The sequence below is a fragment of the Anser anser genome (genome assembly GCF_964211835.1).
Source record: "Anser anser genome assembly, chromosome: 12".
NCBI lineage: Eukaryota > Metazoa > Chordata > Aves > Anseriformes > Anatidae > Anser > Anser anser.
In genome coordinates, this window is record NC_139733.1 from 9,327,606 (window position 1) to 9,449,501 (window position 121,896).

Here is a 121,896-nt window from a genome sequence, read left to right on the forward strand (position 1 = left end):
AGTGGTTAATTCTGTGACACTTGCACTAACCTTGTCCATAACATTTGTAAACAAAACACATTATAAACACATTTATAAAATGCGTGTTTCTTAAAGCAGCAACAGCATCTTTATTTTTCTTAAGGAAACCATCAATTAAAACCAAAGGATTTGCTATTGAGTGACAAGTGTCCCATGCCACAGCCTCTCCACGAGTTCTGTGGGCATCAGCACATTTTATCCATTGTTTGTGACACAAAAAAGCAAAGATAATTTTCTTCACAGTGCTCACCCACACAGAGACCTTGAACACCACTTTCACTTCTTAAATGGCCTGCACAAAATTTAAACTGTTGTTAAATAAAGGTGGGACTTACCTCCCTGACCACCCTCAGACGAGCTGCCAGAGAATAGGCACCACCAAAAGAGGTGATTATCCATGTTTTAGACCACAGGTCCAAAATACTCCAATTTAAAACCTCAGGGAAAAAAAAATGCCTTGACGTTTAATGCCATAAATCAAGATGTAAACAAATAATAGAGTTGAAAACACACTTTGACTCAGAGAGGAGCTGTTATAAAAAAGGAGACATTGAGTGGATCACTTGACTTTTCAGTCAGGTGGGACATGATGTATCTGTGGCCCAACTTTTGTCTCGATCTGACAAGACCCTGAGGATGTGAGAAAAAAATACGTCAGGGAATGGGCAGAAAGTCATCACTCCACACTGAAGCAGACCAACAGCCTGCCATTTGCTCTCCTGGCAGAGCTGTGTGTGAGGAAGCAGTTGTGGTGCTGCCCGCCATCTTCTCTCACCATGAGGGAATGATTGAGGCGCTGCCCGCCATCTTCTCTCACCATGAAGGAATGATTGAGGCGCTGCCTGCCATCTTCTCTCACCATGAAGGAATGATTGAGGCGCTGCCCGCCATCTTCTCTGACCATGAGGGAATGATTGAGGTGCTGCCCGCCATCTTCTCTGACCATGAGGGAATGATTGAGGTGCTGCCCGCCATCTTCTCTCACCATGAGGGAATGATTGAGGCGCTGCCCGCCATCTTCTCTCACCATGAGGGAATGATTGAGGCGCTGCCCGCCATCTTCTCTCACCATGAAGGAATGATTGAGGCGCTGCCTGCCATCTTCTCTCACCATGAAGGAATGATTGAGGCGCTGCCCGCCATCTTCTCTGACCATGAGGGAATGATTGAGGTGCTGCCCGCCATCTTCTCTGACCATGAGGGAATGATTGAGGTGCTGCCCGCCATCTTCTCTCACCATGAGGGAATGATTGAGGCGCTGCCCGCCATCTTCTCTGACCATGAGGGAATGATTGAGGTGCTGCCCACCATCTTCTCTCACCATGAGGGAATGATTGAGGCGCTGCCCGCCATCTTCTCTGACCATGAGGGAATGATTGAGGTGCTGCCCGCCATCTTCTCTGACCATGAGGGAATGATTGAGGTGCTGCCCGCCATCTTCTCTCACCATGAGGGAATGATTGAGGTGCTGCCCGCCATCTTCTCTGACCATGAGGGAATGATTGAGGTGCTGCCTGCCATCTTCTCTCACCATGAGGGAATGATTGAGGTGCTGCCCTGAGGAGGCCATGAGGGAGCTGCCACCTCTCCCAGCACCAGGAGGCCTCCCTGGGGTGCTGCCGTGGCCAGAACAGATTTCAATGATTCTGCAATGCCCGTTCAGCCAGCTTCTTACTTCCCTCTCTGTGAAAGCAGTGTGAAGAAACTGCACAGACACTAAAATGGTGTCATCTGAATATTTATTCTTTGCTTTTGACATTTAGATCATAGCTAGTGATGGCAAAAAGCCCACAGAATTAATCTGAGTTAAAATTGGTCACTACAGTATGTCAAGCAGTGTCCAACAACCATTTTTTCAATTAAACCATTATAGCAAACACCATTCAACACAAAGAATGCACTTATTAAAAAACAAAATGGAAGTTATACCCTTTGACGTGAGTCCATTCACTTTTTAATGACTTAAGGTAGAAATCAGCTATTTAGGTCTACAGTGAGGTTAGCGTAAGCAGTAGAAAATTGGGAAAATGTTACAACAATCATCTCAACAATCACTTTCAGCTCAGCTGTCAACCGAAGACACTTTTGGCTGGTTCATCTTTAGGTTTCTCGAAGACTGTTTCACCTCCAGTCCGATCTCGGCTGAATATGGAAGGTGCTGCAGAGCCCATTTGTTCTTGGAAAAGAAAACCGGGAGAGGAGGCAATCAGTGAATCAGTTAGCATTGGTGTTACTGCAGCTAAAACATATAAACATTTGATAATTATTTCATCAGTCCATCAACTTCCCAAACAGTAAAACACAGCACTCTCTTTCCAAGCACAGGGCAGCTTCCAGCATCTGTAGGTGGTCATCAAGATTGACCACCCCAAGTCCCTGCAGGTGCTTAAAAAGCTGAGGTTCAGGATATCACCCTGAAAAGGAGTTGAAATTCATAATTTTTCCTTGTACCCTCCCACTATTAATGGAAAAGCCAAAAAAACCCAGAGCACCAGGAGCATTCAGTGCGAGCACCCACTCTCTTCTCTCTCACCTTCTGTCCTTTATTCCCCCCAGCACGTGTTTCATCTCAAACACATAAATTTGTACACCTGAGAGGCCCTAGTCGATGACCAAACATCCAGGTCTTCAACTTTGGCAACCGCTCTGACTGTGGGACCAGGATTTGTCTTGAACTCTGGCTCAGAAGGCAAAGTCAGAGCTCTCCCTCCCACTTTGTCCAGACAGGGAGAAAAAATCACTTGAAGCAGAGCCCTGTTGGCACCTATGGATGCCAACAAGATGATGGATTCAAGGATTCTGTGCAGCCAGGCCAGGGGATGTGAGAGCATTGCCTGCTGCTGTTTCTGGGGTGCACTCTTTCACTGAAGATAACAATTAAGTCCATGCTTTACTTTGTAAGGTTTCTTGTTATTTCCATCAAGGAGAAGAGACTTACCACACTGCTTCATGACTTGGTAGGTTTTAGATTTAATTTCCTGGTTTTTGGAAAGATTTCCTCTAGCTCCTTTGAGATCTTCTTCCTTCACTGGAGGACGCTTCTTTTTCACAGGGGCTGGCTACGAAACAAAAGTATTGCCACTCATCAGTATTTCATGTTTAGAAACATAGGGAACAAAGAGGTCTGAACCTAACGGCTACAACATACAGAGTTGCTAATTCTGTATTCCACCTATTGCAACTCTGAGAATAAACACTCGGCTACTCCAGATCTCTACACAACCACAACTCCACATCAGGGCAGGATTTCATTACCTTTCCCAAAATCTGTTGCCACCATTCCGGTTCTAAATATGTCTTCTGATTGCCCAGCCTTTGAAAGAGACAGAGCAGATGCCTGCCTGGTCCTTTTGCAAATAAAGACCAAGATAGATTGGTAATTAAAGAATTTGTCCAATGTTCAGGGAAAACAAACAAGCAAACAAAAAAAAAAAAAACATAAAAAAAAACCCCACACCTAAACCAAACCTACTTCATTGCTAAATTATGCTCAGCCACTGTCTACCACTACATCAGAATCTCTCTGACTGATTTCCTAAAGAAGTCCAGTTTGATCTAGTTGGAATAAACTTAAGACTTGGCCCATAGTTATTGATTTAAATTTAGGGAACAAAAGTATCTCAGCACTCAAAGGGGTTTTTGACAAGCACCTACTGAACACATTCTGGACTCAGAATCTGGAGAAGGAACAGGAAACCCAATACAGAAATAGAGGCATCATCAGGTGGTACACCAGAATGTCCAAGTATTATCCCGTTTACAGTTTGCTAGAAGAAAATCAGAAAAAGATGGAAGAACATCCCTACCTTTAAATCAGCACTTCAAAGTTGAACACTACATCAATCAGCACTATTAACATTCCCCTCTTCATTTTACTATTTTCAAGGACTGGGTGCCAAGGTCCCACCAGGAAGACCTCACGGTGGGGTGCAGGGGGATCGGACTCACCACCCTCAACAGGAGATGGGATTATAAAGAAGATGTTATGTGGGCATTCCAACGTTAATGTATTTATTTATCAGTGAGAAACTTCTCTGCCCATCGCTACATATGCTGGGCTCCTGATTTGGGTTTTGGCAGCGGTGGAGCCCGGTTGTACATTCCTGGGCTGCTGCCTGTAAAGCTAAAAATGGTTGTGGAGGGGAACAAATCCCCAAGGCCTGCAAAGGGCTTGATCAGTGAGTCCCAGGGGGTTTGCAGAGACGGCACATGCATGCCAGGCTGCATTGGAGACTTCGGCATAGTTCCGTCTGGCTATAAACTCCCAGGAACGCTCGGAATAGCTCGCTGTCAATCCCATCTACATGTGTTGTGGGAAACAAAACACTCATGAGATCTCTGGGAAAAACACTATACGAGTATCCAAAGAAAGCAAGAGCTGAGAGCAAACTCTCCAAAATTCACAGCAACTTTTGATGGGTTAGCTGGTGAACCAAATAGCTCCATAGCCAGCATTTCATTTGTCCATCTGTAACAAGAACTGGCTGGTGATGGGTCTTTGGCATAGTCCACAGGAAACAAATGTGTTGGTTCCAATGCAGAAAAGGGAAAAAATACCTCATTTTGTTAGCAGGAATATGAAATCTGCTGACGTCCTTCGCCTGTTGTTGGCAAGAGACAGTAACTGTGAGGCTTCTTTCCATCAGGACAAGGGAATTCTTGGGGACAGACGGTAGGAAAAGGAGGCACTCGATATGCACTGAGACACAGGCAGGCTGAGCAGAGCTGTTGAATTCCACTCAGCTTTAAAGTAAAACCTCTTATGCTTTGATTACAGCTGGATTTTCCAACAGGATTGTCTGTGGATTAGCTGTCTCCCAGCTAAAAAGCAACAGTGCCACACAGAAAGGTGACCACGAGCCACAGAGGCAAGTGCCAGTCTTGCCAGCAGCACCAGTAGCTGCTGGTGTTGGAGCCACACGACTGTTAATTACTACCGACACAAGCACATTTGTAAGCAGGGTTTGCCAGCAGCCATCCCCAGCCAGCACAGCGGTCCTGCCTGGCCTTTATCTCCTCCTGTCCCAACTCAGTGCTGGTTTATGAGACATGCAATGTTGTTTTTAAGTCTCTTTTTCTTTGGAGTAAAGAAAATAAGCAGAACCATGCTACTCTGTGTGGCTGAAGGATTATGCTCCACTGCCCATCCCACGTTCTCTATCTCACCCACCACACAAAACCCTTGCTATGGGGGGAACCCTGACAAGTACATGTAGCTTGGACTGAAAACATAGCACTTATGTGAAAAACTCAACATTTCTGAGCTAGTTTTAAGATCGCTTTGAAACATGGAATATTGGGGAACACAGTAAAGAAAAACTACTGATTGCACTACAAGATGAACACAAAAATGTGTAGTGCAAAATTTCCATCTCAAGTGGTGTATAACAGCTACAGTTTTCAGTCACACTTTCTTTTCTTGCATGTTAATAAATTAAGCTTTCCTTTACATAGCAGCACATTCAGTCTAGACACATCTTTTCAAACTACTGTCAAAATTTCAAATAATTGGCTGAGACAGTGTGTTGGAAAAGCAGAAAATCTTCAGTAAAACAGCCCAAAATGGAGCAGTGGAAATGCTTTTTTCCTTCCTACAGAAACAAAGTACTTAAGGTTAAAAAAAAAAAAAAAAAGAATATTTAAAAACTCAGTTAACCATGTAGAGAGCAGCTGCTTTCCTTCTCCATATAATAATTGCTCTTAAAACCTTATTTGTTAAACTATATAAATAAAGTGGTTTAAAATATTTCAATGTAATCAAACAATCCAAGTAGATGAGACAATTCACTGCTTAACAAGAATAACTTGCTAATAAGATATTTCGAGCAAATCATCTAAAACAAGTACAGATTTGTCAGGTAACCTGCTCGAACGAGAGCCAGCCCAGCACAATGCCCCCATACCTGTGACATAACTGCAGCGCTCACTCGCCTGAAAGCCTTTCCAAGGTAGTTTCCCGGCTTTGATTAAATCCAGCCTGTGCACTGTGTGTGTGCTTGTTTTTTTCCTCTCAGCTTATATAGAGCATTAACGTGAAGTCATTAGCTGGGTCACTTTCCCAAACCAGATCCCAGGATGATTCAGGTTGACACAGGCTGTTGTTGAAAGGTTTATTCTTAGCTATGACTAGGGCTGGCAGGATTTGCCGCGCTGTGTGCCTGGGGACAGATGAAGTTCAGGAGTGACGAGAGCAGACAGCTGTGGCAGTGAGACCGCGGGGAAGCCCAATCCACAGCAAAAACAACTTCCAGGGGAGTCCACTGGGGCTCTACTTATAACTTTAAAAGGCGAAAGTTTGCTACAGACACAAAATTGACTCTGAATTCTCTTGATAGGAAAAAAAAAAAAAAGTCTTGTTTGTTCATTCCCAGCATAAGAAAATACGCTTTCCGCAAAGTTTATATAAACCTAACATCAAAAGCATTACACTGCGCCTTAATTCTCTTTTGCACAGGAACCAGTGTTTTGGAGTTAATGAGATAGGTTATAGTTTTACCCTTACAATCTTATTCCTGAGCTCACTCCGATGCCAGCTGGCTCTTACACACTTCAGAGAGTAAAATCACTTTCTGTTTACAGCAGGATTAGTAAGTTTAACCAGTTCATCTGTCGTACATATAGGAGTGGATTATTCACACATGAATAAATTCAGTTTTCCCTACTGTATGTGCTGGCAATAGTAAAACCTTCTCCAAAACTTTTAAGATTTGTTCCCAAGCTAATTTTTAATTAAATAGAAAAAAGAAAGTCTTACGCATGAGTTGTAATTTTTATTACCAGGAGAGGGTTGGGTGGGGAGCTGTTTCCCCCCTTATACATATATATATATATAACATTAATTCTTTGCATCATGCATACTACTACTACTATTACTACTACTACGCTTCTGTGACTATGCTTGACACTTAGAAAGCACCAAGACCCCAGCCAGGTACTTCAGCATGGGAAAGGTGGACTTGGCATAACTCCTGACATCTTTTATCAGGAATAGTGACTGCTGTAGTGACAGAAATCTTCCCCAGCCTTTTCTCAGGCTCTGCCTGTGATTTGTTTAGGCTACAGAGAGACACAGGAAGTAAAATAAAATTGGCATTTTTTTCATTATGAAAACATTGCATCAGTGCCACAGCATAGGCAAACTGCAATCAAGACCGGGATTTGTCAGTTGTGAACTATCCCCCATATCTGTGGGTCCATTTTACCTGTAAATGAACTCTCTCCAGGCCCGAGATGATGCCTTCTTTTATGTGTCTGTGGAGCAATCATTTGTAAGTTAAGCAGCATTTTGGATGCTATGTACTTAACCATTCCTAATGTTAAATTTCTATTTCAAATCCACAGTTTAGTAAAATGGAGGAAAAGTTTCCGTGAAATGACAGTACCTTTTGTAAGACTACCAGAGTGGAAAGAAAAACCATCAGGTTTGCTGAAAACATTTCTTCCATGGGGATTGGTGCTGAGGCATCCGGAGAGGGAGGCAGCACATCCTGAATTTTTGCTAAGGTGTTTAGCACAGCTTGGGCAAATCCTTTTTCTTTGCTTTAATTGTACATTTCTTAAACCAAAGATGAGGAACAATCATGATTGTTTCTTCTTATGAAGCATGGGCTAATTTTTCTTAACAAGAAAACCCAACCTAAATCTCCCATTACTACCTTTTCTAAGTAGGAATCCTGCTCACCTGGCTGAAGCCCTGTGATCTTTTGAGTAGGACAAGAGTGACAAAAAAGAGCTCATCCATTTCATGGTGGCTATTAAGCTAACTCTCTTTCATTTTCCTCTGCAGTTTGAGGTGTGTAAAACTCCTTTGGTGAAGAATGGTTAGGATGAAAATTTGGTGATGACCATGGGGAATTTAGTAAATGTACACATCTGACCACTGCAATTTCCACAAGACAGGAGGGATCTTACAGCAGATGTGACTTCTCCAGGAACCTGCTTACTCAGTGGACTGCCAAGCTCAATAGGGTGAAGATTATTCTTTGACTTCCCTTTAAGGAGGTGGTGGGTATGGGGATAGCGCTGCCTGTGTGTAGTAAGTGATAAGTAATGAAAGTAACGCACAAACAGAAGAGAGGAATAACTGAGGTAGTTGTGAATTGATACTGTGCAGGCCCAGCCCAGCCGACAAACCAATCTGCTTCTGCCCAGATAGAAGTGGTGAAACCAGCAGAAGCCCACTGATAACAGGATTTCTGCTCTATTTTGGCATGAAGGTGTGACCTACCTTTATGGTTCAGGTTACAGCTTCACGGCAAGGCAGTTCTCCTTCTTGATAGCCCTCCTAATTCCTTCAGCACTTTGGGAAATAGATGCTAGACACTTCAGCTAGGGAACAAGACACCTGAAGAGTAAGACAGCATCTTTATAGCCTCCAAAACCAGGCAGGATGGGAAGCAAGCTTGGGCTATGCTCATTTTGTTGGATATAACCAGAGAAGTGCAAGTGTTTGCTGCAGCACCCTTTGGTAAGCAGAGACAACTCTGCACTACACAGCGTGTAGGAGTGATGTCTTCTTCAGACAGCACTACTTCTCCTCTTCTCATTTTGCTTTGTGAAGTAGTGGTGATGGAAGTCAGCAGGGCGACGTTGCCCATCTCCAGCATGTTGCCCTCTGGAGATGGGGTACAGAGAGGCTACTTGGTCCTACAACCAGACAGTCCCACACAGCCCGTCTGTCTCACAAGGAGAGACTATGTGAGTTTTGTGATACACGGCACTTCACCAGCTTCTCAACAGGACCCTCAGATACCTTCCTTCATTTCTACTACCTGCTGCAAACACAACAGAAGGGGGAGAGATGATAAGATAGGGTAACAAGTTATTGCATTAGGCTAAGACCCTGCCAAGGGGCAGGATACTGGAGGTAAATTCAGACATTTTCAAGTTCACACATTTTTGTGGCCAATGACCAAAAGGTCTGGCTTTGCTTCAAAAGCAGAAAGCAGGCTGTGATTATCAGCTGTATGGTACAGCACCTTAACAAAGTCCTACATTCCAGAGGGCTTCGGGTCTATGTTCTGCAACTTCAGCAGTTCTCAGGGTGCACATCCAGGGTTTTCTATTGCAAATACAGATGGTTATTCTCCATGTGTGCACACACTGAGGGCAAAAACTCTCCTCAGGGCACAGATTTGAACTTGCAATGGCTCTTATAGTTGTAAAAAATATTTGCTTTCTAAGAATAACAGTCCTTCCTAAGAAATGAGACTTAACTACTAAAGGACAAGAATATACGGAAATTAATACTGACATGGGAGTGCAAAAAATTGAATCCGCAGTTCCAAGGTTAAACTCCGCTAGCAAAACCAGATGCCTGCAACAGCATATTATAAACACTCAAACATGCTCACTTTTAAACAGAAGGAGCATAAAACAAGTGTACAAATCTGTAATAAGTCAAACTTTATTGTAAACCATTATACAATGTAATTACATCAGATACCCTTAGAAGTTTACGGTAACACTACTGATTAAACAATATGGTCCAAACGGAGGGCAGAAGAATACAGCTTGTTGGTTTTGCTCACACAGGCTCTACTCTGAATTTACTTACAAACCAACCCAACATTCAGTTTGAGACAGATACCCACGCAAAGACAGAAACACCTACAAAAGAGTCCCTTTTTTAAAGATACTGCAGTTTTACTTTGTAAAACCATAGTAGTCATTTTCAGTAATTGAACTGGAAACTTTAAATACATAAAAAAAGTTTGCACGCCTATGCTGTAGATCTACTCTGACTTGATGTGGCTCTTTCATTACTGGTTTCTCCTGCAAAAAGCACAGCAAAGTTGCAAACATGGGTTAGTCAAGCACAGTGGCAGAAATTCCTTGTGATGCTCAGCTCTCAGCAGAGCTGCGAGCCCGCTCCTCCCTCCCCAGGCGCAGCTGGAATCTGTTGGAGGGGATCACTTTGCATTGCTCTAATTTGCAACTCAATTTCTGAGTTTTCCCTGAAGAAAAGCTATTGTACATTTTAGTTAGCAACATTAATATACAGCATTTACCTACTTAAAGTAAGACAAGGGGACCTGAACATATCAAAGCCAGAACTTGGAAACCACGTATTAGACGACACCAGTGTTTTAAATTTATGCAAATGTGTCACAGGTCAGATAATAGACACAGTTAATACATTTAGGTTGACCATTCGTGGTAATCTCCGTTTGCACCAATGCTTCTGCATTTCTTCGGTAAGTTACAATCCCTTTCTCTTACTTTGGCATATACTACATAGCTTATTTTCATTAAACAATCACATTTTTTAAGCACAGCCTGAAGTAAACCTTTGCTATGAGTTGTCCTGAAGTCCCTTTACCAGGCATTAACTCAGAGCACCAATCTGAGCATAAATGCAAATGTTGTTGTGCCGCAATATTATTATTACTGGATCAACTCTTGATGAAAAATTTATTTCAGCCTGCAGTGCCACTACATTTCATTGAGCAGTAAGACATAGTGAAGCACTAGGCACATACTTCCTTCTCACACACACACAAGCTCTTCTGACTAGAGCATGTAATCTTGTACCTACTGCGAGAATTCCAATTCTTACCTTACAAAAAGGGAAATTGCCAATTTTACATTTTCCATTTCTCTTCCATATGATAACAGAAAATGAAAAAAACCAGTTTTGTTATTTGACTAAGGTTGGGAATAAATTTTGTATACTTTAGTAGAGAAAGTTAGAATTGTTTTTTCCCTCTGAAAATATACTCCTCCTTTTACTACTGTGGTATTTAAAATATTTGACTTCTGTCTCTTTGGCTCATAGTGCTTTACTATGTCATCTTGCTAGGCATACCAAAATCTCGAACCAAGTGACATTTAAGCACTTAAGACAGAAAAAAAATAGGTATTTGTATACCTTTGCTATAACCACCTTCAAGAAACTGCTCCATAGTGCTTTATACTGTTTTGTACTTGGTCAGTAAGTTTGAGGTCTGCTCAAAACAAATATTTTACATGATTAAGGCCATAATTTTATACTGACATTTCACAGACTAAACATGAGACTAGAAATAGAAATCATTTCAATAATTTAAGTAATTATAGAAGAGGAGGGAAAAGGAAGATAAAATGAAAGCTTGTACAGTTAAATTTGTGTGCGCTGCTCAGTTGACGAGGATAGCAATGACTGTGCAGTGGTATGTAGCACATGTTAAATACTTTTATTTCACTATCTGAAATAGAACAAATCCTATGCTAAAAAATAAACACTGACATTTGCAACAAGAGCCAGCTCTAGCTCTTAAATCCCTTTGGAACAGTGAGCTGTATGAGAATGAATTCCTTTAAATGAAAATGAATTCCTTTAAATACTGTGCTTTTGGAGATATGAGCCTGCCCAACAGTCAACAATCAAGAGAAGATGCTAGTCACACAATCAATGAAAAAAAAAACAAAGAAAACTAAAACAGAGGCAACACCGATTAGAGACATTTTCCCCAGCCCCCTACCCCCACTTCAGAATAACTCAATTAAGCTTCCATTGTCATTAGTTTCTAGATTTAGTCTAAAAGAAACACTAGTATTTAAACTTATTGCAGTTATTACATTTCAGTGCACAGTAACAGAGGTCAGTGGCTCAACTAAACTTGCAAACGTTAGGTTTGGTAAAATGTCCCTTTTAGTCAGCCGGATCCGCCGAGGTGTACCTGAAGTCTCAGAACATTGTGTTCACCTCAGCAGCCAAGCGGTGAAAAGGAATGCTGGAATAGTGAAAAGAAGTAAGGGAGCGCACAGTTCAGTATTTACTAAGGCCCAAGAACCCCATTTAAGTGGCCTGGATAATAAATCACATTAAGACCTAGTAAATCTATAAAAATGTAAAAAATCTTAAAAAGTTCTGAGCAGTTTTCTGATGAAACTGTTTGGTTTAAGGCTTGGAACATTTCTGATGTCTAGATTGTAAAACAGATCTGCAATTTATTTCTGTTGTCACCTCTTCGACACACCGCCTTGTCCTGCACAAGGTTTAGCTACGTAAGGAAAGCTGTCAGAAACAATCATTTAGAAAATTTGCAAAGCAAAAGGATGTAACTGAAAACATATCTGCAGGGTTTTAAAGCAGCACATGTTGACAATTATTAGAAGACAGACACTGAAAACTGCAGAAATTCTGTAGTGACTGTATTATACCTCTCTTTTTTAAAAATACTAAAGAATAATCAGACTTAAAGGAAATTAAACAGAAGAAACCCATTTTTAAGCACATTAAACAGAAGATTGCTTTTTCAACAAAATCAAGTATGGGACAGAATTATTCACAATACTGTAGCACAGCTCCTCCAATCAGATCAAGGTCCTGGATGGCAGGCCCTATACAAGGAAAAGTGAAAGAAACGTTCCATCTCTCTTGCATTATACGAGAGGTACACATAACAGACTTAGAGAAACAAAAATAATTACAGTCATCCATAGATATATTCATTTCACAAATAAGTAACCTATCACAACAGATTTTCATTATACACTAAAGTGCACATTTGTCAAATATGCAAACAACACCTCCTATTAAAAAAAGGTACTTTCAAATTATGTGGTCAAAAGCACACTTAGGACTGCATTTTTAGTGATATTTGGTGACTTCAGCAGTGACAGAGAGCCTTTCCCTTTGCAACCTCTTTGTCTTAAACCAGGACACAAGGATAAAATGATTTTCACTACAAATCTTATGACCTTTTCTGCACAAAAAAGGGAACTGCACCCTTTTCTCTGACAAAGAGAATCTTTAAATACAACTGTATGAAAATATAACTTAAATATAAAATAGTCAAATAGATTTGAGGAGACTTGGAAAAAATCTTTGTTCCACCTATTAGTTCCATAGGTACCTGGTAGCAAGTAAACATTTGTACTTAAAAAAATAACATTAAGTTACAGCTTGTAACCATAAACTATTCTGCTCTAGGAATTATGCTGCAAAAGCCAGTTTTAGTAATAAAACACACTAACTTAGTTGATTCAGATGCCTTTTTGAGAACATCTCACAATGTATCATTCACTAACCATAAATGAAAGATCGCTGTATCTGTTTTCTATGATCTTCTCTGAAATGTCAGATACAAATCACCTCAGTGACTAGTCCTTAACAACGCTGTTTTCACATATGATGAAAAGACATTCTTGCATAATTGGTCAGTGTGTCTGTAGTGCAACTGAACTGCAAGTCTTCCAAATGCTTGCATTATGTTGGTAGACCTTGCTTTTAAGTCAGTTTGTATGAAAAGGGAGATGCAATTGCAACATTAAAACCCACTGACTGAGGAGTTTTTGCCATGAAACCTGCAAATACACAGGTCAGGGAATGTGTCATACAGGCAGACCGAAACGATGCTTCTTTTTCTTAATGGACTTTAAGTTGGTCAGTCTACGCAGGTCCTCTTCAGCATCTGATTCCTCCATCTCATCGTCTGCTGAAATGAGGATCTAAAAACAAATTACAGATTCTGAGTAACATGGATCAAAGTCACAGTCTTCCCTCATTCTACTTTTAACTTACTATTTTTTATCCTTGCAAAGGACCTTAGTATTTGCTCTAGAAAGAGCTTACAGAACATAATTTGGATTTACTGCCAGTTCTATCGAAGAACTGCATTCTGTCATGCACCCTACTGGAACCTCAAGTAAGCAAGCACCTCAAAGAAGGATGCATGCAAATTAATCTCTACTACAATCACAGACTCTTAACCTAAAGATTTGATTCCAGCACCTCCAGAACAGTGGGGGCAGCTTGCTGTTAAAGTGGAAGGGAATACATAAGCTCCCCACCAACATTTGCAATATGATAGTCATTTTATTAAAAAACAAAACATACAGGCAGCACTGCCTGGAATGCAGAAAATTGACTAAACGCATCAACTGACTAAAGCAAAAAACTTACCTTCAGAGATACTGCCCATCCTCCAGGCAAGCTATACTAAATAATATTAAGTGGGCACTTTCAAAAAGTTATTTGCAAGAGCAAAGACAAGTACTTCTACAAAAATCAGGCCAATTGCCTCCTCCAACTTCCTCTCACTTTAAGCCATTAACCTGTCTTCAAATTAGAATGGTCTGTTAGCTTCGTACTCTATGTGGGATCTGTAGAAGTATTTGTAACACAGTTCGTCTGTGACATTTACATATATTATGTCTTCCCGCTCATTTGAAAGGAAAATAACTAACCGGTGAGTGGTGCAACAATAACTTTTCTTAACTGGTTTTCAATTGCAAACACTAGGAACCGCTGTTAAGAGGTACATGCAAAGAATATCAAAACCGAGTTGAAAATGTTACAGTCAAATCAATAGCATGAACTAGTATGAACTGGATTGACATTGCATTAATTGCAGTAATGAACTCTACATACTTCTGACTCTGACTCTTCATGTGATGCTGCTCTCCTATATCGGACTTTACTTCCATTTCTTGAATCTTGTCCTGCTTCCTTTTCTTCAAGTTTAGCTTTTGTCTTCCCTTTCTTCATAAGAAAATTATCTACTACCCAGAACATTAATGCCTGGTAAAGAGAAAGAGAAAGGTGACAGTTCAGTTTTCCTCAGATTAGCATATGTTTGTTCGGTCAGCATTTGGACAGAGTTAGGAAAGCTTAAAAATAATTCTGAATTGGCCAAAAAGGTAAAGTTTTGTACAGGCATATACTCCCACGGCTTATTATACACTGCATAAATGCTCTAGAACACATCCACTTTATTCCTTTGCAGAAGAGGAGAGAATAAGGAAAACAGCTGCTGTTCAGAGTGATCATACATTAACTCTTTGTATTGAAACGTGAATGGCTTAAACAGGCATCTTATTGCAACAAACTTTCAGTTTGCAATGATAAAATCCATGCTTGAACAAATTAATGAAACCAAAAGCTGCCAGCAGGTATTACATGCGAAGATACCATCTCTGACTCTTGTTCCTAAATCTCAGATTGCTGGAAGGGTATTCTTTGGGAAGGCTGATTACACGCTTCCCTTTCCTTTCACTCCTGCATAGGCCAGCCACTATCAGCTGTCATCAGACACAGGATACTTCACAGTACAGCCATCCTTAGCCCAACTCCTTCCCAAAGCAAATTTCATTGTCATTTCATAATCTCTATGTCACTATTTCAGTATTACATTCAATCTACCGAAGTCATCAGCCCAAAAGGGTCAATGAAGCATTTCTACACCTCTTCTCAGCCTGGTTACTTAGCTCAGTACAGGTTTCAGCTAAGAATAATCTACATATCCAGGCATTTTCTCCATTCTTTAACACCCTTCCTTTTAAAAAATTAAAATAACTTAAACATCGAGGTATGTTGTGCTATATGTTTAAGGATTAACATTTAAGTATTAATGTTATTTAACTATCATATGGGAGAAAAATACAAGTAAACGTCTCACAGAAGCATGCAAGTTGTACTAACATTAACAAAGAAGGGAACTATCAACATGACGATAGCCAACTCCAACTGGGGGTTCTCTATAGGATTCAATAAAGCTACCTGTGAAAAGAAAAGGATTAAATTCAGATCATGGCAGCACGTGCTCACAACTGGATTAGTAAGTGCAATTATTTTTGTACTAGCTAACACTATAGAAATAATTCATGTGAACCAAACAAGGACAGCTTTGTATAAAAAGGAAAATATTTAGGACAGCTTATAAATCACCACAGATAAGTAAGCGGGGGTGGCAAGAAACTTATCTCTGTCGTTTTTGTTTATAGAAGTCTGAAGAGATGCATTCAAACCATCTTGGCCATTTTAGAGCTGTATGCTCTCAAGGAACATGTTTTTAAGTTTTATCTTAAGAAAATTCAAAAAGACCAGAGCTTTACAAAATACACAGTAAGGAAAAGATTCAGAGTTCCCAAATTAGTCCAGACCGTATAATAGGAACTAACTGGTTTTAATGCGCTATAGTACTGCACCCCATCACTTTTGAGGATTAAGTTACACATATGCTAAAATAAATATTTATCCAGTCATTAGCAATTGGCTTCACTAATCCACTGCAACTTACTAAAAGCCTACTATTTAGGTTTATCAACAAAACCGCGCAAAGGAAATTTAAAATACTACAGAAAGCAAAACAAAATAGCTTTGAATAAGGGTTAAGAAAATGAGAAAAGGAGAAAACACTAGCTTCAAGAGCACTCAGACAAGTAGATAGAATAAAATTTTATTTGTTCTAATTTATATATATATATATATATATTCCTGGCAATGAATGACAGAAAGCCTATTTAACAGTAGACTAATTAAGGTACAGGAACATACTGCTCCCAGAATTAAATGGCATTGACTGTAGTCTGTTATGATGGACAAGTTAACCAAATAAACACTGGAACATTAGAAATCTATGCTTTACGGCTTCCACCTGAAATTCATTTGTAAGATGCTGTAAAAAACACAAACCTCCTTCCATTGAGGTATCAGAAGCACTATAATGATGATGGTTTTCTCAAACGTCATAATCATGATGTACAGAGCACACTGCCCCACCCAGGCACTGCACTGCAGTGGGTCACCTGCAAAAAGGAAGAAAGGTTCAGGAGATGCGTATGCTTCATTTTACTTCACAGCAAACATTTCAGAAACGCAGTATTTGAGGAAGGGCAACTATATCCCCTCACAGTGCCTTCCACTATTTCCTTAGTGCTGTTCCTTCCCCTCCCTCAGCCTCACCCCAAATTTCAAAAAGTATCAGTTAGAAACTGAAAATACCCGGACTTTGTCCAATTCAGTGGTGCCTGCTTATGTGCTGTTTTACCTAATCTGATGACGAGTTAGATATAGTTGCGTTACCTTTATTTCTCACAAAACTGTTCTTTTTTCTCCTCTATTACAAAACATTGAATTTCCTAGAAGGGAAAAACTTAAAACAAGCGTGGCTGAGGAGAAGCATCTTTCCCTTCACTACTACTTTAAATAGAAACACGAGGATTTCTGCCATTCTCCCTAGGCTACCTTAAACATATCTTTTGTCTCTACAAATTTGGCTGCTGTAACTAACCAATCTTAACTGCGGCAACAGGTGCAAGCACCGATATGAAAAAATTAATTGAATAAGAAGTTAATTAAGATCACATTTTCATTTCAGTCTTGAAAGGGTTTGAAACTCTGCTGCACCCCATTAGAACGTGGCAGAGTGAAAACCTGAGTGCGCTGTTATCTGCCAACAGAACGAAGACCATCTTAGACAAATATTTGAACAGGAAAACTCTGTAAACTATTAGATTCCATGAAAGCAAGGAGAGAGAAAAAAAAAAAAAGGAAAAGAGAGGAACGGTATGCCTAGCAGCTCTGCAGGGGAGCTTAGAGCAGCACTTCGCTGGAAACGAAAAGGAAGCTTTGGCAGGGGCTGTTAGCTCTTTAGACTTCCCAGCAGCCTTCTGCATCATCTTCAAACGCAGCTTAGAACTCTTCAGCCTGGGGATGAACAATGTGCAATGGAAATTCAGATGCCTTTATGTATTTGTAATGCATAATGGATAGTTGCTACTTCCTTTTCTGGAAGATTTCTGAAAGGCTTTCAGTACTAATACTTGGTAATAGTCTTGAGACTTACTGTTTGCTGCTTAAATGCTACAAAGAAAAACTGATAAATCAGATCGGAGTCCAAGACAAAGGACATTTTCCAAATAAGTTTTACAGTAAGAGCTACTGGATCGACACTCAGTAGTCCAAAAGAAAAACAGTTAAATACTCAAGTTTTATAGTTATGCACTGCAATTTAAGGCTTCTTTTGTGAAAAAAAAATATATATAAGATTTGAAGGCAGAAACATCAGTAATTCATAAGTAAGCAACTGTGATTCTTCTGGGGATGCAAGGCCTGAGTTAAATTTGATAATGAAATTGTATACTCCACATTTTTATTTGCATTCTCTAGTTTTCTTCAGTAAGTAGCAAATATGGAAAATATGAGATCTCTGGAGACGCTTTCAAACCAAGTTTTTTAAACAATTTTATAAATTATGCAATTGGAGTGAAAAATGTTAATAGCACTGTCACATCCAGGCTGTGTTCCCAAGAATATCTGGGACATTCATACAATCAAAGATTCAGTGCATAAACTCAAATCAGAACTTTAAAGCTAATGTTGAAGCCATTAAGCCCTAATTTCATTTCCAAAGTTTGGGACAGTCTTTTGAATTCTGATTTTATACCTTCCTTGTATAATCTGTGCACTTAGAACATCCTTGCAAATCAAAAGAAAATTTGTTACTGAAAAAAAAAACAACACAAAAACAACCCACATTAAGACTGAAACTGAAAAATTTTGAAGCCTCAGCAGTGACAACTGTAGCAACATTTATTTTTTTAAATGTTGGGCAATGGTAACTAGTCTTATATGAAGGCATCCTAGTTCACATCAGCTACTTCACAGAATCGTGGTTATAGACAGCACTTAAACAAAATATCTGTGATTCCTCTATCCTGTAGCTTGTTTCTGTTCAAATCCCGAGGAACTTTCTTACAAAAATGTCAACTCACAGAACTTCTCCAAGACCAATTTTCAAAGCTTTTATAGCAAGTGCCTATCTACCCTACAGGTAGGCTATAGGTAAATGAGTAAGTTGTTCTGCAAATCATAAGCAAAGAGCTAAAGGGAAAAGATTCATCAAATGCAACTCCTAAGCTTTGCCATCTGAAAAGCACAGCCCAATTTACCTGTCAATACAGTTCATTGTCAGCCAGCAGGGTTTAGTCACCTGTTTTCTTCTCACAGTAGCTAAAGCAGCTACCACACGAAGGGAAGAGGAATGCAGGGAACATTCTTTTTGGTACAGATCACAACTGCTTTTCTCCTATTTACATACTCTACTATATAAACTGATTCTGCACTTCCAGCTGCTGACATAATCAATCTGATAATACAAAACTGGAAATGTGAAGACAAATCTAGGAAGTTTAAAAATTCTGACACACGAATGCCCTCAAGGGAGCATCTTGCTAGTTGGTTTGTAAATCAGCATGCAGTGCTGTTTTGCTGTACTAGCAGCGCCTATGTTGATATTTTGGTATCCTTTCTTTCGTTGAGGCATTTACACTTAAAAACTATCCTCCATATAAAGAGAGGCTTTTAAAACCAGCAGGACAACTGCTATTTTTATGACAGCTTCTCAAGTAATGAATCACCAGGGATCAAGTAATAGAGCTAAGACGGGAAATGAGCTCACAGTGAGAATTAACTTGAGACAAATGATTATTTAGGCTCTAGAAACACAAACATCACTCAATCAAAAGAAGAGACTTGCTGTTTTGTGGGCTTTGTTTTTCCACGCTTGCAAACAAACAAAAAACATACTGATCTGCAAGCAAAGGCCTTCCTTTATTACTTCAGATAAAATGGCACAGGTCTCCAAGACATTTCAGTGAGCAGCCACCTCGCCACTCATGTATGCTATACATCCATGTTTACCTCCAAATACGAATCTAAATGCCCTTGAGACCCCACAGAACTGCAGTTTAGTCCTCTCCTTTTACCCCACTTCATTTATTTATTTTTAAGGATCTTACAAAATATAAGATGAGCTTTCTTGTAGCCAAGGTGAAAAGTTTCAGATAAAATGGTAGTAAGTGGGCTTTCATTTCAGAAACAACAGTGGTGCTTAACGGAAGAGGGCAGCAAACAACCCAGTGTGACTTGCCCTTTTTAGACAGTTCCCGATTTCTTGCATGGGATCTAACCTTACTGCACAGCCGTCAGCAATAACTGTCCATCTGGTACCTAGTTCTCTTCATGCTAGAAGCTTTTCCCACATAACTAATGAAAACAGATTTACAATACACTTTTTATTAGTCCTTTTGATAGTTTGTTTAAAAAAACCAACACACTAAGGTCAGAGGCAGCGCATTAATGAAGATACAAAGAAAGTCACTAACAGAATGATCTGATATTGGAAAGAACAACTAATTAAAGAGGAGTTAGAGAATTTTATACACGACTTTTACACATTTTGGATCTCCTAACTCAAAATGAAAGTGAAGGATCAGTCCCAGTCCACCTCAACACAAGGAACAAATTCAGCTGTGGATCTTAAAAGCTTAGCTAATGCAGTAACAAATGCCTAACTAAAATAAAAATGGGCTCATTTAGAAGTCAGTAAGAGATGGAAACAATTGCAGGAGAGTCCCCACATCCTCCCATCCACTGAGACTACTTATTTGTGAAAGGAAATTAAAATGGGACAAGAGAGATCTCACAAGAAAAAACAATGCTACGAGAGGAAAAAAAACCTCTAATATTTAACATGATTACGACTACCTACCTATAATGGTAATAGATTAGATATAGAATAAATTTTGCTCTGAGTAGAAAGCCAATTTTACATGGGATAAAAGCTATTAAAACATTTCAAATAGTTTCAAGCCAAGTCAAAAATCATAAAAGGGGATTTTGAGCAGCAGGTCTCAAAGCTAAGTCAGAAGGTAAGTTCAGCAATGTCTCGGCCCTTTAACCTTCCCTGAGCATTGGTGCTTACCTAACCCCTTAGAAACCCAAGTCTGGGGACTGATCCGGAGAAACTATTTACTTTTCTACATATGGCAAATTTTCTGACAGTTTAGCTCTCTGCATCAGTTGAAGAGTGAGATGAGCACCAGTCCAAGGAAAAGAGTGAAAGCATTTGGACAGTGGTACGTGGGAAAAAAGAATATAAACAGTGTTGTGGCAGCATTGATTTAAACAGCTTTAATGGTCATAAACCGTAGCCTAAGACATACATTCATTCAACATTAATTTAACATTAAAAAATGCACTAATGGTAGAGGAAGCTATTTCTCCCAATACATATGCCAGGCATTTATCTATTTTAAATCTGTGACATTAAAAACAAACAGCAATTAACACTATTTGATTTAATTGCAAAATTCCCAACCATTTAAAGTACTTGAATTTAACAAAGCCTTTATTAATTTTTAATTCTGTTAGCCACTTAGGTGTTTTGTTTGGTTGGCTGTTTTTTTTTTTTTTTGTCTTTCTTGTACAAAACCAAACAATGGTAATTATGAAACTGCTACAAAAGCTTTTACTTTGTTAGGCAAACATTACTGTTATTATTTTTAAACTACAGTGTGTTTTTTTCTCTGGTAAAGAGCCATAGCTCTCTTGTAAGACAACCCCTCCCCGCATTCTTATTTCAAGGAGCTTCAAGTGCAATTTTTAGTATTTATACAGAACTTCGATTCCCAGCCCGCCAGACTAAATGATCTGAAAATATCAGGTTGAACAGAATTGAACGCTGTGTACATAATACATCAAGTTTTTTTGCATCTGCAAATCCACAGTTTCTGCAGGTCAGCAGACTGCAGTGGCTAACAGAAGACAAAACCCACAACTTCACATGAAAGTAATTTCACATCTGTATTTCTTAGCCTGTAAGAAAGACTTGTGCATTTTTCATCAGATACAAGCCCTGTGTGCAGGAGTTCAAGTGATCCCTACTTGAGGACAAGCACATTCTCTTTGCAAAGATATGTGCTTGTTTACTTTAAAGAGGGCTGGCAGAATGCTCAACCCGTATCTTCAGACAACGGCATGTGGTGCAGTAAAAGCTTTAATAGGAAATGATGTTCCAGCTACCATTTATTTAAAGTGTTTCAGAGTACAGTTATCCTGTTGTTTTTTAACCCCAGATTAGCCAGTACCATAATTTGTTCAATCACTCCTAACAACAAAATCAAGCAGTTGTTCCAAACCTCACTAAACGCTTAAAGACTTGTTAAACTTTGCAACACAGAATTTGCATGCCAAGATTCAGAGTGCTACTGACGAGTTGAATTCTACAATAGCCATTATAACAACTGTGTAATGACTTAAAGGTCAGTGAACTGTTAGCTGAAATATTCCAAAATTCTGTCTTGGAAAGTATTTTAGTGCAACAATAGAAACATTTACCATATTCACCAAAGCGAAGGGACTCCCACTGCTGCCATTCCACAATGCTGCTGACTGCACGTATACCAATGTAGATTAACAGCATCCCTAATGTGGCATCTAACAAGAAGTTGATAAGGTACCTGAAAGGAAAATTGTAAAGAAAACAAGGAGCAAGGGTCCAATTTCCAGAAGTTCCATGTATTTTTACACCACAATTGATAGATCTTCATATGTGTTGAAAAGCGACAACATTGAGATTAATCATTTACCCACTTCTGTACCTACATAGTGTAAAATTTAAATAGTTTTGAGAGTCTTAACATTCTGTTTCTACCCTTAAACTTAACCTTCAACTTATACTTCCATGAACCGTGTGTGTGCATCCTCTGTAAAACTCCAATATTCATTTTATGTCTTTAAATTAAAAACAGATTTCCTTTTTCCCATCGTTCAGTTCATTCTGCATAGAAACACTCTATTTGAATAAAACCAGGGGAATAAAAGGAATAAGAACAAAAAAATAAGTTATCTTAACACCTCACAGAATTTGAAGGAAAAAAAAACCACAAAACACAATAACAACCTAACAACCCAAAACACTTTCATTCTAATGGGGAAGGCCCCACAAGCACTTTTCTCTTGCTTGAAGGAGCACTCTACTAGAGCTGACAAGGAACAACAGTCACTATCAAAGCCACTATCAAAAACACATTTCAAATTACTTAAGAGTTTAGCAGAAAGTGATTTGCTTTAGCACTTCGTATCATATCTAATAAACATCTGAAACTGAATCTAGCATAAGCCTTCCAAAGAAAAAAATAAAGTGTAATGGACACACAACTGCTGCACTATTAATTGTTTCAGAAGGAACTTCTGGGATCTCACCTATACCTCAAGAAACCAGAGATCACCATGGGTTTCAAATTAATTCTTAGGTCCCTTAAATGGTGCAGCTGAACTTCAAAGCATCTTGCAAGTCAGTTTGATTTGTTTACTACTGCTCCATTTCGGCTGAACAAAACAGCAGCTGAGAAAGAGCCAGCGATGGTTATCCCAGCTGCACGCCACACTGTAAATCCCTGTGACTGAGTCTTATTTGGCAATTCCAAATACTTACGGTAAACTCTAGAGTCCATAGGATCTAGAATCCTATTTTTAGAATCTGTTAAAATAACAAATCAGAGAGCTGGGGGCTCCTGCTAGCTGCAGAGGCAACTCCACGTGGACAAAATAACATCAGAAAGTGGAAAGTAAATACACAGTATGTGCAATCAAAGCAGTAAAGGAGGAGCTGCTTTGATCCTCAAAATCTCGTTTTGCAGCAGCCCAAGAATAAAAATGAATTGAACGTAACTCGCTTCAGCAAAGACGTATCCACAAACTTTCTAAAAATAGTTATTTTCTAACAGTTGTGTCAAATCATAGTTTTAATGAACCTTCAATTTGAGGAACACAGAAATGAAGGTTTAGCGCTCGGCAGAGGAAGCCCAGCACTCAGCAGCCTACAGGAGCCGCTTGAGGCCACCAGGGGCTGCTCTAGGCCCGCGGCAGGAAGGCTTCCAGCCGGCCCGGCAGAAGGGCTGTGCCCACACCCGGGCACCCGGCGCTGTGCCCGGCAGCGCTGCTGGCAGCAGGCGGCGCCGTCGGTGGCTGAGAGCTCCTGGAGAAAGGCAGGCCCGAGCCAACACTCCCGGTGTGCGGCACGCAGCCACCTGGCACCCCGCACCACCAAACCCCGCTGGCTGCTCTGGCTATTACAAAGTCCTCAACACCAGCCCAGTCTGAGGTGTTTTAACAGACGCTTTATCAGCTTTCACCTTATCCCGTACCTGCCTGACGCAGGGCATTGCATTTCCAAAGTAACGAACGGCAACTTCCAGTCGTGGTTCTTTCCAACCACAATGTTCTCTAAAACTACATTTTCTGGCTTTGTTCTGAAAATAACCCCCACGCTACAAAACAGGAAAGCACAGAAAGCTATCCGTGTTTGGGTTTGCTGACTAAATACTATTATTTAAAGTCACATACAGAAACACTACTTTTACTCAGTAATTTTGACCCACTTGTAACTTTAAGATATACTTTTTCCCCAAGAAAGGACAAGTGGGTTTGGTTGATATAGCATGCTATTTTTTTCTGCCAACAAGGAGGACCTGCAACCTTATCTGAGAAACTGCCCAACTCCAGTTATCCTAAGAACAGCAAATGACAGTCGTGCCTTTGTTATGTGTCACATTACATTTGTGTTAAAAGGGGTATATAGAAAAAAAAAGTTATGTAGACTACATGGAAACATGTAGAAGAGAACACGTTAGCAAACCTTTTATTTTAAAAACTCAGACAATATAAAAAGTTATTTTTAAAATATTTTAATGAAGCATTAAGCTTTGACTTTGAATGCTAACAATACTAAACATGCTTTGGTTAGCTTGCTTAAATATAAATACGAAAATGAAATAAAAGCAATTTACACCTGTCAGTTTTTGTAAATTGTCAGGAAATTCTTAAAAGAGTAACCAAAAAGATCTTACAATGATACCTGGTATTACTGAAACTCTCATATTTATATCTTAACTTCTACAGCTAGTGTGTTAAAATAAATGCATTTTCCCTACCAAAATGCTTTGTGGTGGGAGGAGAAAGTGTTTTTACTAGCACATTTATAGCATGTGGGAACACAAAGGAAACTAAAGAGAAATAAGGCAAATAAAAGATTTAGTCTGATGAAGCAACAAACATTCCTTGAGCTATTTAACTCCTTTGTTCACCAAAGGACATCTGTGAGCAGCTGCCATGGAAGGAATTGCATTTGGTTTTCAGGGGCAAATTACTAGACTTTTAAAAGTAACTTCACAGTTTCTATTACAAGAAATGCATAGGTTTCTTTGAGCACGAGCCCCATCAATAAGAAACCCAAACAACTGTCATTTGCTTCAGCAGCTCCTCTAAAAAGCCTGACAGGGTCTTAGTCACAGATTCTTCAGGTTTAATACACTACAGTGAAATGCTTACCTACTTAGTCACACTGCTCCAACTGTGAGATCGCAAAATTAATTTTTGCACTAACTGCCTCGATACCAGGCAAGATTTCCTGCTTTTAACAGAGTGAAAATGATACTGCAGTAGCTGATGCAGTTTTCTGAAGAAAATACAAGCAGGGACAATTTTTGCTTAATATCCCTGAAAGCAACCTGACTTTATATTAAAGCCTTGCTGCAGTGAACAGTGAAGCTGGAGGTCAGCGTACACAACTTTACATTCACTTCCACTGGTTCCTAGTATCTCTTACCTCCTTCAGTAAACAGCCTCATATTACAATGTGCATCCTAAATCCTCATTCAGTAACTGGAGAGGGAGAAGCAACAGTTTACTCTCAGTCTAAAACACCCATACACAGATCAGAAAAAAAACCACAAACAGAACACAACTTTCCTCGGTCCTACCAGACATAAACTAAAAGAGCAGATTTCTGATCCTTGATTAACTAAGCTTAAAACATAGTATTTTGAAAGTGACTGACTTTTTGCAGGGCAAATTTGTTTCTCTGATATATCTTGCATTAGTGTCCAAGTACAGCAAACTCAACAGAAGAACGTCCATAAAGACCAACTATTCAAAAATTAAACACTCACAGTGAACAAGGGTCTTCTTCTGTAAGGTCTGATAAATAGACATTTGCAAAGTGGATGAACAACATCCCTATGGCTTGCTTGGAAGTATCTAAAAACCTGTAGAGAGTAAAAAACAGCTTTTATGACGCTCAAAACTGTTCACAACACAGTAGGAACACTGCGAATTTATATTAAAATTCATCCCAATTATTCATTTTTCTTCAAATGAGAACACCAGAAGGATAACATGCCATGGTATTTAACTTACTTAACCATGTTCCACTTTAAATTCAACCCTTTGCTATTTTTTTTTCTGGAATCATGCTAACAATAAATCAAATCATACCAACTCGAGGCCTTGGCACTGAAAATTTAGAGACGAGAGAGATCCTCCTGGTATCATATGCATTATCCATGAGCTAATCTTCACTAAACCTATCTAAGTCTTTAATAACCTTCTGTAAGCAATGACTATCTCAGACTCACAAGATATTTCAGTCCTTTTATGTTTATGTATTTTTAGTAAGTTTATGGCAGGGACGGAGGTAAAATTGTCATCACATGCTTGTTGATGAAGCATTTAATAGCTGGTTAATGTTTCCTTTATCTATAGCATTTTGCTAAAACTCCATCATTGGTATTTTTCACCTAACAGCATGAAGTAGCCTCCCTGAATTTTAGATAAAGCATAACAGCTTCAAGACCTCACTGCAAAGGAGTTATCACCCTGAAACCACCATCTCCAAAGCAAAAAACAGATGGGAAGAAAACAGTTTCCTACTTTCTGTGAAAATATTTAAAAAAATACCACTTAGGTACAGATTCAACATTGATTCCAGCCCCTTCCAACTCTTTTATTATTATATACTTATTAACTTCCCATGATGCCTTATTAAATATGTTAAATATAGGAATTGTGTCAAAAGTATTATGTAGGCAAGAGTGTGTTCTTTATACAGACCGGCACTCATTTTGCCTGTTGTTTCCATGTCTAAAAAAAGCACCAAAATAGATCCAAACAATATTATATGCACAAATTCATCTGCGCTCCCTGACAATTTGGTATTAAACTTTATTCTCTCTCATTCATTGCCCAACACTGAGAGCACAATGTTGGAGATGAGGCAGGAAGCCAGAACGTTACTTATCTAATCACTACAACACACTATAAATAACAATACTCAAATCTCAGAACTAGATTCTTGGCTTAAAAATTAAAAGCTACTGCAGCGCTAGCCAGAATTTCAGGCTGAGGTAGACTGTAGTACACAAAGATTTTGTATTTATTTTTCCCCATAAAATAAAGGTCAAGATTAACTATGAAAAGCAGCACTGTATGATGAATTTAATCATCATGAATCAAAGATGAATATAAGCCACTGAAGAAAAAACAAAGCAGTACAGTCTACAACACCTGGAACAAACAACAGCTTAAATTTTACACCAGTCTCTACTTAAACCTAAGACAGGTTATGTTGGCATCACTACAATACAACAACATTTAAAAGATAATAAAAACAAATATACTTTTTATACCACATATTCTTTAATGGCTTATGAAATTATATCTTTTACCGTACCATTTTCTCTATTACAAAAAATAGGAGAGCTACAGAACAAGAACATCTGTTTAAGCTTAGCATCTTGGGGCAGTTTTAGTTTCCGTCCTCAGGAAGAAGTGCAACTTTAAGCTTTACGTCTAAACGCACATCTTCATGAAGGCTCCCGGCAATGTCTAGTAGGAATGAACTAGCGGGGAAATATTCGTAAGAACACAACATTTTGTTAAATCATGTATTTTTGTAACTGTTTTGTTCATCATTTATTCATCACTTTCTTGTCATCGATTTTTTTAAATCATCATCATCACATGCAGACAATCATTCTATCAGCTTCTAAAACACGCAAGAAGCTAAAATGAAGGAGTGAACCATGCAGAAACATACCATATTCTCCAAGGACGTCTTTCATGCTTTGGTTCTCTGAAGCGTTTTACTACAAAAGAAAGAAACAATTGGAGATGATCAGCAACTCGCACAGCAACAGAAATATAGAGAAATAAAAGCAAATCCTCTTGCAGAAGTGTTACTCCTCAATAAATTAGGCCTTATACACCTGTATTTCACTTTATGAAGCTCTAAAGATAGATTTTAAAAGCAACTGTCTCCCTTCTATTACCTACAAATAGTATGTTACCTGACCACCATTTCAATGGCCTTGGCTTTTATGATCACCCAACCAGAAAATTTAATTTCCGATAGTAAAGCAGGTTCAGGGTATTATTAGAAAAAGCAGTTTCTTTCACTTACTGGAGATCAACAGTCAAATAGGAAAGTATTACTTGCCATGTAGGGGCAATCTATAATATCAGAAATAAATCAAAAGAATTGGTAACAGGACAAACATTCTCTGACAAAGTCTATTTATTTTATGGATGACAAATTGGGCTTTTGTGTGCAAACTGAATTCCAAAAGGGAAATTGGACAGATTACTTAATCAGATACTCCCTTCACAGGAAGGTTGATAGTTGTTAGCCTACAAAAAAGACAACCTCAAGGAAAAAGCAGTATTAAAATAGAAGCCAACTACACACAAGGAGAACCCAACCCACATGGATACATTTGACCATCTCCATCTTCTTACCACTGACAACATGAGCGGTTACGTGCCAGGAAGCTCTCTGTGCCCCCACAAAGGAGCAGAAGTCTGGGGGGCTTGGAGGGACCGGGGGCACCACTGGAACAGGGCATCGCAGGACGCCTTATGGGATGTGGGGAAGAGCCCTGGGCCATTTACGGGACTTATTAAGGGTTCTTTAGGGGAGGAGCCAAAGGTGGGGAAAGGGAGTGGTCAAGGTGATTTGTAGAGGAAAAATAGAGGGGTAAGGGATAAAAGCAACCAGCCATACATACAGGGTGGCTGGTCCGTAGCGTTGTACCACCTCATCTACACAGCTTGTCCCGTCTTCAGACACTGGCAGACCAACAGTAACGGGGTAATGGAAAACCCTTCCAGGAAGGATGGCTTTTACTGCCCAGAGTCTTTCCATACCACCTCAAGTTCAATGTCACCGATCAGCGCCTTTAACACCAATCTTGAACAATAACCATTTATGCTATTATTTTAGAAGCCGTCTCTTAAAAAAAAAAAAAAAAATTTAAGCCTTGGTTCCCCTCCTCCCCTTCAACTTGCAGAGATTCTGCCTTGAAGGCACAAACCACAGCAGGTCAGGCAAAATATCAGTAGGTTTTTTAACAGGTTTCTCCAGGTGTTAGAGATGCATATAAGTTTCAAATAGGATGCTGTATATATTCTAGTTTCTGCACTGTTACTGCCTCTGACAGCAGAGATAAACTGTGTTTTACCCCCATATAATACGTCCATCAGAAATTAAAAGTGACAAGAGGAAAAGACTGCACGCTACCCCAACAATAAAGTTGTAACAGCAATGTTCGCCAGCAGTTTTCCCTGTGAACAGCATGCCATAAATATAAAACCTCCGTTAAGAAACGAGCACTGCCCAGCTGAGTTCACCAGTGTACTGTTTATGACAAAACCTCCTGGGCCACAACATGGATTATTTTAATTAGTGTCACTTTTGCAAGTGACAAAGAAGCTCCAAAGCAAGACCAAATAAATGGAAGAACTACAAGTTGCAACTTACTGCAGGTTTTGTGCAAGGCACTTTCCTGCAGTCACAGTAGGAATTAAACCGATGAGATGTACAAACTTCGGGGGAAGAACTCCAAGTTCAGGTTTTTGTCTATTAGCACTATGAAGAAGTTGTATGAGCTCATGAATTCCTTTCTTTAGATATATATTCACAAAAAGAGATTACTTAAAACCAATTCCACCAACACCTTTCCCTCAGTATTGATAAAATACGAAATGACTTTGGAACCTCTGGATTTCTCCGTCCAATTCTGAAAATATTTCATTTGAGTTAATACTGAACAGGAGAGTTAACTCTGAAAGGCTCCACCGACAACTTCAGGGATGCTTTATACAGCTGATCATACCACAAACTTCCACCCCACTCCATTACAAAAATTAAATGAGACGCTGTGTTTAAGTGCTTTACAAGCTGCTACCTGATGAACGTGGGCCTATATATTTGCAAGCCCAGCCGATCTACACAAAACACGCTGTGTTCTCAGCGTGGTTTCTCGCAGCTCCATGCCAGCAAACATCCGGCACCTGGGACATACGAGGGCCCTGGAGGTATTTTTGCACGGCTGGGGGTTCGCTGCCACCCAGAGCACGCTATCGCTCCGGAGAGGCTCAAGGCTCAGGGGAGAGCAACCCGCCTTCCCTGCAGCGAGAGGCATGGCACGTCTTCTGCAGGGAGCTGGGAAAGCAGCTCTTGCCCACCCCGAACCTGTGGCTGCGGCACAGGATATATGCTTCAGTTTGCAGCGTGAGGCTCACGCTACCAAGAATTCACTGTATTTAACATCAATTACCTAATAATGTTCACAACGCCATGCTGAATTATGAAGGAAGAGAGAAGTGCTGCTAACTTATACTTTCAATGCCATAATTTTTCAGGGAAGGCAACAAAAGCACTTCTGCCAACAAGCACGGGGGCAGCCAGATAGGCAACCGACAACGGAGGCACACAAGGCAGAGCACGAGCTGTGCGAAATTCAAGTTCAGTGAATTGTCTTCATGTTTTATGAAGTTTCTAGGGATAACGGAAGGGTTTCTAACAGTTATTTCAACACAGTACATTTTACATTTAGTATTCCAGAAATCCGGAGACGCACAGGGAAGAGTAAAGGCCACATGTATGAACACAGACCAGAGGTGAAGTAAACCTCTCCGTGCTGTCCACAGGGAAAGCAACACTTAGGCCTGCACGTGGAAGTCAGCCTTCCCTTCTCTCCCTTCTTCACCCTAAAAAAAGAAAATCCCCCAAGAAAGACCTTCCTGATGCAAAACAACATCACTATGGAGGTAAGCACTCCAAGTTTCCAGATGGTTTTTCTCATATCAGCACCAAAACCGACCCGACTCAAGTGTTCAAAACGGGCCTTCATACCGCGTTTTACTGAATTTCTTAGACACGCATTCTGGCAGCTCACAATAAGACTCTTTCTGATCCAAATAAAGATCTAAGAAGATTTCTGTAGCTCACCAATTTAAAATTCAAATGAATGAAAGCAAGCTAAAGAATATTTGATGTGTTTGACGTTCTCTGAAGCTGCACTGCGATAACCCTGCTCCTCCCACGACAGAGCTGGGAATTCCACCTGTATTCGAGTGCTTCTCAAAACTTCTTCGAGACGAGGTCAAAACCAAAGCACATCACAAAACGTTTCATAAACCTCCTCCTCGTCACTGTCACCAGACCTCAGCAAAACAACAGCTGAGCCACCCAAAGGGAAGAAAATGGAAAGGGGGAAATTTAGCGAGGATAAGATCACATTTGCACGTCACACATGCAAATCTGCTAGTACGTGTGGGCAGCTACAGCACAGACAGAACGAGCCCTTATGACAGATGCAGCAGGACACCGACACGAGCTGCGACCAGGGAAATTCCAACACAACAGAAGTAGAAAATTTCCATCGAGAACAACTGAACTCTGCAACAAGGTGCCCAGAGGGGTGAAACCCAGGGTTCCCTTCCAGCAGAAGTCAGCCTGGAGGGGGTCTAAAAATCACCGTCCTGTGATATGATGCTTAAGAGCTCCAGGATCTGAGCCACGTACCCAAGGACCAAAGTTCAGCAAGCTAAAAGCCATACACACACGTTTACTGGAATGCACAGAACGTATGAATGAGGAACCTGCTGCAGCTGGATCATGTAAGAAGTCAACCACATATGCAGGCCAGATTTCAATGATTTCAAATTCTGTTTAGGAAGGCTGTCAGAAACCCTGTCCCACTTGTTACCATCAACACTTTGCCAAAGCAGTGGAAACCACGTCTGTTACAAACAAGAAGATGCACACTAATAATTCCTGAAAATCCTGTAAGGATAAATGATTTGCACCATCATGGAATGACAACTATTGCTGAATTTTACATTGCCTGTGCTCTTTATCATATGTTTGAACTTACCTCCCTTTCACACAGCTTTTAAGAGGCTTGTAGTTGGAGTTTCACCTGATCATTATTTCTTTGGTAGCAGCAAAGAAGGAATAAGAAATTACAGATTTTGCCAGACTAATTTTTTTTAAACTAACCTTGCAAGAAACTACATGTCTAACAAGAATAAGCTAAGCATGCCTTACAAAAGGATAATGAGTCTGTAAGCCACAAACCAGCTTTTGCAACGCTTTTGAGCTCAGCATCTCCCTCCATTCAGTTTAGAAAAAGGAACACAGGTATTTACTTACTTGTTTTAAACAGACGTAATAAATGTGTGACTTTGTTAACACAAAAGACTGAAAGAACAAGTGCTTTTGTCACGCTGCTGAACATTTTTCTGGACAAAAAAGAAACGGCTCCATGTGCTTGGTAATTCACTCTTTGCCCCACTGTAATTCTTCCTTTTCTCCCTGTGCCTCGTTAGCTACAGGTCTGGTGTTCAAACACTGGCCACCCTGCAAGCCTGCTGCTCATGTTTTTGCTCTTTGCCTGGAGCAGTCACTCCTGGACACAGCAGCACCAGCTGCAGCAACTGATTCGGAACCACATCCAGCACTACAGCTGCATCAGAGAAAGACACCAGGAGCTGCTGTTCAATTTCGCCCATGTTAAGGGCTCACATACCATGAAATACATGAGCTCACCTGCTAAAAGGACTTCTCAGACGTCTGGAAGGCAGAAAGCAGTGTTAGCCACGCCAGCACCCACACCCCTTTTCTGAATTGCACCGAGTCCTTGGCCTCGGTGGCTCTGTAGAGATCCGTGGGCAATTAACACTTGTCTGTTAAAGATGGTGACCCAGGGAAAAATGTTACAGAGGACACAGTAAAGTTTAGCGCCCCAGACAGTCACTGGGGGGCATCGGGGGACTAAAGACTCAGTGTCCAGGCAGGTGCCCGCACACCTTCTCCCAGTCCAATGGCAGCAGTTAGAGCAAGGTTGTGGCTACAGCTTTTAGGCAGCAAAGACTTTGCCCCGGATAAATGGGTCTGACTGTTAGAGCAGAGAACAAGGGACTTCATTTTATGGCGGAGTTACATGCGCTAGAGCTGAGCATCAGCCAAGCCCAGCTATCTCATGACCAGGGCTCTTTGTCTTGTCATGGATGAAAGAAGAAGAAGGAAAATGATTTGTCAACACTGGGCTTCACGTAACGTACCAAGCAGGCAGCAGTGCTTCCTGGACAAACACAGGAGAACCAGAGCTACTGTCTGTTACAGGTACAGTGCTGTCCTTTGATCCCTGCAAAAATGTTTACTTCCCACCTGCTTCCGCACCCAGCGAGCAGCGTCTCTGCGAGTCTTGTCCCTGCATGGGCTTTGTGCCAGCACGACGCGAAGCTGCTCTTCGCAATGGAGTGGAAAAGGAAAGGACAAACCACTATCAGGAAAATAAATAGTACACAAATAAATAAGTGCCAACGGTGCAGCAGCACTAAACATTAAGTCTTGCAAGCTTTAAGAACGCTGAGGTAAGCAGCACCAATGGCTTGGGCAATATTTACCCAAACGTTAAATTGTGAGCCAGTGTTTGGTCTTAGAAAATCGGCAGTCGTTATCTCTGTGTGTAACACACGACTTCGGTCCAGGTGTCCCTGTCTGAAAGGCTCCTGTAAATCAGCTCCCCAGCACTTCCACACAGAGACACATGCTGTTCTGCTTCCTCAGCAGATAGGAGATAGCTGAAGGGAAGCTAATCTAAGCCTCTGGCACTTGGAGTGGCTGTAAGATTGCCTTCAGAAGTTTAATTTTCATACACAGCTCTCTTGAAAACACTTCTGTGCTCTGCACGAGGTGCTAGGAAAACACTACAAGGAACAAGGGGTAGGGTGCTACAGAAAGCCCTGTCCCACCGTGCGATACGCACACCTCAGGAGAACTGAAAAGTACAGTCTGCCATCGCCAAGGGGACATTTTCCCCCATTACAAATAAGAACCATTTGGGAAACATGAATTATTTAATGCAAAACAAATAGAACCAATCCATATTAATGTGCACTAAGCAGCGATTTACGATTCACGGCACCATTTTCACCTACAACACTCACGGATCACTCAGTAATAGATGAAGCTTTCCCGACATTATTCGTATGACAACAGATATCAATGAACTTTCAGTTATTCACAGCACTTATTTTAAATCAGCTCCTGGGAACCGACAGAGCCGCCAAAGCACAGCAACAAACTCACCCCATCATTCATTAAAATATTAAGCTCTTATGCCAGCAGCTGGAACAGTCTTAAAAGTAGAAACCAAGCCCAAAACATAAATTCAGACATTTCCAAAAAGCACGTAGAACGGTTTCTCTTTGTAGAAAACGAAAAACACTGCAAAAATACTTAATCAAGGAGGCCAAAGGTGGATTTATACTTTATATTTAAAGTCCATTTAAATTCTAAGCAGCTTTGCTAACCAAATTTATTCTACTAGGCTGATGAAATAATCGAAGCATTGAATTGCAAAAGCAAGGCGCATTTCATATAGCACCAACCACTTAAAAATAATAATAAAAAACTCCAAAAAGATACACAGCCCACTTTCACGTGTTCTTTTCACGCAAACAAGTATCATGAAGGGAGCGTCAGTGGCCAATCATGTAGATTCCTTTGATATAATGTATCTACCAATTAGGTCTTTATTGAATCAAGATGAAAACATGCAATAGTTTCCACTTGCATGAGCATTATTCTTAATGACACAGCTTCATACCTCTTAACATTTGTGCAAATTTAATAAAAGCTTCACAGCACTAAAAGCTAATGCCAGCACTATGAAACCTATTGCTATAAGAAAACTCAAGTTTTTAACATCAAATTGAGGTTTCGTTTGTTTTCTTATTTGAAGGCTCTCTAGACTATTTCATCTTCTAGCATTACAATCACCTTCCAAAGAGAGCACTTAAATTCCATGCACATAAACTAAAATATGCTGGTAGTCTCACCGTCAGCCTCAAGATAAGAAACATTTCCTGAAATGATAATTTATGACAGTTGATAGCTGGTATTTTCCAGTATGAATAACTAAGGGTGATTACTCTAAAACAAATTAAAATTTCAGAGCACACCGTCTTCAAAAATGATTAGAGACAGAAGACACGTGTTGTAAACTGTGAATAGTTGTTTGTAATTTTAGAGTCGTTTTTGTTCCATGGAAAAATATCTATTTCTGACAAAGGGAGAAAACAACCAGACTAGAACAACAAAAAGCGAGCAAAGGCTGTTTCTGCACAGATGCAAGGTGAGTCGCTGGCCCGTCTGCCTTGTGTCTGCCAAAGGTTGATGGAATCAACCCTACAGAACAGCTTTTGGTCACATTTTGAGCATTCGAGCCCAGGACAGCAGTTTCTTAAGTTTTACCAGGAACCAGAGGACAGTTGGTTCTACAGAACCCACCGCTGCCTTTGAAACCCTTCACAACTCAGGAACTCCTCTCCGACGTTCACCTCTCTTTAGAGATCTGTTTAGCGCATCGCCATCCTCAACGTTCATCACGTATGGCAAAACAAGAACAGAAACACAAAGCACGAGGCTGTGTAATGTGTAACTCGGGACTGGTGGTGGAAGAACAGGCCATGGGTATCCTGAGCAACTTGAATTATTCCCGTTCAAAGCCTAATGCATCAGCCCCCTACCACCTGCAGAGCAGCCTCACGCAAGCTGCTGGCTGCAGGTAAGCACTGACACGCTGAGGTCTGCGGGGTACACGGCGTGCTGGGGTCAAGAAGTCTTGGAGTGGTAACAAGCTACATGTGGTGCCGTGAGAAAGCAGACTTGGTTTTTCATTTCATCAGCACCACCCACAAGATAAGTGTTAGATACCTGTTATGTCTGCAAACCTCATTAACCATGAAATTAACATCACAGCAGAGTGCAGAAATGCACACTGTATTTGTGCAAATCAGCTCCTTACAAATTCAATTATAAAACATTAGTCAAGAACAAAAATTCATTAGGCAGTTTACAGTTAAACAACAGGCTAGCTAAGTTCAGAAGTTACTTCTGATTAAACACAGCTTCTCAGTTTCTGGATAATTTATCATTTTAATAATTTCCAAATGTCAACATAATGTACCCTTTTTTCTAAACATTTCATGATGTGAATGACATGCATAATTATACTTAGAACAATCTTATTATCTGGAGTATAATTATATCCAGCAATCAGCTGAGTAATAAGAACAGCGTAATACATTCTGAGCCCACAAGATAAACGGGCAGCAGACAACTCTTAATGAAAAGTACAACTTACTTCACCATTACAGATTATTTGTTGACAAAAATAATTGTCCTTTTTCTTTACATATACATATATATATATATTGACATGGCATTTCCAGAAGACTCGCTGCATTTAGTGACACTAAATATTTATGACCTGACACTATCACACTACCAGGACATTAAGCCACCCAATAAATTGCTCTTATAATCTATACCCCGCAAAGAATGAGACGTCCCGCAAAAAAAATAAGTAAAACTCAAGGTAATGTGGTTTAAGCAGAACTAAACATTATGAAAAGGTTTCTGCTATGGTCAGTAAATGCAGAGATGCATACCTAACTATGCTACAAAGCAAGATTGGTGGTCTTCAGTTTCCAAAAATCAGAAACAATCCCAAAAGTGTTACTCCCAGATTCATTTCAGTGTTGTTTTTTTTTTTTGCTTCCCTAAAAAAGGATCAACTGAACAGCTCCCAACCGTATTATTACTTGCTTTTGTACAATATGATGCTTCTCAGCAAGATTTTTTTTTCCTGCAGAGCTTGCAGTGGTCAGAACTACATCTTTTGTATGCTAAATACTACAATATTAGCACAGTAAAAAAAAGCAATTCACTTAACTAATTTTTACCTATGTGGCTGCCTTTTTTTTTCCTGTTTTGGATCCTAATGCACCCCCCATTTTTGTCTCAGACGTGGATGAGGATGCCCCAGAAAGGACTGGTGCTTTATTTAAAGCAAACAACCAAGCACCTAACACAGCAGAACCTTCGATCAGTTTAGGGAACCCCATACTTCACAGGACGTACAGGAGCAGCAGGACCTCACGGGGCTCTCCTGGGTCCTGCAGCCACAAGCAGCCAGCGCCCTGGGGGAGCTGCAGGGCTGCCCTGGTTCCACCCCGGGTCCTGCCCGCGGCTTTCCAGGCAAGAGCACCGCTCTGGCTCGCCAGGCTCTGCCTCCTTACCTGCCAAACCAGTCCACAATAACCAAATTGCTTTCCTTCGCTGCTGGGTGCCCAGCACAACTCTCATCTCTAAGTCACTTTTGCATCTCCTTTGCCGATAATATAACAGCGCCGAGGTGCTGCTCCGAGGCGTTCTTCCCTCCGCCACGGTCCTTCACACCCCTTTTGGGCCCCAACGCAGGCGATCCCCGAGCCCACGACCTGCATGCGTCTGGCGACTCGCCCAGCACCTGCACCGGTGCAGAGCTGTGTGGACGGGGACGATGTGCGTCCTGCAAAGCACGATCCAGCACGGCTCGTGCAACGCTGCTCACGTCTTCATACAGATGAGGTGTGCTGTTTGTGATTTGAAACTCGTGTGTGGGATGAGTTCTACAACCAGTCGTGCCAGGAGCGTTTGCCCTGAAAATGATATGCTTTAGTTATTTCATAATTAATAGTTTTCTTCAGGCCAAATTTTTTTTTGAAAGGTCACTGGAGCTACTTTGTCGTCCTTCTCAAGTCCCTGCTCCCTGGAACATTTACACCTGTAATAATACTCCCTTACCCTGATGAAAATATGAAATAATTCCTTTGAAAATTTTATTTTTGCTAGACCATTTCAAATTCTACCATACTATCTAACAATGTAGCTTACAATATGAAGCAGCAGTCATTCTCCTGGCAGGCTTATCAGGTGGGAAAACCTTGCTGTAAAGTAAACGGACATAAGGATGCAGCTTTTAAAGGTGTTTCCTTTAGGGCACTGTAAACAAAGAGGGCAAGGAACAAAGTAGAGAAAGATCTTTATAGAAGATACCGTATGTAAGCCGTGGCCCTCAACAGCAAACCCAACCTCTCGCTTATTCCCAGCACCTATACTCAAGCACTTCACTTTGGAAGTGCTTTCAGCAGCTTTTACCTTCTCGGTGTGGGTACAGACACAAACTGTAAGAAAGCCATAAAAGATTAATAGCCCCACACGCTTTGGTCTCCTTCTCAGCATATTAATGCTTTCCTACAGGCAGACACAAACCTTTTACCTGCAGAGCACCACAGGTCTCCTCTATTTCAGTAATTTGTCAATACAACTTATATCTAATTTCTCAGCCATTCCTACACAGCCCGACACAAACTCATCCACGCTCCGGCACGGTAAAGGTCTGCTGATAAACGCACACATTCAGGACGAAATACTAGACAAAGCTTGTGACAGACGGGATAAAGGGATTGGCAACACGTTTTTCCCCACATCTTTTTGCAGCTTTGGCTAATAGTAACTGTATTCTTTACAATTATGTCACCGATGTGTGGGATGTGTGCTCCCACCACGTTCATCACTAAAAGCTTGACCAGAGAATGCTCAGAAGGTACTTGGGATTACTGACAGAATACCCTGTGGTATAAAAAAGTACTTAAAACTAGCTTTGTGCCATCAGTAATAAAAACCATAACTATAGCACCAAAAAAATAAAAGCTAAGAAGCAAACGTGACATTTTAAATCAATATCCCCATGAAATAAGAGATGAGCACTGTAATGGCAAACTTCGAAAAATGTCTCATCTTTGGCTGGCTGACGTGCAGCACAAACATCCATCTCCTACGGCAGCGGAAACCCATTACGACTTCCTGCTACCAAGTGGCTTGGCTTAAACAAACCAGGCTGGAAAATCAATGCATACTTAGGCATGAGAGCAAAAATTAAGAAACAGGCTTCAAAAACCAGGCTAACAGACGTGAGAATTAGCAGACAGAATCCAAAAGGGCTACCATTCCAAGCAGATTTGTAGAAGAAAAAAAAAAAGTTTTTAAATCAGCGTGTTCCCTTTTTTAGCAAGTTAGAGCCTGCAGCTAGGAGAGAAGCCGCAGAAGTCACCTAACCTGACTTCAGTGCGACTTTGGGCGAACCACAACATCTGCAGCGCCTGGGTGAAATCGTCCCAGGGTGCCTCCAGCTTCCCAGCAGAGAGCTGAACCCAGAGCAGGTAAAATTAACCCACACACCGGCGGGCTCTGACAGCACCAGGTATATCCCCTCATGACTTGGACATCAGAGGAGAAGCTTACTCCTCTGGTTTATGGATGATGAGAAAGGAAGGAAGGGAAGGAGAGGGGATGGAGAGGTGTGAAATTAGCGCGATTTTGATTAAGTTGTGTATTTCTTAGGCCTCAAACAACTTAATGTGGTAAGAACAAATGCAAGTTATTCTTAGGCTGAAGGAGTTAGGGAATAAGCCCAGGACAGCTGATAACTAGCCAAATTGTTTACTACAAGGCAAAACTCTGGGGATTACAAGTTGTATATCTGAACGTGGAGGAAATGAAGTAACAGCTCTCAAGTACTTAAGAGGCTACTGCAAAGTAAAAAGGTAAACTGTTTTTCACGCCCTGTGCGACAGAACAAGGAGGTGTGAGCTACAAAGGAAAGAAAACCTCGGATTTAGTTTCAAACGCTCGTTTCACCAGCTCAAAGCACCAGATTCTCTGTCCCTGCCACAACTTTCCTGCCTGTGCCCCTCCAGCAGTGAAGGGATGCACTGGGGAGGCTGCTGATGGGACTGCACGCCCCAGCTGTCAGAGGCACTGCATCTCCAGCACGCTGAACAACTTGACACAGAACGAACAGCGCGCTCAGCCCTTGGAAGACAAAGTTCAACTGATGCCACTGGAGGGGGAGGTGACTGCGTAACTTCATGGCAACCGGACAGGCAGACACACGGGAAGGTACCAAGCTGGAGCATCAGATCTTAAACAGCTTTGCTTTAAGGATAGTTCTTCACTTATTCGTAGACGAACACCTAGTAATGAGGCACAAAAAGGCCCTCCTCTTGCAGTTAGTTACTATGACCAGAAAAAACAATAATTCCTTATTCAACTGAATGCAAGCACAGTAGGAGCCATCAAGAAAAGGACAAGCCTGGGTCACCCTCTGATTTACCCACTTAAGAAAAATTCTTACTGTTTACATGTCAAATCAAATATTTTTCAAAGGAAAACAGCCAGTGTGCATAAAGAACAGTTTTACAATACACCTGTGTTGATGTTACTCTCATTGCTTTCCCCAGCAGAGGATTCTGCACTAGTAATGGCATCCAAAGCATCAGAACAGCTCCTTCTGATGCTTCCTTTCAAAATAAATAAATAAAGTGACTTCCAGTTAAATTTAAGTACCAGGCAGTCCCATGTCTTCAGTTCCCTGGCGTTTTACAGAGGGAAGCTCCATACAGAGGCTTAACACTGAATGGGAGCTGATCTCCAACCTGACAGCTGTGCCGCGTCTCAGGCAGCCCCTGCCAACAGCCGCTCGCTTCTTCCTCAGTGCCCTTCACTCTGTTGTACCGAACAGCCAGAGGAAATACTTGAGCCTAAGAACAACCGCATCGCTCTGTTTGTTTTCCTCACTGTACCGGTTGCGTGATCCAGCTCCAGGGGCTGTGTCATCCCTTCTGCCACACCAGCCTGGGAGAGGAACAGCTACGGAGGTGCCGAGGTGACCGCAGAGGAGACGTCGCGGTCTCCCGCTCCTTCTCAGCCGTGAGTTCCTGCTTCTCTCTCACATGAGATCTAACATGTGGAGCACAAAGAAGCCCTACTGGGTTTGCTGAGGCAACTTTGAAAGATTTTGGAAGAGCATGCCAGATGCTGCTTGGAGTATGACAAAAAGGATGGAAACAGTAAGGCAAAACTAGAAGACTGAGCAGAACCAGCCCTTCCAGCGCAACACAGCACCTAACTGGGAGACCACTGCTCTCTTACCAGTGCAGCTGGTCTGCGTGGCAGGGTCAACTTCTCCTTCTGCTACAGCACAGGCCCAATGTCAAGTGGAAAACAATGTGGCTGTCAACACTGGGACAAACAAACCTCTCCTTCTGCTTTCGTGTAAGCAGAACAATTTGCTACTTTTTTGCTGTAATCTCCTTCGGAAACAGATCACTTTTCTTACCAGTACCGGGTTGGGGACTGGCTACCTTCCTTCCACTCCCCTCTCCCACAATTACAAGCACTTCACTGATGATCTCCTTCTAATAGCTCATGGTTCAAAAATATTTAAGCAGAATGAAGTTAGGAAGTGCTGCTGACAACTAGGCTTTTATACTCCCTGCCTGTAGTGTGTATTCGCTTTTCCTTATATTCAGAGTCCGCAGGCATACTAGAAACGTATAAAGATTTAAGTGGAAACATCTCCAGAAAAAAAAAATAGTCTTGATGCAGAGCATCAGTAGCGCATCACCTTTTGATACAAACAGCCACTTCTCACGGATTCACATCCTCCTAACTCTAACACCAACAGCACATGCACGTGTTGAATGTGTCATCTTCCTAAGGTGCCTTTTTGGTGGGAAGCCGCTCGGACTCCCCGGTATGAGGACGCCCCGGCTGACCGAATGCTTTACCGGTGACTACGCTGCCGCTCAGCGCCGTGACGATGCCTGCTGTGTGCACAGCTCTTCAGGCGCAACGTGATCGTTACCCGTCAACGAAACGCGAAGCGCGCCGCAAACTTCTGACTTAACCCCCAGAGCACGATGGCACGATGGTGGAAGGCAGCGGCACAACCCCAACGCAAACAGCACCCCGGCCTTTCCGCCGAGCTGCCGAACGCTCGCACCCGCCGTTCCCCTTCGCCTCCCGGTTCTGTCAGCAGCGTGGCGGCGGCCGTGCAGCGGCACCGGCCTTGTCCCCCCGCCCCGGGCTGACAGGAGGCCGGGCACGGCCCCCCGGGCCTCTCCCCGCCGCTCCCCCTGTGAAGGCCCGGCCGGGGCCCCGCGGCCCGTCCCGCCCTGCCCCGTCCCGGCCCGTCCCGGCCGCCACTCACGCATGAGGGTGCTGAAGGCCACGACGCCCAGGAGCCCCTGCAGGAAGATGCCGAAGCTGTCCATGAGGGCCCCGTTCTCGCAGCCGCGCTCGCCCGACCCCGCCGCTGCCCCGCCGCCGGGCCGCGGGGGGCTCTCGGTGGGGCCGAGGCTGCCGTTGGGCGGCGGCGCCCCCATGGCGAGGCCCGGCCAGCGCCCGCCTCAGCGGCGCATGGCGGCGGCGGCAGTGTCGGTGTCGCGCCCGGCGACCGAGGCCGGGCCCCCGCCCCGCTTCCTGCGGCCCGCGGCCCGCCCCGGCGCGTCAGCGGCAGGCGGGGCCCGGCCGCCCGGGGGAGCGGAGGGACGCGAGAGCGGGGGGCCCTGCCCCTGGGCCGCGCTGCGGGGCCGGGCGCTCCCCGGGCCCCGCCGGCAGGCCCCGCAAGCCCCGCCGAAGGCCGCGGGGCTGCCGGGAGGCGGCCTCCTGCCGCCAGCTTCCTCACAGCGGACGGAGGGACGGTTACCTGGCACCGCGCGTATTTACACGCCGAAAGACAGCACTGAGCACATCAGCCTGAGCCCGTTCCTGCGCGTTGTTCTGAGCCCAGCACAAAAGCAGTTCCAGACGAGCCAGGTGTAGCCAAGAAAGCGGCGCCGAGGAGCAGGGTGCAGGCTGCGGGCAGGGTAGGGGCTGAACGAGGTGGGCTCTCAGGTCCCTTCCAACCCAAGCCCCTCGCTGGTTCTGTGAAGGCCCAGGGACACTGCTGCACGGCTGACCTGCTTCCGAATCCCCGGGGGAACTTTGTGTTATTCATGGAAAACAAAACCAGCTTATTTTAAAATTCTGACTTGACTGGATAGCGTATACCTTCAGAGAACCCTGCAGAAGGAGCAGCAGCGCCTGCAAGGTTTGGCTACATAGGTTTAAAGGCAACAATTAATGGAAACTTGTTTGTAGGCTCTGTCCTCAGCTCCTCTGTAGGACCTTCAGCATCCTGTGAAACAAAATCTGGTACCTTAGAAGGCTTAGAGCAATAACGTACCTGCGTTTGAGGGAACCATGTGTACCACCCAAACGAGCTGTTAACAAGGATGCTGGGCAAGTGGTATTTACGTAGTCAGCATTTCCTTTTAGACATAAAATGGAACACACGATCTGGTGTTCCCCATGCTTTTGTAAGATGGAAAACCACCCACAGGTAAGCAGCAGCATTCATCATTATATTAACAACCAAAACCATCAGGAACAGTTTAAGTATCTTTTTTAATTTTCTTACAACCACTTAAAACTGTCATATACCACAAACTTATGTACACTATTTACAGACAAAACAAGCAAAATATCCATCCAAAATATTTTTTAAAAAATCCTCTGATTAAATTGTTACACCTGCTCAAACAATGGTGGGACTTAATAGGCATATTTTCTTGTGCATGTTTCTCTTCCATTTAGTACTTCAGTCTCACTGCATATATATATATATATATTTAAAAGTTAAAGAAAGATAAAACAACAAGCAGAAGGGACGCAACACAATATGCATTTAAATCTTTGTTTAAGAACAAGCAGCTAATTAAAAAAGGCAAAATACAGGAAAAGTGCATCAGTTCCAATGAGTTAGTATAAGAAAGAGGCCCACGTGTGGAGAGCAGGTACCCCCTTAGGGCAGAGCCTCCTAGAAGGCCTCTGATTGTCTACAAAGATTATTTTTTAATTTATTTTAAACAAAAAATAACAACAATAAAAAATTAAAAAATAAAAAAAAAAAGAAGAGGAGAGGAGAAACATGACACCTCCAGAAAAAAATATTTTTTTTCTATGAGGTTTCGTGGAAACTGGTGCTCAACAACTTCTGGGGCGGGCAAGAACTCATTTTTGCCCGGACTTCATTGTTCATTGACTTGAGTGAGCCATGCCTGTGACTCGAGCAGAAGGCCTGTTCCTCTTGAATGGCACAACGCTGGAGGACTTCCACAGGCTCCATGCCCATGGTTGTGCTGAGTCAGCCAGACCTACCACCTCTGAATTTTGTCAGCGCAAGACCTGCTCGCTTCCATGGTTTAAAGCTGAGCCAACCATTGCTGGCTTTGCACTTAACACAGGAACTTTGTCTTCTCATCAAAACGTCCATCCTTATTGCCTGGTGCACTTCAGGACAACAGATGCAACTATGAGAAAGCTAGAAATGACCAGACCATGGAGACAAAGTGGCACCAGCCATAAATTGTTTTTGCTAGATTTCATACAGATTATTATTATCATTTTAGAATAACATGTAACAATAGGCTTGCTGTACCTGCTGTTCCCAAGTCCCCTTCTAATCCTTCACCCATAAGGCTGCCTTTGAAAACAAGGCTACGTGCACATTTGGGGAAGTTTGGCAGCACTCTAAAATTTGGATTCAGCACACAATCCCTTTAAAATGGAGCCTTCAGCCAACACCTGAAGTCTCCTGACAGAGCCTATGTCTTTGTGCTTAGTTGTAGCAATTTGAGCTCACAGTAGGCAGTAACCAGTCTGCCACTTTGCAACAGGACCAGTTAAGGAGTAGCTTACTATCCATCATATTTTTGGCTTTCGGGTAGGGCTACTTCAATCAAAGAGCTTCTCCCCCAGCAATAGATTTGGTCCAAAGGTATCCAGTCTCCAATTTGAGTTTGACAGTTATGAAGCCTATTCAAGTACATTCAAAAATCTCTTTTCCTTTTGCCATGTCTTTGTACTTTATGCAGAAGATTGGAGTGCTCGGTCCAATCAGCTGTAAATACATTTACACTTCTGTGGACCTAGCAGCTAAATACTTCTTTCCTCACTTAAAGCATCACTGGAATCAAGAATAAACCCTAGCAAAGTCTAAAGCGACAACGAAATAGTGCTAAAAGTTGTGACAAGGGAAAATAATCCTAACCACCACTGCAAACTCTGTACTGTTTCCCTCAATCCCAGGAGAGACTGCAAACACCCCTGGTGTTCTACACAACATGTAAACGAATTTGCCTTTTCTTTCTTTCCTCAAAGAGCAACCTTCACAAGGGTTTAGCATTAGAAAAAAAGTAGTCTTCATTCACCAAGATCAGTGCTGTACCTCTCCTCTCCTGGAAAGGTCACTTTCAGTTGCTGCTCATGCCTTGGGGGATCAATTTACCACATTACCCTTCAGCAACATTTTTGTCAAATACTTCTCTACTATGGGCTCCTTGTGTTGATGCAGAGAGCAAACTGTAGTAACTCAACAATCTTTCTGCCCAGCAAGGCTAAGCTTTGCACAGTACAAGCGCCATGTGGAGGCACCACCAGGTTTCTAAAGCTATGATGTGCAAACCAAGACTACACAATGCATATAAAAATAAGACAAGAATATAAGCTCTCAAGAATATAAACTAAGCAGTATCTCCTTTTATCACCCACATAAACAGTACATGACGCCCAAAGGAGAGCTCATTTTCTTGTAATGAAAACATTTTCAAGTCCAGGAGGCTGGACTTCAGCTTTGTCATGTCTTAGGATGAATGGAAATGGTAGAGGACAGCACAACCCCCTGAAGCCTAAGTTCATTACAAAAGTCCCAGCAACTCCTGCTGGGGAAACACAGGTATCATCTAAAGCCAAGATTCAGGCATTGAGCTACCAAAAATCCAGTTCTGAAGAAAGAGAGCAACTAAAGCAGCATGTGAGCTGATTTCAAGTTATGTTGGTGTAAGATGAACAAAGTTAAGTGCAGTTGTCATCTGCCACACACAGAAGAAGAGGAACTTGAAACAGCCAAGTAGAAACATCATCCATCAAGATAAAGCCCCAATTATCCCTTTTAAAATCCAGCAATGAGTGCTTCCCCCCACCCCCCCCCCCCACCCCCAGGAAACAGAGTGTACAGTACCCATGTGCAGCATAAAAACATTTCACAAATAATGAAAACATCCCTTTTGAAAATCTCAACAAAAACGGATCCCATTGGGACCAGACTGTCAGTGCCTCCCAAAACAAGGCAGAAATATCTAGCCTATAAAACATGCCAAAGGTGACCAGTAAGTATCCCACTAACCTCTGAAACTGCTCACTGCTTTGTTTGCTGAGAAAAAGAAGTATGACTTTTGTATTTAAATCTTAGGCGCCATGTTAACAGGTTCACTACGTTACCCTTTAAGGTCTATTCTCTCCTAACAGCTACTCAGGAAGACACCAATCTGTCCGTCGGGAAAAGTGGAATTAACATCTCTTGGTTATGCAGATCAATTCTGCTGGGCATCAGCTTCTGTAACAGTGCAAAAGAATTCTGGAATCCCTGAAGAATGACAAATGTGATCCAAAAGCATCTTCCAGCCCAGAAGTTCTCTGCAGGTCAAATTTCTCAAGACTAGACGCTGACAACAAAGCAGCAATGTTTCTTTCAAAAAAAAATTTCAGGCCTAATGGATTACCACTGAGGTTGTAACTAAAGGAATGGAGTTCAGAAGGATGACCTTGGCATAACACAAAGAGACAAAACATCCATTTATTGGCCACATATATGGGGTGGGGAAGAAAAAGGGGCACTCTGATTTCAATTTAACTATGTTTTCAGACTCTTTTATAATCTGGGAAGAAAAACTGTTCTAGTCACACACTGCCTGCCCTCCCTCAATCAAAACTACTGAGCTAGTAAGCTGTCATATTAGACAACTGACTAGACAACTGACGTATTAGACATAAACTGTCATATTAGACATATGACAATTGTCCTATTAGAATCAATATTGACATTTTGATTCTAAAAAAAAAACCAAACCAACTTTTAATTTAGGACTTCCTTAAATAGTTCTGTCTCTACAAGGCAGTTATTCTAAGGGGATAATAGCAAAAAATCAACACCAACTATTTCGCTTTGCTTACTCTATAAACAGTTTCTATTGGAGGTAGCTCCTCTGAACACCCATGTGCTGGATACAGACACAGACTGTGCAAGCTCAGCTCTTGCTCTACACATGACCTCCTCACTGAATCCTACAGCACACAGCATCAAAATATCCTATCATTTTAGGGTGAAGAGAAGCTTGGATCACTCCATGTGACCAAGTACCCACTGCTGATCAGAAATCAGCGCTTGTGTCCTTCCTAAAACAAATTCATGTAGCGAGCACCTTCCTACCTCAGATACCAAGTTTGCCAGGGGCTTTCTGTAAAAATGCAATTGAATAGGGGAAAGGAGAAGGGCTGCACATTTGCTTTATAAAGCTCCAGCCCATGCTCCTCCAAATACTCATGAGAACAGGCAAAAGCAAATGAATGCAAACCACCTGAAACCTAATGCATATTTGAAGCAGATCTCAAGCCTGATACAAATTTCCCACATCTTTAATGGGAAGTAAGGTAAGGCCTGTTACTTAAAGTGTGACACACAAGTCCATGGCAAGTGGCTGAATGGGTTTAATTACCCTGAAAAATTAAAATCAGCAGTTCATCGTACAGTTGGTCTACTGATGGAACTAGATGTCATTATGCTCCTTTTCCCCAGAAAAAGCACAAAAAAACCTCTTCCCCCCCCACCGTTTTCATCAAGTCTGATCCTGAGCAGCTGTAAGTAGTTAAAAATACAAAGTCATACTTGTAAGATAATTTTCAGTAAGCAAACCCTAGTAGAGCAGTCCTCCATTGATTGCAGCTTTCTTAGTGTATTCTACGAAAAGATGTACAGGTAGCAAAGCGAAAAGCTGCTACAGGCTCTGTGTACGTGGCCCGATTGTTTGGTATAAGAAAAAGGAATCAACTTCACAGAATTCTAAAGGGGGAAAAAAGTAAAAGAAATGTTATCTGAAAACCAAAATATAGGAAATGCACAGGCACTTTCTCTTTCTTTCTTTTTTTCCTACAGCCCGTCTGTAAGAGAAGTGCAAAGTAATTAAGTTTTCTGACATCTGAGAAATAGGTAACACCCAAGCTAAGCCTCCAGAAGCTTCAGCTAAAGCTTGGGAACAGAAGCTCTGTATGCTGATATGGGTTTGTACTTATGACATGCCTACAGAAGAGAGACTGCTGTGCAGCGACCTACGATTTGTCCAGAAGAAATAGTTCCCTCCCTTTTAAATTCATCACTTCTATTGTTCAGGCTACAGAGGTAGTAAAAACAAAACAAAACAAAAACCCAACAATAATGAAACAACAAAACAAAACAAAAAAGAACCACACTCTTGCTATACTGTACATTCAGAACCCTGTGGCCACGTTGTTGTCCTAACAATGAACAAATTCATTAAAAAACTCAACATTAACACACGAATGTGCAAACAGCACATTCCAAAGCCAGTGCTGTGGTAAAGTAAATGTTCGTCCACAGGAGGGGATGGGGATTCTGTGAATCACCAGGAACAGAGAAAGTTATTTCTGGCAGCCTGCATGCGAACGTAAACAGGATTCGTTTCTCCTTTTAAAGTTCTGTGCCACCAGAACTATTGAAATGTCACTTCCCACCAGAGGAGACTTTTCTGTAATCATTAAAAAATACATTAAAAAAAGGGAACCATAGAGCAAGAGACTATCGTGTTCCCAAGCTGGCAGCTGGCAGAGTAGCCCAAGTTTGCATTGGCATTTTGCTCCAGATGTTGTCTTCTTTTTCTCAAAGTGAAAAACTGAGGCTGACAGATTCTCTTAGGTTGCCAGAGCCCCAGTTCAGCTTCATTTGGCTTTCCTCGCTGGAGGGAAAGGAGCATAGAGTTGTGGTTGTGCTTCAAAGGTCCACTTCATCTTGGCAGCTCCTTAGTTAGCAAACTGCTGGTAAAAAGCAAGTTTGACCCTCTCAATGTGATGGCAAAGTTTAATAGCTGGCCCAAGTTTCAAGTCCATGCACTCCTGAACGGTGGGCAGGGTCAGCAGCAGCAGTGCCTGGCCGTCAATTTCCTGTCAGAAGACAAAATCTCCATAGTGACTTTGCATTTTTGTTCTCCATCCCCATGCAGCTTTGATTTGCTGTAATTTCAGATTCATGGGCATTTGTGAATTAGTAGTTTCTTCCATGCTACTCCAGGTAACTTAAGAACCTTTCTTTGTCACTAACAAATTAATTCCTTTCTTAAAATGCTAGCTCAAGTTCACTGCTTAAGGGACAGAACCTAACGAGAGGCTATTTTTAAATCAACCTAACAATAGAAACAAAGGAAATTTCACGCATAAAGTCATTTTACGTAACTTCTAATCATTCTATAGAAACAGATGTTCTACAAGGTAAAGTATATCTTCTGTAACATCTATCATAAACCATATTCAGCACCAGTTCCAGTACTAGTCTTGATAGATGATTATTTTTTTTTTGTGACAAACTTTAAGATGCATCATTTGACTTATATTTTTACTTTAGTCATCATACTTTAACACAAAATTGTTCACTTGTTGCATACAACATTATGACACCTGCAGTTAGTCTGCAGAATGGAAAACATTTATCATTTGGAGTCCTCAAGTCAAGTTGCAAAACAGTATCACCTAAAAAATCAGCTGCTGCTTTTGTGGTGCTTAACTGTGGGCATTCTCTGTGGCTTTGGAATTCTGATGCCTCACAGACTAAAACCTCCTCCACTGAGTACTAAGAAACCCAAACACAATTGTGTCCATTCACTTAACTCTCCTCTCCCAAACTACAGCAAGTTGTGCATGTGTTTTTTTTTTCTCAGAACCCTACTATACAATTTAAACTAGCTTCTTTTTGTGATTCAGTAGAGGCTGAGAAGCAAAGTGACAGAGCTTCAACACTTTAACAGAAAATCATACCTGGTCGAGGAATATTCTTGCCAGCGGTGCACAGTCGGTGGATTTGAGGAATCGCACGACGTCAGCCACGCTCCATTCCAGAGGGTTACTGTCCAGCTGCAGCTTTTCAGCAACTTCAATCTTTATGTCCTAGACAAGCCACCCAGCACAAAAAGAACTCCTAAAATATTACAGAAGGCATGGACCAACAGTCCCCTCTGCTGCCCCACACTCCCAATGTTCAGCTGCCAAATAAAGCTGTAATGAGAGCTCCAAACTGTACTTGCTCTGTGGTTAAGAGATGTGCAGACCAGCACTATGCTGCAGGTGGAGGTCACATCCTCATAGCCAGTAAGCAGTGATCTAAAACCAGGATTTGGCACTGCTGAAGTTGAACAAAGGATGGTTAACAGCTGGGAAGTGGAAAGCTCCCCATTTTGCCTACAGCTTTCTGTTTAGTCTTTATTACAGTCTTGTAACATGACTGTAATAGCAATTATGATTTTTAATTATTCTGCAGTGTCTTCACAATGCCCTTATGGGATAATGGAGTATTTTATAAAAATACACATGTGATGGTTAATAGTCCCAAGATATTTGTGCTTACCCAACACTCAGAAAGGGCACTAATGTATTTTCAGAATTACCTTCGGTGAAGGAGGCTTATTTTCGTCATCAGAAAAAGAAAAGGTCCTAAGCTTCCTCTTCCGCTTGTCTCGGTCCTGAGCCAGAGAATGAGACAGCTCACTCTGTGTAGGAGAGGATGACAGTGATTTCTTCTCTGATACCTCTGATTCCTCAAGTAATTCGTCTTGCTGCTCTGAGGTGCTATCCTCAGTCAAAGATTCTTCATCTACCTCATCCTGGTCATCTTCCTCTTCTCCCCCGCTGCCCTGGAAGGTAGGGAAAAAAATAAAATAAAAAAGGAACAAAATCAGAAATAGGAAGTTTAGGACAAAAACTACAATTGCCATCCATGTATCTGCAGTAACCTGAGGTTACAAGGAACTAAGTTTGTTGTTTCAAATGAAGCTGGTCCATGATCACATACCGTTATCTGTTAAAGTTGGTGTCAGTCTCATACCTGGGGAGATCCAGCTGGAGTGTTATCCACTGAAGTAGAAGAACGTTTTTTCTTATGAACAAAAAAATGTTTTCGTCTCTTCCTTCTTTTATTTGGTTTCTTCATGGCTACTTCCAGGTTACTGTGGCCACCCGGAGGCCTACCTATCCGCTTGTTTTTCCGCTTTCCATAATAGTGTGCTACCAGGACAGAAGAAAGGAGCATCATGTTGAAATGCACCTTCAATGCCACTAGTTATGTTTGTCCATCATCAGGACTGGAAAACCAGTAGCAGGACATTTCCCAGTAGAAATCCCAATTCTGCAAAACTTCAGAATGAGTATGTCTATGTTTTCCTCTTCAATTTGGTTTAAGGAAGAAGAGTTACTAATAAATTTTATTTTCCCTGTAACAGGAGATTTACTTATCTTTGAGAAGCCCCATATGATCAGATTTTATATAAAAATCATCAACTACAGACTTCGTCCAATTTAATGGTGTCTTTTGTGATGTCCTGCAGCTTTTAAACATGGCCTCCATGCACTGTTTGTTCTCAGTGTCAAATGGTTAAGATAGTTTCAAAAAGCTAAAAGCCTATAAAGCCTAAAAGCTAAGAGAAGAGCTTTAAAGTATTTTATTTTGTTCCACAACAAAATGATAAAAGCAATTACAATGTCACTTAAATTACAGTATTAGTCAATTCTTGTCCCAAAATGTGTCTTACAGAGATAAATACAACAAAATCTATGGTTTTACCATTTAATTAGAAACTATTTTAGTCTGCCCTACACATTGGTACACAGATATTTTGTAGGCCAGCGCACGTAGTGTTTGAGCTTCTCCTTCTGTAAGCAAACCAATGTACTTTGGATTGCTTCTGGAGCAAAAGCAAAATACAACACTCCCAAGTCCCACCTCAGTTTGACAGCCACTGCCTACTCACTGTATTTAGTCTTCGTCAGGACGGAGCAGTTCTCTGAACACTTGTCCAGCACCATCTGAGGGCCGAAGAGGTTTGGACAACACTCCAGCTTGATGCATGTTTTTCTGCAGAAGTCCGCCACCCGATCTGCTGTCCGTACCACTTCCACAGTTGCACGGTAGCTCTTCCCTTTGTACCTGCAATTGAAAATGTGGTCATAATTCGGGAATCCTCTAATAAAGGACAGAAGTACTTAATTAAAAATGTATAAGGATACTGCTTTAAGAACAGACTCAGAGAGAGTCCAGGAAACAGGTAGTCCTGGCTCTTATGACAGATTCTCGAGCAAAGTAAAAAAGCTGACAGTACCAAACATAACAAACACTGCCCTGCCAGTAACTATAAAATACCCTCTGAGAGGACTACCCTGGTGTTTAGATGGCATGATTTCTTTGTTCACAGGGTTCTTTTCAAGGGACTGCAGAAGTGTCCACTGTGATGCAGACAGCTGGTCCCTAAATCTCGAGACTGAGTGCACCAATTCACACTAGAGGCCAAACAACTACTAATAAAAGATAGCATCAAACAGCTTCTCGTGAGCCATTGTATGCACATGTGATGGCGAACAAATGATCTACTGTTGCATTTCCATTCAGTTTTCATCTAATTGCTGAACAATTTGTCAGGACAGTCGTTTGTCATGACTCCACATACTGCTCTTATTTGACTCAAAGTAAGAAATAGCCATTTCTTTTTGTTCATCAGCCTTGTGATGGCATGGACAGAGTAGCATGGTGAAATACCCGCCCATCTCGTGCCTCATTTCTGCTTTGTTCTCCCAGCACAGCTACTGACGTGCTGATATCTATTAGGGATGTCTCAAGCCCACAAATATCTAATTAATGCACTGAAAAGCAACAACAACAACAAAAAAAAAAACCACGAAAAAAAGGAAATATCCTCATACTGAAGACATCCCTGTTCTCACTGCTGTGACAAAAGCAAGCAACTTCCGTGAAACGGATCAAAAGATTTTTTTCTATTTCAACCACATCTTTTATTTGCATTAACTTTTCTTATGATCTTCCTGTTGTCCAAATCCAAATACAGAACAATCCTTCAATACGTGGAAAAGTGTTCTTTTACACACAAAACTGATCCAACAGAAGAATTACTGACATATTCAAAACCAGGTAGTAAAGTCTGTGCTATGGCACACTGGGAAAATCTAATCTCTAGTACGCAAAACATGGTGACCTAATTACAAGGCCATCATTAGACTATAAGGTAATATCTGGATTTATCAAATATATGCAAATATGATCATGTTTTTTCTTCCTAGCCACAGAATAATCTTGCAAAGAAGCTCCAACCCAAAAGGCTCAGCAGGAAAACTAGGGAGCACTTTAGGGTAGGTTGCTGTAGAAAGACTTCCATGCCAGTCCATTTCAGAGCACTGCTACAACTGAATTTCAGAGGAATCTTCTTCCCCTGAGAAACTGGCATGGAAATGCCATAGAAGCCTGAGAAGTTTCCTAAGCAGTATGTGCTTCTGCTTTCAAATACTGACAATTATTTTCAGGCAAATTAAATATCTTAAGCCTCATGTGCTGGTCTGCCCATGGATACACTGTCGTACCGGTACCACACCACTGGTACTTCACCAATAGCTGCTAACGAGCCAGCAGCAGAGCGCACGTGGCATATTAAGGAACATTAAATTCAGATGCACTTCACCAGACATTCAGAAAATACTTTATATAAAGATTTGGAAATTTAGTCAGTCAGCATCTTTACATGCTATAAGCAATTTTTCCATCTCTGAAATGTGAGAAGTTAAAGCCCAGACCCCAGAGAACACTGTCACTGGGATCAGCTGAGTGGGGAACAGGACGAGAATTTACTTGGCTTTTAGGATCTCTCCATGCCCATGCCATGCAGCCTCTTCATCCAACTGCAGCTCTCGCAGGACACGGCTGGGTTTGTAAGCTGCATTGATCAATAAAGTGAGAACCTATCGTTGGGTGAAGAGGAGAAAATGTTTAGGTTATTTGTACAATGAATCTTTTTTTAAAGTGCTAGGTTAGAATAGGAAATTAATTCTATTCATCTGAATTATCCAGCATCAAAGCACTCATTCACAGCACGATTACAGATACTGCCAAAATGAAAACAGAGAGCAGTCAACACTTTGGGCCATGCCAAACCTTCAAAATTTGTCTGCAGAGTCACAAGTGTATCACAAGTGTATCAAGCAATTTCCCAGTCACTGCCTTCGAATTACATGTCACTAAATTGAGGCGCTGAAGCACGGGGCTGGATACCACATTTGCATAACCTTGGGTAAATCTGAGTTATCACCTTAGAGCCTGTTTGACGCATGAAGATATGCCTACAAATGCTGCAGGGTTTTACTGCCTGCCAACCCACTGCTTGCTACAAAATCACACTCCAGAATCTTAAGCTCCTTTTTGCTTTTGTGAACCACAATAAGGCCTGTACTGTAACAAAATGAGAATTTCTCTGGTGCTGTGCAGCAAGTAACTCGAAGTTGTGAACAGCTTCAAATTAGTGTGGGATAGTACACAATTTACATTCAAATCGTATTTCTTATTTTCAGCATTTGCTTATCCCAAATTGGTTGCACCAATGTATCAAGGTTGCAGCTTCAGTCCTACTACCACAGCAATCCAGAGGTCTACAGCTCCAGTGAACGGTATTCAATTATCACACTATGCAAGTACTGAACTCACTTCAGGATTTATACAAAGAGTCAGAATCATAATTAAAATGCATATAACTAAGCAGATTGGTTGAACTTTTAGCAACACTCAGCATCTGTACATTAGCAGGATTTGTGCATATTTCATGCTTTCAGGTGGTGAAGAAGGTTAAACCTTCTTCAAGGTGAAATGAAGATGCCACAGAATTTCACACTTGCTCTTCTGGAGTGCTGAAGAATTTACATCAGAGAACTGAAACTTGCAGAAAGGATGGGGAGAAATACAGTGTGGTGTTCACTCAGTTTGACAAGGTGCAGCAGCCTGCATGGGAAGGGACATTCAGCCTTTGCAAATGAACATGCCGTAGGACCAAAGAAGAGCAGCCACTCCAATGAGAGACTGCAAGGGCATCTTCTGATGCCAGATCACATCTAAAGACTGAAGATGCTTTTTTGCTAAAGAATCTGTTTTAGTTTTGTCAAGAAGTGCAAAAACTGCTGCTTTAAAAATAATAAGTGACATTTAAGCTGTCATTTGGGGGCTGGACCCGATGATCTCTTGAGGTCCCTTCCAACCCCTACAATTCTGTGAATCCTGTGATAAGGGTTCTCAGAGAGAGCTTCTGTGAGCTGCAGTTTCCTCCCATAATATAGATTCACCATGGTAGATCAAGCCTGTGTTTCATGAAATCCAGGTCTTTATCTGAGCAGCCACTAGGGCCATTCACTTCTGAAAAAGGTAGGTAACTCCTCCATCTTCCATGCCATCTGGCCATTTCTATAGCAGTAATTGCTTTTGTACCCTAATGCCATCAGTCTCAAATACACAATCTTCATCCCATATAGCTGCGAGTTTCAGACTAGTCTTAATCTACCTATCTGAAATCCCAGTTAAGTTATTTAACAAGAAAATGCTCTTTCCATTAAGCAAGGTAAATTAGCAGATTTGCTCAAATACAGGCTACGTCTTAAAACCAGATTTCCCCCCACAACCTGGGGACACAACACCATTTTTTTCCACAGTTCTGGGACCCCATCTGCCCACTATCTATTTTACTAGGTATGAGTAAGCTTTATCCAGTGATAAAGTACTTGAACTTGATTAATAAGTTGAGATGAGGGTATAGGTCTGCTTAAAAATTCACAACTACATTCCCCCATCTCCAAATGCTGAAGGATCAGATATATGTTTTTGAGCAGAGGTGTAGATAAATGATTTAAACAATTTTATGGGCATGCCAAAACACAAGTTTTAATTTTTAAGTCAAATATTTGAGATCAAAACAAGAGTATGCATCTCACTCAAATGTCCACCATGTTGTGTACTGGTATGATGCACACATACCCTTTTATACCCTTTTATATATTTATGTCTGAAGACCAAAAAAATTAATATGCACCCCCACTGCTGTTAAAACATTATGACTAAGGTCTTTTTACTGTTTCATTCCCCCTGACGTTTGCTGGGGACAGCTACACGTATGCATGCAGAAATAGAACTTCTTCAATAATGAGCTTATCCATTATTTCATCAGATCATTGCAAATTATATCAAACTTAAATATTAAGAATTCTTTTCATTTCCCAATTACTGAAAACAGTTTTCCATTTCTGCTAAGAAAATCTGTATTTCCTCTGTTCATCAATGGTGCAAACTGTGAAGGAAAGCTTTTGGGATTATCTGAAACTAAATTCTGTTAATTAAAATTGAAGCATTTATTACAGCTATAAAAAGATACTAACTCCTTTGGTCATGGCAATTACAGGTTACTCTGTTTTAACCTAAAAAAAAAAGTTAGCAGTTGAAGGTTGACTTAACTCCGATAAATGGGACGCTTTTACTCTTTCCAGCTATTCATAAAACAGTCCATGATTTATCCTTCATTTTATACAAAAAACCTGTTCGCTCATCATCAGTTTATGAATGCCTTAAAAGTATTAATTACCCATCTATAATTAGAGAGGCACTCTAGAGTTTACGATGCACTGCTAATAGAGGTCCACTGAGTAGAACCACCTCACCTCTTTCAGAACAAGAACACAGTTCCCAGGTCCCACAGACTGAGGAAGCTCAGCAATCCTGCCTTTGTTAAGGTAAGGCCCTGAGAAGCACCGGTGGTTGAAGTAGATCTTTGGGCAGCAGTACTTTCCATTAATTATCACTGAGAAATAAGAAAACAAATATTTAAATCACATGGTACAACTTCCCCAGCAATTACTTCTTGCAATGATTAATATTTTGCCTGCTGTAAAAAAGGAAGGAAAAGAACACCTGAATGAGTTTAGTTTGGGTGAGTACAGGTGTCAAATTTGCCATCTCAGGACTGGTTACAGATGTTGCTAAAAATATTTCCCATACTTAATAAGCATGCTTGCAAATTGACAAACTATAGAAAATAAAGCCAGTTATATATCAGAAAAGAAGCATTTCTTCTGGCTAGTCTGATGTTTTATGGTACCTCAGTGAGAACAGGCAAGATGATGACAATCCCAACTATTTGGTAGCAGAGCACATTCTAACACAGTAATTACAGACAAATTTTCCAGTCGAATAACTCTCTCTCACCTAAACTTTTGCCACCAGAGAAGCTGGCAAAGTTCTTCTCCAGTATTCATCCTAAACTGCAATATTGGTTGCTTTGCATTTTCACTCTTTTCAGTCAATCAGAAGATACAACTGATGAAGTGACCTTTGATGAAATCACATCAAGTTTGTTAAGCCTTCAAAGTGGTCCAACGCTGCTCAAAATTAAAGTTCTGTATAATATGTATTGTAAGATGTATTTTATTATGTATTAAAAAAAGAAGTTTAACCCTAACAGTGTTGCAGTATTTTTGATTGAGCAACACTATCACTTAAGATCTTAAATTCAGTAGGTGATAACTGCTAAATAAATGAAGTAAAAATTACATTATGACTCTATTAAAAAACAATTAAAATGCTAAGCAAGCACAAATCGTTTTTATAAAGCTTGCATTTGGTGCAGCTTCAGATACGCATTTCACTATACAGTAAACAGCAGAAGAGGCATTTTGTTGCCAAACAGACAGATCTGTATGACTCTTTAACCAGCAGATGTACTTATTCATCATATTCATTCTTGCAACAGTTTAGAAAATTATTAGATTTCACCATCTGGCACACAATACAGCTTACTGTTTGAAATGCCTTTGTTTATCATGATTACAAAGTTATAAAAAGCAGATAACCTGCTTCTCAAAGCTAGAATCTAACAACTCAAGAGTACAGATGCAGCGTGCTTGTTATGATGCTTCTCCCAATGTTATTAAACACAGCAGGTGACATTAACAAATCATCTGCATGGGTCACAGCATACATTTGGCTCCACATATTCTCTGTAGGTGGAAGAAAGTTTGGTGTAAAAATTTACTTTCCAGGTTTAATGCACATTTCAATTACAGGACACAAAAGTAATTAATTGTATGGTTTTGTTCATTTCATTTTCTGATGTTCAGATCAATCAAGGATGAAAATCTTCAAGCTCTTTCCTCATCTTCTTTCCTGTATCCTGACAGAAGACTATTGAGCAGCACAATGAGATGGGACTGTTGAAGGATTTTGGTTTTGTTCCCCTGCCCCTCCTGATCAATACCTGAGTCAGAAGAGTTTAGTTCCTGGTTCTTTAGTCCATCATGAACTGTCCTTGAAGACAAAACTCTGAAAGGCAAAGAAGGAGGTTGGGGAAAGGGACAGATGGTAAGGACAGCCACCCCTCAGCTGCTAAAACCCAATTATTAAAAGCCAAAACCGTTCTTGCTCCAGCTTTATTAATTTGCTTTTTATACATTCTGTATTTCATAACATTGCTCACATCAACTTTTTTTTCTTAAATATACAAAGACTATTGATTTCAATTTGGAAAGAACTACTGTACTGCTAACAGCTAGCAGCGATCATACTTTGCTTGAAGCATATGGGCTGGCATGCCGATCATAGAATCATAGTTACAATAACATATAATCTGATAATCACTTTACACAAAGCAACTGAAAATAGTTTACTTTTTCTACCTCCTTTATCTTCATTTCACAGTACAAGGCAATGTACCGTCTTACCTTATGCACTTTGAAAAAGATGGATTTTAAACAGAACTCAATCAAAATGAATCAAGCACTCTGGTAAGAATCCCAATTACAAAAACATGGAAGAACAGTCTGCTCGTTATTTTAAGAACAATGAAAACATTGGCAGAACTACCAACAGATCTGGTGTTTGTAAAGCTATAAGTCAATAAAACCAACTGTTAGGCATTCTACTGAGCATTTTTGAGCAGGCTCAAATGAAGGAGTTTCATATGCATGACAGTTTGTAGATGAACTGTAGATATTAGTAGGACTTGTCTTTCATTTGTGGCTAGTTTGGCCTTGTAATTAATTAAATTCAGGAAAGAAGTATTAGATGTACATCTACTGAGTAACAGTATTCACGCTAGAAATGAACTTTCTAATCAACTGTGCAAAATCACAGCTACGTGTTAAAGCAGACACATTTTCTAAGCATGTTTACCTTACAGCAATTGTATTATTTCAAAAGGGAATACAACAAAAGGGGAATTGAAAAGAATTTTTGTAATCTTCCCTATTAATCACCATTAAAAAGGCTACAGCACATGTGATTATAAATTCACATTCTTAAGATCAGGCTAGTTCTTCTTAAATGTATCTCAATACTCACAGATAATGCAATCTTAGAAATGACAGATTAAAAATTTCAAGTCTAGACCTTCAATGACTTGACCTATTCAACAGGTCAACTCAGTTGAGCCACACTAGCATTGCTAAAAACAAATTTCAAGCTTTCTATATCACTATCTACCACAAGCTTTCTATACCACAGTGGCGCAAGAGGTCTTTTTCAATATCAACAGGAACTATCAACATTACAGTAAACAGACTAAGGAATCTCTCAACCCTCAGTAGAGGGCTTCTCTAAAGTTGTGTCCCCTAAGACAACAGATTTACCAATTAGGGAAACAAACAAACAAACACACACAAAAAAAAGACCCAGCAAAACACTGTTACTTACTGTTTCTCGGGTTGAACTACTGCAATCTTTTTCTGCTTGTTTACTGAAAGGAAGGAGAAGAAAATAAAAACCACAAAGTACAGGAAGCAAGCAAATGAAGCTTCTACTACTGTATTTACTAGACAACTTTCCTTTAAGTTATATGCCAAAGAGAATCTATACTCAAAGTCACTGTAACTGTTAAATAGCTGACCCACTAGAGTCAATTCTTACCTTACAATCAGATATTAATATTATAATAATGGTAGTAAATAAAAAGATAAGGCAACATGTGCCTCCACAGCAATTTCAGGCTTTGCCCTCATCAAACATCTGGCTTTTTTTTAAGCTTCTTTTTTCTGATTAGGCTCCTCCTTCCTCCTCTGCTCTTGGCATTGCAGACATTTCCCAGACGAGTTTCTCTTGCTTTGACTTGCAGTAAATGACAGCTCATTCCAATCTTACCATTTTACTATCTTACCTAATAGACATTCTTCAGTTTTTCCATCTCCCATTAAGCTTTAATAAACAGAGCTCACTAACCAGTTGGGAGAAGGCACTCTCTTACGTTACTTACAGTGTAATTAGAACAGATAGGATTTACTTTTCAACATTTTGCCATTGAGGGATCATGACAACCTGGCACATTTACAAAGCCATTTCTCCTCACTTTAACTCCCAAATGCATACATACTCAACAGTGTTTTACTAAGGCATTAATTTTGCTTGCACAACCCAAGTATAAAATCAATCAGTCAGACACATTGCAAGAACAGCTCAGACAAAAGTATATGCACAGCACGCACGTGTGTGCATGCATGCATACATATCATTTCTTTACTGTGGCTAATGCATTGTTTCCACGCTCTCTTACAGGCTGTGAGGGTCTCAAACCAACAGTGCCTGTTTTGGAGTTGTTGTATGGATTCCAACTCCACTGAAGTATTTCTCACAGCTGGACCAAGAAGGCAAGGAAACAGTTGCCAAAGGGATAGACTGTCCATACACAGTGGAAATTTCCACATTCAGTGATGCCGGAACTAACTGTGCAGTAACCTACTCTCAGAGGTCTCACCATCTCTATCAAACCAGCTAACCACTGCAAACAAAACACAACTGATACCTATTGCTTTGCGAGGAGGTCTGAGCTGATATCCATTCGTCTCACACCAACCCACTGGAAATATATCCATTGATTCCACACTCACTATACAGTCAGGGGTGGGCTTCTTGGAACCTGTTCAGTTAAAAGAAGTAAAAATTGAAACAACTCATAACAATCGAAAAAACTCATTTGGTTAATGCTTGCTATATGTTGCCAGAGAAGCTCCCTTTTTTTATTTACCGTTGTATATGGTACACAATATCAATTGTATATTCATCCTCCTTTATTACCCAGATTCCTTCCTGACCTCATTTCTTTCCTCCTAAAGCTGGAGATGGGAATTTCCATCCACAGGTTAGCAGAGACGCACAGTGCAGAGTAAATGCATGCTGATGTACTTTCAATGAAGAAGTAGGATTAATATGGAGGGTGTCTCATATAGCCTATTCAGTCCTAATGAAGAACCTCTCCAAAAGTTTTCTTCCTGTGTCTGGTCAAAGCTTGGCTCAGGATGGAAGTCACTCATTTATTAAAAAAAATGTTACAAGGCCCTTGCTTTCTAAAAGATACTGATCAGCCTTTCACACAGTACACTAACCTTGCACCGACACACTGCAGTGCACAAATGCAATTCTTGCCTGGCTTAAATAAACACTGCCATACAAAGCTAGCTGGGAAACAGGCAATGCAAATGGTTTGCTGTGTTTTTATTGATGAAACAGTGATTTGCTGCCACTATTCAGCAGGCAGTGAGCTTGTTCCAGATACTTTTCAGGTTAGATGATGGTACCACAGAATAATCAGTGTAACTGCTACACTTCTCTTCCTGGTTAGGCTTACCCTCCAGCTGAAGCCAGAGGTAAGAATCTTTCAGCTTGGTGACTGTAGCAATGCAAACTTCTTCAGGATCAACAGGGTTCACAGCCTCAAGTTTCATATTCTCTTTAAATCCGTGGTCAGAAGTTAACTAGGAAAAAGACAGAATACTTCAATAGAATACCATTTGTATATCCAATGTATGATATGAAAAGCCATGAACAGGAATAACACACAAAAACCGCAATGTCTGAGAATCACAGAAGGACACTCACAAATAGAAGACTTCAGATAATTAGCATGTTAAACACAAATAATATATATTACAAACTATAAAGAGTTTAAGTTAGGAAAAAAAAAAAGATTCTATAGACAGACCTAGAAGAGAACATATTTGTACTCAAAAATAAGGAGGCTGAGACTCTCTGAAAGGATTCACTCCACTCCATGCAATCAGGGATTCTCTGCTGCCTGCTACAGAAGTGATGAGTCCAACATATAGTCTGACAACGCTTTCTATTCTATTACGTTAGCTTGGAAATTTATTTCAGGTATGCAAATAATATTTGCATCTGCCTCATCCAAATGAGTCCTGGCAGACAGCAATGGAAGCTTTCTTTCTGTTTTATATTTTTGGATAAGTAGGTTTTTGGATTTATTCAAAAATTCCTAAAAAGTAAGAATGTGTATTTATCTAGATCCGAAGCACCTGAATTAAAAATAACAAGTAGCAGCCAGACGGAGGGCTCTTCCTCCAAGAGCTACTCTGCAACATAATTACAGGATCAATATATTACAAATTCTGAAACTAGCCCACAGCAATCAACTCTTCTCAGAAAAGGGATAATAAATTCAATGACCTGTTCTGAAATGCCACAGCTTACAAGACAGAACAAGGGCAACAAAAATTCATAGATAGCAACACCCTATTCAAAAAATGGTAATTATTCATTTTAATTTCTTTCCTTAAGCATTGCAATAGCCCGAGTATTGTAAATGGAATTGGAAGGTAGGTGTTAATGGCACCCTTTTCTGCTTGACAAGGTATTCTGCTCTGGGAGACAGCAATTCTGCTCTGGGAGACAGCAATACTATCATTATACCAACAAAAGCCCAAAATCTAGCAAGTACTTCAGGCATTGATTAATGTAAAATGATTACTTGGTACTAATTTAAGATGGCTGGTTATTGATTAACACAATGGGATGAATTTTTCATGCTGAAAGGAAGGAAGACTGAAATAATGTACTAAGTAAATGAAAACAAGGTCTATTAAAAGGCCCTGTTTCCACAACCACAGGAGTGCCTAAGATTGATGTTATTCTATGGCAATTCTGTGGACTCTTACACACTTCCATTTCACAAAACAGTCATTTCTTTTGATCTGCTTTATCACTGAACTTGTCTGCTTTATAACTGAAGCGTTTGGTCCAATACTTACTTAGATAAGAAGTTCATATGCACCTACTTCATTCTACCCTCATTTGCACTCTCTTAACTCTTCCATTTCAACAGTTATCACAGGCAATTTAAGTCAAGTCCATGGAAAATGTTTCTTGCTGGAATCAAGTGTATCATTCACATAACAGAAGAAACATTTTTCTGCAAGAGAACCTTACCAAAGGGAAGCAGCTCTGGGGAGCTGCCTCAGCACCGCATTGTTTGAGGTAGTCTGCCCAATCGAAGTCCTGCCCTGGATAACCTAGGCAAAGAACAAGCACAGGGGTCAGTTTAACAGCGTGAGAACAAAGGACTCATTTCAAGCTGACATGACATTCGTTTGGACCACTTCAGTTTGTCAGCTGACTATGGCTTCACTGAGCCCATAGCACGGTTCTCATATATTTGAGATACTCTCTTTATTACCAGTGTAGATGAGCTTTGGGCACTGCCTCACTTTAATTCCTGTTTTGGCTTGAAATGGCATCAAACTGAAAGCAACTTCACAGAGAGCATGTTGAGGTTTGAACAGAATATATCTAGCAGACAAGGGAAGTTGTTTTTGTTTTTGTTTTTTGTTAAATAGAGCATCTAAAAGCTGCTCAATAGCAACATATTACTCTCTTCAACACTTATTAAATATCAAGCCTTTAAAGAGAGCAGTTAGTCTTTCCTAAAAGTGTCAAGTTTGCTAATAGCTGTAAATCTGCGTATGCTTGAAGGGAAGAGTCTTAACATGGAGTCCTTCAGGGACAGAGCAACTCTCGAAAAAAAGGACAAATTAAATTTTTCTTGGAGGAAATACTTTGCTTCCCCATGATCTCATAATCAACAAGTAACTGAAGGGAACTGGGTGCAAAATAAATGTGCTGCCATAACAGTTTGAGACTGGCAGTATAATAGCAAGTGGACAACAGCAGCAGTTGATTCCAGAAGTGTCTTTGAAGTGCACCACTCCAAGGGACATCTGTGACAGGGTTTAAGAAATCAAACAAAATTTTAAAACTAGTCTGAGAATATAGCATTACCATAACTATCTACAAACATCAAGTGAGGGCCTAGCCACAGACAGACCTATTTATTTTTCTCAGTTTTATCAGTGCCAGTGGGACTTGAGACCCAACGTTAATTTAGAATGCCCACCATTTCCTGCAGGGTTAAAAGAAGAGAAGCTTAAAATCTCCATCATCTCCAGACACATGCCTATAAAGCAAGGTGTCTTCTTTTACATGCAAAATTCTAGGTAATGCTGGGTGGTCAAGCAAAGCCACTTTTTGTACCTTACCCAAGGAAAGGCAAGAGACAAACATCCTACACTCTTTGCTCCTCTGATGTCAAGACCAGATAAACCAAAACATTCCCACTTCCGTGGTGGTGAATAAGGGTACCAAGTCCCTAGTTTTACAATACCATTGTCACTTCCCTTTTGCAAAAAGGTCTTAATAATTCAGTAGCTGAGGATCACTCCTCAGTTCTGTTCTATCTTGAAGGAACATTTTAGTAATCCGCTACCTTGCCTGATAGGTCCTTGGAAAAAATACTTCATTAACATTTAAAGTGATAAGACGCTCTGAAAATATTTTAAGACTTTGAATAACAATGTTCTGATCTGACCAGAAGCAAAAATCCAATGCGTGGACCACAGACTTCTGATATTATGTTAATTAACGCTGAAATCAGCATCGCCTTTAGCCCTGAAACACGTCCTCCAAGCTTTCAGGTTTTTATGCAAGGCCAGTCCCCCTAGCCACTGCTACCTTCTCCAATCCAAGCACATACACAAGAAACCTCAGACTCACTAACTCAAAACTCCTATTTCTCAGAATCTTTCATTTTCTTCACTTTTCCTACTACCAGTAATTCTTTTGCAAAAGTGTTGTCCTAAACATAGCACTCTGGGGACTGGCAATCTACTTCAAAGAGGAGGGAGCATGACAAACCTACACAAACGTACCTGGTGGAGGACTAAGATGCAAGCCATTCTTCAGACTCCATTGCACAGGGAAAATTCCAGCACTGTTGACATGGCAAATATAAGACTGGCTGGTTGTACGCTCTGGTCTCAAGTCATCAATTTCTATCATGAAATATTTTTCATTGTATACCTGTAGTTAGCCAAAAGAATACCATGTGGTCTTGTAAATAGCAGATAATGATCTACTTCTCCTTCATTTTGATAACTTTATAAAACAGCGTAAAAATAGAAACATTTAAAAAAGAATCTGTGGGAATCGTAAGCAAGTAGACTCCTCTATATTATCTGGAAACTTAAGAAAAATAAATCATAATATAAGGCAATGTATAAGCCCTTAAAAAGTAAGGTGATCAAGTGCTATATGACATTCTCTTACAAAACAAACAAACAAAAAACCACCAGAGAAAATGGAACTTGCAGTCTTATATTATTTCACCAAAATTGAACTGTGTCATAGAATGGACTGTCAAAAGTAGAACACAAAGCTCCTGAACTGAGGAACTTAACTTCATCAGCATCACATAAAGCAAATGATTTTGCTTCACTTGGAACATGTTGCACCTTTTTAGTAATAAAGTGAGTGTCTTATTAGAAGAAACTGCATGTTAAAGAGAGCTATCACCGAAACATAAGCTATCTTACTGAGAGAGTATCTGTCCTAAAGAAAAAGCTGTAGTTCTTTATTTTCGCACCAAAAACATTTTAAAATATGCTCTTGTTTTACATTGTACAGGAACATTTTGTTTACTACATGAAAACAAGTCTCTTCCAGAACCTTTCACCTGTTTATCAACACAGGAAGATAGAAGCTGCTCACAATCTGAGTATGCTGGGGAGTTTCCATTTCAACTTCTAAATCTACGTGTGGGCCCTTTTTTGAAAGTTCATAGCTTGTACATAAAAATGATATTAACTTTTGCAAATCCAAAAACCAAACATCTATCTTCAGCTGGATACTCAGATCATGAAGGATTGTATCTCATCTTAAAAACCCAGGTTTGACAGCTTCAGCCATTTGATCTTTTGATGTTCTATCCTTATGGAACTTTTCTTCTACTTTCAAATCCAGTGTTTTCACCATCAGCAGTTAGGATTGTTCCCCCCCCCGCCCCTTCTTTCTTTTTTCTCCTTCCCCCACAGTAACCTGTTCCTGAAGGGAGACATACAAAATACCTGATTTGAAAACTAGTACAATATTTTAAGATAATTGGTTAACGAGATTTTCCTGAGCATTTGAACACAAAAGTAGCAATTTAATTGAATCTTAGCAAGACACGTTAAAGAATCCCAGTACCTTGAGAACCGTAGCAGGAGATATCACAAAAGGAGCCATCGGGTCCACAGCTTCTAACTTCATGCCTTCAGAGAACGAATGTACTCCAATCACAGGTTTATCCTGAAAAATCAAGTATCAGTGATCACCTGCCTGTCTCCATCAGAAAAGACCAACCTTACGTAGGTTCAACTGGAGAGGATAACTTGAGTTTTAGTAGTTCATTCTAAGAAAATAACATGTTCGAGTACTAGCAACCTCGCTATCATAGAGTCTCAGCCCTCTAAGACTGCTGTTTCTATGAGTTTTTAATAAGACTGAGTCCCAAAGATATACTTCTCTGACATTCTCCACACAGAAGCAAGATTTCACAGTGCAGAGTGGTCTGCTAAGTCAATAGAAAAGTTCTTTTTTCCCCTAACATTTAGGGCTCATCATGATCTAACCTAAAAGAGGACATTAAATGTCTTCAGTTTCAGCTTACCAAAACCCTACAAAACAGTGTTCCTGCTCCAGACTTAGGTATATGATATTGGTTAAGATCCAAATGATTCAAGAGCAACACCACTTCCTCTTCTCTTCTGTTTATGGGCCCAAATGTAGCTGAGAAAACTGAACTAAGAACTTAAAGGACTAAATTTACATTTCTACTTCTCAAAACGTGATTGCTTTTCAAAAGATTCAAAAGATTTCTTTTTTTTTTTTTCAATTCATAAAAATTTAAATTCAGACTCATTAGCAATATTTGTTAACACTCGGGATCTAACAGGGCCCATTAAATAACATATGTAACTATATCAGGTTACATATTAGATGTTACATATTAAACTTTTCAATATGCTCAAAAAATTAGGAGTGCAGTTAATACCTCACTCCTCTAGAAGGACAGTAATCAGCAAGGCCAGCTGGTAAACAACTAGAGATGCCATTACAGAGATCAGAATCAGGGCTTTTTCCCAGCACGACAAGTAATGGCTCACATAGTTGTGATAGGTATTTTGTCTAATTTCACAAGAACTGTATTGTAATATGATCTTTAATTATTTTTTTTTAACTAGAATGAGCAGCAAAAAAGAAGTTAAAAAACAAAACAAAAAAACAGAAAAACAAAACAAAACATGGAAAGAAGTTTGAGCAATAATGTTTGACTTCCCTGAATAATTTCTTATAAATGCAGCATTTTTCTGGTATCACACACAGCATTAAAATACACAAATTCTGTCTTTACCTTAAAAAGATCTGTAGGAACTGATGACTCCTCTTCCTCCTCCTTCGCTTTCTTCAAGATTTCTTGCCAATCTGCTTCACTTTTCAAGGACCTAATGGCTTGAGCAAACAGAACAGGAAATAGTGAATGAAGTCATCTTTCTTCTTTTCCCTCATAAAACATATGCAAGTTTGATTTGTGCTCCTGTAAGTGCTACATTCACATCTGTTCAGAATCTGTGCAGGTATCTTCAATCTTAAAAACTTACTTCTTGTTAAGATTTTGCATGTTACAAAATGGGACTGAAGTCAAGCACTATTTTATCACCTATGTACTGTCCAGTCCAGTCTTTCTGAGAAAATGGCGGTCACATCAACCCTGAGGAAAATGTTTGGAGGAATGTATGACCACAAAACAGTCCTAGCTGGACAACGTTAGTTTGTTTTAGGCTTAAGCAAGCAGAAGGCTGAAGAAATGTTCCACATGTCTGTCTCAGTTGTATACGTTACTCTTTCAGTATCTGCAATTGCAGATCACACACCTCTCTGATAGCAGGGGAATTACTTTTACTAGGACCATGCACAAAGGATGTCAAGTTTGTGAATATATCAAATGCTCTTACATAAGACATAAAAAGTAAACAAGTCTAATAATTAAAGTCAGAGCCTAATATTTTTAATAGACATTATTCACTCAAATGGTGCTGTGGAATCCACTCATCTGGTTTCTGCCAGTGACTTGGTGTGTACCTGCTCGCTGTCCTAATTTCAGCAGAGGCTGGTCAAGCACGAGCAAAGGCACCGTGCTCAGTCATTTCAATGGAAATAGTTCGGGTTTCCTCAGCATGATTTCTTCTTATCAGTAAAGGGAAAACCACACAAAAAATACAACAAAAACAATCGTTCTCAAAGACCTGGACTTCCACAACTAACGGCGCAGATCATACCAGCACCTTGCATGTAAGTCTGCCTTTACAGAAAGGCTTTAGGGTAAGCACTCACCATTTCCCAGTTTTATCCCAAGGTTTCATCTCATCAGGAAACATTACATCACTGCTCAGCTTATCAGCAATCCATTTGTGTTTCAGCCATTTTAGGCCCCACTTCTCTGATGACCAAGAAAAGCTGCCACCCACCCTGACATGCACATGCCTGGGAAACACGGAAATCTGTCCTGCTCTCTGCCCCCTCTTCCGTGAACTCATTCTCTGGGAACCTGTTTACAAGAACATTTCCATATCCACTTAACACCTCTTTAGATAGAGCCTTAAGGAGCCTACTGGATTTCGAGTCTCAACAGCAAAAGCTGCCATTGAGCAGTACCTCTCCACATACAGGAACACAAACCTACCAAAAATAATTGTAAAGGCCCCTTCCTCAGCTCCCCCCCTTCCACAAATAGGTGGAACGTTCTGACAGGCAAAACCATTTAGCAACATTTGCATGAGTGGGTGAAAAGTCTTGTAGGACTATTTACTGGTGTTTTCACTTACATTTCACTAGATACAACGGCAGATCACTGATTATGTGACCATGTATACATCCAGAATGCAGATTCAGAGCACCAAAGTAGCAGGAGTATTCTCAAGCATTGCTCATCGTATAAAAGATATAAGTTTTGAAGTACCTAAAGGTGGTTGCAGGTTATATCCATTCTGAGTTGCCCACCCTACTTGATGAAGGAAAGGGTCCAAGTAGAATATCCACCGGTCAAATTTGTCAGAATCCTCCAGCCCCTCATATCGCAATTTAAGTCTCCCACCAACATTTTCTACCACATTGACAATCCAGGCTTCCAGGGAATCCCGGAAGTTTTGCAGTTCTAGTCGGGAGCCTGGTGCAATTAGATCCAATGGATTTTTCCCTCTGTGAAGCTGCAGAAAGGGAACAACAAGAACATGAAAGAAATTATTCTGTACAACAACAACAACCCCCAAATCCTGTACTTCCACTTTTGTTTTGTCCTTTATACACATTTATTTTGAATAAATCAAAGTATCAACACAAAATAAAGAAAAACATGTCCCTTACTAACACAGGACAACAGAAACCAGCATTTAGAATCACCAGTGCTTCTATCAGAACTTCTGTACTGCCTGTAGATACAGTCACACATTTCACTTAAATGCTGTTTATCGCTTTCAGAAGTATTATTCCTTATATAGCAAACATGAGCAAACATGAATAATTCCTTTTAAAAACTGACTCATCTAGCAAACAAAGATAGAAATTTTAGTTGTGAGGATGATGTCAACGGTATTCTACAAAAAAAAATTATGTTCTGCACTTTACAACCAGACATTGGTAATTAAGTGATCAAGTATCGTTCTAATTGCAGAGAACGATTTAACTAGCAATGTTACAAGATTAAGTGAAACTATAATCTGCCCACTAGTAAAAATAAAAAATTAGTGAAAGGAGTCAGCTCAGAAATGGAACAACCCAAATGCCAGATAAATAAAGGATGATTTCCCTAGAGCTGTATGAAGGAGAACCAGAATAGGAGGAAGACTGAAACCTAAGGAAATTTGAGAAAGGTCTTTCTTCTGATAGAATTAATAAATAGCACAGACAGTCTAAGCCTGCAGTGAAAGATATGTTTAAACACAACACTATCAAAATAAAATACTGTAAACGGGAAATACTAAGGAGTCGAATTCTAAGTTCAGCAGCATACTACAATGCCTCCTAAATTAAAAAAAAAAAAAAAAAAAAGAGGCATTGAACTGACAATCTTAATAGGAGTTCCTTTAATAACAAAAGGGAAAAGCAAGACAAAAACCAAGATGCAGCACATTCAAACACTTACCCCCTCCAGCAGATTAGCAGGAGCACTGCAGGCTCCTTTCAGCACTCGCTGAAGGAATTCCTCCTGGTCAGGTATCTTGTCCTTGATACCTAGTGAAAAATGAGGAAGAAAAACTGTGATACTTCCTGCCAGTTAAATATCATTCAGGCAACAAGACATTACCACACTACTGTGCTGTGTAAGCTGCCACATGCTCATCAGTAACACCTCAAAAGAAGAAATAAAACAAAAAACCTTCTCTAAAGGAAATGACAAAGCAGTAGGATTTGGAGGGTGATGATTAAGATAACCACAAGTCTCTGTGTAAATTTAAGTCCAATTCTGAAATTAAGCTAACAACTCTCTCTGGTGAATGAGCAAAATCCAGAGAGAGTAAGCCACGGGATTTCAGGAAAAAACAGCAGATAACCCCACCTTGTCACACTCCCCTCTTCTGCACCTGGGGGCATTACCTTCAGGCACTTTGAGAATCTTCTTGTTTTGCTCACACCAGCCGATGGGGTGTAAATCAGCTGTCATGATATCGCACCAGAAGTCAGCCTTGCGATCTTCTCCGTAACCATCGTAGCGCAACAGGAGCAGCTGCCCACAGGTAGTAATGATGGTGGCTACCCAGTAGGTATTCTGGTCAGACTTGACAGCTACTTCTAGCTTCATACCAGGGGCAAAACCATTCTGCAAACTTGTATCCACCTGAAGAGAAAGATCATCACATCTGAGCACCTCCAAGAAAACTTCATGGAACAACACGGGGAACAATTTAGACATAATCGTTAGCAAAAACCCTCAAGCCAAATGCCATCCAGCCTCTTCAGATAAACAACTTCATCATGTTATGGGACCCAAATTAGACTGCACATTGAATCAGAATTAATGAAATCTCCTCCACACTTCAGGGTACTTTTCAACCTTCAATTAATACCTTGCAATGCATCTTCCTGTTCCAGACAATACCTCCCCCATCACAGAAAGGCTTTCCAACTCACAGCTGGGCTGTCCAGCTAGACAGAGCTAAAAGTCAAACTCAGCAGCACAACCTTGACTTTTTGTGTTAAACTATTTCTTTCGACCTCTTCGGACAAAGAGCCTACTTAAAGTATATACACCTGCTTTTTAATGATGCCGCTGTCTCTGCTACCGTGCTCATTTAAGAAGGCACAAACCTGCACAAATTGCAGAACAAGGACTTTTAATGTCTCTGTTCAAGAATCTAAATAATTCTGTGTGTGACACTGTTACATAAATTGCACAGATTAACAAAAACAGCATGCAGTTTTTCAGCGAACTTATGTCTTGCCAATAGCTGAGTGCCAAATAGTGTATACGCTGTGCATGTGTGCTGTGTGAAGGAGAGGAATCCAACTGCACGGTACTCAGATATTGAGACGTGAACTTCAGAAGGGAAGGCAAAACATGAAGTTCCTTGCATTCCTAGTTTTTGCCAGCTCAAAGACTCCCGCAAGGACAGAAGGATCCTGCCCTGCTCCCACTACGAAGTACTTCCAAGCTACACTTAATGCCGTAGCCTCAGTCTTTATTAAACATCTAACATGTCAATTCCCTGCTCTCGGCCAAATGTAACTGGTATTTTCTTTCTTCAGTGGTCCCAAGTTCCATTTCCTCTTTGAATTAACTGCAAGAAAGGCTTTCAGTACGATGCAGATGTGGTAGATGTTTTCTGGGTTATTTATTACCAGTTCTGTGCTGACGGTTCAGTAACTGCCACAGCTATTACAGTCTCATCAGCCAGCACATACTGGTTTGCTAAAAATAAAACTAAGAGAACAACATCAGAACGAAAAGCATATGCCTCTGTTGTTAACTGTTCACATCCTTTAGGCTGATATCCCTCACTTGGAGAATCCCCTTCACAAAAACAAATCAGGAGGACCCAATACCTGCAGTCTTTCTGAAGTAGCATTACAGGGGTAATCTCTTTGAAAAGAGAATTGCCTTGCTGAAGAGAGATTATTAGAGACTTCGGATTTCAATTCCCATGAGAGGTCACTAGCAAAACAAGGCCCGAGGAACTGGGAAACCTGCACAGCTCTCTCTACCTGAACTTTCAGCAAAGCCTCGTGGCATAGAGAACTGTACTCAAGGAAACCAACAGCAACAGATGGAGCTTTCCCTGAAGTCAGGTACATTTTCCAAATGCTGTCATGTATGCTCCCAGTGGATACAGCAGAGACCAACAAGTTAGCACCCTCTTCTGGCAGCTGGGCAAGATGACACCGCTGAGAGGTTTAAAGCACAAAACTTTCTTCCTTCAGGCTGGATCACTGGGAAGGCTGGCTAGCAGGAGATGCTGTGCAGGAGCTCCGCGAACATTTTCTTCAGAGCAGTGAGTTCGAGAGCAGCAGCTTCCTGCTGCACATCTGGCAAGCTGAGAGCGCCACCGAGCACCTGGTGACAGTTCAGCTTAGGCACCCTGATCCCCAACCCCTCCTTCCCATCAAGTACCACCCCCTATTTTGTGGCCCTTTGTGCTTGGACCAGGGAAATCTGATTCGTCTCAGGAAGAGAATGCTAAAGAACAAAGAAAATGTTATTAAAAGCATGCAAGAACACACAGCAAGCACATATCCTCAGACAATGCTGAGCACTAACTTATTTTGTAGTACTTATTTGCACACACATACAAGTTGCAGAAGGGAATTCAAGAAGAGCATTAAACTGTTCCAAAGAAAGTGTACTTAGACTTAGGGTGGGATAACAGCACTGGCATCCGCTGCAACTCTGGGTTCCTAAACTCTGCTTCCTACTAGATTGTAAGCAAAACAATCCCTTGGATCTCAGTATTGTTTAATTTGTAAAACGCAAACGAATTAAACATTAGAACATGTTTAACTTGAGAAAGCAGCATACATTTTCCAATGTGTCTTGCTCATAGTAACAGCAAAACATTCAAAATTAATATAAGCTCTCATTTGCAAGACTAGTTCTTTGCTAACACAGGCTGTGTTATTATGGGTTGTTTTCCTGACTTGCGTGTGTACTCTCCCTATGATGTGGGTGAGGTATTTCTCATCCACTGCTCATAATGGAAGGCTGGTCGCAGTCTCACTATTCCAGCATTTCAAAAGAACCAAACAAAAACCTTAAGCTTCCATTTAAAATTTATTTATAGTTGATGCAACACCTTTTTCTCTTGTGCCAGCATTATTCTTCAGCTTAGTTTTTTCCCACTCTGCTTTTCTGAGAGTACAAAAGCTCCTTCTCAGCTCTCCTGAATCTAGATTATAGAAATCTGACCTTCTTCATGTGAAGCAACAAGCACTGCACAGACCTAGCTGCAAGGACCACCAGTCTCTAGCACAGAGACATCAGTGCCTGTATGCCCTCTGCTGAAAATCTCTCACCTGATGTATCCTGGAACCACACTAACACTTTTAGGGCTCCCGCTACCCACCGGGAGACACCGAGGTTATCCTCCTCTACCTTTCCCAACTGTTACCTTCTAATGGGCAGCAGAAATGCTGAACACATGACCTCACACCGTTGAATTTCTATTAACAGCAAGATCTAAGGGATGTGACTCTGCTGTAAATATCCTCCCTTCTCTGCTTGTCAGTTCTGTGTCAGCATTAACTTAAAACAATTTTCTTTTTGCCAATCATATTACGGAGAACATCAAAATTGGCCTCTGGACAAATTCTAGGGGAACTCTGCTCGTCAACACCTGACAGTTCCCCTTCTGATTTCACCCGCAGCCATCTATTTCCCTGCTCCTCCACGTGCCCCCTGCAGCTCTCCTGCCTGCATCCCTGTGCGGGCACGGAGCCGGGCCAGCTCTGCGGGCTCTGCTCCTCCTTGGTTTTGCCCACAAGAGGGCACCCAAGGCAGCAGAAAGGTCTGGGTGACACTGCTCTGTCCACACTAGCTCCCTAAAGCACTCTCCCCAGCGGTTATTGCTTAAACAAGCAAAGTCCTGCAGTGTTCTACACATGTAAGGGATAATGACAGTTAAAAACGTGGATTTTTTTTTTAACCTAATTGTATTGACCACGGCCACAGTGGTCAGACCTCTTGTTTGGCCCGGCTGAGAGGACAAAGGGTGGCGTGCAGGGGTAACAAAGTCACCCAAGGTGGTCTCCTGCTGATTAACAAAACAGAGCTGTCATGTTAATTCAGCTGGCCACTACTATAAGGCGGGCATTACAATTTGTTTGTATGCCTGAGCTCTGAGCAGGCTTCTTTTAATGGAGATCAAACAAGGCAAAGCACACCAAAGGAGCAGGCAGACAGCACCTCTCACTGCTCCTACAAAAGGCCACTGCTCCAACTCGATGCCACTCCTCAATGTGGGCTGTGCAAGCACCACTGCTGAGCAAGCTTGCTCCTGCTAGAACCTTCATAAACTAAGAAATAAAAACAAATGTAAGGTCTCTCCTCTTCAGAAACGCGATACCTGAAAGCTTATACGGAGCAAAGAACTTACGATTGTAGTGTACGGAAGAGTCTCTGCAAAGCCTACATTTACTGCGGATCTTTACTAATAACACAAGTGCTGTATTTTAATAGATTCTTTAATATTTTGCAGCTCACTTTCACTGATGTCCTAGTACAGCAAGTCACACTTCAGTTGTCATCCAATGGGACAGTGCAGTTCTGAAGTTTACCAACAAAGGACTTAAAACATCCAAAGGCAAAGCCAAGGGCTTATCTAGACTTCATCCCATCCACTAAGCCTTGTGATCCTAATCAGTTTTCTAACTATTAAAGTCAAGTGTTCAACAGAGCTATTGTTTTCTCCTTGGCCTCTTCGAGAACCATTGTTAAAACTGTCTTGGAGAGCACATCTGAATTCTGCTATTCAAGAACTATACGACACCATTCTCTGAAGCGCAGCTACTCCATAGCAGTTGACTAGTAGAAAACCCCAAAGAAAAGAGACTGGCCCGTTCAGTCTTCAGGAGAAAAATCAAGCTTATCCTCTGGTGCAGAAAAGACAAGGGACCCCTTAACTTTCAGCACATGGGGATGGGATTACCCTGTGCTATGTACAAACAAGATGACGACAAACAATAATAAAAAAAAGAAATTCCACATTTCTCATTACTCTAGGAAATGTGATTTTAGTTAGTCTTCCAGATTTTAGTGCATCGACTCATTCAAAGAAACCCTAAACATTCAGCATATTAAAAAAATGATGTAGGAAATGGTAAGTAATGACACAATCCCTTACTCACATGTTTAAAAGATCCATGAGGGGCTGCGATTGCTCCTGTGTCTTCTAGATACTCATCCCAATTGAATTCCATTTCTTCCACGCCGGAACCAGCATCTAGAAGAGAAGCCAAACATCTTCTATCCAGCAACCTGTTGGCTTAAGTTTTGGCCTATTAAGAACTACAACAAAGATCACCTCTAAATGACTGACTGTGCAAGTGTGCAATGAACTTCAGTTATGCATTTCGACACACAAACAATACTATTTCACCTCTTTTTGTATGTGAAGGGCACTGTAAGTTGGATTTGGTCTGGCAAATAGTGAGATCCTGAGTATTCTGGTTAAGCATAAATCGTTTATAAATCTAAGAGAGGGGAGTACAGGCATAAGCCCTGTGTTTGTATCAATAAATATTTAGGAAGAGACTAAAAGTTCTGGGCACACCAGACCTTCTGTGTATTCAATTAAAAAACATCCAGGAAACAGCAGTACTGTAAGTGATTTGAAAAGAAAGACTTTAAAAAGTTCGAAATAAGACTCCCGTCTTTTTTTTTAAAAAAAAAGAAAAAAGAAAAGCTTTTTAAAGCGAGTATTTATTTCAGTGTGACAAAAGCACAGAGAAGGATTCAGGGTAGTTCTAAGAAAGGCAGCTCCAGACACAACTGAAATCAAGAGCCTTCAAATTAGTCACTTAAAATACCAGCTCTTAAGGTGCAACAGCTTCTTCAGAGCAAGGAAACCTCATTTCTGGATGCATTTAAAGCCAGAATGGGCTAAAACCACTCAAGCCAGAGTTGTACACTCACTCATGCTGTCAGGGTAGAGAGCAGCTGTAGTGCGAGCCACACTCTACAATTCAGTCATCTTTTCTATCATTATTATCACGTCTGTCCCTCCACCCATGGTCTCCCCTTCAGTGCTTGGCTCACTTCCCTGCTCTCTTTCCCAGTCCCCTTTTTCTCTAACGTGTAACCCACGTTCCTGGGAAGACACTGCAACCAGAACAGTTTGGATTTTACTCCCCAGTTTCGTTCACCACACAGCCCCATTGTTTTTATTATTTTTTTCCTGCAGGCAGAGGGCGGGATGACAAGGGAGGCTTGCTCCCACCCTACGGAAGTGGCAGTTTTAACCTAGACACACAAACTACAGCTTCAGTAGTGAAAAGGCATGGCAGGGACATGAAACAAAAGTAAAGCTTTCAATTTTCACTTTTAGACTGGTTCTACACTCTACACCACAGCTGTCTTTGTGAATGAAGACGAGAGATGCTCACCTCTCTGTACCAGGAAACCTGGGGCCATGTTTACATGGGAACAGAGAAATCAGAGCGTGTCCGAAGTGTGGGGAGAGCTCAGCGAAGGTTACACGATGCTAACATTCCCTGTGCTCTCAGTCCTTCTTAGGACAGGCGGCAACTCTTCTTCCGAGAAGCAGTAATGTGAGTAGGAAACATTAAGTGTCCAAAAAAAAAAAAAAAAAAAAAGGACGAAATGCTATCACATTCCCTTATCAGAGCCATGGCATGGACGTGCTGAAAATCTGCTACGAATGCTTCACGGCACTTCTTATTCCTTGAATTGAGAGAGGCAAATATTTGCCCAGAAGTCTGAGGTACTTTAAATCATCTAAAAAACCTCTAAATTCTCAGGGTATGGTGTGTTCATTTTCTCTTCAAATGAACGTTAAGCTCATCTTTGACTTTTCATTGGAATTCTAGGAATGTTTCCCCAAATTTAAAAATACATCTTCAGATAGCTTTTGTTTGATGATAGTATCTGTTTTAAAAGCAGCTCATATTGCTCCCCAATCCAATTTCATTTTGCTATTTTCAAACAGAGTTGCTTATAGTGGCCTTTCACAAGCCTGAGAGCTCAAAAAATTTGGAGCTTGAGTATCATCACTAATTTTAGAGGATAATTTTTAACTTACTGCAGAAACAGACCTGGAAAAGGACAAAAGCAAGTAACTCAAAAGCAAGTACCTTGATTTAACAAATTTTGAGGGAGTAGAAAGGATAAGTCACAGAACACAGCTGTTTGCAAACTAGGGTGCAGCTGAGCCAAGTTTTGGCTGCAGGTCATTCTAAGAAAAATATAATCTCATTGAAAAAACAAAGTAAGACTTCTTAACTCATTAAAACAACATTTTACTTTAATATAGCCATCAAAATGGTTAAGTTTACAGCTGGTGAACCAAAGCGGGAAGAAACATCAGCTCGATCAGAACATTTATGGTCAGGCAAACCTCAGAATGAACTTGCTTGGACTTTGTGCTGCTCACCCTCTTCCTCCTTAGCACAAGGCTGCTAAACAACAGCAACAACCCGGCTTTCATCCAGCCCCCAAAGCCCTGCGCTGCGATGTCTAAGCATACTGGTCTGCTTGGAGAGAAACAAAGCAAAGCGACCGCTCTGTGCGGTTTAGCATGCTGGAGAGCCAGGCAGATTCAGCTGGGAGTACTGCCGGGACGGCTCCGAGCCTTCAGTAACGCGGGATCATCAGATGGCTGTCTGAGGGGCAGTTAAGCTCCTTAAATGAGGCACAGGTCACTTAACACACTGAAAGGGTCAATTAGTAACTTATGTTGCCACTTAATTGCCACAAGGAGCTCCCAGAAAGCCTGCTTGAATGAAGTTCCTGCTACCCTTTTGCCTCTAAGTAGGGTCAAAACCAGTTCCCAAACTGATCAGAGCTATCCCAGGTCCTTTTCACGCCGCTAATCCCCGGGTCCTGTAGCCTGTGTGTTTTCCTACCTCAAAGAGCCATTTCCTTCCAGGTCTGCGACGCGGGGAGAAGGGCTCGGATCGCTTTGTACCCCTCGATGGCCAAATCCGACCAGCACGCCTAGAGCTTCTCTTGAAACTAGCTTTAGGAGGCAGGCCCGGGTGATGGCCTTGTCAAGCTATGCGATACTGACTGCCCCGCTGCAGCATCCCAGGTCGTTCAGTGCTGCGCTTGCTGAATCAACGTGGAACACGACAAGCTCGTTGGATACAGCTCCCAGCAAAAACACTCCACCGTGTTTCACAGAGCCAGAAATAAATTATGTTTTAATTATGGAATGGCCACATGGTAGGACAATAGAAAATAAGAAAAATGTCAGAAATCCACTACCTATTTTTCTACATGTGACTGCAGAAACACTTCAAGAGTGGGGTGAAGCACCTGCTCTCCAGCAAGACTCACATGTGCTGGAAAGCTGAGTCGGATTCCAGTTGCTTTTCTGCTTTTACTGGTAGGATACTTGCAGCGGAGCCGGGCCCTCTTTAAACCATGTCTTTGATCCGGTCCACTGATAGATTTTGGCAGGCCCTACTGCACAGCTCCGTTCTGGTGGGTTAGCAGATGCTGGGATACGCAGAGGACCAGTTTAATGAAGCTGCATTCCTGAGGGGCCATACATCTGTATTAAACATCCAAATCAATCCCAGTTCAAACTGCCCAGGCAAACCTCTTCTATTTACACCAGCAATTCAATTCTACTGTGAGAAAACTTGTAGATTAGGATGACGGATGACAACAAGTAAAAATGTGTTTTATCCATTTAATCTTAAAGCACAATTTGTTAAGTAGTGCTGTATTTGAGTACATGTACGTACGTTCTCTCTTCCTCTCCATATCCTTAATTGCTTGTGAGTCCTAAACAAGTTCTGCTTTCCACTATGTAACAGGACATATTCTTCTATATTAGACAGGAGATTGAAGCACACATTAGTTCAGTGGCACAACCACTCGACACAGGCAGCGAGAAAGTTCAAAGCACAACCTCGACACAGGCAGCGAGAGAAACCAGGTGTGATTCTCATCCCTGTGGCCTCGCCATACAACTAGTTTTTGCCAGGAAGACTTTCAAATCAAGCTAACATATTTTGTAAGTAAAATCTGAGAAGTGTCCTACAGAGCTTCTGTGGAGAACGCACATTCACTCTGAAAGTCAGAAAATGGTAAGAATAGTCAAAGTTTCCTGGATATGTATACCCCTTCCTATTTATCACTATTTCTACTAGCATTATTTTCAACATCTACTCTTCCTTTCTGGATTTAACTATGAATTACGTCCTGTTGCTCTCTGACACATACAGGTAGAGGAAGAATACCGAATGTATCATTTGGATACAAGATGGTAGTGGAATATTAAGGACATGAGCACTTAAATACACCTACAATGGAAGCAGTCTACACCAGACTGTTTTGATCTTTGGACTGGAGTTAAATTCTCAGTGCAAATAACTTTCATGTATCTTTAATGTGATTGAGTTGAAAACAGTCACATTGGACATTTAGGTACATCAAATCGAAGTCTGCAAGACCTTCAGTTAAAGCTAATCTAAAGGTTTCTCATGCTGAAACTTAGATATATTTAAATCTGATTTTAGTAACAGTTAATCTTTTCCTTCTATACCAGCTGCAAGGCCATGAATAAATAGACAGGTTAGAATTTCGGCAGCTGAGGAAGACTGTGACAAAAATGAAAGTTGTCTTTCCTACAGAAAGACAGTGGAATCTCCAAACCTGCTAAAATTCATCAGCTGGAAGCATAACACCAGTCAAAGGAGGGAGTGAACATTCCAGTGGTGGCTGGGAGTGGTCTAAGTCAAAGCACTGCAGAAAACACTAGCCAAGGGTGCAACACCAAAACCACTGTGCTTATGTGTACATGGCGAGCATTTGCTGGAAACTGCCTTCGCACTGAGCAAGTAAAGCTCTCTTCGGTTATCATCTGCTTTTCACAGCCACCTGTACGCAAACCAGACACTGAAAGGATGCTCAGGAAAATACCTGTTCAGCAATTACAAGAAACGGGGAGCCCTTCACGGCTATTCTGTAAGCAGGCAGAAAGGACTGGGTGACCTCTGTAACTTTTAGAGGAAAATGGAAACATTTCAACAAAGGTATTAGTACAGATCGGTGTGCCATCAGCCTGTGAACACCCTGCTGCTGACTGCATATACATCTGCTTACTGTTCTTCTCAGCTGCAAAATCTCTTTCTTATACAACCTGACAGAAGTTAGCACTTCCCAGTAGCAGAGGAAACTGCATTTGCATGTGCCTGGAGACATTCTGCATACTTGTGCATGCTGCTTTTTCTTGCTTATTTGAGGATATAATGTTGACAACAACTTGAGTGATTGGCTATAATTAATAATCAAAAAGCCCGTTTCAGGATCAGATAGCAGGTGTTAACATCCTGCTAAAAGCACTGTAGATTAAAATCATGTTTAACATTTCTTCAGTAACACAGCAATCAGACTTCCATAAAGTAGAGGTACAAAAATTACCAACGGTGAATTGTCCTATGAGAAGGGCTGCTTGTTGGACAAGTATCAAAGGAAAACAATACTCCGCAAAATCCTAACCAAATGGTTTATACTGGTAACTACAAATAAAAATTTACTTCTCATTAACTGTCCCAACACTGCACTGTGGGTAGGGACCTTCTCAAGGAGAAGGAACAAACTGTAGCAGCGAAGTCAGGAAAACAGATGGTCCCTGTGCGAGCATAAAACCTAAGAACTCTGTTTCAGAAAGCTGTTAGTATCCCCAGCCGTCCCAGACAGACATTTTCCTCAGCCTGGTGCTTCAAGATGAATCAAAACCTGAGCTGATGTATCATAATATACCATTCTGCAGCAGGTTAGGAGCTGATGTCCAAAGCCCATCAAAGGGAGCAGCAAGGAACATCAGAAAACCAGGACAGATTACAACAGCACCACACAGCTTCGATTATCTGACTTCTTAAACCAGCAACACAACCCTGTGAGAATATTAAGAGCAACATGAAGGCACACGAAGACAGAACAAGATGATATTAACCACTTTGACAGGCAAATGCCTTAAAATAGTAGCGATAAGCTCATCTCATGCTGGCATCATGAAGGGGAAAGACACAGCATCTTAGAAACATAATTACTAGGGTGGGTTGGATTTTGCTCTCCTTTAAGCCAATGATACACCTTGCTTTTGAAACAGAGCAATACCAAACTTAAGCTCAGTAGTCAGAATGTAACCCACAGTAACTAAAATTTGAGCTTGCCCCACCTTGCTTGCCAAATATTTTGAGAACCTTTAGCCCCAGAGCTCCACCACTCTGTTACCTGCATCATACTGCTGTTCTCCATTCATCTCCACAGTAGCCCAGTGGTTATTCCAAGCAGCCAGATGCAGGGGGATCCAAGGCTGTCACAGTTTGGTGGTCATGAGTTGCCTCCCACTTTCAATCCTGCTGGCAGCCAGGACATTCAAGAAGAGATCCTGAAAAAAAAAAAAAAAAAAGTTAGGGGTGAGTGAATTAGAAAAAGCTATTGTAAATATCTTGGCTATAATTGAAGAACTAGAAAATAACACTCTGGATGCAGTCCAGGCACTACAAAAGGAGGTAACAAGTTTGCAAAAATAGTACTCCAGAATTGAATGGTATTAGATTTATTGCTAACCTCAAAAGGAGGAGCGTGCGCTGTAATTAGTGTTAGTTGCTGTATGTATATAGATCAAATGGGATGAATTTAACTGATCTCAAAAATATCTGGGAAAAAAAAAGATCTTATATAGAGTGGCTCAAGATGACACTTGCTGGGGATTTAGAAACATTTGGGAGAAATGAACTTCGTGGTTACCTGAATGGAATTGGCTCAAACAACTATTTGTTGGTGTTGTAATAATAATGGCATCGTGTATCTGTCACTCCCTGTGACATCCGAAGAAGGATATTGCGCCCTAATGTTGGAAAAACTCAAGAGCGGGGTATATGAAAAGGTGCAAAAGCAACAATAGGAGTAAGAAAAGAAGAGGGGGGAGTTGTGAGAAACAAAGTTGTGTTTTTGCAATAGAAGGTGTTTTTGCAGTGGAAAATTCCACTAACCTTGCATATTCAAAAGTGATTGCACGGCACAGCAGTAGGGAGTATGTTAAGCAAATGAGGGGAAGGTCCCACTGTCCCAAAATAAAGAGGATAGCTAAGAAAAACAGGATGAGCAGTACGAAATCAGTAAAAACAAAAATCACAGGCCCTCTAGTCACGAGTAAAGAAGGAAAAAAAAAAAAGGAAGAGGAGGAATTAACGGTTGGTCAAATAAAATTGTACATATATGGTACAGAAGTGCATCGAGTAGGTTGGGAACCTGTCGTACTCAGCCAGTGAGGAAACAGGGAGAAATCAGGTGTTGGGTAATAGGGAATACACGGTTATGATAAACTCTTACTGTGCGCTCCTGCTTGCAGGACGGCCGCCATTACAATAGCAAATAAAATAGCTTCGCAGAAGATCTTGTCTGAGAAAATTTGTGAGAAAAATCTCAGTGTCTCCAAGGAACACAGCCCCTCTCCAATCTCTAATACTCCTCCCTGCCAACAGAACCCCAAATTGTTTGGTGACAGCAGGACAAAAAGAAATGCACAGTCTGTTTTGACAAACCCACCCTACAAACGGAGAAGCCATACAATCATAGATGCTTGAAGCATTTAACATTTTACCATGTTAGCCCTAATCCAGAAGCTATCGTTCCGTAGAACATGCCAGAATGGCACATGCAAAAAACTAAAAACACCCCGAACGTGGTTGTTTTTTGCACCGTGGATTCACTACACACATGCATGTGCACACACACACTGGGTCTCACAGGCTGAAGCTATTCCTGCCCTTGATGCACACCAGGCAAAAATAACCTGTTTTTAAGCTATCAGGTTAAAGCAAACAAAGTACAGATGGCAGAAATACGCTCCTAAACATTTTATGATTAGAAGCCATGGCTTTCAAACCATTACTGCAATTCCTATGAGCAATTAAATCATTATTTCATTATTACTTGTAGAAACTGAAAAAGGACAGGTCTAAAGCAAGCCCAATACAAGCGGTTTTTACACCTGGGCCTCCAGCCCTGGAAACAAATTATTAGCTTAAAAATCATAAAAAAAAACCAAACTTCAGATTTCCTTTGCCTTTCTGTTGAACTCCTGGGAAGCACCTTGTTTTCCTTTTTAAACGATGTACTAGAAATGATGGAAATTTTTTAAAAACAAAGGCTGCATTTCTCACCCAAACACATTTTGAGTAACTACAGTTTACAAGAGGGAAGCCTTAAACATTTGCAAGTCTTAAATTGTCCTGAGTTTTGTACACTTGGAGTGTCTATGAAGACTACTTGATAATCCTTAGAGAGGTTGTTTGTTTTTTCCAAGGTTTAAAAAGAAAGAAAACAGCAACAATTTTTCCCCCTACTATAGCATGGACAAATCCCTAAAAAACACAAGTTGCCTAGCAGATGGAAACAAAATCTTACTTCAAAATGAGCACCATAAATAGGTGAAAGATTCTGCAAGGTGAAAGATTCACCTTTTAGAGGTGCCACTGTGATTTCCCTTCTGAAACTGTAACTGGACTGGTCACAAGATAGCTATCAATGACTAAAGATCATTTTCCATCCAACTACAACTGCCTGCAGACTTTAAGCAGTTTTACGCAGGCTGCAGTTTCATTTGTATTGTCATTCAAATAAGCAGACTGTGAATTACAGCTGGTCTGAAAAAAAATCTAACAGCATGTTTTTTCCTTTGAAAATCTGTCTACTTGTTAAAAACTGAAGTGTTTTGAAGAAGCAGCTCTGTTAAAGGGAAGTTGAGGTGGCCAGCTTGCCCGCCCCGTTGCTCAGCAGTCTATCAGGGTGACCAGAGAAGGCAGCTCCCGTAACGCCAGGCTCGGGGACGGAAGGGGCAGCGTCATTGTCACTTGTGATAGCAGTATCTTCAGGCTCTCAGGGTTTGCGTGGAAAGCAAGTTCTTAAGGATGTGTCTCCCCCGTTTTGAGGCAGAGAACTTGGAAAGAAAACCAAAGGGGAAGAAAAAACCTCTCCCAAAGTAGAATCATAGAATATCCCAAGTTGGAAGGGACCCATAAGGATCATCAAGTATAGCTCCTGGCTCCACACAGGTCTATCCAAAAATTCAGACCATATGACTAAGAGCACAGTCCAAACGCTTCTTAAACTCCAACAGGCTTGGTGCAGTGACTACGTCCCTGGGGAGCCTGTTCCAGTGCGCGACAACCCTCTCAGTGAAGAACCTCTTCCTGATACCAAGCCTGAACCTCCCCTGTCACAGCTTGACACCATTCCTGCGGGTCCTATCGCTGGTCATCAGAGAGAATAGATCGGCGCCTGCCCCTCCACTCCCCTCGCGAGGAAGCTGTAGGCCGCGATGAGGTCTCCCCTCAGCCTCCTCTTCTCCAGGCTGAACAGGCCCAGTGACCTCAGCCGCTCCTCATACGTCTTCCCCTCTAGGCCCTTCACCATCTTCGTAGCCTTCCTCCGGACACTCTCCAACAGTTTCACGTCCTTTTTGTACTGTGGTGCCCAGAACTGCACACAGTGCTCGAGGTGAGGCTGCACAGCGCAGAGTAGAGCAGGACAATCACTTGCCTGTAAGTGGAGGATTTCCATGGTGTAACTGTAAAATACTGAGTGTAGCAGGCTGCAAATGCTGGTGTGCTGAGCATGATGGTGGAGCATCCAGGTTGCTAAATGGCTGCAGGTCCAACCAAACTCAAGTCATGTGCTAACTCAAAGGGAGATGCCAAAGTTGCTCTGTAGACTGAGCTTGTTTTTGGCATAAATTTTAGGGAACTGCAATGCAAAACACTGAGAGGCCCAGCTGGGCTTTCCTGCATGCAATACTGTGAGCTTCACACACACAAAAATAAAACAAAAACTGGAACAGAATAAAGAAATATCCACCGACACTGCTCAGTGGTGTAGGAAGTTCTCTGGAACTAACAACTTGAAAATGTCCATTACCAAGTGAGGAACAAAAATCTGTCCATGTGCAAGACTGATTATCTCATTAAGAGCTCCTTTCAAATGGGGGTATAATGCAACAAAATCCTACCATGTAGAAGATATTTATATGGCTTTATTCTTTACAGTTTCGGGAATGCTACTGGATGGAACTCAGCTGCCAGTTTTTGCAGTACTGCTCCCAACCTGCTCTTCTCCAGCTCAGAAAGTCTGGTTTGGTGGATACCCACAAAGCCATCAGTCAACTCCCAATTCAGCTTTGTCCCTATGAGCAATTTACTGAGAAATTCAGCAGAGCTTAAGAGAAACAAAGCAATTTCCAACAACCACCACCTATTTCTTATGTACCTGCCTTCCATGCTCTCAGGACAGCGCTGTGCAGGAAAGCCAAAGCCACGGTGTTCCCTGACCACCCTTGCTGAAGGTGGTTTCCCTCTGCAGACAGATTCGATCTAAACTTCTAGCACTACAAGATTAGGTTGCTGGTAACCTGCACGATGCTTGGCACACAGTGAAGACCTAACCAACGACGTACTTTTTATCATTAATCAAAGTATTTCTTGGTAATGACCTATAGGAATTCTATCAGATACCACTCTGCTAAGCCGAAACAAAGGCAATGCTGTGAAAAAAACTAGTGAAGCACACAGCCCAGCAAATTTAGGGATATATCACTAGTTTCCATCGGTATAACCCTGGCAAAGTACCCTTGAAATTTAACTGAAATTAAGGTATTGTTCATTTATGGTATCCAGCTCCCAGTTAACTACTAAACTACATGACGTAAAACTATGTTTTTGTTGTTGTTGTTTACAATGAGGAAATATTTAAACACCCCCCAAAATTAAGAGGCTGTTTATTTAGAAGATGCCAAATCCTGGCAGCTCCTGTTGAAGTTGATTGATATTCTGCCCAAGTTGGGTGGTTATTCAGGATTTCATAAGCAGCACTGGTATTTTACGTACACAACATTGAGAGTACTTGCAATTAGCACCCACCATGGCTGGATGCTTGCAGTTTGGCACCCCAAAGATTACCTTTTGATAAACCTCGAGGGGAGGGGAGCTCAAGTGCTGCTGGAACAGAGCTGATTTGGAAATACTTTGGACTCTTCAGTCTCACTTCTGCATTTCAAACCTCCTTTCAGCACATGAAATATTCAGATGTTAGCAACTGGAGGCAGCATTAAAAACAGTTACAGTTCATTAAAGCCAGATGGCTCACTTGAATATGAAAAGAAATCAAACATAAGTTGGATGTTGAATTAAAGTAAATCAGCTGGTGTCTGAGGCTTAATATTATTTTAAAACAAAGGCGCATGAGACAACGGGGACATGCGATACTCCTAGGGACCGGGGAAGAAGCTACAGAAGGGATCGGGTTTCAGCACATTCCTTCATGCAAAGGCATCCAGCAAAATCTCCTTCAAAACCCAGTGTCTGCACAGGGGGAGCCTCGCTCCACAGCGGCAGGCAGGAAACCTGTTGCAGAGGTCTGTCGGAGCAGGGGAAGAAGTTCTTCACCATCTGAAACCTTCAGCTCGGCCACTGAGAAAAATCTACTGCCAAAGCAGGACCAAAAGAAAAGGTCCTTTTAATTATCCTTGGAGCATACCCTGGAGTGGGGAGGATAGGATTCACACATATATACCTATGCTTTCTTACTTCAAAGATATACTAATTACATATTCCTTATGAGGAGAGAAAGCACATGCACTTCATCTAAGGTTTTCTATAACAAATTCTTTGTTGTGAGACTCATGCTTGTGGTTTAACCGTGCCCTGCTCAGCACAACTTCTGATTAGGCCCAGTGTTCACAGCAGAGATTCTTGCTGGCATTTCAGCAGAGAAACCACTCGGGACAAAAGCAGCCCTCTGCTACACTCTCCTGTCCAACAAACATTCAGAAGGAACAACATTTAGCACAAAGCAGGGGCAGGCGAGTGCCCAGCAGCAGCAGCCTTTCTCGGCGTGCGGTTATAAATAGGAAACAACCATGAGTGCTTACGCTTCCTTGTGCACAGTGACCCCTTCAGTGATTATTCCCAATTCATCTTACTAATGCACGAGTTCATCGTAAAAGCTCTTCTGCAGTTAAGATCTGTATCTCCTATGACACAATTAGCTGGGTGGAGAGACTCTTCCTTCACTGGCAGGAAGGTGTGCACCAACACGCACACCAGTGAGCCCAGTCTCACTGCTGGGGGGGGTCTGGCACGTGGTCCGAGGCTGGGAAAGGCAGCTTCATGCCTTGTTTTAAAAAACAAAACAAAACAAAAAACACCTTTTCCCTAATCCAACATTATTGCAGTCAGTCATGATGAGGCACTAGCTGCCTCACTGGCTGTACGATGAGGCTGGGGTGCCACGGGAGAAGGGGGACACGCCGGGATCAGGGACCTGCACACAACGGGTGCTCCCACACCACACGCCTTATCGACATGGCCGCAGATCTAAGCTGGCTGAAATGCAGCTGCGTGGGGTCTCTCACCGAGGACATAAGCTCTGTGGAGAACATCAGCCCTTACGAAGACACGTTCACACTCTCTGCAAGGACAAAGGGACTCCAATCTGACAGAGCCCCTGCCAACTGTCACTGATAAAGAGCGCGCCAAAAATCGGATAGGATCCTCTAGGATGACAGCTTCTTTTGAAATGTTTCTTCTGAAACAAGCTTTCTCCTGTCAGCCTTGTTTTTAAGCAGGAGAATTTGTTCAACAGAACCGTACAGCACAACCAGAACCCAACATAACAAACCACTTCGGGTAGGGGCCAACTTTATTTTCGGTCCACTTGCAATGTGCAGTACTTGATTTCCCATGACCATTTTTATGCAATCCATTACAGGTACACCGGTGAGGTTCGCATCACAGTAGCTGCGAACTCCTTTTGTTAATATTTTCAGCACAAGACAAAAGAAAGATACCCAGAAAGCAAATCTGTCAATCAAAACCAAGATCTCCAGCACTGAAGAAAACTTTCAAGCTATCAGCTACAAGGCTGCTCAGTGCAGGCTTCATTCCCTCTCTTGTAACAACACACTAACAGCACAGAAACACCAAAATCCCCTGAATTAGAGGTCAATGTGTTTCCTGAAAACAGCCACATTCTTTTGGGGGAAAATGTCAAGGCCAGGTAGCCCATTGCTCTTTCAGCAGGACACTGCCAGTTACAGGCACAGCACATCAGTGGGAGGCATTTGCCCTCTTTGAAAAATCTCATCCTCAAAACCAGGACTGAAAGAGGCCAAAGCAAGCAAATATTTAGAACAGCCTTCAGTAGAAGAAATCTTTTGACAGTAGAAGAAGATCTGTGACGGTAAGGAACCATTTAAAGTTCACAGATCAGCAAAAAGTCTGCACGACCACCTCGGTGACATCCGGACAAACAACTCGCCTGAACCCCACAGAGCTGCTGCCGAGGCGTTGCTCGCTCTCCTTTCCCCCGTGCAGGATTGTTTCACTCCATCCGCGCTGTGCACAGCAGGCACAAAACCAGCCCCCCTGGCTAACCGGCCACGTGGAGTATGATTCTTGCTCCTCATGTGTTTTGTGATTCAGCAACCACAATCGCACTTCTCTAAGCTCCTGTTCTACTGTGCATACTTCTTCTTCTGTTTTACTGTTTTTCTGTGCATACAGCACCAGAGGGCCCATATGCAGCTTTCAACGAGGACGACCATGCTCTCAAGTTCTTTGCTTGGGAAGCACAGCATTCTGCATACCTGCTTTCATGCCTTCTTTTTCTTCTTGTGCCCCATCCTCCTGTCATTCTCCCTGCTGGGAGCCGTAGCAGGGATCCTGCTGTTCCAATAAGGGGTCTCCAGGACGCTAGGTTTGGGGCAAGCTCCGGGTTCTCTAAGCCTTGTAGAGTCAGGACAGGATTTAAGACCTTTCTTGTCCTTTAGTCTCTAGTCACCATCAGTTGAAAGCCCAGCATTCACAGATTTTCCAACTGTCAACTCTATAAGCAAAGTACTTCACAAGCATATGCTCCCCTAGTGTCTGACCATCCGCAAACAGAAGACAAAGTGTGAGACATCTCGCTAGCTCCAATTTATGGTGGAATGTCGATTTTCTCAAGCCATTTTAAGTGCTGTCCTGTGACTAGGAAAACACAATTATAGTTTTCTTTCCTGTAAAAGCCACTATCTGCCACAGATCCCTTAGCTCAGCACTCTTAGCACACTCTAAATCTTTCCAAGACAGCCCTGCAAAGCCCAGAATGTCAACTACAGATAGGCAAAATAAAGTTTGATGCTTCTATGACAAAGAAATAAAAATGCTACCAATGTCACTAAAGTCACAGCTGTTGAAGAAATTTTCCTGTCCAATACAGACAGAAACTTTGGGTGGACTTCCAGTTGTTTGAAGTATTTTTTTTACACATACATATGGCACAGTGGCTCTGTAAACAGGAGCGTATTTGTCTGCTTCTGTGAGGATTTATCAGTGACAAACAGATCGCTAATTCATCCTTTACTGGAGGTGTGACCACCAACATTTTCTTTAGGCCATCTTGATAGCATGTTGGTGGCCCCACTACAAAAGCAAAACATTCCAGTATTATTCTGCTATTTAAAAAATAAGTAACAGTGGTAGCTCTGCTTCCATGGTTTTTGGAGTTGCTAGACCAACTGTGACCAAATCTAGTCCGAGTCCACCACCCTCGGTTATCGCATCCCTGAGCGGTCTCTTACCATCGAGTCATGCAGCTGTGCTCCTCCCTCCGAGGCCCGGGGACAGCGTCCTGCTCGCCAGCCCCTGCCCAGCAGCTCCGCCTGGTGACTCAGCCATAAGCACTTATGTTCTGGCCAACAACGCCAGCAGCAGCAACCTACAGCCATCCTTCCGGAGAAGTTATTTCTTTAAAAGCATTCAGAATTTCTCACATAAAGACTGCTCTGATCTCTTTAGGAAGCCTCTACTCTTGACAACCTATCTGGTTTTTGTACTTGTGAGGACAAGATCTGTGTTTGTCTCAACACTCAGCTCCTGCTCTTCTCAAGGAAAGCTTTCCTGAAGACATGGCACAGGATCCCTTTTATCTTCATGGCTGCCAAGAGTGCATGCAAGTGTTCTTATCTGAACAGCTTCTGCATGGCCTTTGTGAACAAAACCCACTGAATGTGAGGATTATAAATATATACGTATACATATATATATATATATGCAAATAGAACCTACTATCACCAGAGTTAGATCGATTAACTATTAAAACTTAGCATATCCCTCCACCACACCTACACTGCGACCTCCTGTGGCTGACCTGCAGCCCTCGCAGCTGCACCCTTACATTTCTGTGCTTTTCTCCAGTAAACCCATTTCCCTAAAAGCCAGCCCCAAACTGTTTGTTCCCCCCACTGCAACAGCAAGAACAAGACTCCTCTAGAGAACTGCATTTGAAGAACGCAAACCTTACTTTCTTGTATTTCCAAAGAAATTCTCAGGAAAATATAAATGGCGCAAAGGATGTGCTAGGAAGAATACCAAATGCAGCCATCAGCAGCAATTTGGGCTCACAGTAATTCGCCTGGCTCTGGAGCATGCTGCATGCTGTCCACACAAAGGCAACAACAGCGCTGCAAGCACCCGCGAAGGGGAGTCGGGTCAGCCCGCGCAGAGCGCACTGCACAACGCCGCTACGCTCCTTTGCAATAATGCACGTGTTTTCCTGTCCCAAGGGCTTAGGGAAAGCCCCACTCTTTCTGCCAACTTCCCGGGGTTCACCCCAGGCCCGTGGGCAGAACACCGAACCCTGGGATTTGCTGGAAGCAGAGCAGTAGGTTACCAACACACATTTAAAGCATCGCTTCTTCAGGCGCAGATGCCCTCAGGTCCTGGAGAGGCACCCCTACGAGGTGCTGACAGAGCAACGCCCCAGCGGCACGTCGCGACCCTTGAGCAGAGGCTTCGCACTGGCTGTTGCAAAGGAAAGGGATCTGGCCTCAGCTAGGCAGGCAGCAGCACGGCCTGTGCAGCCTCCCTGCCTGTGTAACCTCCCCACGAGGCTGGCGCCAGCAGCACGAGGCACGGTGCTGCCACCGCCTCCCCGCGTGCAGTTGGGGCAGGCAGCTTGCTGCACTGGCCAACTTCTGCAGGAGCCCCTCGCATCAGGATAATAGAGCAAATTGCTGGGTTTGCACAGACCAAGAAACAAAAACCTGGCAGCAGATGGAAAGGTTGCAACCCTGGTAATCCTTTCTGCCTCAAAGACGTGGAAATGTATGTGCATGTGCATTTTTATTAGGATAAAAATGTTTAACGGGGAGAAAAGGAGAGTCCTTTTGTCACAAAATAGGATCAAGGCTTGTACACTTAACCTTCTAACAGGGCTACTAGTCCACCATAGAAAAAAACAACGATCTATTTAACCCAGGTCCACTGATGCAACATTTGGCACTTATCTTCTTTCATTGAGGCTATATGAATTTATGTGATTTTTCCAATCCCAGCACCTGCCCGAGGTCCAGTTGCTTCTGACCCTCAACAGAGCACCACCAGCTGTGCAACACACTTAAAAATGGGAAGGCTGGTTAATAAATGTTGAAATGCTCAGCTCTAGCTAAACAAAGAACGGGGTCTGTCTTTCCAACCCGTGCTGCACTACCCAGCTGGTAAGGCCACCTCCACAGGGCTACACATCAAGTCCAGGTGAGAATGTGGAAGTCACTGCTCCGGTCCCAGCGAACTCAGTGCTGAGCATTCAACTTGACTAGGAACAACACATGACAGAGTGTCCCAAAAAGTTCTCTTGTATTTATAACTGCTTGCAAACAGAAGCTATTAGGAATTGCTTGGTTCGATTCAGCAACATTTAAGATAGCAACTGTTTTTGTCAAGGTTCTGTTTTTTACAAATGCAGGAAGTCTCTAGCATTATTCTGCCTTCTCCAGCTACTTTTTCCAGCAGACAGGCTAGAAGAAGACTGGGGGTTATCAGCAAATACATTGATTGCACATACTTTTTAGGCAATTAATAAAGATAAAAAAATCATCTTTAAATGCCTGAAACATTAAAATTACCAGTGACTCTGCAAAAATTTATCTGTTAGAACAACAGATTTGGAAACTAATTTCAATGCATGAAGGATATCAGTCCTGCAGATAAAGTATGAAGGTCAATGCAGTCTTAACTAAGTTGTAATAAATACCTCCATAATACTGCTAGGAGGCTTGATTTATTCAAACAAGTCCTCTTTGCCGACTCCTATAGTCTGTGCATATGTTACAAGAAAGTCTTTGGATTAAATCTTAGCAGGACACTCAACTTGCCTCAGTGTTCAAGTCATGCAAAGGGGAAAAAAAACCCCTGCAGCATCTTCCAAATCCTTTTTTGAAACTGAACTCCTCATTCCAGGGAAACTGAACTTGAACCATCTAATGGATGCCACCACTATAGAAAACACATCAATAAAAGGAGGAGGAAGTGGAGAGGGAAGGAAGGTACTCTGCAAACATGACATTAAAAAAGTCAATCATGTAAAATGCTTTTGATATATTAAAGAATACTCCTACTTGCTTACTTCCTTTGTTGTGTCATTGAAATAGTATACAATATAGAAAGAAAATAATGTATTACACCCATTTCTCAGAAGAGCTTCTACACCACAGGCTACACATGGAAAGGGGAACTCTCCCTTGAATGCCAACAGAACCGCAGGATAAACTCGGGTCCCATCAGCCAGTGAGGACTCACACCAGCTCCAGCCATTTGAGATCCACAGCCAAGCCCAGCTTAACACCAAGGACATTTCCTTTCACCCCACCAATACACAAGTTTAAAGGTTAGGAGCTAAACCTGTTTGTCAACACATGTACACCCGGTTACAGATCCCATTAACTCCATCACCATCCTAACCAGCGCTCACCATTTGTGAAATTACAGCCGTTCTCCTGGATCTGCATTTAAAAACAGACTCCATAGTCTAACCTTAGGTTTGTATTTATAAAATGTTGTCACTGATACTTGGGGGCAACAAGGAGAGTAGCATCTCATTCCTACTTCTTGCAGACACAGAGTCTTGGTCATCTCTGAGCAAGCAACTAGTCCCAGGCAGCCAAATCTGCAAGGGTGGGCTAGAGTGAAAATTAAAATAGAAAAGAGCTGGTTTCAAAGTTTGTAGGTTTTGTACTATATTCAGTTTAAATCATTTCAATTAAACAACAACAACAAAAAGAACTAAGAATCTGTTATTTGTTTTTAAGCACACTAATGCACACTAATTTGCTTTTAAGCACGCATACACTCTACATAGACAGATGCAACTGCAAATCAAACTGCTGTCCAACAGACAGAAAGCCTATTTTAACAAGCAGTGGCTCTAAAAAAAACATAATTACAAATAAAAGCTGCAGAAGCAAGTAAGACACTGCACTGTTTTATCAAAAACACTCATCACATCGTATGGAGTTGGACCAAAACAAAGTCGTAAGTCACCATTTTCCTTATGCAGAAGTTAACATACACCTGGGCAGCGAGTGCAGGGAAACAAAGCAAACGCAACCTGTGGCTGCAGAAGGTGTGAAACCAAGGCTCATTTTCCCCAGAAAGGACTGAGTATTACCTACTGCCAAGAAATAAGCCTCAGCCTACCAACTAAACCCAAGTGCTGGAGCCCAGCTGCTGCTGCATGTGGGACGTGAGAGGTGGAGGGACTGCAAAAGTGTCAGCCGTGCTCAGCACACGCTGAATACATGCTACAAAGGCACCTCAGCACCGAGACCTCCAGAGCTCAGGCCCTGCTTTCAGAAATGCTAATAAGCACTTTCTCAGTACAGATGAGACCCAGGAGTAAATGAGACTACAAACCTTTAAGGGTCAGGATTCCAGGCCTGTTGTGTCATTTTCTTCACAAAAACAGGCTTCAGAGTTCAGCAGCATTTTAGGACTTCCATGCCACAGGTTCTTATTTTTACAGTTTAATCTTGCTGTGCTTCATTACTGTGACAGGTAATGCCTTATTACCACAGCAGCACTGGGACATGAGCAAACAACCCTGCAAACAGCAGGTGCCGGCACCATCACAGCGTCCGCATCCCCCCGCTCTGCGCTGAACTCTCCCCGCAGGCTCCCTGGGGCCAGCAGCGCACAGGACAGGAGCCGCGCAGGGGCTGCATCTGCCTGCCCTCCTCCTCCTCCTGGCCGCTGTTGCTCCCGCGCACGGCCCAGCACGGCACGTGCACCTCAGCTGGCTTCGAGATGGCACGACAGGAGGAGAAAGAGGACCGCCACCGCAGTATGGAGCAGATGTCCGTAGTAGTTGAAAACGGAGGGCTTGTATTCTCCTGCAAGGAGATGTTCCCCTGCCAGATGATGTTCATAAGGAGAGCTCTCAGTAGCAGAAAATCAGAATAGCAGCATGTTTCACTTCCACAAATACAGGTTCTCTGTTCTTTCCCCCGGTAGGAGCACCAAAGGGAAGCATCGGAAGCACACTGCCATCCAAGCATTAGGCCTTGACAGGACTATAACGATTTCCTACTCAGAGGAATTCCCTGATACAAAAGCAAAAGCATGACTGAATTACCAACTTAAAATGGGGGAAACTGAAAAACTAAACCACAGTTCTGTTATGTATGGGGGCCGACAGGGAGTACATCTAAATGAGCAGGACATCTTAAAGGCTTTGGAGATCTTTACTCGGGTCTCCAAATGTGAATACCAGAACTTCTAATTCCTTTCTTTATTAAACATATAATCCTTCTAACTCAACTATTTGAGTAAAGATTGTTACATCAAGTCAGAAATCCTAGATGAGACAAAATTCAGCTTCCTTCGATGCGTATTTAAACATACCTTAACAAAAGAGTGTTGGAGGCAGCTTATTCTACATCCTAACCTCTAACAGTTCAGACAAAGCCCTCTGCAGTTCAAGTGTGGTAGTCCTACCTTTACTTTGATCCCCGTCCTGTTTCACAGGCTTACTGCGGTTACTTAGCGTACTGCACTCCAGCTACAGGTTTGTTACCAGGAGATGCATTCTGACCTGAGCTGCTCCACAGCTGCCAAGGACAACGTTGCTGACGAAAATTTCACTGTTCCTGTAAAGCTGGAAGTCTCGTGTGTAAACACCTCAAACTAACCTAATCTAGGTTACTTTAAAAATGATTCAGAACGATTCACCAACCCAGCGCAGGATCTATCACTCCACACAAAAGAGGACAAACTGCAGAGGAGGCCAACCAATTTCCCCGCAGTTGCCCATGGAGGAACCACAGGCATGCGGTTCATGTGTGGCTGTATGACCTGAAGAAGTGGTGTTTATCTGACACTACTGCTGCTTCAGATCCTAACAGCAAAAGTAAGTGCATTTTTCCCATGTAGTGACAACTTTGACTTTACTGACACCGTTCAAACAGTAACAGCAAAGACAGAAATATCTCCCGGCCGACAATTCTGAATTATTTAGTACACAATACAGAAAGGGAAAAGAACTAAAAAAGCCCAAGTATGACCTGGCCAAGAAAACAAAAAGAATTGGAAAAAAAAGAGAGCAATTAGTTTTTCTGCTGAAGAGAAGCAGCAGCTGACAGCAGGATTAAGACGGCAGGATTAAGACGGCAACCATGGCAGAGAGCAGGGATGGCGACAAGAGGCTCTGCTCCTTTCTGGAGCTAACCACTGCAGTGACTGAGCTGAAACACGCCACTGCAGCCACAGACCTTTCCTTCTTTTAGGACAACCGCTGTGAAACACTACCAAAAAAACCCCAAAGTACTCCTTGGCCACTATCAGGGAAGAAAGGGAACGGAAAACACACATTTCAGCCACCCCTTTTAATAATCCTGTAGAGAAAATCCTGACCAACTGATGATGGCTAATGATTCTTCAAAGGGAATCTTTCTTCCTCATTTAACTTACAAAACTGTCTCCTGCAAATGACATTTTATTTATAGCAGTGGTATTTGCTGTATAACTGATTGGGGAAGGCTGTAAATGAGCATCATTGCATATATATGGAAAACAATGATAAAGCAGTCATCAAAAAGCTAAAGAAGATTTAAATATTCAAATAAGGCAATCTGCATAACCCCCACCTGAATTTTAATTTTGCAGAACTTATTTCAGAGCTTTGTGCTGTAGATTATCTGTGCAAGCTATTTCTTTTCCACCGAAGAATGGCATCCTGCACTTTAAGGAGCGTCCACCAACTCCCAGAGTCACACTAATTTTAATCCTTGGACTTAAGCTAGAGGAGGCGCTACGCCAGAGGAGGACGGGTTGTTTTTTCAAACTCTCATGGGCTCAAGGCAAATACGAAGACACCGATGAACCGCAGTAAGGTTACGGTGGCAGTGGGCTGTGTCAAGGCTGTCCAGCTGCCAAGCAGAACAATGCTGTGACTTGCAGCTCTCTGCAATGCAAACCGTCCACATGGGAAGGAGAGGAAGGCAGTGCTATGGAGGCAGAGGCAAGCAGACGTCACTGAGAACCAGCCTTCAGGATGGCACAAGCATTTGCTAAGCAGAACGAGGACCAAAGTGGGGAGGACTCCCTGAAGAATGGGCTTGTGCCAAGCAGGTCAAAAAGGTATATTTGCAAATTAAATTAACACCTCTAAGCCTGCTGGCACTGCAGCTTTGGATTTATTATTACTAAGAAAGCGCTTTAGTTGCAAAGGCCAACAGCCCTGCAGCCTCGCACAGCAATGCAGCAGTGACAGCTCCAACATACAAAGACATCAGCTTGTACTTCACATGCTGCAAACGCAACTGGTAAGGGAGATTAGGAGCTTTTCTTCTTTGAACCTTACTCTGTAATCTTGACCTAGGCAGATCCTGAGCAGTCTTTCTTTCCAGACCATGGGATTTTGAACAGGTTTCAGAACACATTATTTGCTGCATGGGCTCACTCAGTGGTACTAGCAACTTCTTCAGCATTTTTGGTTGTGGAGATAGAATATTGCTTTGTAAATAGCACCATTTCATCCTTTGTGTTGCTTGGATTTGAGAGCCGAACACCAGAATATTCCTCAGACAACAAGGAAAAGATCATTTTTGAGCACCACTCAATTCCCTGACCATAGAAGCATTATATCCTGCCTGAAAACCTTAAATTTGATAAGAAAAGCTCCAAGAAGGGAAGGGTGTTAGACTCTTTCCCATGGCACACACAAAATTGGGTGTATGGGGGGAAACAGGAGGAGAGGGAGGAAACAGGGGAGTCAGTAAAGCAGTTGTTGCAATATCCAAACCTAAGGATTGGAGAAACAAAAAGTGAAAGAAAGAATAAGCACCAGGAAATACTCAGTTGTTTCAGAAACAAAATTTTCCATTACAAGCATTAAATAGTTGATCTAGAGATTTCCCTGAAGGAGTTGGTGATGAAGGAAATGAAATGCTTTAGGCAAAAGACGTGGTAATTTATTTCACTGACCTACAACACACTGTAGTTGCAAATACTTACACTTGAAATTTGTGCCCTGTAAAGCCCACTTACTGGCACCCCAAGGTGAAAGTGAGCACTTGTGGACGTAAAGAATATAGGGGGAAAAAATTCAAATCAGGCTGCCTACGCAAGTGTCATTTTGACAAACTCTTCACAGAAGCAAAGAGCAAACAAAACCTCTCGTGCTTCATCACACAACAGCAATCCCAGCACCACACACCCGGCTTTTTTCAGGTCTTAAAGCTTCTCTTCTCTTCAAACAAGCAAATTTATCACTCTGTACCTCTGTGATGTGAGGAAAGGCTCAGAGACCAATGTCCCGAAGAACTTACTCATCTCCTGCCGCTATGAACTCTGCAGCTTTCATGACTACAGTAAACACTGTAAATATTTGTATGCTGCCTCCCAAGTTGTTAGTTTTGTTTTTTTCCCCATTCTGTCTTCAACTTCCCACACTCGGCCTTCACTGCACAATGGCACAAAACCCTGCACACACTGCTATCGAAATTATTGCATCGTTTAAATAACAAGTGAATTAAATTTTCATGGACGTTAATTATGAGTTTGTTCATTAATTTGTCAGTTACTGTGATAAATTCAGTGACTGAGCAGAAAAAAAAAGTCTACTGGCTGCTCCTGGCCCAACCTGGCTGTGCACATCGTGACTTGTGCTTTCTCAGGGCAACCTGCGCAGCCTGGGGACGTGTTCGGTGCCATTTGGCTCTCAGTGCTCCAGCCCCAGCACCTGAGCAGGGCAGCTGCCTCAGAGGAGAAAAGGGGAGCAGAGCAGAAGTTGTTTGCCTGTTAGTAATCAGCATGAGGGAAAAAACTGGAACAAAAGACATTTTTCAGAGCTTTTTCCCCTCATGATTTTTATTTCAGCCCCGCAATCACTTTTGGATGATGATGAAATGTAGAGTTTACATTTTTGGTTTGTGAACAGACATGAAAAGATGGAGCAGTCTCGTACTCCCAAGGCAAAGCGCCCTGACCCGGACAGGGCTGCTCACGTAACTGGGATGCAGCCGCATGCTGAGCCGGGGCTGCACCACCAGAAACCCCCTGCCTGCACCCTGCCTCCACAAACAAGCAACTAGGAGGAGAGCAGAAAGCAAAGCGCTAACAGTTAATGTCCAAGTACGATCCTGCCCCAACATGTGCTATGGGAACCTTTGATGTTGCAGAAGGAGGAGGAACCTGAAAGAAAAGGTCAGGCTTTCCTTGAGGATTACAGCTCCTCAGGGCTCAGCCTCAACATGAAACAAGGAAACGCATCTTAAAAGGATGCTTACTTCTAGACTATACCACTACCTGTTTTTGAAAGCCTTGGGAGCATTAGTTATACCTTGGCTATAGCTTCCACATGTAATTAAACCAGAGTAAGGTTTGCACTACCCCCAAAAAGGCATTTCCACACCCACTTGCTCATTCCTGCTCCACACTAAACTTTCCACTGGAGCAAACACATACAGCAAAACCAAAGAGAAGACTTGGGCTAGGCTAAAATTCCCCTGACTTGCCAGGCGCAGCTGAACCAGAGGGTTCACAATCTATTGGTGACCTCAATGAGAAAGCCACCAGGGTCACCCAAGTCCAGCAGGTCCTGCTGCAAAGCACCAGCGTGACAGAGAACTTGTCCACCCTGCATACTCATCTGAATCTTGTTTTAAAAATGTTTGTGCCAGCGCACATTATGATATCCAAAGGATTTCTCAAGTAATGCTAAAGACTCTGGGTAACTCCAAAGCCTCACTTAAAAAAATACAGAAAATGAACTAATGCTAACAAATAAGACTAAGTGAAGTGGTTCTCACTTTCTTCTGTGCCAACAAAACACACGTGTGCTTCAGTATTTGTTGCAGTCATCCACTGCACAGGAAAAGGTGCATTTCAGATGCAAAGCTTTACAGACGCTTACCTGCGTGGCAAAAGATGCAAATGCTTGGTGAACTTAACCATTCTACACTCAGGCATTATGTCACATCAAATGGCACGCTTTCTAAGCAGGTTAATCTAAAAATACACTTTAAACACAACCAAGACACATATTTATTAGTCAGAAGACTAAGTCTGATGGGCAGAACCAGAAAAAAAGGAAAGTTGTGGCTGAACACCAGCAACAAAGCTAGCTCTACAATCTTCTTTCTCAGATGGAGAAGAGACTTACTATCTTAATCTGTATTCTCACATAGGTTTCAGCACGCAACATCTCCAAATTTTCTGCAATTTCCTTCATTTGCCCCATGTCAGAGGCAAATGACTTTGCCTAAGACTCACCATTTGTATAACTATGCTATTTCCAGCCTGCTTCAAACAGGTAAGAATAAGTAAGCATTGCTTGATAGCTCATATTTGACAGAACTCGACTTGAAAACTCTCAGGAGTAGAAATAACTGTATTTCACTCCTGTGCAATCCGCACACTGTACCCTGCATAAATTAGTCAAGTATTCCTTAATCCCCCCTTGCATTCTCCCCTTTGAAGCCACCTGCTCCAAGAGGCTGCAACTGTAGAAGCAGTGAAATGCTGAGTGTGGCACATTCCAGGCAAGAGACAAACCACTCACTTTGCAATAGAGTCTGAACCATCGAAGAATAAAAAGCAGGAAAAAGCATTTAGAAATAACTGTATGAACAGCAACATTCCTACCACATTGGACATTGTGTTCCTGCAGCCCCAGATGAAAATCTGGGGAAGAAATTCCATCATAACACAAAAATGGCCAATTCAAAACCTTTATTTTTGCAATAAAGTCAAGTCACAACATGCTCATGCAGAAAGAGACCTATAAAGACTGTTGATTTAGGCAGAAAACATTACATTTATGGGATGGTGCTCACCACAGCTTATTTACAAAAAACAATGTTTTCTTACTGAAAGGAATTTACCTCACTCTTCTAAACACAACGCACCTGATTATTCCAGTGGTTACACACCATATACATTATGCGACAGAAGGGAAACAGCTGCTTCATTTTCTTAAAGATATAAAAGCCTGCTAAAAACATGACAAGCTTCAGCTCCACCTTTTACTGCTTTACATGCACTGAAGTCCAGCTGTTTCTAAGGACTGAGGCCCCGAGCTGCCATACAGCCCCAACCACGCAGCTGTGCCAAGTACCCAAGTGAGGAGAGTTTTCCGCTGCAGGATTACCAAGCACTGGGAGCGCACAGAGAACATCCTTATTCCAGCGTGACTTCCATCCGATTCACAGCAGTTTTGCAATGGTAGTGACATGTGGTCTGATTTGCGTAAATATACTTTAAAGTTCTATGTATTTGTTTCTGCGTTTCATCTCGATTTGCTACCACCAGCCCTAGCCCCATTAAAGCCCAGGCTTGTGCCAGAACAGCAGCATCAATTGAGACCTAATGCCAGCTGATTTCATAACTTCTTCAGTGCTGACAGGAAACTACTACACACCTCATGCTCCCCACGGGTACGGCCTTCTATTCTAGCAGCACAGATGAATGAGATTTTGTAACTTCGGTTATTTATAAACCTCTTAGAGCCGCACCATCCCGGCTGTCACGTAAGGCACCCTGCCTCCCGGGTCTGTTGGGGCAGTAACGCCTGTTCTCCCCGGCACAGCACGGGGGGCACCAGCCCCACCCTGACGGCACCCTGTGGGATGTCTGGGCTTTGTCGGACTGTCACTGAACTGACCCCTGCGATCTGACTTGAGAGCTACACAAGCTGGTTTTACGAAGTGTCAAAGTGCAAACAACGACTTGAATCATGCTTTCAGGTTAACTGCCCTTTCAGTGACAACAGATTTCCCAAATAACGCTCAGGAAGCCTTGCAGTCCCCCTGCTAGATGCTTTCTCTCAGCAGCCGTGCCTCCCACCCGCCCGGAGCGCTGAGCAGCGTCCCACTGCCCTCTAGCAGCCGTCCGCCCCCTTCCTTTCAGTGCACAGGCTCCAGACTCACACAGGACCCGCTGTGAGTGCGCATAAAGCACGCTGGGGAGCGACACCACCGCTGCTGCTACAGGGAACACCGGTCGTTTGCCATGCCACAGCCTCCCAGCTCAAAGACCAACGCACAACAAGCCCAACAGAACTCAGCCTGTTACATGTTGGTATCTGACAAACTCTGTGTGTTCACTCGGTGCATCGTCAGGCAAAGCTGAGATGTTTTAGGTGAATTATATTTAAATTATTATGAGGATGTACTTCCACTGTGTCATTTTATTTTTTTAATCCAAAACCACATAGAACTGAGAGACAGCAGCTTACGGAAGGAGCCTATGAGAAGCTGCTTCTCGAGTTCTGTGAAATACACATGGCCACGTCGGATTTGGCATTCATCACCTCACCTGCACCACTATGCAGTTAAACTTACCTATTATGTATTTACCACTATTTTAACCACTATAAGTAGTTTGCACACCATTACGGATACTCTGTCCCTCTTACAACATGAGAGGAACCCCCTGTTCCTTCCTCTGGATGACCAGCATACAGGTTTGTTTTCTCAGCGAGGCTCTGGCAGTGCTCTCCACTCCCAGCCTGTATCGCTGAATGGACGGCCGGGCATATGGTGCACTTCATCCTTTTAGCTTGCGAAGGAAGCCGACAGGCAGACTAAAAGTTAATAAAATAAGCATCTATTATTGCACTAACAGTGAACTTGTGTACTTTAGAGAATACTGAAGCCTATTTCACTCGATACCAGCTGTGTTTACACTATAGCACAGTCTGGTACCTCTGAAACTCAAGTGAACTTAAATCTGACTGTAACTACGCTGGTTCCAAGGGAAAAATTGCTCAGAGGAGAAACATAGTTTAGCTTCTTGTGTTAAATGAAAATCTTTACGTCAGCTGCTTTTAAAGGTACCACAATTTCATTTACCATGCACCAGGTATACAAATGGCAATCAAAAAGTACTGAAAACAGCCGTTTCATTCATATGGTAGCATAATGTGAAAATATATCTGTACTCACCAAATCAAACTTTTCTCTTCTCCCCCAGCAAGGTACACAAATACTTTTTAATCAATGCAATAACCACTTTGCCATGCAGATTTTGAGCCACAACCATCAGTCACTGTCAGGAACAGAGTGCCGGTCCTCCAAATTTTTCCTCAGATGAAGAAAAAAGTCCATTGTCAAGATAACTCAGTGTTATCTTTTATTGGTTGAGGCTCAGTTGTATCTTGCTTTCTCCCCTTAGCACTCACCAAACAGAATTGGAAATAACATGTTATCTAGAACTATCTGCAGCTTTGGACAACTATTCTGCACAATGCAGTCAGCTGGACCAGATCTGTGAAGCTGATTATTCAGAAAAGGAAAATTCAGAAAACTTGATTTTACCTGGAAAATACAGTATATGCTATGCTGAAGATGCCAGCTCTACACAGCAGTGAGCCCCCAGCTGCAGAATGCCATCAGCCTTGAAGCACCAATGTGCAGAGCAACACTCACTTCTAAGCCTTCTGCTCTGGCTAAGCAGGAAAACCATTTGCTAAACCCCAGCAGTGGCAAGGATGCCACGATCAATGCTCAGGGGTTGTGAGCTGAGGCAACAGCCACAGCCAGGCGGCCTCACGGCTCCTGGCACAGACAGTGCCAGCTGTTCCACCTGAGCAAGTCAATGGTTCTTCAGCCTGGCCATTTCACTTGGTGCTTGGGATACAAGATAAAGTCATTTTGTGGGTTTCACTTAAGATTTCTTCTTGGCCACCTCTCTTTTAGTTTAATTGATGCTTACTCCATTTGCCTTTCTCTTACCATGCAAGGTCTGGTTTGGACAGGTGAACACAGACGATTTCTCCTGGGCTTCCAGTGGCACATGTAAAACAGGACTAAAGAGCAGCAAATTAAGAGGTCAAAGGCCTCCCATTGCCCAGCATACCAAGACAGCTTGGAGAGCAGCAGGCTGATGGCTGCCTGCGAGCCGCAGCCAAGCTCTAGAGACGGGAGCATGAAAGGCCATTTCCCCTCCAGCGTGCTGCTCTCCCCCAGAAGAAAGGAAACCAAACCACTCAACTACCATCCCACTGGTCTACTTCTGCCTGGCTTCCCACTTGCCCAGGAGGAAAGATGAAAATAATTCAAGTTAGAAATGTTCAAAACAGAGAGCTGCATCTAAACATGAAGTGAGGGATGTAATCCTTACTACAGAGTGGGAAACAACACAGTGGGAAAGACCTGGAAATTTGGAATTTAGCACTGTTTTTCCACTCAGGCCAGCTGTTTCCATGATCCCTGCAGGCAGACAGGAGGTAAGGCTGATCAGAAAAGCTTTACCAAAAAGACTTCCAGGGAGACAGCCGTGGATTGAAGGACACAGAGCCAAGCGCTTCCTCAGAGTTGGAGGCCCAACCCAGAGCTGCTCATAAGCTGCTGGACCTCCCTGCTTCAGTCATGTTCACTGCCGTTACCACATGTGCAAATACAGCTGAGCAAGTAGTGGCAATGCCATGCTGCTAACGCCGACACCTGAGCAGTGTGGATATGACCAGTTTTCATTTATCCGAGCCACAAACCAGAGCACAAGAGCACAGTTAGATGCTCTAGATATTACATCCAGAGCTGCCACAGAACTGCTCAGTAGAAATGAAATCGCCACTTTTTTCTTTTTTTTTTTAATCCAAATTACTCAAAACGTAATGAGTTCTGATTTTAGCTGTCACTGAACACAGCCACCTAAGAGTAGCTTAGCAATATTGTGCAATATTGCACATGTTCTCCATTTGAGTAAACCACACACTGGCTGGCTGCCTCTGCTCTCGGAATGTTTTCTGATAATGTAAAGCCCCAAGTTAGTTTACCCATGGCTACAGCATTTGCAGTCAGTAATGACAGAGATCACATCGGAAATACCTATCACCAAGAATTCAGAACTACACAAATGATGCTTAAATGACATTATCCTTTTCTTCTTAAATAGATGCCTAGTAAAAAAAAAATAACCCACCAACATATATATATATATACATATATATATAAATATCACAATTCTGTTATAATGATTTTTAGTCACCATTATAGCACAGCCTGTAATACTCTGCTATCCGGAGAGCATGGGCACAGGATGCTCAAAATTGTTCCCATAACTTATACTGGCACTGATATTAAAGACAATAAATGCAACAGGATTAAGTAAAGAAGGAGTTAAATTGAATGCAATCAGGACTTACTCATTTATAATATAACCAAATTAATCCAATACCAGTACCTAAAGGAAACTACCAAAATCAAACACTGCTGGGGAGTTGTTAAGAGGAAATGAGAATCAAGTTTACTCTTTACCGCCACTTCAGTGTTTCAGCAATGCAGGATTCCAGGCTCCCACGCCGTATCTTCTGTTTTAAACCGTAAAATAACCTCTTTCTTTAACAGCACGCACTTTTTCTTTGCTGATGCACCACGGAAGACTTAACACGGGCATGGTGTCTGCAGGCAGCAAGCAACAGCTGGCAGCTTCCCAAGCATCCCGTTTAAGAGGCTCTTTATGCTGCACACAGTGAGAGAAGTCAAATGATCTGGTGGAAGAGCTGGGTAATGCCCCAGGTACTATCGGAGTCTTTGCATCACATTTACAAGATTCAGAGTATTATTTTAAATTGCTGAACAACTGTATCGTATGTCCCAAGAGAGGCCAGCTGCCTACCACTGGTATGTACTTGTACTTCACAACCGCCTTCCCTTCCTAACACAGAGCGGGGAATTCAGCCAAGGTGTTCACAGCCCCGGGGGACTTCAGTGGCAATACCCCAGCCTAAAGCACTGTTACTGGAACACTAGTGTAACTTGCAGCCACAAAAAAGGGAGTTCTTGGACAGAGCCAACTAAGACCATCTATTTTTAAAAGGTAATTTTTCAAAAGGTAAAGCTCGATAAGATTAAATTCATTTTAAAAGCATCTGCATCTACAACGCAGACCTTCATGACAACGGCTAACCCAGCCATGCCACTCCTGCACGGCGTGAACGAGACCCCCCAAGAGAAGCCCAGCAGCACGACACCATCACGCTGTTATGTCATCCAGGAAATCGAAATTCAAGCAAAACTTGGAGGAATCGCAGATCTCAGCTTGGTCAAAACAATCACATTTCAGCACAGCCTAAAGCATGTGGAATGTCAGCACTTCTAAGAAAGCTCAGTACAGTAACTCACACCACACCTTCCTTATTCGAAACTTCTACCTTGTTTTTCTACGTGGCCTCCAGAGAGCCCTTTTTCCAACAGCAAGTTCTGATTGCCATCCCAGTTATTAAAATGTATTAAGTGATAAACCTTAAAATGTTTACTGAAGTAATGAAACATATTTATCAATGTCTTTGTCTTAGATATCAGATTAAGCAAGAGCCAAAATCTAGCTTCTCACCTGTTTGGTAACATATGTTTCAGCTTTGCACACACATACAGAAAATACAGATACTTTGAAGACATTGGAGAAATAGATTACATTAAATACAGGAGATCCTCTTCTGCACGAGGACAGGAAACCTCACGGTTAGGGAGAAATTGCCATCAAGTAAAGAGAAGATGGAAGTTTTGCACAGCACATAAATTTCTGCAAACTAATAATTGGTCATAGTCAAGTAGCTGACGATGAGACACGGGATTGTTGAGAAAGATGGAGGGAGGACTCAAGGGATTTGCAAGACATGAAAGCTCACCTATCAACTGGTCCACAGCTTGACCCGTGTAAATATCTAGCATGCACACTTACTGAAGATTAAGGATACCCCATGTGGTTTCAGCTTGCACCATAAGGAAGGCTGAGCAGAGGTATGTAAGGAGGAAACCTGCTATTAACCCAGGTTTAACAGAGAAATCCTCACATGGGAAGAAGCTGCAGGCTGCCAGCGTGAAGACAGCTCAAGCTGGAAGGTCAAAAGCCATCGACATGATGCCTGTCAAACAGCTGAGTGTGAACTCAGGTATCATGAGGCGATAACCATGGCCCTTCCCTTGTGGCCCTTACAGTCTTCACATTGGCCAGAAACCAGGCTTAACTGGCATGAATAAAAATGAGATACGGTCCCTTTCTACGTTAACTAAAAGAGGAAAATCATTGCAATTACATACATTGAACAATGTTTGAAAAGCTTCAACAGCAGAAGGCAACAATTCGTCTTCTTTTTTCCCCCTCAGAAGGTAAAAACTGTTCAGAAAGGTCTCCAAGCAAGAGCTTGCAGGGATGTCGAGTGGATCGTTACACTTAGTGCCTTACCTGGGGATGGAAGCACTGCCGCTCCCTTCCAGCTGGTCTCATTCTGGCCAATGGCCATTCTGTCTGTCTTTTGGTTTTTATTTATTGACATAAAATCTGCCAAGACTTTGTCTTTTGTTGTTTTTTGTTTTTTTTTTGGTGGGGGGTGGAGGGCGTGGAGACAGCGGGATAAGAAGAGAGGTAAACCAGCAGTGGTTAGGTTTTCCAATGTTACTTGCTACCTAGCTAGAATACAGAGTCTACATCCACATGAATAGTTTCAGCCTGACTAAGCTCCCTGTACTTCTTAAATAAAAGTTCAACATCTGTAGAAAAATTATCAGAAAATTTTAGTTATCCCTGCAATTTCCTGCAGACAACTGTGAAAATGGTATTTTTAAACTTAAAACATTTGATAAAACTGGGTTATTTTGATAAAATCAGGTTAAGGAACAGCTACACATGAAACCATATTGAGTGGTGTAAGGAAGTAAAAATATAGAGAAGTTTAAATAAAGTAGGCAAAATAATTCACCGGTTACTAAATAACTAATAACTAATAGCGATTGGTTTACAGTTGATTGGTTATTGAAAGTAACAGGAAAACAAATGCTAAGGATAAAGTCCATATTGTGTATTTGCAGGAGAGTTAAGGCATTGGCTTTCCAGATTGCTGTTACTTCTAAACTTTTCCAAACCATAGACCACTTTTATTTCCCATTTCAGACCAGACCAGGAAGAAATGAGCAGACTTATTTCCTGCAGGAAAGGGTTTCTCAGTGACTTTTGCTGAAAGGATTGTGGATTCCTTTATTTTTTTGCATTCAAAATGCAAATGCACTGCTCCAACCATCCTGATGCTTCCAGGATGTTCGTAGGGGCAGGGTGATTATATGCTTGCTTTCTCCAGCTGAAAAGCATAGGTGCCGTTAGTTTCTAATTGTGTATTTGTTTAATTATTAGTTTTATCACAGGAACTGAACTGACAGCTCAAGCTATTGTTACAAAAGCAGACATCAGGAAGACCAAGCAAAAGATTAAACAAGGGAAGAATGCTTTTTTGACTCATCAAACTCATTACAAAACTTGCAGTACTTTTTTTGGTTAATACTAAGTTTTCTGATGCTAAGCAATAATTTTTCTATAAACATGTTTATAGTATTTGTGCAGAGAACGAGATACATGCCTCTGCTACCACAAGAAGCTGGCGCTCTTTCTTACAGTGATTCAAAATATTTCCTTTTCAATTTTTTTTGCACAAAACTCATGAACTAATGGAACCAATATTTTACCAACCAGTTTAAGTACTAAAAATAATAATAATATTAAATTTTAATGCTTAACTCCTGAGTACTGGGAAGGAGATGTGTTTTTGAATGCTACTAATGTAAGAGAACAGCATTCAGAAACCATTCTGAAACATTTTGACAGTGAAGTTCATGCCCAGTGCCAATCTTTTTACTCATCCTCATTTTTCTTTTGCCAGCTCCCACCCACCTTTTCTTCCATACAGCTTCATCCCCTCCATCAAATCAGACACCGTCCATGTTTGTGAAGTCAAACCAGCTGTTGTTCTTGAAGGTCTGAAATCCAGAAGAAGGAACGCATGCCAGCGTCAATCACTCACGCACATCGTACGCGCTCATTTCCGAGAGAGCTGCAGCGGGCAGGTCAGCGTGTGTGTACGAGTTCACCCCGCTACTCAGCGTCGGAGTATTTTGACCCTAAAAGACAGCAGTGATAACGAAGTGCTTTACCTCAAGCCAGGGGATGCTTCACCAGCAGGGAACCAGGTGCTCTAACCCAGCACCTGCCATTCGTGTGAGAGCAAGCAGCGAATTAGTAGCAAAACAGCGCCACGGAGCAGGTGTGTATTTGCTACTACACGGATTTAGCCTTTATCACAGAACTGAAGAGAGGTTCCCAGTCTAGTGTGGACCTCAGGCCACACATCTTATCTAAGGTCTTAGGCACCAGCGTTGATGGGAGTTGGAATCCAAACGCTTTGCGAATCAGGGTCCAAGCTACTAAACGCTGGGAAGCAAGCGCTGCCGTAGATGAACCAAGAGAGAACAAGCTGCCCCTGGGCTGCCTTTGGTTTCTCCCGCTGCCTGAAGCACTCACCCTCTGCCTGGTAGGACAACTGCTGCTAGCGTGAGACAAAAGCAGAAGGAGCACTTCATTTTCTGCTTTCATTTTTTTCAAAGAAAAACTAGCAAGCTGAAGAGGCAAACTCTCCACAGAGCTGCCCATCAGAGCAGTGTTTGTGTCGCATCCCACTGCCACTTACACCAACAGACATCACTCTTTTAGCATCTTCTTAAAAAGTGTTTCCCCTAGGAAACGAAATCAATAGTCTTAAGCAACAGCAACTGCACACAGAAAGCAGCCTGCTTTAAGTGTAACACGAAAAAGCACTGTTCGTTTTGTTTTTAGCATTATGTGCTTTAATTACACCCCTTCACCCTCCTTCATGCTTTTTAATTGAATTTTCCTTTATCTTTAGAAGGCTAACTGTATTCATAAGAGGTTGTGGATGGCAGAGTTCAATCCTCTCGCCGCAGAGTCCTGAGACCTCCCACTGCTTTCCAATTTGCTTTTTGTTTTAAAGGAGTTCCAGTTCAGATTGGCAAATACATAATACATTTCCAGTGGAAATAAATGTGAATCTAAACGAGGAATATTATAATGATAACCCCAAAAATTCCTCTCTGCATCTGAAGGGATCCCAAAACCATCAATGAGCTCAAGGCTTAGAAAACTTCTGTTCAAGTGGTGTGTATTGACAGGACGCACTTATTTATAGTCTATTTGAAATTCCAGATTAGGTCACCGTACCTTGCTCTTTGCTCTATGTGTAAGATCCAACAAACCTCACTAAGACAAGCTGGCTTCAAGGCAAGGCACAACCGTTGCATCACCAACACGCTCGCCTCCCTGACTGATGCCCTGACACTTAACTTTCCAAATGCGAACAGAAAGCCCTTTTCCTGCCATCATTACCTACACTGCAGATCTCAGCTACTACTTCAGTTCCACTGCCAGAACATCTCTTATCATCATGTCCAAACAGCAGTAACAAGAGGCTAAAAGCACAGAAATACGGTTATTTCTCATCCTGTACAGACCAGATTACTTAATACACTTGGTGTTAAAGCAGCAGCTGAGCCTTTTCTGTAAAGTGCGTAAGTTAAGTTTCGTAACAGGCTGAGAAAACATTTCAGAGCAACAAAGCTTTAAATGTGGCATTTTACATCTAGAAAACTGAGAAAAAACACACACACTTGACTGTGAAGCCAGCATAGGTGTTGCTGGACTTACTAATTCTGCGAAACTTCAAGCATCAACACAAACAATCCTCACGAAGTCCCCACATTTGATCCTGGAACATCTTTAACCAACCATCATCTTCAAACCTTCTGACTGGTCCCCAGAAGGCCACCTGTTTCCACTGCAGCTCGTGAACTGTTTCTGCTTTATGCAGTGAAATGCTCTTTTAACTGGCTAAAGCTCCCTTTAGGTCACTACGAAGACCGTACCACCCTTTGGACTTCCAAACTGTGATGGCAGAACACAGCTCTCCCCCTTCTCCTTTGCTGCTACATAGGAATTAGGGCATTACGAGCTGTGCTCAGTGATGGAATTCTCCCTCTCCAGGCAACATCACAAAAACATGGCCTTGTCTTTTGTTACTGCACATTAACCTATATGCTTCCTTCCCGCTCCTCCCTTTAAAAAGAACTGAAAGCTTAAGAAAATACAAGACAACAGCTTTCGACAATATACATTTCAAATCACAACAGGCCTAAAGGCCTAAGAACAGTGACAGCACAGGGTCTTAGTGGATATCTCGTAGGAACTGATGATGTTGTTATTACTCCAGCATCAGGAGTGATGCAATTACATGAAAATCTGTTCTCATTTTAAGACTTCTTTTGCACTTCTGTTCATACACAGAGATAAACAAGACCGAAGCCTAAGGGCTCAAAAGACAGAGAGCAACTAAAAAAGATTCCTCTATTTTTAGGAGTATGATTTTGAAGCTTGATCCTGATGACACTGGAATGTTTACAGTCGTAAAATGTGTTTTAAAATCCAAACAAATTTTTTCATTTTATTATTTTTGTAGCCTCCTCCTCCTAAACTTCAATGGATTCTTTTCATGCATCACTCTGCTGGCACATGCAATGTTATTTCTGTTATTAAATTTAAATACCAAAGAGATATAAGATTTTCATTCAAATTCAATTTCTACTTTGGAATCATTAGATGTGATTATTAAATCAGAAAATCTTCATTTCACAGTAGGATGTAATAAAAAGTGTCTCAGAAAAATCAAACGATACCCTCTTCCTGAAAATGCCACCTTAAAATGTCCTTTCCTGAAGTCTCCTGGATTTTCTTTCCCCAGGTCAATACTCTGTATCTAACTGTTGGCTCCCACAAGTTCTGAAGAGCTAGGACCACTAGAAATACTGGTATGTGTTGTCATCATGCGCTTCCACTGGGAGATTCCTTTTTAAATATGCTCTTGATCATATGTGGGAAAAAATTGCTTGCTGCCTGTTTTTAAAAACTATCTTTGGTTAACAGCCAAAGTCTGTTTTGATTTGCCCCGTACAGGTATTTAGCTGCTAGTAAAGCACAAAGCAGAAGTGCAGCGCTGGATGTAAATCACAGCACCTCACACCTAAGTGCTTCCCTCAGCTCCAGCTGGAAATTGCAGACAAGCACTGCCACGAACACTTTTAAGAGTAACGAGAATTTAAAAAATGACTTAGGTCCAGCTCTGTCGAATCTCTATGCAAAGCAGGTGCATAGACTGAGTGAAGAACTGGCCTAGAAAGAAATGCTGCCTTAAAGCTTTCCCAGGCTCAGCACCTCTGCAGTACCACAAGCTGAACGCCTGGGAGGTACTTTGTTAGCTCTGGTGGTTGTGCAAACAGTCTTCTACACGTGCAAGATGAAAAGCATGCTCTTCTTCACCAGCGATGGGCAAGGACAGAAGCAGCGAAGCAGAGAGGCACAAAATGAACAGAAAACTGCCGAGGTACAAAGAGGGAACAAACGGACCTGTCAAAGGGCCACAGAAAACCCGCACAGCTCAGCCACTGGTCATGCTGCTGGATTCAACTTTCCAGCGTGCTTCCTGCCTTTTACAGCAGAAATTCATGTGGGATACGAACACTTCGGATCGCAATATATTCCCATGTGATATGGATTAATTGCAAAATCCATGTTCTCCTGTGCAAGCCACGGAGGTGCCAGACGCAGTGAGCTCCCCAAGGCACGGCCAAAGCGGCCGATCTCGTCTTCCACACCGGGGACGTCGGTCTGCTCTCTGCCAAACCTCAGCAGTTACTGCAGACCTACTCACACCACCATGCGCAGCTCGGTGGCTGGGTGGCAGCCTGGCGTACATAGCTGAATTAACAGCGTTTAAAAACACTTTACAACCCTGAGAAATTCAGAATGAGATTTTCTTAATGACGAGAGGCTCAGTGTTGAATTCAATACTACATGCTGTACTGCAGATCTAGGCAAAGATACCTCCTTTCATGACTGCAAGAAGTAACAGTTTCATTACGGACATGCCACAACCCAGGCATTAAGGCCAAAACCGAGTTTAATGGTCACCTCAGGTGAGAAAGTGATCTGAACCAGAACAGGAACACTGAAGAAGTGGTATCAGCATTTCTGCTTTGTACATCCTCCGCTATCAAAATGAAAACTTTCTGAAATTAAAAAAAAAAAAAAGAGTTGTACACTGCAATTGTTAGAACTTGGAACCTTAAGAGCTTTCTGCATACAGAAACATTTTTTTTTCAGTATTAACGCTGCTATAAGCACAGAATTTAGTTTTATAAGATTTTATTTCTCCTCCTCCCCTACAAAATACATGTGTGAATGGCCAGAGATTAACAGGGAAAGAATCTGTGGCCAAATAAACCCAAAGGCCAGCTCCTCACACCCGTCTTCCCACAGCTCCTGACATCTGCTTCCCATGCCAGCGTACAGAAATACCTACCCAAGCAGAGAATAGAAAATCCATCAGAACTGTGGCACCTTGAGCTCCCATTCCTTGTCTTCAACACAAGTTAAGGAAAGCAAATGTCTCGCCCCAAGCCTGCAGCCCACAGATATAGCACGGTATTTCCAGAACCTGCTGCTGTCTACAGAGTCTTCTATCATTTTGAAGCATTTTCTGGAAGATCGCCCTATATTTTAATTTCAATAATGAAGATGGGAGGTAATGACAGAAATCCAAGTCATTTTTCACAATACAGGGAGGACTAACGAGTTTATCCTGAGTTCTCTTCCTGTGATGCGGAGAAGTGCAGAAATACAAAGTAAGTGAGGCGCTTTAAGACAACAGAGAACTGTTTAAGCGATGAAAAATAAATGTTGATTGCTAAGAACTGCAGAAGTATAGTTGAAGATGAAATTAAAGCTAGAATAATAACGCATGGAGAAAGAAATAACCTTGCCTGTAGACTGAGATCTACATTAGCAACTGCAACTCGAGATTTTGAATTGTTACAAGTAATTCCCTCAGAACATCAATTCCATGGTCATTAAGAACTCCAAGGAATGGAGAAGAAAACAGAAAACCTTGTGTTACAATTCTGGAAGCCCCCAGCACACCTGTACCCTGACAGAGCACGTAGTCCTGGTGCCAAACAGCCACCGCACAACTAGAAGATGCACAAAGGAAAGGATCAGAGGCTTGCAGCACGTCGGTATTAACCGAGATCCATGTGCAGTTTAGTTTTACAGCTACGCCAAACAATACCCACAGCCTGAAGGAGAGGTCCTGCCCAGTCCAGCACTACACACGCACAAGACGTGAATAGGCTTCGGTGCCTTCTGCACAATAAAACCGTTTCCTTCTTTGGGCTCTACAAAGTGACTAAGGAAGGGTACAATAGAGCCGTGTAAAATCATAACTAGTACAAAAAAGAATAAGGAAAGGTTATTCACTATTTCTCCTACCACAAGAACCAGAAAACAAACTGCAGCACCTTGTCACGCTGTACATAATCAAACTGCAGACTCATAATCACAGGAAGCTGTGGATTCGGAAAGGATTAGACCAACTGACAGCGAGCAGGTCAAACCGCTGGTTCCTACACAGCTACACGCCCGCGTCACCAACTGCAATAAGGACCCTTCACTGCTTCTTATCCTCATTTCAAAAGGTTTCTGAGGTGAGACACGGAGCTTGGTGTCCTACTGATCTGACACGCTGTGGCAATTGAACGTAAAAGTTCATCGCAACTTCAGCTAGACTTGAAGGCACTCGTCCTCCCACAGCACAGAGAGCCTTCTCAGCCCCCTCCTACAGCTATCAAGCTGCTGTTTTTCTTTCAAGCCCCACTACTCAGGCAGGACCTTGGAAGGCTTAGTAATTTTAACACATTGAAGTGGATTTTGCTGAGCAGTTTGTCAGAAAAAAAGCTTTTGCATTGTGGTAAGACAGATCTCTCCCTTTTGAGCAGAAAATAAAGAATTCATACACCACTAGTCTCTGAAACCCAAAAATACACTGCTAGTTTCCCAGAATCTCCCAGGCTGGCCACTGCAACCAGCGTAACGCAGCTGTATGAAAAGACACCTAGTTAGAAACATCAGTGCTGCTCTTTTTCCATGAAGATGCCTCCAGCAGTTGAGAGGCAGTTGTTACATTAATTGCTTTGTTATATTATGTATCATTCACGTTCCTGTCTAAGAATGATCAAGACTGACAAAGCATGTTTTGATGCCACCATCTACGTAACAGCACAAAAGAAAGGCATTTCTGAAGCATGAATTGCTTTAAATAAAAGCCTATTAAACTATGCAATGCTGCAATTTCTCAAGAACCTAAAAATTGTTCCCAGTAAGATTCAACCACCGTTCGGAAACAAAGTCAAAATGCAAAAGATTAAGCCTGAATACTTGAACAAAATTCTCCCTTTCCTATAAAAAAGGTAATTTCTGTATTTCTTACTGGATAATTCTAAGAGTTATAATTTATGTCAAGATGCATTTAGATGGAAATTGGACTACAATTAGTAACAAAAACTGCACATTCATTTTACTTAGCTAAGTAACATTCGCACCTTAGAAACATATACAAAGAACACAGATACAAAGAAAACAGTATTTTGGTTTTCCATTTAAGACAGATAAAGATTTAAAACAAGAAATAGCAATTGCAATTTAAAAAGTTGATTTTTTTTCTTGTCACTTTGTCCTTTCAAATATTATTTTCCCGTCTCCATTCCGTACCCAGGCTGGAAGAATTAAAGGCCATCTTCCCAGTTTTTTCCGTTTACAATCATTGTCTCTTACTTAAAGAACTGGTTGAGAAAACAAAGCCTAATGAACCAACTGTTGGCCATAATCCCTCTACACTTGCAGCTAGGCTGGAATTATCTAGAATTGGCTTATTTTCACAGTAAATGTTGGATTCAAGTACTTAGCCAAGCCACTTCCCCAAAAACACTGCTTTTCATTAAGAGGAGTGAGAAATACATGCTTCAGTTTGCACAAGAGTAAGTTCAAAGAGTAACAGTTGGCCACAACAGCAGTGGGAATTCAAAGTTAAGTTCCTCCCCCCTCCCTCAAACCTCCGCAAGAAGTTTGACAAATAACTGAAGACATAACATGGTCACCCCAGAACCTCTCAGCCGCTGGACTGAGAAGCCTAGCTGCTAACTTGATCAAGTCTTGTTTTGCAAATTCAATGGAGAAAACTTCCCTGAAAGCAGGGAAGATTTTCATATGCCTGTGCCCATGGTCACATTCATTTACAAGAGCTGATTAGTTCTGTTCAATTGGCCAATTAGTGCCATATATGTAACACTTCTGACTGATCCTGCACTTTCATTATTTCTTAGGGCCATTAGTTTAACTCTCACGGTAATACTTAAAACAGCAATGAGCAGAATTAATCCTAGAATAAACCACTGCTTTCTTCAATAATTTCTCTTTTAGGATGTGCGTTATGCGAGTGACGTGAGCGAGCTCCGCTGACCCAACTGCCGGAGAGCACCCCATGCCTTCACCCTGCCCGCCTGCCAGGCGCTTTCTACCCGGCCATTTCTTTACGAATTGTGTTGGACAGATCTCATCATTTCTATTAGAACACCACTAGATTGGTTTACTACTTAACACGCGATCTGGGGAGTATTTGGAACTAGATGCTGGGAAAAAAAATAAATACTAATCCACATGAGAGAGAAAGCCTGTCTGTGTGTATCATTGAGCTCCAATAGCATTTTTCGGTCCTGCCTAGAACCTCCGCAGCTTTTGCAGCACCACCTCCTCACTCTCAGGGCGATGTCAATGGGCACAGGGGCCAGCGGCTGCCTCCCTTCACGAAAATATGCCTTGACAAGAGAGAAAGATACTTAGAAATAAACCACCCTAGTTTCAGACAAGACTTTACAGTATTCTGTAACTTGAATTTCCTTAGACTTAAGATACATTTTATGATTTCAAGATGATTTTTTTTCTTTTTACACCAGAGGCCACAGCTCCCCATGCATTGAGCAGACAGCACATACAAGCAGCACGTGTGTGCACGTTATCACAATTCCCAAGAAGCCAGGGATTCCTAGAAGTATTTCATTCAGTCCAGCTACAGATAGAAAAAAAAAATCCCAAATAAAAGGTAAAATCTTACATTTAGACACATTCTCACCATTCAAGAGACCAAAAAACAGGCAGCAAATGCCAGGGCATCACCTACTGCAGTACGGAGAGGCGAGACACCCACAGGACTCACAGAGCCATTTGTAATAAATGCGCACAACAGCATTAGAGGGGAAGTGCATTCACTTCCTGACTTGATCGGCTTCTTCTGGAAACAATGACAAATCTGAAGGTGCTATTTATGGCTTTCTCTCACCCATCCCCAGAAGAAATAGAGACTACAGCCTCTAAATACATCAAGACGGAGTTCATCTTCTCCAATTCACTTGATATCTACTTCAATATCACAGCTCCAGTCCTTTACATCCTTGAAAAAGATTAAGTGACAAACAGTGAAACCCTGCAGGGTTCCCCCCCGCCACCATTACTTTCATCCAGTGACCCAATTCCACAAGACAGAGAACCTCTCGAGGTATGCTGAGGGCCCTCGAGTTCAATCAGCCGAAATGGGAGAGGAGGTCACTCAGCCCTGCACAGAATTTATTCTTTAAAAAAAATAATAAAAAAAAATCCAAGACACATCTCCTCTACCTCTCCTCAGTACTCGCAGAGAATCTCAAAGCTGGTTGAATAGCCACATCATTTTTAAATAGCATCAAATTCCACTAGTCTCCTTCCCAACTCATCTATTTGAAGAAAGAGATCATTTCTGTAGCGAGGAGTGTCCTCGAGTGTAACAGCAAATAAACCACTGTAAATGAAGTGCCACAGCAGTGTAAATATTGACCTTGAAAACCAGCAAGCTGCTCCTCACGGTGACTCTAGGGACAATAATCCCATTTTAAGTGTCCACATAATCTCAAGAAATTGTTCAGATTAACTCCATAACTAGCAACTCACCTGACCTGTAAGCACCTGCAACTGGGTCCAGTTGCCAACTGTGAACGGGTGAAAAATGCCCAAGCGAACCATGCAGGGCTCCCACCCCCATTAAGTGAGGGAAAACCTAGTCGTCAAGAGCTGTTTACCAGAAGTCATCTGTGCAGCAAGATGTTAGTGTCATTTAAGACTGTCCTGTATTATAAAAAAGAGAACCTGGAAGAGCAGAAATCCTAGTACTGGAGCCAGGCACCTCCAGAAGAGACAACAGTTTTACTGCAAACACGAAGTCCTCTTACTCCGGGTTTTAACACTATTGTTTACCTGGTTTCCCCAGGAAACAAGGCTTGTCATTTGAAGTGCCTGCATGTACGATTTTCTACCTACCCTCTCATGGCTCTTCATCAGAATCAGTAAACTAAATATGACAGAGGAGCAGGGGTCTCAGTGAGATTAAAGTCCTGCAAGTGTTGTACCAGAATGCTTATTTTCAGAAGAAAAAAACAAAACACTATACATCACGCTCTCCAGTGAGAGAAAGATGAATACAGACACTGCTGAGAATCCCGAGGAATTAAGAAAGGATAAAGAGGGGGAGACAGAAGAAGAAAGAGTCCTTGGGAGCAGAGCTTCGTCAGTCCTGTGGCTCACGAGCCACATTTGTTTGTACAGTTCCCAGTAAAATGCTCCTCACCAGTGTGCGGGGTGATAACGCAGTACTGTCCCAGCACACCGAGCGGAGAGCTCCCCCAACTCTCAGCGCTTTCCATCTTCAGCATGGTTTTAAAGCATTCACCTAGGGCTCTGTAACTACTAAGCAGCTTTGTGCTAGTTAAAATACACTAACTGCCCAGAGAAGTGGAAAGTTATCCGGAGAGTCCCAACTCATACACAGCATATCTTGTTCCAGCCTAAACTGATGCCCTCACTTCTCATAGAAGAACACTGAAAATACTCAGGCAACTGACTGCCCTAAGATATGCCCTATTAGTAATGCGGCATAGAATTCATGTTGCAGTACTTCAATTCTACAGCCGCGTTCTCACTATGTATACTTCAGAAATACAATCTCACCCTAAGGTATGAGGTTATTAAAAATATATATAACAATAATAATAATAATAAAGACCTCTCCCATCGTCACCACCAAACCATAATGGTAGTCAGCAAGCCCAAGAAAAAGGAGGAAAAATCAGAATGGATACAGAGTTAACATGAAACGTGTATGTGTCTTAACGTGCACTGAGTCTTTTTTTTTTTTCCCCAAAAAAGTATTCTGTTCTCTAGGAAGCAAGACCATTTTAAAATCAAATGAGCAATAAGTAACATCTTAATGCTTCTTTCATAGGCTTTATCCATATAAAGAAAATTGAGCAGTGGAAAGAATTATTGATTAAAGTTCATCAAAATATATAATTACATGAAAAACACCATTACACTAATGAGTTTTTTTAATGTAAAAAGTTATTAATATATAATTAGAATAAAATTTTACTTTCATTTTCAATTTTTGCTACATTTAGAGAATGCAAACTGTTACATTTCCCTTTCAGGATCTTGCATATTAACACAACATTCCCCTTCAGCACAATTTCAGCGAGCATTTGTATAAAAACAACAAAAAAAATGAACTCCACCCCCCCCATACTCCATCTTCTGACATTTCAAACACGACAATAATCTTGGGAGAGGAAAAAAAACAAACGAAAAAAACTTTAGAAGTAAACAACACCCACCTCAAATCTAAAGCTATGACCCCAAAACTGAACACCATGTCCCAAAGGCAGCAGGAAATGGGCACAAAGCCAACTCCACTACCAGCGGCAACGCATCGCTGCGCGAAGCTGCCAAAGCAGAGGCGAGGCACGCTGTCTGCTGAACATCGAGCAGGACGCGTCTGATGGACACCGCCAAAGAGAGGTGCTGTAGTTCCAGAGAGCATTTGTAACTTACGTAGGCTACGTGGTTTTCAGTCGCTGATCAATCCACAAGAAACAGAACTGCATATTTAAAAGGTCAAGAAACCGAATCCCAAGACTATTCTGTAATGCTAAGACTACCACGTTAACGCAGGGACAAGGTACGTAGTGCAAAACCTGTGTTTTTAGGTATTGAAAGCTCTCTCCCCAGAACTCATCCCTTACTAAATGCCTCCCAGATTTCAATTTCTCCTGCACTTACAAGACGCAGTAGTGAATTTAACAGGAGTCAGTTCACTGTCAATGTGTTCGTGTAATTAAGCTGCCAGGTGTCTGAAGTGCACCACTCGAACACAATTACTGAAGTCCGGCCAGCATAAGTGACTGCGCTGATGTCTGCAGCACCGTGCCATGGCCAAACTTCGCAAACGGAAGCACGGTAATGATCTTCAAGTGACTTGCTAAAATAAATAGAGTGGATTCAAAAAGTACACACGACAAAGGGTTAGCTCTGGAGTTGTCACAGGTCTGCGGTGGAACAACACACACAGAAAAACCCTTACATAAGGTAGAACCTGGTACAGAAACATGCTATGGCAAAGACGTTTTTGCAGTATTCCTTAACATCTTTGCCACAAGACAGTGGAAGAGGTTCAGAATTTAAAGATCCCAGCACGCAAACCGTGTGAGTCTTACACTTGACCCACCTTTCTCTCCCCCACAGCAATCGCTCAGGAGATTTGCCAGGTAAAAGAATCGGGTAAGTTAATTCAATACTAGCAAATTAATAGTAGAGGGGAAAAAAACTGCAAAGGAAAAGCCAAGCAGATCAATAATCGCTACGGTCTGACACTGTGTCTCAGCTATCTATCTCACGCTGCCGCCTCCCGTGGAGAATGTGCATGCCAGCTTTAACCCCAGGGGTTGCCCAAGTCTCCCAAAGCAAGCGCCCAGCCGAAAAGGGAGCCAAACACAAGCCAAGCCATTCTCCCAACTCTTCCACCTTCAGCCTTAAGTACGACTGACAAAAAGGGTAAAGTGAGGTCTCTTGGTTTTATTCAGCTGTCTGGCTTGCCCAGGTACCGTTTTCCCACTAATAATGGTTCTGGGAAGAACCAGATTTCATTCTCTTCAGCCTTCAATCACAGCAACAATTTGCAAAGCAAAAGTAAAAGAGGAAATGGCTGAACCGAAGGCAGGAAGCCCACTAAGTCTTCTTCCTACAGATGATCCTTTAGATAGATAGATGCCTTCTTACTCTTTTTTTAATTGTAAAATCCATGCTTGTAACAACCACCACACAGGAAACCCACATTTTTCCACAGTTAGCTGATATATTTTCATTATTATATCATTGATTTACTCGGCCCTGAAAGCTGGCTGTTCTGAAGCAGTAATCACAGACCTTACCCAGAGCAGGACTCTGTCCTGCTGGGTGCTGCAAGTTACAGCCCCCGCTCCAGCAACACCATGATCATTCCCCACTGACAACTTTTTCCTCTTACAAATCAGATCTTTCTGACCAGTCCACATCTGCTGTGACCCCTGAGTTGCAAAACCCAGGTATTTCTGAAGTTACAAGAGAGGTGCTCAGCTTCTTCAGCATGACTTTTGCCCGGCGCACCTTCCCTTCTACCCACTGGGAAGGTTTTCTCTGGTAACCTCCCGGGCTGCTGACAGCGGCCAGCTCATGAGCAGGAGGGAGCAGCGAGGAGCCAGACAGGTAGGTAGGTAGGTAGGTAGGTAGGTAGGTGGGTAGGCCTTCTTGCTTCAAAACCTCTCCCGCCCCGATTCTACCGTGGGAGCGGGTAAAACTGTCAGGCGTAAAGGTTACTGTACAAAGCCATTTTATAACGGCAACAAGTTTCTGCGAGGAGCTCTAATTGCTCTGCTAACGCACACGTGCGTGCCTGTGAACCAGGCGGCGCTGGCCTATTTCCGAACAAGCGAGGGCCTTGCAGAACCGTAACGGTGAGCGGAGTTGGGAATTCACCATCCGCTGCCCGCGTTGTTTTCCTTCTCCTTTCATTATTTCCACTGCGGCCGGGGGGCAGAAGCCTCAGTGACAAGTTTGCAGGAGCCGCGGACGGAAACTTGCCGGGTGCTGCCGGGCGGGCATCCCGCCGCCGCCCGCCGGGCGCCCAGCACCGCTCCCGCCCGCGAGCACCCGGCCGGCCCCGGGACCTCGGCGGCCGCCCCGGCGGCGTCGCCGGCGGCCGCCCTCAGGTGCGGCGGCGGCGGGCAGCGGCTCCGCGGGAGACAAAGGCTGCGGGGCCGGCCGAGGAGCCGCCGGGCGCGGCGCGCACACAATGCCGGCCCCGCGGCAGCGCAGGCGCTGCGGGAGAGCCGCGGGTGCGGTGCGGGGGCGGCGCCCGCCCCCCTCCGCCCGCCCGGCCCGGCCCGGCCCGAGCGAGCGCTGCGCGGCCGCCGGACGGGGAGCGGGGAGCGGAGCCGCGGGCGGGACGCGCCGAGCGGGGCAGGGCAGGGCAGGGTGCGGGGCGGTGCGGGCGGTGCGGGGTTTGAAGGTCCCCTCCCACCGCCATTTTGGGGGGGGGGGGGGCTCGCCCCCCCCCCCAAGCCGGGGCCGCCAAGTTCCCGCGGGGCCGCCCGGGAGGGCAACTTCGGGCCGGGCGCGCCGCGGGCCCCCGCGGGAGCGCGCAGAGTTGCGCGCGGGCACTTGCGCGGCGGGGAGGCGGCGGCGGCCCCGCGCATCGCGCCCCGGCGCGCCCCCGCCTGCCTCTTCCCCCCTCCTCCCCTCCTCCTCCTCCTCCTCCTCCTCCTCCTCCTCCTCCTTCGCCGCCTTTTTTTTTTTTTTTTTTTTTTTTTCCCCGCATCCAAACTTCGGGAGCCCGGAAAAACCCCGGGGGCCCCGCGCCCCGCTGGCAAAACGCCGCCAGCAGCTGCGCCCGGGGCCGCTCCGCCCGCGCCTGCCCGCCGCCGCCCCCCGCCTCACCTGCGGGGAGTTTTTCCAGCCCCCGCCGCTCCCCGGGCTCGGGCTCCCGGCGCTCCGCTCACCGCCTCATTCCAATATGGCACGGCCGGCACGGCGCATGCGCCCGCCGCTGCTCCCCCCGTTCCCCCCCCCCCCCCCCGCCGCCCCTCCGCCCTCCCCTCCCCTCCCGGCTTTTCGGGCGCTCCGGTCCCTGCCGGCCCCTCCCGCCCCCCCCCGGCCCGCCGAGCCCCGCTCCCCGCCCGGCCCCGCGGGGCTCGCCGCCGGCTCCGCCCCCGCCGCGCCGCCCCGGGCTCCTGCCCCCGGCCACCTGCTCCCGCCGCGCCGGGGCCGGGCGAGGGCTCGGCCGCCGGTACCGGGCCC

At 42.3% G+C, this 121,896-nt stretch overlaps 2 protein-coding genes and 2 long non-coding RNA genes across 6 annotated transcripts; 1 reads left to right on the forward strand and 3 right to left on the reverse strand.

Annotated features, from left to right (window-relative positions):
• Window positions 1-1,743: 1,743 nt before the first annotated feature.
• LOC310880499 (musculoskeletal embryonic nuclear protein 1) lies at window positions 1,744-41,760 on the reverse strand. 2 transcript variants are annotated; one of them, XM_083796373.1, is made up of 11 exons: window positions 41,578-41,760; window positions 27,447-27,495; window positions 25,522-25,617; window positions 21,908-22,029; window positions 16,421-16,533; window positions 15,428-15,505; window positions 14,378-14,527; window positions 13,345-13,455; window positions 4,121-4,136; window positions 2,960-3,076; window positions 1,744-2,197 (listed from the first exon to the last, which is right to left on the reverse strand). In XM_083796373.1, the coding sequence occupies exons 1-11, from the start codon at window positions 41,750-41,752 to the stop codon at window positions 2,091-2,093; spliced, it is 1,134 nt and encodes a 377-aa protein (XP_083652499.1). In that variant the 5' UTR covers window positions 41,753-41,760; the 3' UTR covers window positions 1,744-2,090. The 2 variants fall into 2 exon arrangements, with proteins under 2 accessions (XP_083652499.1, XP_083652498.1); XM_083796372.1 differs by lacking the exons at window positions 4,121-4,136; window positions 13,345-13,455; window positions 14,378-14,527; ... (4 more) ...; window positions 27,447-27,495; window positions 41,578-41,760 and adding an exon at window positions 5,925-6,216 and having other exon boundaries at window positions 2,960-3,080.
• Window positions 41,761-41,942: 182 nt separating this feature from the next.
• LOC310880502 lies at window positions 41,943-49,543 on the forward strand. The gene is made up of 2 exons (XR_014571728.1): window positions 41,943-42,750; window positions 49,239-49,543. It is a non-coding gene; the product is annotated as an uncharacterized lncRNA (long non-coding RNA).
• On the reverse strand, window positions 45,403-121,681 carry SFMBT1 (Scm like with four mbt domains 1). Of its 2 annotated transcripts, none has more exons than XM_083796337.1 (21): window positions 80,897-81,053; window positions 74,818-74,912; window positions 70,078-70,318; window positions 69,626-69,714; window positions 68,444-68,690; window positions 66,839-66,936; window positions 65,632-65,733; window positions 64,317-64,467; window positions 62,542-62,624; window positions 60,947-61,073; window positions 60,125-60,238; window positions 59,023-59,065; window positions 57,590-57,654; window positions 55,998-56,137; window positions 53,158-53,267; window positions 51,275-51,450; window positions 50,353-50,531; window positions 50,126-50,161; window positions 49,916-50,017; window positions 49,290-49,418; window positions 45,403-48,422 (listed from the first exon to the last, which is right to left on the reverse strand). In XM_083796337.1, the coding sequence occupies exons 1-21, from the start codon at window positions 80,922-80,924 to the stop codon at window positions 48,282-48,284; spliced, it is 2,496 nt and encodes an 831-aa protein (XP_083652463.1). In that variant the 5' UTR covers window positions 80,925-81,053; the 3' UTR covers window positions 45,403-48,281. The 2 variants fall into 2 exon arrangements, with proteins under 2 accessions (XP_083652463.1, XP_083652462.1); XM_083796336.1 differs by adding an exon at window positions 121,537-121,681 and having other exon boundaries at window positions 45,404-48,422; window positions 49,916-50,161.
• LOC310880503 lies at window positions 75,363-80,885 on the reverse strand. Its single transcript, XR_014571729.1, has 2 exons — window positions 78,400-80,885; window positions 75,363-78,279 (listed from the first exon to the last, which is right to left on the reverse strand). It is a non-coding gene; the product is annotated as an uncharacterized lncRNA (long non-coding RNA).
• Window positions 121,682-121,896: the final 215 nt, after the last annotated feature.

What these genes read in the sequence shown, in the direction of transcription:
- SFMBT1 (XM_083796336.1), bottom strand. Translation starts at nt 80,924, where the DNA reads ATGAATGGAGAACAGCAGTATGATGCAG. An exon ending in CCTCTGGCTTCAGCTGGAGG is followed by an intron (nt 60,239 to 60,946) that starts GTAAGCCTAACC and finishes TTAACTGAACAG; the next exon opens with GTTCCAAGAAGCCCACCCCT. An exon ending in CTCCAGCTGGATCTCCCCAG is followed by an intron (nt 50,162 to 50,352) that starts GTATGAGACTGA and finishes CCTACCTTCCAG; the next exon opens with GGCAGCGGGGGAGAAGAGGA.
- LOC310880499 (XM_083796373.1), bottom strand. Translation starts at nt 41,752, where the DNA reads ATGGGGGCGCCGCCGCCCAACGGCAGCCTCGGCCCCACCGAGAGCCCC. An exon ending in AGACGTCCTTGGAGAATATG is followed by an intron (nt 25,618 to 27,446) that starts GTATGTTTCTGC and finishes TACTCTCTACAG; the next exon opens with GTTTTTAGATACTTCCAAGC. An exon ending in TGATACCTCAATGGAAGGAG is followed by an intron (nt 15,506 to 16,420) that starts GTTTGTGTTTTT and finishes TTCTTTTCACAG; the next exon opens with GTAGCTTTATTGAATCCTAT.